This window comes from Lepisosteus platostomus, chromosome 3, assembly GCF_059453375.1.
Source record: "Lepisosteus platostomus isolate fLepPlt1 chromosome 3, fLepPlt1.hap1, whole genome shotgun sequence".
NCBI lineage: Eukaryota > Metazoa > Chordata > Actinopteri > Semionotiformes > Lepisosteidae > Lepisosteus > Lepisosteus platostomus.
The window spans coordinates 1,047,005-1,158,153 of NC_142613.1; the positions used below are offsets into that span (position 1 = coordinate 1,047,005).

At 51.4% G+C, this 111,149-nt stretch overlaps 6 protein-coding genes across 9 annotated transcripts; 1 reads left to right on the forward strand and 5 right to left on the reverse strand.

The window, feature by feature from the left end:
• Window positions 1–16,774: 16,774 nt before the first annotated feature.
• LOC148673999 (uncharacterized) lies at window positions 16,775–20,815 on the reverse strand. Its single transcript, XM_088623685.1, has 3 exons — window positions 20,218–20,815; window positions 19,474–19,657; window positions 16,775–18,187 (listed from the first exon to the last, which is right to left on the reverse strand). Exons 1-3 carry the CDS (start codon window positions 20,366–20,368, stop codon window positions 18,124–18,126), a joined length of 399 nt encoding a protein of 132 aa, XP_088479811.1. The 5' UTR covers window positions 20,369–20,815; the 3' UTR covers window positions 16,775–18,123.
• Window positions 20,816–21,271: 456 nt separating this feature from the next.
• On the reverse strand, window positions 21,272–32,456 carry tspy (testis specific protein Y-linked). The gene is made up of 8 exons (XM_088623670.1): window positions 31,269–32,456; window positions 29,610–29,687; window positions 29,192–29,303; window positions 27,790–27,950; window positions 27,582–27,658; window positions 26,609–26,730; window positions 26,097–26,144; window positions 21,272–24,580 (listed from the first exon to the last, which is right to left on the reverse strand). The coding sequence occupies exons 1-8, from the start codon at window positions 32,166–32,168 to the stop codon at window positions 24,396–24,398; spliced, it is 1,683 nt and encodes a 560-aa protein (XP_088479796.1). The 5' UTR covers window positions 32,169–32,456; the 3' UTR covers window positions 21,272–24,395.
• A 1,520-nt stretch (window positions 32,457–33,976) lies between these two features.
• Window positions 33,977–51,137, reverse strand: wasb (WASP actin nucleation promoting factor b). Its single transcript, XM_088623686.1, has 12 exons — window positions 50,840–51,137; window positions 42,435–42,575; window positions 42,087–42,173; window positions 41,707–41,803; window positions 41,150–41,191; window positions 40,534–40,575; window positions 39,804–40,008; window positions 38,435–38,477; window positions 37,690–37,843; window positions 37,011–37,495; window positions 35,616–35,727; window positions 33,977–35,188 (listed from the first exon to the last, which is right to left on the reverse strand). Exons 1-12 carry the CDS (start codon window positions 50,945–50,947, stop codon window positions 35,133–35,135), a joined length of 1,572 nt encoding a protein of 523 aa, XP_088479812.1. The 5' UTR covers window positions 50,948–51,137; the 3' UTR covers window positions 33,977–35,132.
• A 1,165-nt stretch (window positions 51,138–52,302) lies between these two features.
• On the reverse strand, window positions 52,303–86,748 carry slc38a5b (solute carrier family 38 member 5b). 3 transcript variants are annotated; one of them, XM_088623690.1, is made up of 17 exons: window positions 77,591–77,772; window positions 76,016–76,243; window positions 67,753–67,939; window positions 66,818–66,905; window positions 66,146–66,261; window positions 62,913–62,986; window positions 62,317–62,409; window positions 61,601–61,679; window positions 60,707–60,789; window positions 60,070–60,128; window positions 59,804–59,911; window positions 59,034–59,113; window positions 58,316–58,416; window positions 57,232–57,356; window positions 56,331–56,475; window positions 55,730–55,833; window positions 52,303–54,511 (listed from the first exon to the last, which is right to left on the reverse strand). In XM_088623690.1, exons 3-17 carry the CDS (start codon window positions 67,851–67,853, stop codon window positions 54,407–54,409), a joined length of 1,461 nt encoding a protein of 486 aa, XP_088479816.1. In that variant the 5' UTR covers window positions 67,854–67,939; window positions 76,016–76,243; window positions 77,591–77,772; the 3' UTR covers window positions 52,303–54,406. The 3 variants fall into 3 exon arrangements, with proteins under 3 accessions (XP_088479816.1, XP_088479815.1, XP_088479813.1); XM_088623689.1 differs by lacking the exons at window positions 76,016–76,243; window positions 77,591–77,772 and adding an exon at window positions 86,549–86,748; XM_088623687.1 differs by lacking the exon at window positions 76,016–76,243.
• Window positions 86,749–89,961: 3,213 nt separating this feature from the next.
• LOC148674003 (apoptosis-associated speck-like protein containing a CARD) lies at window positions 89,962–97,665 on the reverse strand. 2 transcript variants are annotated; one of them, XM_088623699.1, is made up of 5 exons: window positions 95,948–97,665; window positions 94,788–95,316; window positions 93,279–93,305; window positions 92,720–92,769; window positions 89,962–91,295 (listed from the first exon to the last, which is right to left on the reverse strand). In XM_088623699.1, exons 2-5 carry the CDS (start codon window positions 95,062–95,064, stop codon window positions 91,263–91,265), a joined length of 387 nt encoding a protein of 128 aa, XP_088479825.1. In that variant the 5' UTR covers window positions 95,065–95,316; window positions 95,948–97,665; the 3' UTR covers window positions 89,962–91,262. The 2 variants fall into 2 exon arrangements, with proteins under 2 accessions (XP_088479825.1, XP_088479826.1); XM_088623700.1 differs by lacking the exon at window positions 95,948–97,665 and having other exon boundaries at window positions 94,788–95,912.
• Window positions 97,666–97,691: 26 nt separating this feature from the next.
• On the forward strand, window positions 97,692–110,149 carry ccdc22 (CCC complex scaffolding subunit CCDC22). The gene is made up of 16 exons (XM_088623698.1): window positions 97,692–98,016; window positions 99,764–99,941; window positions 101,381–101,513; window positions 101,784–101,890; window positions 102,053–102,134; window positions 102,807–102,976; window positions 103,516–103,728; window positions 104,468–104,659; window positions 105,380–105,499; window positions 105,690–105,806; window positions 105,960–106,061; window positions 106,612–106,719; window positions 107,082–107,177; window positions 107,555–107,614; window positions 108,081–108,155; window positions 109,016–110,149. The coding sequence occupies exons 1-16, from the start codon at window positions 97,967–97,969 to the stop codon at window positions 109,127–109,129; spliced, it is 1,917 nt and encodes a 638-aa protein (XP_088479824.1). The 5' UTR covers window positions 97,692–97,966; the 3' UTR covers window positions 109,130–110,149.
• Window positions 110,150–111,149: the final 1,000 nt, after the last annotated feature.

Consider the following 111,149-nt stretch of genomic DNA (forward strand, 5'->3'; position numbering starts at 1 on the left):
TGTCTCCCACCCAGGCCCAGACCTGCACTGGTTTACAGCACCCGCTCACAGAAGCCCCCTGATTCACACAGGCACAGGAAACGCAGGTGTTAACAACTGAGCGCAGATACAGGAGCAGCAGCTAAATGTGTTTTAGTTACTGTGTTAAAAATGAGCGTTACGGACTTAGCAACCATGAACGGCAGCTTACTCAACACGTCTGATTATCTTTCTAAGCGTCGAGATAGGTCTGGGGGACAGAACACTGTAGCTCATCCCGTACTGGTCTGTGTCCCAGCAGGGAGAGGACAGGAGTGCGCGAGGAGACCCTGGGCTGTGTTACACATGAAATCACAAAGCAAGGTACTGCAGGTGCCCACTAAAATCCTGGGAGTGAAGCTTGGAACTGACTGTGGTAAGGCGTATTCAGTTAAGTTCAGTTAAGTTCAAAATTCTTAATTCAACCCCAAGGGGCAATTTAATCAGCAAGCAGTGCAACCCACTCCAAATAAAATGAGTAAAAAACATGGTATCACCACATTTTAAAAAAATATAAAAATGAACGGAAACAGCAAAAGGTCCATAACATGATTCTGAGAGTAACAGCATGCAGGTGCATTGTAAGGGCTCCGTCCATAATACAAAATAAAATAATAATCAGTCTATGAGATATTGATTAGATATTTAAGAAAGCATTAAAGAACATGTACTGCACGTTTGCAGAGAAGGCTCTATCCTACAGAGACCATATCGAAACACTTTCTTTCCTCCCTGTCTTTGCGCTCACTGGCTTGGGCGCCAGGGAGGGAGGGCTGTGTGCTCTGAGCTGCTGGGCTGTGGCCAGGCTGATGACATGCACACCACTTGGATCATCCCAGCCTGACCCTCGGATGCTCTGACTAACGAGGGCGGGGCCAACGGAAATGAGCCTCTTCCCAGGCTGGGGACAGCGGTAGATCTGACAGAGCAGTTCCACCTCTGTTTGAGTGAGACTCTTTTTTCAGAAGTTGCTCCAGGACATGAGTGGATCAGTCCTGGGAGAGCTCCGTACACAGTCCAGTAGCTGGCGGCTTCTGGAATGAGGATAAAGACTTGCTCTGTGATTGGCACAGAAAACCTGCCATCAGATTCTGTGTGGACTTCAAAAACCTGATGCTCAGCTATGAGGCTCTGCATGACTCGGCACCTCAGGACCCATCTGAGTTACTATTGTCCTGCACCCCACCTCCCAGCTCTAATTCTGGTCTCCTGTCTGTCCTCCAAGCCTGTCTACACTTTATGGGTGACAGAGCTTCTCCTGCTGTGCCCCAAAGATCTGGAATTTGAGTCACCTTCCCTGAGTTCTTTTGAGTCCAGACTCAAAACCTTCTTCTTTAGAAGGGCTTTCATTTAACTGGCTCCGAGTCTGCCCCTTTGCTTCTATTAAACTCCAAACTCTAATTGCAATGGTGTAATCCTGCTCTCTCCTCTCACTGTGTGTTTTTTCTTACTGTAAAGCACTGAGAAGCCACTCTTAAAAGTGCAATATAAAATAAAGTTGTTGTTGTTATTATTATTATATGCTGCTATTTAAACTTATCCCACACACCAGGGCTTCTTTCTTGTCCACATGGTGAAATGCAGAATCTGTGGTATTGTCTACAAGAAACCCCCCACAAAATACCAAACATGAATTGAGCTCCTTCAGCTATCTGAACGATTACAAAACACACAAAACCACATTTGTGGCATCGCAAATCTTGTGTCAGTGGTGAAGCAGGCAGAGATGTGTGTCAGTGCAGGAGGAGGACTGGGGGTGAAGCAGGCTGGCGCACTGGGGGATGGAGACTGCTTCTCTGTCGGCTGGCACCCTTACAGCCTGCTCATCGGCTAATGATAAGGCTGCCGCTGACTCCAGGGTCACCGTGTAGTTATACGCGTAGGCGGGCTGCAGAAATGATAGCCCTTCGTGGCCCACAGCGAGAGCGAAGAAAAGCACCTTGTTCTCGCTACAAAATCGTAATCAGCAATTAAGGCAGCGCGCCCTCGGAGTAGAGCTCGTGGGGAAGCAGGGAGGGCCGGCGGGAAGCGCGCGGAGGACCGCCGGTTACCGGGGGAGAGGCCGAGGCTCGGGGGCGTCAGACCTCCGCGACGGCGGCCTTCGGCGGAGATAGCTGGCGCCGCGCTAGGAAATCTCCAAAGGACGGGTTTCCAGGAAGCAGTAGGAAAGGCTGCCAGCTGGTTTCAGCAGAGACGGCTCTATCTGGCAGCTTGGCGAATCAGGACGGCTTCCTACGCCTACGGCGTTCTCGCACCCGGAGCCGAGAGCTCCAGCTGCCCCTGCTGGTCACCTCAGTCACAGGAGCCGCATTCCTGCCGGCCACGAGTCTGCTCCTTCCTTCTTCTACAGTTCCAGGACAATGTAAACACAACCGTGCACGTCCGACGGAAAACGGTTCACGTCTTATTGTGCTCCTTTGCGTGCTGCGTCATAGAATTACCAGGTAAAAGTGAGGTTTGGTTTAAGATGTGCAGGTTTCTCTGACACTAACCTTGCTGTGAAATACCCGGCGCACAGCGGAACAGCGTCCGGCTCCGGCTGGAGAAGGTGGCCGGGCCCGAGAGGAGTCTGCGACCCGGCGTGCAGGCACAGCCGTCCGGGATCAGGGCTTCCTGCTCCTCAAGAGCGCCGAACAAGGCAGATCTAGTAAGAGAGTGTGTGTAAGCACTGGAAAACACAAATTAAAGACATACTGAGAGTCTTAGTTTTTTAGTTTATAATAATAATAATTTCTTATCTGGACACTCCACTCCCATCACTATACTGAGCATTAGGACCCACACAGACTGCAGGGTGAGCACCCCCTACTGAGAGGAACACCTCTTCCAGCAGCAGCCTTAGTTTTTTCCAGGAGTCTCCCCACAGGTACTGGCCAGACCCACACTGCTGAGCTCCAGTGGGCTGCCAGCTGGGAGCTGCAGGGTGACAGGGCTGTTGTTATATTATTTCAGTTTGGAAAAGTGGAGAGGGTTCTGTACAGGGCTAATCTCTCTCAAACGTTGTTGCCTTTTTTTTCATAGAACAATATGTTTTTCAATAGTGTTTTAGTGCTTAATGATAATTAACATCAGCTTGTGTGTTTCTGCCTGGGCTGAAGGTGTCTGCGTAATCTGAGCCCAGCTGGCAGCCCTAATAAAAGTCTATTTGCACCTTTAAAAGCAATCATCTCAGTGTTTCCACGAAACATGCGCACTACTAGACTTCCATGCAAAAGCTCAAGAGCACAAGAAACCATTGGTCACCTACAGTGTTGATGGTCTGATTGCTTCTGTGAGCAATGGAGATCACCAGGCACTGACGTTTTAAGAGCGCATTTTCTTAACAAGAATACATTTGCAGGATCATGTGGAATAGATATTCTGGTATTCAGATAATAGGTATTCTGAATCGACACGCAGGCAGATCCTCTTGGCCGTGTGAGTTCAGTCTGTAGAAGATGATGGAGCTGGATCTGGCTGCTGTGCAATGGGATCCTCAGCTGCCTGTCCGCTGTGTGATGAAGAGAGCAGGTCGCAGGCTCTGCCCAGCCAAGCGTTCAATCAGCTAGATGAAATCCTTGGATCAAGCTGGCAACTGGCAAACAGGCTTGATGGCTCAAATGGCCTAGAATCATTTGTAACCTTTCTGACATTTTCAAGGGCGACTGACCCAGTCTGCCAGGTACGAACTGCACGGTCAGGATGTGGGTGCTGAGTCACTGAGACTGTCTGAGGTCCTCTGCACTGAAGAGCCAGAAGAATGAGACAGCTCCTCTCATTCCTGCGAGGAGATCTGAACCACACAGGACATCTGCAACACCCCGTGTAGTGTAAGTGGGGTCGTGCAGCTCTGAGACGAAGACACATTGCACTGCATCAGCTCAGCGTATGAGGATCTCTCTGCTGTGTCAGTGAACAATCGCACTTTACACTAAATGTACAGTATGTACTATATATAAACACAATAAAGACAGGAAGTTGCCAATTGACTGCCACAATGGTACAGTTGCATAAGCGACAAACAACCTGCCTTTCTTACACAAAGCTCAATAATCAGGGCCACACACACGTGCGCCCAGTGCTGTAGACACACACACACACAGCCCAAGGCCAGGCATTTCAGACAGGCCCAGACAGGGCTACCATAATGTTGAAATGAGTCCCTGAAAGAACTCCCCTCCTGTCATGTAGCTCTATAAATCAAACCCTGAAATGTGCCGAGAGAAGAAGAATTCGGTTTGAGAGACCGCACTGGAAAGACACGTGGAGCCGAGAGGTTCTTATTTACTCTGGAAATCACACGCACAGCTCACACCTTTCAGAAACCACACAGCCACTCCCGGCCGAACTGCAAGAGGCCGTGACAAGACTCAGTGCCAGCGCTCGTGTCTGGAGACCCAGTGAGAACACCTTAGCGTCTAATTAGAACACCTTAACTACTAGCGGGAGTGAGTGTTAGCGTTCAGAGGCACCGCTGGCAAATAAAGTTGAACAAATATTATTTCTTACAATGGGCAGCTGAGTGAAGACCAAAGTGCCAGTATTTCTGTCTGCTGTTGTATATGATTATATAGGCCACACAGGTGTCTTTATGAGGCGCGTGTGATGAGTGAGCTGTGTGTGTAGTGAGGGTGGTGAGGGGTGTGTGTAGTGTGGGGGTGAGGGGTGTGTGTAGTGAGGGTGGTGAGGGGTGTGTGTGTAGTGTGAGGTGTGGAGTGTGTGTGGGGTGAAGTGTCCTGACAGCAGACACCCTGCCAGTCTCTCCTGGTGCGGACAGAGGCTAGAGTGAAGCTTCTCGCTGTGTTCGGGAGGAAAGCTCGTTTGTGGCCGAGCCAAAAGACCCTCCAGGCTGGAGGTGCCTTATCTTCCTGAAAGATGGTGCAAAAAAAAAAACCTGTCATCACATCCTGAAAACTAGAAAATGCTGGAACAGAAAATCTCCCAGTGCAAACTGATGGTGCCGGAAACCCCTGCCTGTGGTCTCTTGGTAAAAGAAAATAGTAAAACTCCCGAACAAAGCCACGCAGAACACTGCGGCCCGGCCCACTGAGCCAGCCTGGTCCCGCAGAGGATTGGCCTCAGGACCTGCAGAGGTTCTGGAACCACTGCCAAAGCAGTTACTGGTCTCCAGCTCAAACATCCAGAACCAGACACTTGTTTTTTCATTCGATTTGCAACTGGTTTGACATCTGGAGTGACGTTTCAGTGAACCTGCAGGCGTGCCCAGAGTTTCCCTCTGTCCCTGGTGACTCAGCTCCCACTCCGTCTGTGACCTGCGAATTGCGGGTGAAGGTGGAGGACAGTCAGTTCCATCATGAAATTGGCGTGTTCCCCGAAATCTCATGTTCAACTGATTTTCCTAGTCACACCAGGACTGGACAGTAACCTCAAAGAGCCCAATTTTGGGAAATAGTTGAGGACAGTTTGGGATTTTCTCGAGTTGGATTATGAATCCTACTTGTTATTTTTAATGTAGAAATACTGGGCTGCAAATTCTAAACAGCCAAGTTAAAATTAACTGTTTGCTATGTAAATCATCATCCGCAACAATCCCAGAAATCAATTTAAAACCAGGACTGGAGTCGCACAATTATGGTTGTATATTTTTGTGCTTCTGGGTGGCGTTCTTGTCTTTGTTCTTGAGTATGGCTCTGATTCTGCGCTTTGTTTCCAGCATGTGAACTGAACTTGCAGTGTGGGCTTGAGGGTCAGTTGAACTCGTATCCCTTTCTCCCTCCTCCCTTCCCAGCTTCTGTGGCTGTGAACCCTAAACTGTGTGCCCAGATAACTTTGCACATAAGCTTTTGGTTAATTTGGGGGTTAGAGATAATATCCGAGTGGATATCGGGGTTGGTCTTAAAAAACCTCAATTCACTCAGATGGATTTGTTTTGGAGCCATACTGGAAGTAGAGCCTCAGACAGTAACCCTCAGGTCTGTTTTCCCACACTCCTCCAACTCCTGATTCACATTTCTGGGCCACCTTCCTACTGCAAACTAACACAAAGCACCTGAAGAGGACTTTTGGAGAGTTAGCGGTATAATGTCTAAACCCAGAACTGTCTTATTAATGCTAGTGGGGGGGTACAATTGGTTTATTCTGGGGAGACAGTCAGCAGAGAGCTTCCTGAGGAGCTCTTCACAGACTCACAGTGAGGTTCAAAGACTATAAGCAGAATGAGAGCAGCTCGTTTATCACACCTCATTCACAAAACAAACTTCTGCACAGGTGACAGTAGCAACTAGTTCAGAAGCTGTCTCAGGTGGCTGTTTTTTTTTCTCCAGAGACAAAACGTTCTACTGAGCATCACCTGTATCACCCACTTCACCCAAAGAAATAGACCAGGCAAGCAATCAGGGTTGGACTGTGTCTCTGAAGTTCGACCTCAGAGGACTGTGCCTCACTTACTGTACTGTATATGCTTCCTTTCACTCAGCAGTAAGAAGTCACTTTTTTACTGGAGTAGTCATTTAGCCTGACTTGCAACAGCCTGATTGGGAACAGTAGTGTTTTACACAACACCTGGCAGAGAGCACACCCTGTAAGAATTCAACTAATTAAAGTCCAATTCAACAAATTAAAAGAGCACTACTCCTTTAAACTAGGCCCAGCATTGCAAAAGTCAAAGATGGATCCACTTGGCTTAGGCATATCACCTTATCAGCTGAGAGAAAGAATGCCAAATACGGCTTTTAACTTTGAACCTCAGCTCCTTGCCATGGAACTGATTAGGGACACACAGCACGGCGCACATCTGCTTCAGGAAAGCCTGGAGCCATGAGTGCTTTCAGAGTGACGAGCCCTGAATTTCAACACTGTAGGAGAGGCCAGCAATGGCAGTGAGGAAAGAGGAGAGCAGAGGTGGGCCTGAGACTGTGGCCAGAGCCCACCGTCCTGGGGGGATAGTGAAGAAGAGATGGCCCAGGGTTCGAGGAGAGCGCTTGTGTGGTCATGCCGTCCGCTCTGCTGGGAGATCTGTTTTTTAATCTCGTGCGATTCTGGGACAAAAACAAATCCTACTTTAACAAAGAGAAAAAATCGCGAACCTCAAGCGTCCTGTATTTATCACCGGCCCTGAAGGGTGGACCAGGTGCATCTTTTAATCATTGACTGAAAGGAAGACAATCCAGCACGTCCCATTTAAAACATAATTCCCACAATTACTGGGACACAAGGGAGGCTCTGGGGTTTCTCTGCTTGAAGAAGGGGCTGTGAGTAATGCAAATGGATTTTTGCTTTGCTGTGGACGTGTAATACAATCGCCCTCCAGCAAGCTAACTGCCTGACCTATTAAGTTTAACATCATGGTTAGCTAGTCAGATCCCAGGACACCCGCAACTCTTTGTGCAAATCAGTGTCAGAGCTACAGCCCCTCCAGAAGCACAGGGACAGCAAAGCCAAAATTGTTGCTTATTGGAGAAACAATTTGTCATTGTGATCATCAGTTTTATATGAATTTTAAGTAGCATATAATGAATAATATATAATAGAATGTATTTTGGTGGTAAATCGATGACTCTGAAATGGTCTCACTGCTCATTAGTGATAATATAACGACTGCAGAGGAAAAATGCTCCCTTACCCACCTGGAGGTCCCGCACCCCGCAGGACACTGACCCAACACGCAGGCCAGCCCAAGCAAGGCGCGCGGCAGCAGGAGAACGTGGAAAGCCTTTAACTTGACAAGCCAAGCCGGTAGATTTCAATCCGGGGAGGCAGCATTTTCCACACTGAAAACAAAATGAAGCGAAAGCAAAGCCAGAACAGGCAAGGCATCACAGCTCCTTCGGGATGACACGAAGAGCAGACCTCAAGCACTTCTTGCCTCGAAGGGACATGAGACCTGATACTCTGACGTTGCTCAAAACGAATGTGTCCCGTACTCATGGCCACTTGAAATGACTGGGTTGAACTCAAAGTATGTTTTGTTCCAAATGTGATCTGATGCAAACGTGGAATTACCTAAAAATTAAACATTGTATTAAACCTCATTTATCAGTCTCATGTTGACAAGACTGACCAATTGCTTTACTGTAAAGCACGAGCAGCAGCTTTGACTTATCTGGCCCGGTGCTTTTGGACGGCTCAGTGCGTCCTGCCCTGCTTGCAGCCACGCTTGCTGCCCAGCCCTGACCCTCTTCCTCCATCTCCTCCTTCTCCGGTCCAGACGAAAGACAGCGAGTCCAGAACCAACAGTGAAACATGAAGCAGAGGGAAGTGCATTTAAGCCCAGGCACCTTTTTACACAAAACAAGTTGTGATACCCTGGTTTCTTTCAAGAACCAGTAGGATGAGATCCTGGGATCAAGTAACTGTGAACTACCAGATGGGGTTCTGCTCATTGTGACCTTTCAAACTGCAGGTAATGGGGCTCAGAGAGGCACCTCCCTGCCCCTTCACAGGCTCCTGCAGCTGTTTAAATAACTGAACCGTAACAAACACCCACCCAGGGACAGAACAGACTGACTCCTGAAGAGAAAGAAAACGCATCCAGTTAACGAGCTTTTGCTAATTGCTCTGCTACGAGAAAGAGAAAAAGGAATCTGCTTTGCATTTCTGGGAGGCATTTAATGAGCACTTTATACAATTTTTCTGGCGCGGAAAAGCAAAATCTAACAAACACAAGCAGACTGTTCTAGTTAGCTAGCGCATCACGTTCCAAAATCCCCTTGGCGACTGTCTCCGAAGTATTGTTTCAATTATGCTATCTTAATTTGTTTCTTGTTGTTTTCCATATTTATGAAGGAAAATACATTCAAACTGTTGTTTCACATGAAAGAAATCAGTGCTGTGTTCTTGGCAGAAAGAAGTGCAGCAGGCCAGTCCATCAGCCCAGAAACAGGTCCGATTGCAATGTTCAAACGCGCCCGGCCTGCTCACAGGCATCCTCCGGCCAATGAGATCTCTCCCGGTCACCTTCACACACACTGTCAGGTGTGTCCGTGTGCGTGTGCGTGGCTCTGAGTTCACCTCTGAGTGTGGCAGAGACGGAGGAAAAAAAAGGCAAAGTTGCTTTCAGATTTCAGTCCTCTGCTGTGTTCAAATCTTCATCCCTCCCTATGTGGGTGTCTGGAACAAACTGCCCAGCCAACTGGTTGAAGCTGGTCCACTGGGATTCTGCTAGAAACGTCCGAGTGTCATTCCAGGATTCCAAGAATGATTAGCCACAAAGAGCCTGAACGAGCCAGATCAGCCGGATTAGTTCTTTAGTCCTTAAACTGGACTTCCCAAACCAGTCCTGGAGGGCATCTGGTTTTCGTCTCAGTCAGTTCAGAAGGCCCTTTAATAAACTTTAATAAACTGCTTACTTACTAGTGCCTTTATCACCATTTTCAGCCTCTAAAAACACTGTACATTTCAGTTACTTAGAAAAAATGATAGTTGATTTGAGATGTCAGTATAAGAGTTGAGAAGAATAAACTACTTCTCCTCATCCAGGCAGTGGTACAGAGCAGAGAGGATAGCTCTGGGCTCATAACAGGGGGCTTCAGGTTCAAATCCCAAGCAGGGCTGTGCCACTCTTGGCCAAGGGGTGTCACTCTGGTTGCACTAGTGAAATGCCTGACAGGGTAAATGGATACAGGTGTAGGTCACTCTGGATAACACTATCAGCTAAATAAAAGTTAATTTAAATAAAGCACTGAAAATAAACCACGTCTCACAGAAAATACCATTAACCACCTGCAGAGTTACAGCACAGGAGTTCAGATTGTATCGTTTACTCAGCAAGTCTGAAAGAAAGTATTTATAAAGTGGGGCGAAGGTGAGCCAGCAGGACTGCAGTGTGATATGGAGCAGCAGAGGGCTGGGAGAGCCCGGGACATGCCGAGATCGGCTCCTGCCTGATCCTGCCGAGGGGATGCCTTTGATCAAGAGAGAGAAACCGCCTTCCCAGCGCAGCTCGGCCGGGTCGGGTTTCTGTCAGCACCGCGCTCAGGACTTTCCCCGGCTCAGAAGCCACAGGCCCAGGTGATCTCACTCCGGGGCACGGGAGAGCGTTTTTTTTTCATTGCTGTTTTGAGCTGGAAAAAAGTGGGAAGAGATTTTGACAATCTGACAAGTGACAGAGGAAGAGCGGCGTCAGGGGGCTCCATGTCTCGGCGAGAGCGTGTGGGGCTGAAAGACGAGCCTGACGTCCATGACACCGCAGTCCGGGTCCTCGCCTGCGCCGGCAGACCTGCCATCAGGGACAAGCAAAGAACCCATGTAATTCGGCGGGGGGTCTCAAAAAATCCAAGTTTGCCATCCAAGCAGTGGGAGGGTGAGTAGGACGAGCACGGAAGACACAAGGGGGGCAAGCAATCCCACCCCTTGCAGAAAAACATCATTTCTTTCCTAAGAAGAAGACAATGACATCTTCAGCGCGGAACGTGCTCCAGGACTCGGATCTAAGACTCCGGGCAGGCCCTGCTGGAACATTTCTTCCCACTCAGGAAACGGAGGAAAACAGGTGTCCAGACGGGGTCTATGGAGAAGAGGGGTCTTTAGCTCCTCAGTGCCCCGGGACGGCGCTGAGGCATGCTGGGTAGCCTTTCAGGCGCCATGTTCACAGGAGTGCCTCCTCCGGAGCGCAGCGACTGCGTCAGGTCACTGAGGCCGTGATCTTCCGGAAAAGAGGATCATGTCAGGAAACCGACATCACATAGAAATAAAATGGTAAAAGTCCGAGACATGGAGCCCCCTGACGCCGCTCTTCCTCTGTCACTTGTCATATTGTCAAAATCTCTTCCCACTTTTTTCCAGCTCAAAACAGCAATGAAAAAAAAACGCTCTCCCGTGCCCCGGAGTGAGATCACCTGGGCCTCAGGCATTCCAACTCACAACTGGCAACCCACTGAAGCTAAGCAGGTGTGAGCCTGGTCAGTACCTGGATGAGAGACCTCCTGGGAAAAACTAAGGTTGCTGCTGGAAGAGGTGTTAGTGGGGCCAGCAGGGGGCGCTCACCCTGTGGTCCATGTGGGTCCTAATGCCCCAGTATAGTGATGGGGACACTATACTGTAAACAGGCGCCGTCCTTCGGATGAGACGTAAAACCGAGGTCCTGACTCTCTGTGGTCATTAAAAATCCCAGGGCGCTTCTCGAAAAGAGTAGGGGTGTAACCCCGGTGTCCTGGCCAAATTTCCAATTGGCCCTTACCAATCATGGCCTCCTAATACTCCCCCTCTATGAATTGGCTACATTACTCTGCTCTCCTCCCCACTGATAGCTGATGTGTGGTGAGCGTTCTGGCGCACTATGGCTGCCGTCGCATCATCCAGGTGGATGCTACACATTGGTGGTGGTGGAGGGGAGTCCCCATTACCTGTAAAGCGCTTTGAGTGGAGTGTCCAGAAAAGCGCTATATAAGTGTAAGCAATTATTATTATTATTATTATTGCTGCCCCTTCCGCCAGAGCAGGTTTGAAACCTCAATGTAACCGTTAGAATAAGAAAAGGCGAAGATGGTACTGATCATGGGTGGGCTTGGAAACTCATCCCACAGGGATTTTATACGGAGCTGGAGCAGGAGTCCCTGCGTGCACTGGCATTCCATGACCATGAGGACATGGGAAAGGCCAGGGACTGCCAAGGGCTGCTCAGACTGTCATGCTAATTCGATTGCACATGGCTAATTGATCTCAGAATGCCACCCATGTGTTTCTTGCAGGACCCCAGAGAGTGAGACTGAGCAACACAGCCAGGCCGTTAACATGAGACCCCCTCACGACTCTGTAAGGGGCTGCCTCTCCATTTTCACTTGCCACTCCAGTTTGGCACCAATGATCTTGACGTAGTTCCTTAGATCATCTGACAGAACCTTTGAGGATGTCTGAATCCTTCAGACAAAACACGGTATAACCTCCCGTCTCTCGGATTAAAGAGAACAAGCTGCTTTAGCATGTCTGTGTTTTCTCCGAGACCCTGAAAATCTCTCCTCCTTGAGACGCTTGCAGTGAAGGCAAGTGCGATGCGGTAGGTCAGCATCATATTCCAGATGAACTGTAGAGCTTTGAAATGTCTTCCCCGGTCTCAGATCCTGCACGTCTCTCTTTCTATCCGAGCATTCTGTGATGTCTGCGAGTCCCCCTGTTAAATCAAACCCGTTTGCCTCTTGGGGAAAAGAGTAGTTGTGGTTTAATGATTAACACGGCCTCTATGTGCCAGAGCCGTTTTACAATCCTGCAACAAAGCCGAAGAATTCCATCCCGGAGCACAGACCCTGGGAGAGAGAGGGAGCTGGGAGAGGTGACGAGAGAGGGGAGGAGAGCACATGAGAGCGGGAGATAAATGCTTTTCCTAATTAGTCCCATCGCCTGGGGATTTGACAGAGCTATGCCAGAAGATGGATGGCTCTCAATGAAAAGATCTCATTCTCTGGCTGAAAAGTTGCCTCTTCGGGTTTGGGGAAAGCACGATCTGATCACGGAGCTGGGGCTGCCTTATCTCAGTGGCTGTATGCCTGCACACGTCTCTCTGCTTAACCCCATTCTTACACCCTTCCTCCATTTCTCCTGGTGTCTTGGGTCCAGCCGCAGCACTGGGAAAGGCAAATATGACAAGCGGTAAGGGAAACAACTTTGGCCAGATGGAGCCGTATGTGGATCCTTCTCTGTTAGAGGGAGACAGGATGGCTTTGTTCCGGACTAGGAGATAACCAGGTGTAGCCCCGAGGATCAAACCCAGACCTTCCTGTGAGCTCGATTCCAAATCCATCCCGAAGCCAAAGAAAGCATCAGCGTCCACACCGGCCCTGTGTCCAGCTCAGCGAACCGATTGTGTACAATCATGTTACAGCAGGGGCGGGTCGAGCCTATTTTCACATGTTTTAAATCAAAATTAGTCTAAATACGTCTCACCCAGGGCAGCAAACTGAAGAACGCTGCATATTTTGGTCTGTCTCTTCCTTGGAAAAACATTTCTGCATTTTTTGTGCACACTGGTGCAATATAAGGGCTTCGTGCCAGCTGTGCACTTTTTCTCGGTGTATCCATGCAGAAACCACGTGGAGGGGGGTGCCAGACTTCAAGACTGCATCACCACTGATTAGAAACCTCTTGTTTAGATCAGAAGAACACAGGTCGCGTATTGATCATTTTTATTACATCACTTGGAAAAAGTAAAAAAATCTTTGTACGGCAACAAATGCCTGGCAGCCCACTGAAAGATTATCAACACCGCGTCTCCTCTGTTTATAACTCCTCGGGAGAAGGGAGGAGTGTGAAGTCTTGGGTAACTTCTTCCTCGTACTGGAGTTTCTCTGAAGCCAGAGAGCGACTGGGCAACGGGCTCGTGGCTTCAGAAATCTGCGACCTGCTTCTGGTTCAGTGCTTCTGGAGATGATTCTGCTTGTGGATTTTCAGGGAATCTTCACTGCAGAGCAATGGCCGTCTTTCTGTGACAGTGTTGAGACAGCTGTAGGTAGCAGGGGCTCTCTTGACCCAGTGCACTTCTTCGGCTGCCCAAAGCTAATCAGCCTCAGAATGCCGTCCAGCTGCTTCTCCAAGGCCTCTGGAATGCTGGTTTCGGGAACTTGGCTGGGTGGTTTGTGCAGTGCCATGCACTGCCTCCCACTTTCCACTCTTAATGCTCTTCTTCATCAATCATTTTTTCAAGGACCCCAGAGCCTGAAAACTTCCTTTGGGTTGATCTGTGGATGCCTTTGAGGAGTCTGAGCACTCGGACACTTCTCAATGTAATGTGCTGTGTTCCATCCCACAGGAGCTCCCGAAAGAAACTCAAGCAGAGCGGGAATCGCTAGGATTTTCTCGAGCCCGAAGGGCAGAGAGGCTGATGAATCCCAAAGCCTGACCCTTCTGCACAGGCCCTGGTTCTCCCTAGGGAAGAGGAACAGGTGTTTTCCAGGCAGCAGAGAAGAGTCCCCCCCCCCCCAGAAAGACACTGTTCATTTTCAGGTGCATGTTTCCCATTGCCTGCTCACGAGAGGATTACCTGTCCAGACAGCAGGGTGAGGAGGGTACAGGTGTGTGTGTCATGTTACTGAAGGACACGGAGTGACACCGCAGCACTGGAAGCATCTAAAACTCCTCTCCATCGAGGAACTGTGTGAGATAAAAATAAATTGTCCTCAGTGACGAACTACTGAAGTCCACTCGATGTTTTCAGTGCTTTTACGAATACAAATTTGCTGCAATCTACTCACCAATGAGACTAAACTTTTACTAGTCTTTGCATGTTGTGTGTTTTTACGCCTGAAGAAAACATCAGAAGAGCTCCAGCAGAAAGAGCAGTACACACAGGGTTGTACAAAACCTACGATTTTCAAAAGGTAACAACTGACAGTGTCAATATGCGCTTTTTTAAACATATTATAATCTATATGAAGTCTGAGTTACTTCTCAAATTGGGCTGGCATTCCAACCCATGACGCTAAACTACATTAGAGACACTACTCCAGTGACCACTGAGGCCAGCAGCGGTCACTGTAACAAATACCTCTACCATAGGACAGTCTCAGTAAATGTGGTGCTGAAAGCTGGTGAGGTTTGTTTTTTTCTGGCTGTGTCGGGTTATCAGCAAGCTCTTAGCTTCCAGCTGATGAAAACAGAAAGTCTGTGAAGCAGGAAAGGAGAGGACTGAAATGGCAGGTAAACGAGAGGACAGGAAACAGCTGAGCTTCAAAGAGCCTGACCCTCTGTTGTCGAATTGTATCTGTTCTAAACTCCTGTAATAAGCAAACAAGGCTCTCTCTCATTAGGTTCTGTTCTTTGTAAACCTTGTTGACTTGTGTTGTCTCAGAAATCAGGCAGCTCTCCAAGAGAAATACAAGTGGTATTTGTTGCTCTCTTGTGACTGATAAGACTGGAGTGTTTTCATCGTTGGTAATGAAAATGATCAGCCAGGCTGCCTGTCCACTGCTGAGGTCCCTCCTTCTTCGTCTCGCTGCAGAATGGGCTGAGGTGTGATACAGGAGGGGGCTCTTTGGCACCTGTGTTAATCCAAGCTCTCGAGCTGTGGCTGCAAAGCCAAGCCACTGACCCCCGTCTCGGTGCCCCTGAGCTGAGGCAGCTGACCTCTGACCTCTGGCCCCCCTGTCCGTGCCGGTGAGGCCTGAGCCAGAGGACACAGGCACTGCGAAGCGCTTCCTTACTGCGCTCTGGAGCGGCGTCGAGCCCCAGGAGGACCTTCTAAACTCTGGCTTGGTTTTAAATACCAGTATTCAAGGAGGAGTCTGCTATTGTACATCCCTTAACAGTCATTTCCCTTAACATTTCCCACTGCGTAACAGTGGCTGGGAATGATCTCATCAGCAGTCCTCATCTATATAGAGCCTTTCATCACAATCAGGAAGTCCAAGCTCTTTGCAGCAAAGGCCCAGCTGCAACAGCTGTCGCACGGTGAAGCCAGGGGACAGCGGTGTGAGACGCTGTTCGGAGTCCGACGTCAGGGCTCTCGAGCGTCCGCGGAGCTGACAAGGGATCAGCGGAACATCTCCCCTTCACAGAGAGGAAGAGCCAGTTTTACATTTTTTTAAAGGAAGAAAAAAAAGTTTTTGTGTTGACCGGGGACCAGTTACACAGATGCTGTCCTTATATGTGCATGAAGCCAAAGTGTGCATTTTTTTAAAAAACCACACAAAATAAAACACCACATAGCGCAGAAGTTTCCTCCAGCGCTGCAGCTCTCCAGTGGGGACCGTGATTGGGAGAGTGGGGTATTTACAAGGTGAATAAAAATGCCTGGGATCCACTCCAAGGATAATAAATCCACTGGCCTATTCGGCAAAGGGGCTTGATGCTCATACCAGCTGAAAGGGGAGTGCACACAGACTCCATCAAACACAGATAAGAGCTCTGCATTCCACTTGCAGCACTAGTTTCAGAAGAACTCCTTCCATGCTGGTTCAATTACATTCTTTTATACACAAACCCATTAGCATCTGATCTGACAGCTGCTTTCTGCTGAGCTTCCACAGACGTACAGAAGGGGTTTAAAAGTTGTCAAAACTTCTGCTCTTTGCTTTTCTGTCTGGACGTTGCTACCGTATGTTTCCGTGCAGTATGCAGTATGTTTCCTTTGTCACACACCTTTCTCTAGCGTCAGGTATTCACCCTTTCAGACAGCAGGGAGTATCACTGTTAGCTGCTCTGGTCTGTTAATCACAGCCTGTGGACCTCAGGCTGTAGTGATCCTTTCTGGGGCTTCCAAGAGCCTCTTCTTACAGGCGATCCTCCGTTTACACTGCAGAGGAACAGGAACTTCCACACCTGGGCAACCGGCCAGCAGCTGGGGCCGTTCTGCTGTAAAGCGCCTGGGGATCTGAGGTCACCTCATCCATTAAAACCTCCCCCTCGGAAAAGCCTAAAATCCGAGAAAGTGACCCACATTCCAAAACAGAAAACTTTCAAGTCCATCCCGACTCGCAGACCTACACTGCCACAGGACCCCACCCTGAAAGGAGAAACCGGTAGGAAGCTAGCGCCACCTCTGGCCAGAAACTCTGGTTTCACTAAGCGATTCCAGACTGCTGGCCGTAGCTTCCCACAAAACTGTCTTTATGAACATAGCTTCAAACCCTTCTCGAACGGACATGCCACTCCTTTTTAGCTTCTCGATTTTAGAGGTTTCTCTTCTCTTCTACATTCTCTTATAACTGGTTTAGCTGCAAAGTATGAATCCATTCTTTTCCATCATGTGTTCAGAGCCTTTCAAAAGCAGTATCCCCTCCACCACCAGGTGTTTAAATCTCACTATTGTCTAAGCTTGCAAATAAAGCTAAAAAAGCAATCGTAGCATGAAAATAAGTTCGATTTTAAAGAAAATTAGAAGATCCTTGATTGTATCAGTACTCTTTGCTACAGCAATCCTAAAAATTGGTTCAGATGCAAATGACTTGGAAGGTCATGAAATTAGCGTGATGGTCTCTGTTTGTAATCAAATAGGCTTGGACTAGACTTAAAAAGAAACACACCTTTCTCTGTAAGCTCTCTGATTTTGAATGTCAAGCTGCAGATCAACTAGTAACATGACAATCCAAGCAGGAGGACCAAGAAGGGAGAAAGACATAGATCAGGCTAAGGTTACTCATGCCTTGGGGTGAGGTGACGTCCATAATAACTGGAATGTGTATCATACCACCCAGACACCTCCTAGATCAGATCAAACGGTGACTCTGAAACATCTACAAGGCTCTACGTGTGAGACGAGAGTCACTGTTCACATATCAACAATATCCCCGCCTCTATCACAGAGGTGGTCTGTATGGCCGAGTTGCCAGAATCATCTTACATCTCAGTCCTGCAGTCTTGTGGCAGAATCTTTTACAGTCAGATGAAACGTTTTTTTAACTAAGGCAGAAAGTTGCATCGGGCCCCAGCCCAGCACGTCACCCAGTGTGAGCGCCCCCTGCTGGCAGCAGCGGGGCGGGGCTGCTTCTCACCCGGGACGGGGAAGCTCGTCCCAAGCGAGGGGAAAACTCCCATTTCAGCAGGACAGCGAGCACGAGGAGAACAACAGTCTTGAATGGCCTTGAGTGTCCCAGCCAAGGACCTAACTTGAACCCAGCAGAAAATCTACAGCAAGGCCTGACGATGGCAGTCAGTCTCAGAGCCCAGCTGACTTGTCCAAACTGGAGCCATTTTGCCAGGCAGAACAGACAAAACTGCACCACATCACTGTGCAAAGCTAATACAGGCCTCTTCAGAAATCCTGACAGCAGCAACGTCTGTGCTGCCAGTAAGGTCTGGCTTAGGGGACTGAATATTGACGAAGTCTGTAACTTTGCATCGTTTACGTTATAAGTCTTCTTGACAGGTTTTGCTTATATTTAGGCCTCTTCACATAAACGAGCGACTAACGTGATCATTAAAGTTCTGGATAAATACACGTGCTTTTGAAAAACCCATACAAATACTGTACGCTGTTTATGCTATTGAAATGTAATAGTCTTAACAGGGGGCATGAGTACTTTTACAAGGCACTGCAGGCACTGTATCTGCTGTCCCTTTCGCCACATTTTCACACCTTTTTCAAAATTAACGTTGCAAGGCCACCTGCCGAAGGCCAGTGGTGTGGCGTCGAGTTCCCCTGCTGCTGCAGGGCTGCCATGTGCTGCAGCTCCTCCAGGAGAGCTGGTGCCTGGAAGTGACCGAAGGGACGTCGCAGAACGAGTGCGTCTTGAAATAACGTCAGCGCTCTGCAGCCTTGCGTGACAGACTTGTGGGAAATCGGTCGTGATGGAATCCTGAAACCCTTAAAAAAAAAGGAATCAGGCTGCAGCGCTCAGACAGCCTCTCCGAACTCCTCCAGCTTTGCTCCGCAGCCTCAAACTCTCAGCCGGGGGCTTGTCTCGACCTGCCAGGACTTCTCCTGCTGCTGGAACTGGCTCCGAGCCGGAGAGAGGGGCCTGATTTATGGAGTGGGGAGCTGGGAGAGCTGCAGCCTGCTCCCCGAGCAGGTGTGTAATTTGTAAGGCAACAATCTCAATTAAAACTGCATTAGATCTGAACACAGAGCTGTGCAGCACAGCCAGACTCGAGCCCTTGTCTTGACAGTGCAGTGCTGTTATTTCCAGACTGTGCGCTGTGCTCGCTGGGGCAGACGGCTTTAAGATGAAATATTACAGAGGAGTGGCTCCTACACGCACCTGGCTCCAGAGAGGACCAGATGCTGAAGCACAGTACACAGCAATCTGGGGCAGGAAAATGTTCACAATCGTCCACAAGGGCGTTGATTTCCCTCAGCCCAGCAGGCCTCTTCAGAACGAACAGAGAAACACAAACCAGGGCACACAGGCGGAAACAACAGGTGCCACAAGTGCTGTTTATGACGAGATTGGAGGCACTTCTTTGCACAAAGGGTTGTGGGAGTGTGGAACAAAAGTACCCAGCTATGTGGCTGAAGCTGATACCTTTGGTGCTTTCAGGAAGAAGCTGATTGAGATCTTTGGATCCATTAACTACAAACTTCTAACGGGGCCAGACTGGCTGATCGGGTTCTGCACTTGTAACTGTTCCTATGCTCCTACAAGGGCAGTGAAGGATTATTACAGTAAACCCGTTTAAAGCAGGTCAGCCCCCCCTGCTTGGTCACATTATAAACAACACTGCTGCAGCATTAGCGTGCTTGTGGATGTTGTACACACCTCCAGGGCGCACAGGGTTCTCGCAGACACGGTGTCCCCGGGGCGATGGCCGTGCTAGTATCGCGTTCGCACCCGGGCCGAAGCAGAACAAAGGAGCTCCGTGTGTCACCGGCCTGGAAGCGGTGTAAACACCCCGCCCGCAGCCTCCCTGGAGTTCGCAAGGACAGGAGCAAAGCCCCGCACGACAGGCACAGGGCGGCGATGTCGGCAGCCGTGACCGCGCCGGCATCGCCCCGTCCGTTAGCAACACCGCCTGCGGGGGCGACTACGCACCCGGCCCGGGGCTCCCCTCCCCCGCAAGATCCCCGCAGGGCGGCACTGCTGTAAGCGGTCACGGTGCCCGCGGCGCGGACACGGACGCGTGGGGGAGAACGCGCGGGGCGGCGCCTCTTACCTGCCGGTCTCGGAGCCCGTCTCGCCGGCCGCTGCCGCGCGCTCTGCCGCCCCCGAGCCGCCGACGTCAGGCGGCACCTGGGGGCCGCGCGCTTCACACCTCGCGGCCGGCGCGCGGGCGGCCCCTGCCGGCAGGTGAGGCTCTTCCTGCAGAGGAGCGGGTCGTGCGCTCGGCCCGTCCGGACCTGGAACCACAGGCCCCAGCGGCCGCGGACCGAAATGTAAATCCGGCAGACCAGTGCGGCATCTCAGATGCAGTTGTATGGTGAAAATCTAATGTTTATGGTCGGTGAGCAGTCCGCTGTGGTGTCTGTATTACGGGTGTTGCAGGGAGCGCTCCAGATACATCCAAATACAATCGACGCTTTTTTTTGTTAAAACACGCTGGGGTGAAAAACAATGGATTTCCCCCCCAAAGACTCCGCGGTCGATTAAAACCTCTGTCATGAAATTATAGATACCCGCACTGACTCGCTGAGTTGAGAAACACTGCCTTTAATCGAAATATAGCGGATTAGAAAAAAGACCGGGGGGAATATTCGGGAACGTTTGCATGTCGCGACGTAATAGTTATAAGGGAATACCGTGAGCGAGGCGTCAGATATTGACGTACAGATATTGTTTCACTTGACTTTGAGATTTAACAGCGGCAGGGAATTTCCACAACAACAACAACAACAATAATAATTATAATAAACATCATCATCATCCTCCCCCCGTGCGAGTACAGCGGATAGACTCTCACCGGCCGGCGCCGCGTGACGGTTCTCCTCCAGGCCTCCAGGTCTGCCAGTCCAGACCAGAAGCGGTTCCGGCAGGGGACGAGCGGACTTGCGTACTGATTCGGGAGGGCGAATCGGGGCTGTGCTCCCCGGCGCGCCATCGAGTCTCCTCATGGCTCGTTCAAAGGCCAGGCTGGGGGCAGTGCGGCCTTTTCATACATGTTTGGGCTTTAAAGAAAGTCAACCCGAACCCAGGGCCAGTGACGAAATCCGGGAAATGTTTAACTTCTTCTTGAACTCTGTGCTCTGACCTGGAGCGGTCAGTCAAGCAGTACGGTTGTTCAATAATCCAGACATCGTCTGGAACAACCCTCCTCCAGGGTCATAGTTCCCTAAAACAGACATTTCAGGTCTACTCGACTAACACATGAGCAGCATCCAAGCTTTCCCAACGTTTAAACTGAGGGCGAGCTGTCAGCCCGAGTGGAGCCGGGTCTGGAGGTGTCCCCTGAGCACCACGACATCCGAGAGTCGTCATTTTCTTACACTCCTCCTGTGCTGCTGTTACCCGTAACCCCCAAATAATACGGAAATGCTCAAGAAACACTTACAGGACGTGTTGGAAAGCTGACTTTACTCCACATTCGGCTCTAGAGTTAAAAAAATATATTTCCATACGGAGGATTGTTACTACTTCCACCTTCTGCTTCTTGCGCGAGTTTCAGGACAAAGGGAGCGCAATGTGACCGGTCCCAGAAAGCTTGAGCACTATTTTCGGTGTCTGGGTTTAGGGGAGGGCATGCTGAGGTCCCGCTGGCTTTCATGATCGGCTCAGGTGGGCAGGTCAGCCGATGCCCCAGCACTCCTCTCAACAGGGCGCTGCCTATGGCTGACTGCAGCGCGGAAGAGCGATCGCTGGCGCCCTCTACAGGAACCCCAGGGGTAGCTCACCAACACTAGACGGGACTTTTTGAAATTCAGGTCCAAGTTCAAAGGTCACATCATAGTGTGCTGTAAACTCTTGAGAGACTGAAAGAGGTTAAATTCTCAAACGTCAAGACAAACCCAGTCCAGGCAGGACCTAGAAATTTCTTTATTTAGAAAAGTGAAAACAAGAACAGCAGACACAAGAGCCCTCATCTCCTCGCCCAGCACTGAATACAAAAACCTGCTGTTAGAAGAAATGCAGCACAAAATACAGGTTTTATTTCTCCACCACACACAGCCCCGCATCCTCGTCTTCGAGACAAGAGGTTTACAAAGCTTTTCCCCCCAAAAGTGGGGGAGGAAGGAAAATATTTACAAACCTTTCAGTGATTTAACTGCTAAACACACTGCAGAAGTGTAAAATCTAGCAAATCTGGATCTTTAGGGAGAGTTCGCGTTAATTTAATAAAATAATGGAACAGAAAATTCCAAGTTGTAATAAACTGGTGTCTTCAGGCTGATTTACACACCCTGCTGGACAGGACTGGTGAAGTCCAAGCAGTACTCTTTCTGTTCCCAACACTACTTTTAAGTAAGTGACGCAGCACTGAGCTCTTCTCTATCACGGTTACAACAAATGTAATTCTTTTCATAAATTATTTCTTCCTTTCTATCCATTATTCTGTGGGTTTCCACGTGTAATGCAAGCTCCTAGCTGCAATTAAGAAGGAACTGCCCGTGTGGCATCACGATGGACCTGCTGAAAACAGAAAGGGCCTTTTCCTCTCCCGTCGGCCGCCCTGAGGCACGAGCTTGCTTTCGAACCGCGCTTGCAGTGAGGCAGACGCGAGTCACGCTGGCGGCAGTGAAGCAATCAGGAAAAGAGCAATGTGTGCCCCTGATAACGGCGAGGATGAGAAAAAACCTGAACTGAATTGCTGAGCAGATTTAAAGGCAGGTCAGGTGGTGGAGGCAGAGAGGAACAGCTACAACTGTTAACACCCCAGTACTGCTGGCTAGAAACTTCACGCTCACACTGACCTCCACAGAAGATTCATTCCATATCTCATTATTCATTTCTCTAAAGTTTTTATCCAAAGCGACCCACTGCGGGCTCAACACTGGAGCCATCGGAGTGAAGAGCCCACAGTACACCAGCTGTGCCTCAGCTGGGATTGGAACCCACAACCTCCCCGTGAGGAGTCCAGGGGCCTGACCACTGCTGCACCCAATTACTGTCTAAATCAGATGCATGTAGGATTTTCCTTAAGGTCACAAGACGATTCACTTTATTAAAGGTACAGTTACCTCTGAGCCTGGCTACGGGTATTAATTATACAGTCAACTAATTAATCGGATCAATAACAAATAGAATTAAGTAACCGGACAACAATTAGAGAACATGACTGGAACAAAAGCCAGACACATAACGAGCACTCCAGGATCTGGAACTGTGACCCCAGCTTAGCTCCCAGCTCTAGGCCCAGAGAGCCCCAGTGAGGGGCCACGCAGATACCCCCTCTTCTCACAGTCCCCAAGGGGGTGACGAGGGGCAGAACTTGTCCCTTGCTCGGCTAAGGGAGGGGATAGTCACGGAGGATGGAAAGGTCTTGCCAGCAGCCCAGGGAGGGGGTTTGTTCAATCAAATCGTTTTCCGAGTCTAAAAACTGATGACGTAATGGCCGACTACAGACCAGCTGTGCCGAGGCTGGGGTGGCCCCCGGCTGGAGCTCGGGCTGGGGGGGCAGGTACCTTGTGGGTGCAGGTCCTGCCACACCACCTCCCCGAGCTCTGCAGCCCCCAGAGCGCCCCCCTGTGGTCGACCCTGCCTGCGCTGCCCGGGCCCGCCTTGCGGAGCTGCAGAAGCTGCTCCTGCTGACATCGTCCCCCAGAGCAGCAGCCAGCGAGGGAATCGGAGGAGCGGGGGGCAGGCGGCGCGGACTCGGCCGGCGCCGTAAACGGAAACTAAAAATCCAACCAACTGCAGCTTAAATACAGCATCACCTAAAAAATAAATGAGCCCCCCAGAACAGACACATCTGTCTAATAATACACAGATGTTTGAAGATCTCGCGCTGCTCTGAGAAGCTAAGGGAGGTGGTGTATCTCTCTCCTCTCTCCTGCGTCTCCCCGCCCCAGGGCTCGGCTCGCAGAGTGCAGCTGCTGCTGCTGCTGCTTCGGGCTTGCAGCCTGGGGACTCTTCTCACTTTTACTAACTGGCCGCGAACCAAACTGCTTTTGCAGTCCTGCGGTTGAGAAACACCTCCTAGACGACGCGCCGGACAGCGTGCAGTGTCGATGACCCCCACAGCACAGCGGAGCGCACACCCGGCCCGCCCACCGCGCTCTCACACTCGGTTCTGTATCTTTACACGTCGTTGCACAACAGGCTGTTAGTAGCTTCACTGATCCAGGCCCAGACGTACAGGAGACAGCGACAGGAAGCATCGTTCACCACCACACAGGGCAAGACTGTCCTGCCATCACCTTAATTTTGACTCCCTCGGTTATTAACGGTCGCATCAAAGCTTCATCCCTGAGATTTGAAATAACACACACTCGTTTCCAAACGGCACGCGCAAGAGCCATTCACACACGGCACAGAAAAAAAAAATCTAGGAAGCAGAGAAGCAAGAGGGAGAACTAACAGGAAAGGAACACAATCCTCCTTTTGCCAAGACAATTCCCAGTCTTGAGCTAACAGTCGGATTAAAGCATTGCTTGTGAGCTGGCAACATAAAGAAAGCCAATCCAGCACTGCTTCACATATGTACACACAAGGGCTGAACGACAGGGGTGTAATAGCAACAGGGCCGCCACAAGAGGGCGCCTGGGAGGTGACCTCAAAGAACCAGGAATACACCCGAGGTCACGAACTGAGCTGTTGTTAACGGGCCGGAACGCAGAAAAGCTCACTTGGGTTTTGTGCCCGAAAGGCTGGGTCACACGGTGGAGGGGTCCGGTTTAGTAAAAGGCTGTGTTCTGCTCCCCCCACGGCCCCTGGCCAGGAGGGAGGGGGCCCGCCAAGCCCAGCGTCATCACGACCCTCTCCTCAGCGGGTGGGGGGGGGTAGGAGGGGGTCGCTCGACTGAATCTCCAGCCCTCGGATCACAGAAACACTGACCGGCTCCTCTGCTCCCACGCCCAGCGCCGCCGCCGCCCGCCCTCCACCCTGCGACTGCACGGGAGACCTGGCACCTAACCCCGCTTCGCAAAAGCCCTAACAATCCCCAAGTCTTTCGCCTGGAAGCATCCTGCCACGGAGTCCAGTCTCCTAGCTGTCGTCTTCGTTCCCGACGCCCATGTCCTCCTCTTCTCCCTGCTGCCCTTCGGCCTCCTGGCCCCTGACCTCCAGGCTGTCGTCCAGGTCCAGCTCCTCCACCTCCAGCTCCTCCTCGTCCCCCTCGTCCCCGGACGAGTCCTCCTCCCCGCTGCCCTCGGCCTCGCTGTCCTCCGAGCCTGTGGAGAAACACACCTCGTCACGGTACAGCGGGAGCCCCATGGGCCCCTCGCGAGTCCTCATGCCCCCGTCCACAGGTCCCCCTGGACACAGACCGGCCCGGAGACACAGCTTCATCCAAATCGGATCTGTGCCGGACCACGAAGAGGACGAGCCTCTGAAAATTATACTCACCGCCACGTCTCTTCTTGAAATCTACTGGCATCACCGATGAATTACCAAAGCAGTAAAAATTAGCAGAACCCTGTTCTTTGCTTGCTCTCTGTTCCTCAGGCTGGGACAGGAGATCACACACTGTATTATTATTATTGAGAGACGGGCTCACTGTCTGTTCCTCAGGCTGGGACAGGAGATCACACACTGTATTATTATTATTGAGAGACAGGCTCACTGTCTGTTCCTCAGGCTGGGACAGGAGATCACACTGTATTATTATTATTGAGAGACAGGCTCACTGTTCCTCAGGCTGGGACAGGAGATCACACACTGTATTATTATTATTGAGAGACAGGCTCACTGTCTGTTCCTCAGGCTGGGACAGGAGATCACACACTGGATTATTATTATTATTGAGAGACAGGCTCACTGTCTGTTCCTCAGGCTGGGACAGGAGATCACACACTGTATTATTATTATTGAGAGACGGGCTCACTGTCTGTTCCTCAGGCTGGGACAGGAGATCACACACTGTATTATTATTATTGAGAGACGGGCTCACTGTCTGTTCCTCAGGCTGTGACAGGAGATCACACACTGTATTATTATTATTGAGAGACAGGCTCTCTGTTCCTCAGGCTGGGACAGGAGATCACACACTGTATTATTATTATTGAGAGACAGGCTCACTGTTCCTCAGGCTGGGACAGGAGATCACACACTGTATTATTATTATTGAGAGACAGGCTCACTGTCTGTTCCTCAGGCTGGGACAGGAGATCACACACTGTATTATTATTATTATTATTATTATTATTGAGAGACAGGCTCACTGTCTGTTCCTCAGGCTGTAACAGGAGATCACACACTGTATTATTATTACTGAGAGACAGGCTCACTGTCTGTTCCTCAGGCTGGGACAGGAGATCACACACTGTATTATTATTATTGAGAGACGGGCTCACTGTCTGTTCCTCAGGCTGGGAAAGGAGATCACACACTGTATTATTATTACTGAGAGACAGGCTCACTGTCTGTTCCTCAGGCTGGGACAGGAGATCACACACTGTATTATTATTATTGAGAGACAGGCTCACTGTCTGTTCCTCAGGCTGGGACAGGAGATCACACACTGTATTATTATTATTGAGAGACAGGCTCACTGTCTGTTCCTCAGGCTGGGACAGGAGATCACACACTGTATTATTATTATTGAGAGACAGGCTCACTGTCTGTTCCTCAGGCTGGGACAGGAGATCACACACTGTATTATTATTATTGAGAGACAGGCTCACTGTCTGTTCCTCAGGCTGGGACAGGAGCTGACAACACCAGTGGGGAGCAGCGGAGGGGACTCACCGTCAATGACCACCTCTCCTTCGCCATCGCTCTCCTCCACGCTCTCTCCTGGGGGGTGAAGGCAGAAAGGCCAGGCCAGGGCGTGAGTGAAAACAGACCAGTACTGAACTCACACAGCGGCTCACACACTGGCCACGTTCATTCAGACGCCCTGCAGTAAGCACAGCTGCAGCGCACAAAAGATGCTGAAGCTCGATGGGTCACAGATTCAACAATTAACCATTCAAAGTAAAGCACAAACTCTGCAAAAGACACAGATACAAAACATCAAGCTGTCAGATTCGTCATGGGAGAAACTGACAGGGTCCATTTAAATGCTTCAAAGTATCAACTACTTAGTAAGACAAAGCCTGATGCTCCTCCAAAGAACAAACCACCATCAAGGAAGGCACCCGGTTTAGGGACCAGGGCTGGAGTCGGGGTGCAGGGCTGGGGTTCCTGCTCAGTTTATTGTTTAAAGCATCTCTGCACTGCCTTAGATAAAGCCTCCCCGCCACGCTCAGAGCACTGACCTTCCTCGCTGGCGCTCTGCTCCTCGTCCTCCTCCCGGGACAGCCCCTCTTCGCCCTCGTCTTCGTCGGAGTCCGAGATCACCACGCACTCATCGCCGTTGCCTTTGCCTTTGTCCGCACTTCTGAGACCCGCAGGAAAACAGCTCTTTAATATAGCGCCTTTCACCACAGCGCTTTTCACTGGAAATGCAACATAGAGCAAGCCCAGCCCTGCAGGGTCTAGAAATCCCACTGGAGCAATTCAATACTCCTGCACAGGGCACCGACTGCCTGCCCCTTTCCTTCAGGACTAGCTCTCTCGGAATGATGACCGAGACAGGACTGGAAGCATTCGAACGCAGGTTTCTATGTTTTACAACTGAAACACTATAAAACGGGTCCTCTTACAAACAGCAAGAGCTACAGGCCATTTGCCAGTTCCTGTTTTTGGCACTAATGCTCTGCCAGGAACCAATGAGGAAAACAATTCGGAAACATGATTGTCACATTACACCTACACTGGAGTCCTTGCACTGGCTTCCCGTCAGGTTTCGTGTCATCTTCAGAATCCTTGTGCTCACCTATGAGCCTCTGCATAGCTTGGCACCTCAGTACCCGAGCTGCTATGGCCCTACTCCCCACCTCACAACCTCTGATTCTGGTCTCCTGTCTGTCCCCCAAGCCCGTCTACACTTTATGGGTGACGGGGCTTCTCCTGCTGTGCCCCAAAGATCTGGAACTCCGTCCCCAAGAGAGTCGCCTTCCCTGAGCTCTCAAGACTCAAAACCTTCTTCTTTAGAAGGGCTTTCATTTAACTGGCTCTGTCTGCCTCTTGGTATTCCTATTGTCCCTAACTCCCGTTTACGATCTCTTCTAAATGACTAGTTGTTGTTGTTGTTGTGCTGCAATGCGCTATATAAAAGTGAAGTTTGTTATAATAACGATCGCGTGTGGGTTCCAGGGAGGTGAAGGGCAGCCCCTCGGCCAGTGTTACCTTCCGTTCTCTTTCAGCTCCCACATGGGCGTCAGGTAGTAGCGCAGTGGGTTCTTCCACAGGTCGTCCTTCAGGATCTTCAGCCAAACACAGACAGAGACACACGTCAGAGCAAGGGGGCAGACCAGACCGGGCCGGGCCGGCCTGGGCCGATCTCAACTGCCACAGCGTTGAGGCGCCGGTGCAGCGGGGGGGGGGGGAGCCGTACCTCGGCGATCTCGTCGGCGCTGGGGCTGCTGTGGTCCGTGAACCAGCTGAAGAAACTCTGGTACACCCGCTGGCTGCCTGGCCCCTTCGCCATCCCCCCGAGCGCCGCCAGGTTCCTGCCCCGGTGCCACAGGATGGGGTTAGACAAGGACGTCAAGGATCCTGCGGGACAGAGAGACGGAGAGCCGACGGCTGTGGGAGATACCGGGCCAGCATGGCCAGATCCACCCACAAGAGGAAGGGGAGTACCATGTTAGACGGCACGGACAGACACCAGCTGCCAAGCGATTGAAGTGTGTTTTACAGCCCGTTTGAAATGAAGCCCGTAACCACACGAACCCTATAGGGCTATTCAGCAGAGGCGCCTAAGCAGGTTAGGAAAATGAATGAGAGATAGGTCCAGATAATGTGTGTGAAAGAGTTCTGCGATCTTCTGCAGACAGTGGTGCAATATTTTCAGTTTGCTTTTTCAAATGCCCCTAGATGTACGAAGCGTCGCTTCTCTGTGGAAGAAACTAATCTCCTTCCCTACTCCAAAAACTGACGGTCCAACTAAGCTTACCAGCTACTGGCCAGCTGATCTTATATCTCTCCCAGTGAAAAGCCTGGAGATCATTTTAAAGGAATACATTACAAAGAACACACAGGACCTTACTGATCCCCTGCTGTTTGCATACAGGGAAAGGAGAGGGGCAGACAATGCAATACTCACATTGTTATATCTGGTCTATCAGCATCTTGATCAAGCAAGGTCATTTGTAGGGATATTATTTGACTTCCCCTCTGCTTGTAACGTAATGCAACCAATGCTGCTTGTACAGAAACTCTCGGAGAACCTCAAACTAAACAGTTACTTGATAAGACGGGTCCGAAACTTTTCAACGTATAGGACTCAACAGGTCTAACCGGGGAACTGGTTATCTGACACTAGATATCACGACAAGGTAGCATTAACACGCAAACCCCACTGGAGCAGGAGGAAAAGAGACAGAGTGAGTCATTACTGACCGACTCAGAGTCGGGACAGGCCGCAGAGCCGCTAGGCCGAGGCTTCATGCATGGCTGCATGGTTGCAGGGCCATTAGACCATAAGACCACAGGGCCAGCCCAGGAAAACATCACGCGACGACTCAGCCTGTGAGTATTCAGCTCTCTCACTCCACGTGTGCGAGAGGCAAACCTCCCCACCAGCTGCTCTCTGACATCTTCAAAACTGCTCAGCATGCGCTCATGAGCCCGGTGCAACACTGACGAGACTCCAGTCCTGTGACCCCTCTGTGCACAAGATCTCCTGGAGACCATGGCCTTGCAGATAAGCTCCTGGTGTCACACAGGCTGTTACTACTGTGAGTCTGGGCATGTTGTACAACATTCTGCTGGCCTGGTCAGGGGGGGGGTCTCACCTCCCTCCCCCACGTGGAACTCCTTGACGATGAAGTTATTCTGGAAGTAGGGGTTTCTGCTGAACTGGAAGCAGATCCTATAGCCCATCCTGCTGCTCTTGAAGCCGTCCACCTGGAGAGAGAAAGAGGGAGAGACAGGTGTTCACCTGGCGTTCAGTAAAAGTAACTGTCTGCATTGCGCGGCTCTCCAACGTCACAAGCCTCCTCCTGACCCTGGACACCGCTCTCCCACATCTCCGCGGCGCCTCAGCTGAGCTAAGAGGACTTTGAGATGAGCAACCGGGACACAGAGGAAAACGAGGGGGAGTTAAAATCAGCCGCGTTCAGGACTGAAAGCAAGCGGCTCGTCTGGACGAGGTCAACAGGGGCAACTAGCTGGAACGGGCCTGCAAGCCCACCTGAGCGCAGAGAGACTCACCTCCAGGCTGGTCATGTAGCTCAGGGCGTCCTCGTCGTTCTCGTCAATGTGAGCCGACAGCTGGGGGTGATTCAGGAACTGAGCAGCCCTCCGTCAAGGAAACTGCCCCCTCCAAAGCACCCCAGCGCTCCCCCGCCCCCTTATCCGCACCCCACTCCTAACCCTAGAGCCACCGGGATCCCAGACCGAAGATCACAGCGGGACCTGAACGCTCCCCGACTGCGCCGAGGCGTCACACGGTGACCGGTGACGACCTTGTGTCCTTTCCTGCCGTTTCTGGGCCGAGCCCCGTTCGACCCTGCTCAGTACGAGAGGAACCCCACGTTCGGACCTGCTGAGCAAGCCACGGTACGAAGCTACTGGAGCCCGCGAGTCAGACTCCCCCCTAGAGGCGCCGTCTGGAAGGAGGAGTGATCCGCAGCTCTCTCCAACCCGAACGCTCTCTCATCAAGCGGAGCGGCTCGAGGGCTGCCAGCGCAGGCCGGAGCAGAGGTCACGGCGCCCAGCTCGTGAGCCGGGGTCTGCAGGGTCAGGGTCCGACCTCCGCAGGGAGAGGGGCCCACTTCCGGGACGGAGAACTCTGTCGGAACCCGGCACGGGATAAGAAAGTAAAGATCAATGTTTTGTTTTAGCTAGTCAAAAGAAAAACGTTGGGCAGCAGGATGCGACAGAGGCCGGCATGGCTGCCTCACAGCGCTGGGGCCCTGGGTTCACATCTGGGCCTGAGGTGCTGTCTGGGTGGAGTTTGCATGTTCACCTGGTTTCCTCCCACAATCCAGACATACTGGTGGGTTAACTGACTTCTGGGAAAATGTACCCTGGTGTGTCTGTGTGTGTGTGTCTGTGTGCGCCCTGCGATGGACTGGTGTCCTGTCCAGGGTGTGTCCAGCTTTGCACCTGTTGCTTATCCACCTGTATGCTGGATAAAGCCGCTGGAGAATAGATGGATAGAAAAATGTCAGCATAAACACTAACTCTCTCCTACGACAGGCACCTTCAAGGAGAGACGTCTCTACACAAACGGTCTTTCCGAAGAGATCGAATGCGATTCTGTGTTCCGGACCTCGCTCGTGCAACAACACACAGGCCCTCCGTCCCGAAAACGAGCCTTGTCAAAGCGGTGCTGGGAGAGGGACACGAGCTCACTCCTGGGACACACCAAGGAGACAGAGGGCCCACTAAGAGCAAAGCAATGACGTGGCGGCTGGGGAACAGGCCTTTAACAACAGGACCCAGGGATGGAAACAGCAGGTCGAGTCTCCCTGTCCGCTCTGCACGCTGGAGCACATAAGGGCGTGAGAGCATCATCCCCTATTAATGAGTAATTAATAGCTAACTGACCTAAGGGTCTGACCCAGCCAGCGCTTGAGAGAAGCCAGGGTATCGGCCTCAAACACCGAGGCTGGGTAGCTTGTTCCACACCCCCAAAACCCTTTTAAAGGTTTGAACTCTAAGCTTTTTGGGCTCCTTGCAAGACGAGGCTGGCCCGAGATCCCCACCAGCGAGCGATCGGGCAAAAGCCAGGAAAGGAAACGCAGGTGAGAAATCCAACACAACTCTTCCGCACACGAGAGAGGAGCCCTCATTCTGAGCCGAGGACCGCGAGCAGGCGACGCGTGTGCGACGCGTGTGCCCGGCGGAGGGCGCTGTCAAGGATACGGCCGTCACCCAGAAGCCCGGGATGGTCTGGATGATGTTGCCCCGCTCCTCCAGGTGGGGGCGCCGCAGCGAGTTGAACTTGAGCTCCATGCGGCGGTACACCCGGGCGGCGCGCCGCTCGATGGCCTCCAGCGACCCCTGCACCCGGGCCAGCAGAGCCACCGAGCGCCGCGTCTCGGGCACCACCTTGACGGACACGATGGCGCACTCGGCGTCCTCCTGGCAGCGCGGAGGAGGGCTGGAGGGCCCGCCGGGCGAGTCCGCCGCCGGCTCGCCCCCCTCCTCGCGCCCCTCTCCGCCCGGGCCTGCAGCAGACGCCCCTGGAGGAGTGGGGCTCCCTGGCTGCACCCCACTCCCGCCTCCCTGCCTCTTCAGCGCCGGAGAGCTGGAGTCGTCGTCGTCGTCGCCGCCGCCGCCTGGCCCCTCCTGCGCCTCGGCCTGCACCCCTCCCCCCCTCCCGGCCCCCGTCAGGCTGGCCAGCGCCTCGGCCGCCGCCATGGCCGCCCAGTCAGAGGGCTCTTCAAGGTGCGCGCTCCCGCCGGGGGCCGCCGCTGCTCCGGGCGCCTCGGAGGAGGAAGGCGCGCCCCCGCCGCCGCAGCTGCTCGCAGGGACAGGCGCGCCCCCGCCGGCCGAGGAAGGAGAAGGCGCGCTCCCGCCCTTCCGCTCCTCGTTTGCCGAGGTAGCCGCGGCCGAGGCGCGCTCCCCAGGCAGCTGCTCAGCCTCGGCCGCCCCGGCTCTCGCCTCCGGCTCCCCGTTCTCGCCCCGGGGTGCGAGCGCCGACTCCGGCTCGGACCCGTCCACCCGGGCGGCCTTGGCCGGCGGGGGCGAGCGCCCGGGCCCCGGGGACGTGCGCCGCCTTTTCCCTGAGGTCGGCTCCTTGCCGTCTGAGACGTCGCTCATTATCCTTACCGCTTAACGCGGAATTAAATTTAAAAAAAAAATAAAGCAAGCAGCCAAAATATCGCAACTCCCTAACGCGGCAACTTCCCACCCCAGACCGAAACCCCACGGAGAGGAAAAGCCTACTTCGGGTCGCCACTCCACGGCATGGCTGGGTGTCCGTTCTTAGCCTGTCCGGGCTCTGAGCGCGCAGCCCTGCTGATAAAAGTTTGTTCCAGCTTGTTTAAGGTGCCATCCCTGATCCCGTATCGCGCTGCGCCGGACCCCCCCCGCGTCACCCCCACTTGCTCTGTAAAGAGCGGCCGCCTCATTGGCTGCGGCCTGCCGCGCCGAAACCTCCCCGCCAATCACAGCGGAGCGTCGCCGCCGCCGGGGTTTGTTTACCCACGTGATGTGTCGCGGATTGGTCGGGGCCGACAACCGGCGTGTGGCCAACGGAAAGCGCCCTCGGGGATGATAGGCAGGGATTGAGAAGCCCGTCCGGCCAATGGGAGGAGGCCGAGGGCGGGACCTTGGGTGGGGGGGGGCTGTTTTGTGTGTTTTCGCTGTGCGGCCTAGCGAGAAGCGCGTGCGAGTGTCAGGCGCGTTTGCACAGTAAACACGCAATTTCTGATTTGCATAAAACTAACAGACGTTTTTACAAGCACGTACTTTTATTTACATATGGATTTATGTTTTAAAGGGCTTAGCTAATTCCACGCCTTACAATGCTTCTATTTTTAAAATGCGGACTAGAGTTGATATATATTTAGGTTTTTTCCCCCGCCCTCCAGTGGTTAAATTGAGATAACGCAGTTATTATATTATGTGCTTTGTATATTTTTTGTTTTATATAAATGAAACCTTAAACTTTTTGAGGTTTTCTGCTAGTGCCCAATCGACACGATACTGCATCTTCCGTTTCCACGAGTCTGTGGGTGTAAATTCTCTCTGATATCATTCTTGTCCACCAAAGATGCAATAAAATGTTTGTTCTTATATATATATATGTCAGTATCGCATCACACCACCTCTTCGCCAGACTATAGCCCGCTGTTCTGGGGTCTTTACGAGGTTTTAGCTCTGCTCCAAGACTGGAGATGTTAAATAACTAAGAACCTCGGCGACCTCCTAGTCGTTTACAAACTGAATCCCATTACAGTTCAGGTTAAACCTCTGATTGTGTCGGTTAGGGGGCGGTTATTTAATGGGGGGGTCAGATGGTCTAAAAAACAGCAGGTGTGGGGGTGCCCGGGAACTGTCCTACTGCTGTAAACCTGCTGAAGGAGTACAGACACTGCTGATTTTGTTAAACAAAAACAGTAATACATATTCACGCATACTGTGTTCACGTCTCTCAGTTACGGCGGGGATTTGGTTTGCAGATGTCATGGTGTCATGAGGGATGAGTACTGATAACCTGCACCTTTCTTGGCTGGTTTAGCACGTTCTGTGCCCCTGGGCTGTTGCATTTAGGTCTCAGACAACACGCAGTATCCGTTCTCGACCACCAGAGGGCACTGTGAGCTGTGTACAATCTCAATGTCGAAGATGAACTGTAGATCCGTGCTCGTCTTTACAACCAGACAGCAATGGAGTCCAGCTACAGTCCGCAAGGGCTACGTTCTGTCAAACACGTGTTCAATAGCTCATATTAAACAAATAGGTTATTGTTGAGGTGGGTGCAACTTGGAGTACCCCCAATAGGAAACGTTTCAGTCTGAAAGAGATCTTTTATAACATCAGCACTGGAGACCAACAAGGTGTGGCACACTTTCCAACGACACATCACACCTCTACAGTTGTGCAATAATTAGGAAACATTACTGTTTGGAGATTCTGAAAAGTTAAGGCTTTATTGTATGAAATGCTTCTGGGGAACAGTCTTCCACGCAGCTGCAGGGGACAGAGTTCAGTTTTGCAACAGCAGTCCGGCCTCAGTCTGGGCTTGCCATGTTCCCCTGGCGTGTAGCACGCAGTGGACCCTAGACGTTGCTGAGCTCTAAGCGCCCCGCGTGTGGGTGATCAGGATCCGAGTGGAAGTGGGAATGGGGGCGTGTTTTCATGCTGTCGTGGTAATTATGAAGCAGAAATTATTACACAGCGTGGGGGTCTCCAACACTGGAACTGGGGAGCTTTCCAGTAAGCTTCAGAGGCAGTTTCTAAAGGCCTGGAACAATTAAACAGGGGGGTGGTGTTCAGTTCAATCATTTGGAGATGATTTGGAACTGAAATCAGAATATCCTTCAGCGCTGAAGGACCAAGGTTCCCTTTCTTGAAACACTACTCATTTGTTTGATCAACTGTTAAACATGTGTGCCTAATCTCTAAATAACAGTTGTTTCAGGGTGGACTGGACTGGGGCTCTCCAGGACCAGGGTTGGAGACCCCTGAGATAGAAGCTCGGTTCGGGGGCTTAACATCCTGAAAGGCAGAGGGCAAGCCAGGTGGAAATGAAGCTTCAGAACATTCAGGACAGAAGAAGAGAGCAGACGCCTCTTTACACAGAGAGTTGTAGGAGTCTGGATCTAACTCCCTGACACCCTAGTAGGGCAGATGGGATACTTTGGGTCGTTAAGCTGATAGCAGCCAAACGAGCAAGTTGGGCTGAGTGGTTGTGCCTCGGTTGTAACCTTTCTTTCTCACACTAGTAAGTGTTAAGAAGGTACAGGACGTCGAAATTGCAAAGCCACGTTTCTTTTAGACACACGAACAGCGGACCCTGGGAGAGAGAGCTGTCAGCTTTGCAGCCTGGAGGTTTGTATCAGTGCAAGACGTTCAGGGGTGGGAGTGTTAACGGGGTCTTAACGCAGAGCTGAGATACTGACATGTTATTCCCTTCTAACTTCCTGCTGGAAATAACGCCGGTTCCAAAACCTGCGCCGAAAAATCCGACTTCTTCTGAGCTGTCGCCCTCGATTGATGGTCCAGGACGCAGGTCAGTTAGACAAGGGTGAAAAAGGAAAAATAAAAAAAAAACTCAATTCAGTCGTCCCACTCATCATCGTCCTCATCATCGGCTCCGTCGTCGTCACCTTCGTCTGAAACAGAACAGAGAAGGAAAACGGATCAGCTAATACTTGAGCCAGGAAGACCTGCTGCCCCCCCTGGGAGTTAGTGACAAGGAGCTGCTGCTCCCATCCCGACTCCCAGTGGGAGTCAGTGACAAGCAGCTGCTGCAGGGCTCAGTTTCCAGCTTTGCTTCTCTAACTGGTGTCTGATTGAGAATCTGCACAGACACAGATTCCTCAGTCCCCCGCCTCCTGGGAAAACAGAATTGTCTCCGGGGCCGTGACACAAACGCACCGATCCTCTGGGGAATGTGCCTGGCGGGTGACCCCCTGCCTTCAGTTCACACAAACCAGCGGCTGGAATCCGCTCTCTTGAACTGCAGGAGCCCGGGACTCGCTGTGCAGTCCGGGGAGGACATGTTATGTGACTCCAGAAGCTGCTGACTTCCGCGCTCACCTGAGGAATGGATGACCTTGCTCCTCTTCTGCATGACCATCATTAGCGCCCCCACAATCCCCTCGTTGCTCTCGGACGAAGAGGAGGGCTGCAGGTCAGGGTTCTCTGTGACCTGCGAAGGAGCAGCACGGTGGGTCAGAGTCTGCCCTGCCCTCACCTCTCCTATTCCCTGCCCACGGGCCCAGCTGACCTGCTGAAAGCTCAGAAAACGTGCGCTCAGACGCGCCTTAACCTCAGGCAAGAAACACATGTTTCCCAGCCGACAGCTTCCTGGGGCGATGCAGGAGGACAACAATCATTCCACTTCAGTCTGTCGTGGCAGCTGTCATGTGGGGTGGCAGTTGCAGGCAGTGTATAATGTCTCAGAAACGTGCTATAAACTTAGCGTGTTTGAAAACTGAGTGTCATCTCCTGTGCTGTGAGTGTCGCAGGGGAAGGGTTAGTGGAGTACCACAGGGTGCTGTACTGGGACCACTGCTCTTCTTTAATTTATGTCACTGCTCTAGATTCTGCTAAAGTTGGTATCCAATTAGGTAGGTTAGCAAACACTGAAGAAGCAGAAGATCCATCGATCCATTTTCTAACCACTTCTTTCAGTTCAGGGTCACAGGGGAACTGGAGCCTATCCCAGAACGCAATGGGGGCTAGGCAGGACACACCCTGGACAAGACACCAGTCCTCACCAAGCATTCACAGACACACATTCACACTGGGGTGAATTTTCCCAGAAGCCAATTAACCCACAAACTCTGCACGGACAGAAACCCAGGTCTGGAACAGAAGCCAGGACCCCAGAGACACCTGGCCGATGATGTTTAACGTAAACAAGTGCAGGGTTTTGCATGCAGGTAGTAAAAACATAAACTACTCATTCAAAATGGGAAACACTGAGCTGGAAGAGATAAGGTATGAAAAGGACTGGGGTGTTTATGTTGACACAACATTGCATCTCCCTGACAATGTGGGAAAGCAATATAAAAATAAACGATACGTTAGGATACACCGTTTCAAGTGTAGAATTTGTGTAGTGTTGTGATATAAATTTGTAGAATGAACAAGTTAGGCCTCATGCAGAGTGTTGTGCACAACTGGAGTACAATTGGAAGTACAGTTAAAACTTAGAACAGGAGGCACTTTACACAAATGGTTGTGGGGGTGTGGAACGAGCTGCCCGGCCATGTTGCTGAAGCCGAAGCCCCGGTTTCTTGCAGGAAACGGCTGTATGAGACCCTTTAATCAATTAGCCTCTAATTGCAATGAGCAAGGTGGGCCGAACAGCCTCCTGTCGTTTGACCTGTCTTGCTCATCTTAAGATCACGACGGCTCTGCTGCTCGTGTGAGGTCACTCCCGAGGAGGGTAGTGATTGGCCGGACCGAGAGGGAGGCGGGACTTACGTTTTTGAGCTTCTTCCCTTGCCTGATCTGGTCCAGCAGGGCTCCTCTTCCTCCTCCTCCTCCTCCGCTGGGGGCCGCTGGAGTGCTGGGGGGCCGTGGCGAGCCGGAGCTGGCTGGGACCGGGGGCGGGGCGAGGCCGGCACAGGGGGGCGGTGGAGGGGGGGGCGGCGGCGGGGGGGGCGGTCCACCTCCCCCGCTGGACATGGAGACGGACGGGGCGGCGGGGGGCGGCGGTGGCGGGGGCCCGGCCGCGGAGCGGTGCTGGCTGGCGGGGGGCGGGGGGCCTCCCCGGCTGCTGGGGGGCGGGGGCGGGGGCGTTCCCCGGTTGGGGGGGGGCGCGGGGCTCCTGGAAGGCGGGCCACGGGAGGGCTGTCCGGGGAGGGGCGGCAGGGGCCCTGAGCGGCCCCGGGAGGGGGGGGGCGCAGGGGCCGGGGAGGAGGAGGGGATGGGGGGCAGGGGGCCCTGGCGGCCGGGGGGCAGGGGATCTGGGGGCAGAAAGAAGAACAATAAAAACCCATCAGACTGTGTCTGTGTCTCCGTGGCTGAGAAAAAGCTCAGGCCATTGAAACCCACTCCCAGCGCTCCGGGAAAAGGGAGGAATCCGAACACCCGGAGCAGCACCCCGCTGCCCCCGGAGGGGAGAGCTGAGCTGGTCCACTGACCACCCCCGGATCCTCACCTTGTCTCCTCATCTCCTGCTTGATCACCTCCAGCCCCCCCGACTGCTCGATGAAGTCGTAGATCAGCTTGGACGTCTCTGCGTCGGCCAGCTCGGCCTCGCTGATCCCAGCCCGGGAGAACAGGTTCTTCAGATCCGGGTCCAGGTTGTTCACCTGCCCGGGTTCCACAGAAGCACACTTTTAGGGAGGCCTCTATAGCCCTGCACACACCACAGGGTACAAACACGGCTTGGATGGTGCAAATAAGCACCTTCTGCTGAGCAATGGAAATGTCTGATCTTCACGTCGTGAAAGTACTATAGTGTCCTTTCTCAGCAAAGATTCCGGAAGTTGCACAAAACCACAGACACACCAGATGTGTGTGTTCTTTGAGCCTGCTCTGTATTGTGCTTGCTGTTGTGCTAGGGAGTAGTGCTCTGTATATAAAGCGCAGTGGTGTATCAGCCCCAGACAGCAATGAGTACAATGTATGACTGCCTGTCATACAGTAGACCAGGGGCTCCCAGTGCAGGCCTGTGAACCGCCTGGCTGCTGTCAGCTTTCCAGATCAGAACACGGTGATGGACACATGTCCCCGTACAGCACTGGTGCCTGCAGGTGGACCTGCTGAGGTCCAGATCAGAGCACAGTGATGGACACTTGGCTCCATACAGCCCTGGTGCCTGCAGGTGGACCTGTTATTCTGGATCATTCTCAGAACACTCAGACAGCAATTCAGATTTAGAAAGCAATTGGAAAGCTTACATCAAATCCAGTGTTGGGATCCCATCCGACATGAGACACGTGGCTGTGAACAGAGACGGAAGAAATAAGATCGAAGAAACTTCTCATCTGTGTTTTGGTCACCATGATATAACAGAGAAATTGCTGATCTGGAAAAATCCTCAAAGGAAAAGTCAAATCAATGGGCGACATCGGACTCAGCAAGTGATTCTGTGGAGCGTGGAAGAGATGCAGAAGCTACAGGGAAGTGCATTAAAAACTGAGAACAGAAGGCACCTCATTACACAAAGGGTTGTAGGAGTGTGGAACAAGCTACACAGCCATATTGATGAAGCTGTTACACTGGATTCATTCAAGAAACAGATGGATGAGATCCTGGGATTAATTAACCACCAATTAGCAGAAGAGCAAGACTGGCGAAACAGACTACTGTGTTTGTAACCGGTCTTATGTTCTTACAGTGGCAATTAAATTTTATTACACTATATTGGGATCAGTCCTCTGTGCTTGCTGACACAGTAACCAGTCTGGATGGGCTAAATGGCCTCAGCTCGTTTGTAACCTGTCCGGCAGTCTGGTTAATGAGGGTCTTAGTTAATTACTCCCTGTGGACAGCATTCATACTGCAATAATTTCATCATTCTTCATCATGGGGCCCCATGGGAACCACCGTCGTCTGCTGTACAGAACCCTGAACATAATTCTTCATCATTTTAAGTACGACGTTTTAGCTCAGCTAAGAGTGGGCTGAGAAGTCCAACAAGGGGGACAGATGATTGAATTAGCGCTGTAGTAGGAGCCATTTTATCATACGAATACAAATTGCGGGCAGCGTGGTTGCACAGTGGATAGCATTCCTGCCTCATAGCGCTTGTTCTCTGGGACCCGTCTGTGTGGAGTTTGTATATTCTCCCCCGTGTTCTCCTGAGTTTCCTCTGGGTGCTCCGGTTCACTTTCACAGTCGGAAGACATCACGGGTGCGTTAACTGGCTTCTGGGGACACTGGCCCTGGTGTGAGTGTGTGTGTCCTGCCTTGTGCCTGTTGCTTGTTGGGATAGACTCTGTTCCCATAGAGAGGCATCGCAGTATTCGTACAAAAGGTGCCTTTTTGATTATTATTATTATTTTAGTATTTTTGTCCATGCATAGAGATAGCTGTGCAGGGAACTCAAGATCAGTAGCTGGTGCTGCTGTCAGTGACTGAGCAGCTCATTGGTCTGTGGTGTTCAGGGGCACAAGCTGCTGTGATCCTGGATTTGTACAGAAACATTTCCCCTGGCTCTGTGTTCAGATGCGCTCCCTGTCCCTCTCCTGCCTGCGGTCAGCAGCTGCCCGTCCTGCCAGCTCCCCACAACAGTGCTGACACCCCCACAGACACAGCGATACCCACGTGAACCCGCTTGGCGCCCCAATGTCAGCCTTGGTCAGCTTGGGTCCCTTCTTCTTGTTCTGCTTCTTGTTCTTCTTCCCCTTCTCTAGTATGGCGGGTGCCGGCGCAGGGGCGGGCCGGTACCGCGATGCCAGGATGTCTGGGTTCTGGATGTCCATGGTGGCCATGGGGTAGGGGCCGGGGGTCACCGGCGATGCAGCTGGGCCTGCCGAGAGAGCCGGGCGAGGGGTGAGCGAGGAGGAGAGCTTCTGTGCTGTGGTGGCATCTGTACCACTGACACAGTGTCACGACACTGCATAGGGCACACAACACACTGCACACAGCACACTGCACTGCACACAGCACACAACACTGCACACAACACAGTGGAGACTGCATACAGCACCCAACACACAACACACTGGATACAAGACACTTAGTATGTTAATATTGGACAATTATTAGCTCTCAGATTTTAACACATCACATACTGTATACAATTCATATGGAACAGCCTGGGCCATCCTCACAAGAAGATCGAATGAGGAATCATCTCATTGTTCTTCACTCTGCTGCTCTGTGAGGAAGCTCATCGGACAGAAGTTCAGATTCCAGGACTCTGAACTGCCACCCCCCTCGGACTTTGCTTCATATGAGATCAAATTAAACATGTTCATGGCTCTCATCTATAATAAGTGAATCAGCAATTCTTTGGTTAAAGAGGTGGCAAACCTCAGGGGGCTACACTCACCGTTTGCATTGGGTGGTGGCAGAGGCGGTAAACTCCTTCTTTCTGTAAAGGTAAAACATTTCGTTTAGACGTGGGCTGGTTCATTTTGGTTAATGGCCGTCATCGACTCCTGACCGTACTGAACGCTGCTCCAGGTGTCTTGAGCCCTGTTGCACTGGTTCTGAAACACACCGCAGGTATAAACCCTGCGGCGTGTCGCGAGTGCCGTCAGGCGGGGCAGAGGAGCAGAGGCCTGAAGCTCTCGTCCGGGACGGAGAGGATCAGGCCTCCAGGCCTCTAGTCTGTTTGATCTCTGCATAGAGGGCAAAGGTCTCATGCCTCTGCAAGTGAGGAGAAAGCCTCCTCACGACAGTGAGCGGAGGAGGGTGTACTGCAGCACGGTGGAATCTGTAAAGGCCCAGTACAGTACAGCGTGCTGCGTGTGGGGCAAACTCATTTGCACAAGCACAGATTTCATGAGCACACGCCCCCCCCGGCGTGGAGACACGCTCCCTGCAGCCCTGTGCACAGCACTGGTCCCCTGGGCTGTGGTTCGGGGCCCCAGGCCTCCTGCAGGGTGGTGTCGGAGGTGGAAACTGCAGTCCACGAGACTGGCTGAGGAAGAGAGGGAACTCACCATCTGCAGAGGGAGGAGGAGGAGGAGGAAGCTGTCTTTTCTCTGGAGGCGACAAGAAGGAGAGAGAAGAACTGTTAGTCAGACGCCGAGTTCCCCTGCTGGCTGGGAATCCAGTTAAATATTTTACACTGCCTTTACAGTTTATCAGCACTTCATTTTTGGGGTGGCACAGTGGTGTGGCAGGTATTCAGTTGCCTCACAGCCTCTGGGTTCTGTTCTAGCCCTGGGCATCTGTCTGTGTGGAGTTTGCATGTTCTCCCTGTGTTCACATGAGCTTTCTCTGTGTTCTCTGGTTTCCTTCCATCTCCCCGAGACATGGAGGTTAGTTAGAGTCCCTACGTTGTTCCTTTGTGTGTCTGTGTGTATTTGACAGTTTGTGTTAGTATGTGTGTGTGTGCTGTGTGACGGCCTGGCATTGAGTTCTGTCTTACACCCTGTGTTTCCAGGATTGGCTCTGGGTATCTGCAACCCTAACCTGGGAAATGTGGTGTTTCAGTTTTGGACTCATGGGATTCAGTGGGATTCACTCCCACTGCCAGAGGCCCAGCCTGACTTACCTAGACGATTCAGTCTCTGGTTGATCTTCTCCTCCACGTGTTTCTGGAAATTGGCAGCTTCCTGCTCATCAGCAAAGTTCAGCCCCGCCTGACAGTCCTGCAGCCGAGCAAACAGTCAGTTTAAAGCCTCGACTGGAGAACAGACCTCCTACTGCACAGTGTCAGCGTCTGCTGTCCCCACACTGGGGCGCTGGTTTGGTCATTCTGCTCCAGAGGGAACAGCGCCACCTCCTGGTCCACCGGCACCACTGACAGCAGCAGCCTGGTTTGCCTTGCAGGTCTCCCACCCCAGTAAGAGCAATGAGAAGAGGGTGTCGAGAGCTGGAACTCTAGACAGTTCGAGAGCAGAAAGGGAGAGACTGAAAGCATGAGCTACTTACATCAGCGGCGAAGGTGTGGAAGTAGGGCTTTGGGGATGAGTATGTGAACTGGTTGTACAGTTCCTGCTCCCAGATCATTGTCCCCTCCTACGAGCACAGAAAGAGAAATATCCTTACAGGCGCAGCCACACTCCGCTGCAACTCCTCATCTGTCACCTGCACTTCTTGAGTTACGATAGATAGCGGTTCTGTGTCTGAGGGAGTCAGAGCCAAACCGACATGTTGCTAACTGGTTGCGATCTGTCCCAGAGCAATTGGTGCATCGCATGAAAAACCCCCGAGAGAGAAAGACCCCAGGCAGCTGTGCTGTAGCAGAGAGTCAGAGGGCTTGCGGGGGCTGTACAGTACCTTGATGTCGTAGAGCCGGATGAAATAGGACCTCTTGGGGTTGTCTTTGACGAAGCACAGCACCCCACAGTGCTGGAGGGACCAGTAGCTGCTGCTGTGAGGAAGAGCCATGTGGAGCTGAGCCACAGTGGTGGCCATGGTCTGTGTGAGGAAGAGGAGGCAGAGTCATGTCCGCGTGCTGCAAGAGCTGGAGGTCTTCATCCTACTCTGTCTTTTTTTCTTGTGCATCGATAACACCTGTCACTGCACATCTTACCCCGACAGAGGCTATTGTCACCTAACAGGAGTGTGTCAATATTTTTGCCCATTAAAAGCATTAGAACTGCTCAAAATATGGAATCCGTTGAGCACTGCACCTAAGACAATTGCTCTTCTCTTGTAAAAACAACTTCAAAACTATATTGCTTTAGTAGCAAGTCACTTAGTCGCTAAATTTTCGGAAATGGAAAGTCTAACCTGCCTCTTTGCACAAGGACAATGATGAACCTTTATCAGTGGGGCACCTGCGCAGATCTGAGGTGCTCTTTGTCCTGGTTTCCACAGGTTCCCCCTGATGCTCATGTGTGCCTCTTTCCTTTAACTGCTTTTAATGTGTATGTGGCACATCACAGAGAACAACAGGTACTTCTCTACACAAAGAGATGTGGGAGTATAGAACGAGCTGCCCAGCCATGTTCACTCTCATGATCTGAGCCTGGAAGTGCACAGCCATCTCTAGCTACAATGAGCTCTACGGCTGGAACACAGGCCTTGGAACAGTGATTTGTAAAGGGAACTGTGCTCCATGCTGACAGCACACAACAAGCCCTGCTTTGTGAGTCAGGAGCTAGACTGATGCCTGTGAAGAATCAGTGCTCCCAGGGCAGTTCTGATGCCCTGAGTGACCTCACCCATTCACATGACTGCTGGGACTCACAGTCAGACAGTGGCTTCTGCAGATCACAGGAGCAGAACACAGGCTGCCCTTCCTTTTTAGCATAATCTTTAAAACAACAAGACCCTGTAGTGTGTAACTGGCCCTGCTTCAGTTTGTTGTTACGTGCAGCATGACACCACATCGCCACAACAGCATGTTCTTGTTCTTCAACCACGAAGGCGGTGAGCTGAACTCTTGACTGGTGTCAGTGTTTAAATACTGACACGTTCTGGTTTCATCTGTCTTTTTAACTGTCGAGCTATCTCTTTAGCAACTAATGTGTCTCTCCCCTGCAAAATGATTGCAATTTCAGCTTTAAGGGAGGAGAAAAGGAGGTCTCTTTATCAACTGGTGTGCAAACTCCCTGAGAGCAGACACTCATTCTCACCATGTCCATTTTCTCCCTTCTTAAATACTCTATTTGTTATACTCTTCTTATATTACTCTGTATTTTGTATAATACTCTGTATAATACTCTGTATTTTGTTCTCCAATGCCTTATTTATCTGCTAGATTCCTTCTCTCCTTCACACCTGAAGAAAGCCACAACGCTGTGTTTCACTTCTTTTCCTTTACTTAGGAATAAACCTTTACCTGTCCCTTTCCAGCCCCTCGCATGTCTTTATAAACTGTCCCCTCGCATTTCCCCCTACTCGCATGTCTTTATAAACTGTGCCCACAAATAGAGAAAAGTGTAGGTGTCCTTAAATTTGACCATACAGACACTGAAGACAGACTTAGAAGCCTCTTCAGACAGTACAGGGCTGTGAAAGAGTTCATTCACATTACCTCACACATTTGAATAAATTACAAAACTCTGTTCAGGTGTCAATCACTCAGTTGCACAAGGCAGAGAGTGAGAAGGCAGTAACAATGAGGAGACGGACGGACGGTCGGGGTGCTGATATGTCGTTATTGTTAGAGAGGCTCGCTCTCCGAGGGCCCAGGAAAAGGAAAGGGGATGATGCTTGGAACCTCAAGAGAGGCAGAGTTTTCTCCACCTGGAATATGTATGGGGTGGATAATTCCCAAGCTGGGTTTACCTATTGACCTAACCTGCATGTTAACTTTCTCCTCCAGCGTCCGGCTCCCCACTTGAACCCCAAGGTAACCTCCCCCTCCAGCACATGACAGAGGAGCACCTGCAGGGAGGCTCCCAGGCCCTTGAAACGCAGTGTCCCGGGAGAGACAGGGAGCAGAGACGACGGGAGCGTATGAGGGCTGGAACTTCGGACTCTGCTCTCGCCTGACCCAGCAGGTACAGGCAGTGCCTGGCCTCACAGAGCAGGGGAGACCAGCCAGGACGCAGGGAGAGAGAAGGGGCCGGGGCACTGTGGCGGGGGGCCTGAGCCTGGCAGTGAGAGAGCAGACAGGAAGACAGAGCAGCCGCTGTGCTGAGCTTGCCTGTGAGGCCGGTGCTGCAGCAGCTGGTTATAGCTACAGGGGAAGTGGCTTCTGGCAGGGCTTCCTGCTATGAATTGCCTACCTCTACAGCTCGAAAATGGAAGTGAGACTTTCTTTAAAGTGACAGGGCCCGCGGCTCTGCTCGGGCCCCGTCTGAGTGAGCTGACCCGAGATGAGACGGGTTTCTGCTTCCAGGGGCGGGGTAAATCGGCAGGTTTCTTCATGTCTGGACTTTGTCTATCTGTAATCTTCCAGGGAGATTTCTTCTGAATTGTTACGAACTCCATAAAATGTCTTGAAAATGCTCTGGCTTTATATAAGAATAAAATAAATTGTTTTATGAATTTAGTGGAAATAAAGGTAATGTATTTTTCGCCTTTTCAATAACTACCTACAGCGGACAAATTCTAGGGATAATTCTTTTGTAAATTGTAATTGATTAACAGGACATAACTGAGTCTTGATAAACTGGTTGGTGCTGACCCCTATTAATGATTAATTGTGTGATTTGTAACGAAGCCAGATTTTTTCCAACACACATTGTAAATGCTTTATGAGTGGTTACTTCAGTGTAACTTTATCTGTTCAGAATGTGTCATTTACAGTCCCTAAAGCAGTGATATCCTCCTTTTTGTAGACTAAAACAAGTGACTTGTAACACGTCTGAGGAAGAAGACTGCTCCCTTTTCACTTCAGTAATTTAACAGTCACGATTAACTTGTCTGATCAGTGTTGCTTCATTCCATCACTGATAACCGGTATCATCATCTGTGAGACGCATATACAGAGTATGTACACCATGCATGTTAATCCCCACACTTCACGGTGATATAATTAGACTTGTACCAAACTCAGAAGAACTGCATGTCAAGGTACTGCGGGAACACAGAGCAGGGCCAGAAACCAGCTGACAGAAAACTAGTGGTTAAATGGGAAATGTCAGCAGCTGTGGGTGTTCGGCCGGGTCATACTCTGAACAGAAGACCAGGTGTTTAGAAAAGAAGGGTGAGAAAGGGCTGGAGAGGTTTGGAAGACCAAGACTGATTCTGCAGGTGAAAACTCCTTTGTGGCTTTGTTTTTCTAGAGGCACTGGCTGCCTAGGTCTCAAATGAATACACAAGTACAGGATTTGAGTGGCAGGATGCGAAACTGAAACCCAAACCACATCGCTGCTGGAGAAGCAAGAGCCGCACTCCCTGGCCCGCTGCTGACCGGCTCACCGGCCGACCTGCAGGGAGCGATCAGGAGTCACACAGCCTGAAACGGTCCCAGTAAGGCAAGCAAGTGAAAAGGCCGCAGCCGAGCAGACACCTTGGTGCTGGAGGTGGGCGTGCACTGCAGTTGCAGGGTGCTGCCATGGTAACAGGGTTACTTCAGAGTGATGCCCTCTCCGGAGCCCGTCTGCACTGTTCGGCTGGGCAGACCTGCTGCCTCCCTGTGCAGGGGCCTGCAGGATCTGTAATGTCTCTACATGAGCTTCGACGAGCACAATGCGTGAAACAGGGTGGAGTCTTGCAGAGCAGGAGCTGGCAGCTAGGAGCTCCGTGTAGGTGGTCTTGCACAAGGCTGATATTTGCTCTGCTGGCTGTGGGCCTGTTGTGGGTGTTCTTACAACACCCTGTGCTCTTTCTTCTGCAGGCCATCTTTGTGTAGTGTGGCAGGTTGCGTTAGGGAGCCTCCCAGATCTTTGACCCAGGCTATCTTGGGGAATCCTCTCTGCTTTCTTTTGTTTGGATGACAAAAAGGTTCCTCGTAGTTCATGAAAAACTGTCTAAGTAGAAACCGACTGCAGAGCGTCGTTAAGAACCGCACAACAGGATGTGAAACAGAACTGAAATGAAATCATTCAAAATATTGGGATCTGCTACAAAACAGCAGGTGCTCTTTAAAATAGAGCACACAGGGCGAAGCCAGCATGAGCATCTCTCTCTGAAGTCTAACTAGAAAGCAGAGCTGGGCTGAAGGAGACTGAGCACAAGAGCCGTACTCTGTTGTTACACACCACCCAGTGTGGCACAGATCTCGCTCCTGACTGGCTGTACAGAGCACGAGGCAGGGCTGAACGTGAAGAGGCATCTCCGCAGAGTAGAAGTCAAACTGAATAAATTCACACCAGGCACACAAGAGGGGCCTGAAGTTCAAGTCAAAAGAAATCTCGTGATCTGGGGAGGAAGCGATGGCCGAGAATCTGTTCAGCACCTTGTGAGGTGGCAGCTGCCACAGGAAATGTGAGCTGGCTCATTACAAAATGAGGTAGACATCCAGACAGCAAGGAGGAACAGACCCTGGTGAAAGACAAGGTCAGCAACCACAGCCTGGACACTAGCAGACCTGAATTAGAAACTGCACAACACAGGCAGACCTAGCTAAACCATTTTCTCGTAATTAAGTACTTATACCTTGTGATGTTAATGAAATCAAAGAAACATAACTCACTTCAAATGCTGGAGACGAAGGCAGTATTAGCAGGCACACGCGGACAGAGAGACAGGAAAGACAGAAGAGAACAAGGTTTTTATCATAAAGAGTATTCAGGCTCAGGAACTAAAGCTAGAGGAATCCATAGGGATGATTCCATGTAGGTCAGGCCCATTGAAAAACCACCGGATGCAGAACAATCCATTTTTTAGCCTCTTCATCCAATGGAGGGCTGCCAGAGCCTATCCTGGCAAGCAATGGGTGCAGGGCAGGACACACCCTGGACAGGACACCCGTCCATCGCAGGGCACACACAGACACAGACACACACGCACTCACACCGGGTCTAGTTTTCCCAGAATCGGATTAACCTACAGTACCTGCATGTCTTTGAACTATTGGAGGAAACCGGAGCACCCAGAGGAAACCCACGCGAACACGTGGGGGACACACCAACTCCACACAGACAGCGCACCAGGCAGCGCTGCCGACCCCCTCTGCCATTGTGCCACCCACAGATACAGTGTCGATTAGCATTCAGCACTGTGACGTGAAACGGAATAAAGAGGTGATGTGCAAAGGGACAGGTAGGTATATAGACCAGCACAGACCTGTAGGAATATCCGCAGTAGAAACTGCAGGGGCAGGCATGGTTAATGACAGCTCTTACCCAGTGTGTCAGGACGTCTACAAGAGGAAATGCTCGTACAGATCTCGTCTTCTCAAACAGTCAAGTCTGAGAGAAGGAAACGGTCTGAGAGCCAGCAGGGAGCGAGCTCGTGCTATGGTGTGCTTTGAAGTAGATTTTGAAGCTGTACAGAGGCTACAGCCACAGGAGAGCAGACTCTGAGGGAAGGAGACACGGTTAAGGGTGTAGGATGGGTGGCAACAGATTTGATATCAGTGGAAAATGGCAACAGTTTAAAGAGATTATGCTTGAAGCACACTGATGATTTGCTAGAAATCAGTATCCCAGAAAAATCTATCAATATCAGCAAATCAAGCAGGAAGAGTACAAGGGGAAAAAAAGCATTTTCATTAAATATCCAGTAAAATGTGCTTCCACGACAAGCAGGGAGAAACAGAAACAGAGATGCATGTTCTGCTGTGTTGCAAGAAATGCTCAATGATTAGACATTTTTCCCTGAAATAAGTCAAATCCCAGAATTCCCGCTCCTGCCAGAATGAGAATAAGCCTACAAGGGGAGGAAACTGACTGGAGCTGCAGTCCTGAATGTGATCTCCTTTACAGAGAAACGGAGAGTGGTCCTCTCAAATAATAATATGAGAGGCTCTTCAGAGCTGTTGCAGGAGTGGGGGGGGAATGAGTGAAGGGCGAGAATTTGTGTCACACCACCAATGGGCCTGAGGACACTGTGCAGCATTTAAACTCCTCCCCCTAACAAAACAGGTCCAGCAGCTGGACGTTCCAGTGAGATTCACCCACTTGACCGATGGGCAACAAATGAGCAACAACAAACACGAAAACTGAAAGGAAGGCAGGACTGTTTCACAGAATGTGACCGAGTTCCTAAATACTGCCATTAAAGGTCTAATGGTTTTAAACCTCACCTGCTTCCCCCTTTAGAAATAAAACAAATTAAGCATCATCGCGTCGACTTCCTCATTATCTACCCGTCTGCTAGCAGCTACTTAACATGCGCTTTCTGCAAACTCAGACGGTCTCGGGAGTGATATTTAAATCCAGGACAGAACAAGAGACGCTCAAAGAGGCCTGCAGAAAGTTACTTGTTTCCTAGAACGGTGTTGAAGGCCTCGGGCTTTAAAAGAAGAAAAAACAGGAACTTCTAGGGAGTGTAAATACACAGCGGTGTGCTACTACGCCCTGTTTCCTCTGTGTGTGTACCCTGCCCCGCGACGCAGCAGCTGTGGAAATCGCTGCGATGAAACTCCCAGCATCCCGCTGGCCTCCCGTTGTTTCCTCGTGCCTGTGAAACGCGTGGCGCTCGTTTACGGCAGCAACCCCCCGGCCCGCGTGAAACACGGAGCGCAGCCGCGGCTCGGCCCGGCCCGGGCCGGCCCGGCGCCTCCTCGCGAGCAGTTCCAGCAGGGTCCGGCGCGTTATCTGTGATCCTGACAGTCCTTCTAACCTGGGTTGTAAGCGTTGTGGGGAGCTGAAGGAGTTTGAGAAAGTCCGGGAGCAGGCGAGTCAGTAGACTGTGTAGAACGAAAGACGTGGTTCACGCGTGAGGTGACTTCACGGTAAAATTCCCCCGACGGCTCACTGCTCCTCTAGCCCTACGGCTCAGCCAGCCTCGGGCGGACTTGCGCCGCGCGAGGTCTTTCCCAGTAGAGTGTGACCAAGGCACAAAGCACTGTGGGATAGCCGGCCCTTGTCCTTTCAGCTCCCACAAGCCCCTTCCTCAGATCTGTATCCGACTTCGATAGCTTTGGGTTATCTTGGCACCCGAGGAAACAGCCACAAAGAGAGAAGAAAAACGCCCGTAACAGGAATTATAGGAAGAGAGATAAGAACAATGCAATATCTTTGCAAACCGAGCTCCTTAGTTTGGCCACACTACAGCAGAAGACCTGAGGGCCTTCAGACCTGGGGTGCTTTACAGCCACTGCACTGCGGCCCTATAGGAAGGTTAAAAAAAGGCCGAGCCTATAGCTGAATGACTGAGGAAAGCATCTTCATTACAGTGCTGAAGAAAATGATTGGGCCAGTTAAGTCGTTTGGAGCTGAGCCATGCTGAAACCTGCAGATGAGCTAGAGACAGGAAGAGCCATGTAGCCCATCCAGCCTGATTGGTCGTTAGTAATGGATTAATTGATCCCAGGATCTCGTCCTGCTCTGTTTGGAAAGAAACCAGAGAATCGGCTACAGCAACATGACGGGCCGATTTGTTCAACACTCCCACAACTCTTTGTATAAAGAACTACCCACCTGTTCTTGATTTTAAAAGCAATTCCACATAGTACTTGCAGCACCTGACCAGCTGACCCCTGCTCTACTGGTAGTGTTCTCACCCAGGTGATACCTATCAGACCGGCCCTGAGACCTCAGCCTCTCTCCTGTGAGACAGGTTCGTTCCTCTGGGAACAGGTCAATCACAACATGGAGGAGCGCTATCGGAGCTGGCTGGGTGCTGGCACTGCGGGGGCACTGTACCAGGCGTGATGGGAGTGTGCGTGCCAGTTACAAAGCAAAGGGCTTGTCTGCGTTACCTGGGGGCAGCAGAAGGCGCTTCAGACAGGGCACCTGGGAGCCAGCCAGTCCTGACCTGTGTCTACAGTCCCCCTGTGTCTCCACAAGGCTGGAGCATCGCCCCAGCGCAGCTGCTCTGACTTCCCTCCTCGAGAAAGCGACGCGGACGGACTGGGGCTCAAACAGAGCTGAACAGAACCACGGGGCCCGGTCCCGCGGGGCACCGCTCCTCAGACCTTCCCCAGCCCTGGCGAGCAGCGGCCCGCCCGTCGCACCCGGCCCCACCTGTCGAGCACCCTCGCACCTGTCGGGTCCAGACAGCCAGGGTGCCACTCATGCGGAGCGGAGCTGAGCACTGGCGGGGCCCGGGAGACTACCTCCTGCAGCCCTCACGCAGGGCTGCCCAACGTACCTCCGCACAGCTGCCCCCAGGCCCTGGGGCGACCGCCCCGCTGCCCCGCTGGGGCCCCAGCACACAGACCCGGCTCTACTCACCACACACTTCCTGCCCAGCACGTCAAACACTCGCTCGTTCTCCTGGGGGCTGAGCAGGGAGCTGCCGCAGCTCTCCTGCGTCTTGGAAGGCTTGGCGCCGCGGCTCATGGTGTCCACCCCCGCTGCTCCCTGAAGAAAACACGGGGGGCCGCCCCCCAAAGCAGAAACCCCAAAAATCCTAGGCCCACAATCGCCTCCCCTGCTCCCAGAAGCACAGAAGAAGGTGCACGCGCCACAGCCGAGAGCTTCGGAGTGCTTCCGCCTCGCCTTCTGAGCAGAGCTGCGCAGGAGCCAGAGAACAGGAAGCTGGTGACCACACTTCTGCACCCAACTGCTGATCACAGTTTAAAAGCAGCTCTGCTACTTCTTCTTTTTTTCTGCGGCGTGAAGGGGGGGGATGTGTCTTTCGTGTCTTTCTGGCCAGGGAAAGGGGAGATTTGCGTGCTCTCCGTTTCTTTCCTGGGATTCCCTGCAGCTCACGAGGGCACGGCGGGCCGCACGGGCTGCGCCAGGCTTCACCGAAACACGCGGGCGGGATTCTCTCTGCTGGCGGCCCGGGTGCTTTTTGGTGGAATTTCAGGAGCAGCTGGCTCAGGGAAAGATGTGCCTCGAGTTAGGTATTGTTAACGTGACGGGGAGACCCCTCTCTGCCTTTCCTTTCAGTCTGAGGGAACAGCAAGGGCATTCTGAAACAACGTGCCTTTCTGGGGCTCAGAATGACGAGCTGTGGGCCATCGGGCCGAGTCGGGGAGAGGGAGGGAGTTCGCTTTTCCTGCACGATTCCTGCAATCGTGAGTCTCCCACTCCGCCGCAGGCAGTGATGTGCTGTGAGAAACCAGCGACGTGTCACCTCCCCCGTCCCCACAGAGCCAGCCGCCACGGCGGCACAAGACTGGTCACAAACTGGAGGAGGCCGTGTGGCCACCTGGCCCACGTCGCTGAAGGAAGGCCAGCAGCTGGTCTGCAGTAAGAGAAACGCTTGGTTTTGAAAGTAACATGAACCAGAGTTTCTTTGGCAGCAGTCCAGAAAATGAAGTTTTTAAAAAACTTCAGAACAACCTCTAAAAATTGTCTGGTGACAGTTTTATATCCTGGCTAATTTTTTTTTTTTTTTAGAGTTGAAGACCTGACAGCAATCATTTTGACACAAGTGACAAGCTTGTGGAAAACCACGCATTGCATGATCTTTCACACTTACGCAATTCTGGGGAAACTCAAAAATACACTGAAAAACACAGAAAATCTGTCTGAGTTATATGTTTGAGCAACATAATTTATATTTATGACAACAATGATGATAATTGTGATCATGATCATTATTGTTGTTGTTGTTGTTATTTCACAGTTGACGTTGCAAAATTGGACACAGATATGAACTATTCCCATTATAACTGTGCTGGGAAAAAAAACAGTTTTCAATGCTCAGCAGCTCAGGAATAAAATACCACACAGAAACAAGCTGGACCACTCGGAGTGACACCTTTATTAAGATCAGAACGCACCTCTGTGCTGTCGGACAAGACATCAGTACGATACACACTTCCTGTGAACATGAGCCAAACACTGCACGTCACTGCACCGTTCGCCCCTGTCTCCTGTGTCTACTGTAGCTGCCATCAATAACGATAACCGATTAACTGTTGAGGAAATGATGTGTAACTGTTCACAGACCGATTAAATTAAACTCACAGAGGAGAAAACGCATGCGCTGAAATGATCTCTTGGCGAACTTCATTTTTTTTTACAGCAGCCTGTTGTTTTGTGTCGCCCCCTGCTGGAACTAAGTGTGTGGAGGTTTGCGCCCTGTAACAGGAGGACTCGGTAAAAAAAAACAGTTCCTAAAAATACAGTTCGGGTGGTGTAGAAGGCATCGCAACGGAGTGATACAATTGTTCGAATAAAAGCAGTCGAAACACTGTAGTAGTCGGTCTCGGCAACATGAAGGTGAAGTTGGAAACCGGACCGCAGGGAGTCGAGACTTCCGGACAGCGAGCGAGTGGGCGTGGCCAGGTTTCTGCGCTCAGAAGGCTGGGCGGACTCGGAACACACGTGGGTCTCGACCACTTGAGCCAATTACTTGATTGAGTTCAGCCAGGAATGGCCAGCTCTGGGCGTTGGGCTATGGAGGTCTTGGCTGTTTTGTATTTCAAATGGTCTCTGCGCTGTTTAATTGCCTGAATCCTCTGCATACGTAGTGTACGAAAGTTTAGGAATTGATTATTTTAGGGTGAACCCTAACACCCGAGGAACTATGGCTCTCTGGGACTGGGGGGTGGGTGGGCAGTACTGCCCAGTGCCTCCATGCATATCAGTTAAAATACGATGGGCAGACCTCTCGCAGTGTCACCGCTCAGGGACACCAGCAGGGGTCACTGCTGTGCTCAGATCTGGGGACATATTGTCTCTTACTTAAACCCACAAACCCTCATGGCAAGCAACTGTCTGCGGTCACACTGGTGGTGTCTGGACTATAGCCCTCCAAACAAGCCACTGTACTGTCTGAGCCACTGGGAAGCTCCATTGTCCTAACAGCAATAACATAAAAAAATGACCTTTAAGATGACGACTCTCCACATGCAGCTGAAATGCTCGTACATGTCATTTTGTCTCATCGAGAAGTGTTGTCTGTTTTCAGAAACTGATGCAGGAAGTCTCACTTGGGCAGAAAATGCGCCAAGAAAGGAGTTGGGAGATTTATGGAGATTAATGAGCTGTTTCATAGAACTGTGCTAAAAGAACAGGCTCTTGAATTCTCAGACAAGGACAGGATCTCTGACAGGAGTGTAAAGTGTGCTTCAGCTAGGTGGAACTGTTCACGTAAATACATATCTCTGTTTCTGTCTGTGTTTCCTTGTAACAGGAAGCAGCTGTCTGATCGCTGGTCGAGTGTCACAGTTAGAGGCTCCTTGAGCTCACCGCTGTGCAGCTCGCTGTGCTCGGCCATCCCAGGCTCAGACAGAGAGAACCTCTCTACTCTCCACCAAGCACACGTGCCGCCTGGAGAACACGGCTGATCTGTTTTCAAGGTCACGTAGGAAAATAACTTAACTCTGTGTCGACATTTTAATAAACAGCTTAGTTAAATAAGTAACAGCTGAATTAAGACTCTTGACCATAGTGTGAGGGAGGGAACACCGTCCAGAAATATGATTCGCTCACCGACAAGTCTGGCAATCAAGCACAAGAACGACATCGGCTAGGATGCTCGTGCATTTGTTCTGTTGTTAATTCCTGAACCACAGACCTCTCTTGGGGTTTTGCAGGAGTTTATAACACCGTTCTCTGTTTTAGAAAGCGCCACCCACCTGAACTGTGGGGAGGAGGTGTGTGCCCCTCCTCCAGAACACAAGGGGGCAGCAGAGAGCCTTGCCTGGCGTGAAGGAGGGGGGGAAATGGACACTGAGATGGGCAGGGTGGGGGCAGGCGGCGGGTGGTCCAGCCCTTTTCAGTTTTTTTCCCAGCGTGTTGAAGGACTTGGGGCTGAGCTGGTGGGGGCAGGGGAGGTGGGGGGGGGGGGCAGGTGGGGTCTCTGACGTCGCTGTGTTTCCCAGGCGCCGTCGAGGGGTGCTAGTGCCCACCGTGGCTGTTGCTCTCCCCCCGCACCCAGTCCACAAAGATGAAGGACAGACTCATCACCATGAAGATGAAGCCCAGCGCGGCGAAGCAGGCTGCCTGCGGCGACACAGAGGGAAGAGGGGCCTGAGGGTCAGGGCGCACAGGCGCTGCAGCAGCCCCGAACGCGTTCAGCGATTTTTACACTTCTAACATGTCTCTGCAGCAGGCTTCCGGTTTCACTTTCAAGCAGCGAGCATTTCCCCTTCAGCGGCCCCAGAAACACACATTCGCAACTGGTGTTTCTCACCGCGGTCTGTGCAGCGGCAGCTTCTGTGGGCTCGACAGTGAAAGAGCTGCTTCAGGCTGCAGCTTTTTCCTCAAAGGCCCTTGAGAAGCCTCACGTACAGTACGGAAAAAAAAACACAATGAGGTCTGGCCTTTTGCACAACGACACAAGCAATATACAGGAAATGCAGTTATTATTAATCAGCACTAGTCGAGCCCCTAACCCCTGTGTGTCTCGTGCAGATTTTTGTGCTGCAAAAAGTGTTTCATGGCACCTGGTTTGTCACCTAAGAGCACCCACTGTCTCATACTGGGGCAGAAACACGGGCACAGTCTCAGAAGCATCATCCGTATGGCCAGCCAGCCACGTCTTTCCTCCCAGCGGTGTGATACCATCCTGCCCAGCCAGCAAGTCTGAACAGCTTATATAACACCAAGCCACAAGGACACATAGGTGTGAGATTTCACCTCCAGTCAGAGGAAGGGAAATCCCTTCCAGCTATTCACGGCATGGTAAAACCCCTGTCTTTGTCCAGCAGGTCCGTGGTGGAGAGCCAGAGATGCGCTCCAGCGCATGGGGCAGCGCGTGACTGATGCTACACGGAGCCACTGGAGAAGCGGCACTGACTGGGACAGGGACTCGCCGGGACGTGGGGAGCCCGGCGAAGTGGGGAGCCCGACATACAGACGTGGCTCAGCACCATTTAGAGGGGGGGGCGCCCTCCCCCCTGGTGTTGCTGATGGCAGAATCCTCCAGGCGATGAGCACCTGTCAGTCCCGAGATGGGGGAGGGGGGCACAGTGAGAACAATTCTAGATTGTGGAGGAGACGGCTGGTATCGATATGAGCATACTGTCATTGCCTAGTGCAAGGCTGCAGCTTACTGTCCACTAGAGGCCAGCCATCATAAACAGGTACGAGCATGAAAGCTGGTGGGATAGCAGCAGTTTGTGATCACAGGAAAACGCCCATGTGAAGCTGCTCCACACCGGGTCTCTCTCGGAGACCCGGGTCTTTTCCTCCCCCACAGACTCCAGCACGGCTCCCTACCTGGATCTTGGGTCGTGACTTGAGCGGTTCTCTCTCGCTGGGAATGATGCGAACGTAGAAGATTCCCGGGAGGATGAAGATGAGGCTGGGGGCGGATGTGGCGCCTGGAGAGGAGGAGAGACACAGGAACTCAGCAGACACTCGGATCCCACTCAACGTGACCACCTGACTGGCAGCAGGAAGTGAGACAAGTTCAGAAGAGACACGAGGCCCCTAAAGACCTGAATCAGCACCTCCCAGCCCAGGACTGCGAGATCATGCCAGCACTAACAGAACCACGCAGCCTCGAATTGCATTCTGCACAGAAACAGCTGTTGGAGATTTCATGTTAGCTTCGGAGTTTTTGAAAGTAACTTCAAATCTGCCGATTTGTATGAGCTGGGATTTTGAACACACAGAGTCCTTCTCGTCCCACAGCTGGACCAGTGTCCAGGGGGGCAGAGGCAGGACCTCAGGCCTCAGGCTCAGCTAGAAGACCCCGGTCTCTTGGGTCAGCTTTCCAACACCTGCCTGTTACTCCAAACCTGTATCCTGTATACAGGGATCCAGTATCCACAGAGGGGCAGGGGCAGGGCCAGGCTGGAGGGAGGTGTCCACTCACCGATGATGCCGAAGATGTCCTTGATGTTGGGCACGAAGATGACCAGCAGGTTGACGATGATCAGGAGAACGATGGCGATGCCGCAGTGCCGGCCCCAGTGGAAGTCTTTGCCCGGGAACAACAGCTGCTGGAGCGCTCTCCGGATCTGCAGGAGATCAGCAAGGGACACGCATGTGGAGGTCTGCCTGTGGGCTCCGAGTTGCCAAGAGGATCTCAGCTCTCTGCTGCTGACTTGAGCCAAAGAGCTCATTCAGCAATGTCTCAGGGCGGTGATTTTCAAAGCCTGTCGGAAGCCCTTCAACACTAGGAGAACCACCAACGTCTTAGTGTGACCTCAAGGCTCAGGGAAGACTGCGAGAGGGAGGGGAGTTTCAACAAGATGGAAACTCTTGTCTGAACTACACTCCCCAGAGAGAAGGATCTGCCATCCTCAGTCACCTGACCAATCGGTATAAGACTATAAGATTGGTCAGGTCATGGTTTAAAGAACCAGAAGCTGAGCCTTCCTGGCTCGGTCATTATTTGTCGTGCAAAAGAAGAGGGCAGATCCTCTGATATGCAATCAGCAATCGTGGAAGAGGAGGAGAGAGAGAGACTCAATTCTGTTAAGTGCTGAAGGGTTCAGAAGGAGAGACTGCCCAGCTAGCGATGCAGATGGAAGACGTCTAGTTTGAAGCCCAACGAGGAGCAAGGGCTTTTGCTGACGATTTCCTGTCATGCTGTAAATAAACGAGCTCTTTCACAGCTTGACTTCACAGCCGTGTCTGTGTCTGTCGGACCGGGACCCGCTGTGACCGAGGAGCGTGGGCTCCAGGGCTCCCGCAGGGCAGGCCGGCGGGCCTTAATGTTTCCTGAAGCTGCCCGGCGGCGGAGCGGCGCGCTGGGAGGGGGTCTGTCCTACCGGGAAGAGCACCACGGGGACGGTGAGGGTGACGGCCAGCAGCACGGCCAGCCGCACGCACAGGATCAGGGTGTCCACACGCTTCACTTTGCTGTAGGTGTGCAGCAGCTCCGCCTCCACGTTGCCTGGGGAGACAGGGGGGGGGGTTATTCCGGCTCCACTCTGGATATCGTGCTAAGGGTGGGGTTCTAGCCCGAGAGTCTGCTGTGCCCCTGCAGGGACTGACCCGTGTGACCTCTTGACCTTTGACCCTCGGAGCCAGTGAAACCCTGCTTGTGCCAGCGAGGTCTCGCCTGGACAGAGCTGTCAGCTCAGGGCTCGGTTTTCTCGTCTCGTACTGTTTTCTGATCAAGTAGATCAGAAATGCTCAGTTGATTGCCTGCTGGCCGAGTTTATTACAGTCCCACTCTAATTAGTATTTTCTTCTGGAAATATGATTTCTGGAAACTCTGGTTCTGAGTTCTGAACATCAAAAATGCATCTGTATTTATACTGTATCGCAATAATAAAAACACAATGTAAAAACATCTTAACTTCCAAGTGTTGCAGATGGTGAGCATGCTCTCTACTGGTGTGGCCTCGTGCCCCTCGATTCTCAGTGTACCCCAGGATTCCCCACAGCACGAGCGGGACACTGGCATGCCGTCACACAGTCACGTGACTACGATTGACTACGATGAGTCTCTATGTCTCAGGCCAATGGAAATGCCAAATCACCCTGTCACAGAAACACTCGTTTTTCAACACTCTGGGAGACAGTCTTACTTTACCAGATACAGACAGATCTGTATTCGAGGAGAGACCAGGCCTGCTACCCTGCAGCAGCGATAATGGAGCCCGAACCCGCCAGTCTTTCTCTGACCACTAGGTGGGGTTAGAGACACAATACGAAAATAACCCTGGAGAATTCCAGCAGTTCTCTTAATGGGAACCTCAACAGGACAGGAACTTATACCCATCATTCTACAGTTACAAAAGTGCAGCCAGTGTCAAAACCAAGGCTCTGAAATGATTCCCTCCTTCCACCAAAAGGCCCGACTGTCACGGATCAAAAGTGCGCCGGACGAAGGCCACTGCATCTTACCGTAGAAGGTGAGGTAGCCGAAGATGGCTGTGAGCAGGTACATGAGGAACATCGCCAGGATGGAGATGTTGGCCACGGTCTGCATGCGCTTCTTGGTGGGCCTGTCGGCCGGCGGGAGAGAAACACAGGAGCCCGTGAGCGAGAGGGCAGGGCGCGGGACTGGTGATGAAATTCTGCTCCTGTTGGCCGCCCCAGACTGCCACTGTCAAACCTCACTGTCCCTCCCAGCACGCAGGGAGCAGGAGGGTTATTACCTCCATACAGCCGTTACAGATCACTTTCACTCGCTTGGGCAGGTTTAGTGTTAATTATTTGCCTGGGTGCCTGGATCTTGCCTGCAAGTACTGCAGGTGCAGAAGGCACTAATATCCCTGACCCCCTTGTCTCCCAACATGACATCTCTCCTGAGCTCACCTGAGAAGGAAACTGAGCTGTGCAGAGGGGTGTTGGGGAGCTTCGATTACAATTACAAGGAGTGGGATGTTTGCAGCATGAAGACCCTTCTATTGCACTAAGGGGTCAGATTTGGTCGTTACCACTGCACATTTGGGAAAACAACTGTAAAGCAGTCTATAAAACCCCATTCTCCAGCTTGCAGAGGTGAAGGCTACATGGGCGAATGACTGGAGCTCCCAGGCTGCGTGTGAGGGTCTGACAGCTCTCCAGCCCGTGGTCCACCCCCAGCCCGGCCCGTGAGCTGCCGGTGTGAGGTTGTTACCTGCGCAGCTCCGTGTAGATGGGCAGCACCTCAGGGTGGCACACGAAGGCGAAGGCCAGGATGGGGATGGTGTAAGCCGTCTGCAGGTCGAAGGGAAAGAAGACCGTCATTGTTCGCTCCACTAACGAAGGTCCGCAGACAAGGGGCGGCCTTACCGCCCCTCCAGATGCTCTGGCAGTTCAGTAGTGAAGTTCTGAGTGAAACCAGCCATTTCTTAAAGGAGCCCAGAGTCTGGGCCACAACCACCTAGATAGGAAGCCTGTTTCAGTCCCCCACCACTCTCTTGGAGTAAATGTTTCCTCTCCTCTGTCCTAAATGTACTCCCCGTACCTTTCCAACTGTGACTCTGTCTGGGGGTTTCACCATCGAGCGTGAAACCGCTCCCCAAACCTCTTTAGAGCATTTTGTCCACCTGGACCAAATCTCCTGTGTTCTACACTGAAGAGACTTAGTTCCCTTAACCAGTTCGCATCTGTCAGACCCTTGAGAGAATGAATCATTTTTGTTGCTCTTACTTGAGCTCTTTCTAAGGCCATGATGTTGTTTCTGTGGTGTGATAACCAAAACTGACCACAGTATTCCAGGCGAGATCTTACTAGAGCATCTTGTAGAGCTCCAGCATAACGCTCTAGATTGAACATCCACACTGTAGCTCAGTTACTGGCAGTACACTGTGATCAGTCACTGGTCATAATCGTCCTTTGGATCAGTGTGGCTGTGTGGTGAGCGTTCGGGTCCGCAGCTCACTTGACCCGTGAGGCCTGGCTGACCTGTTGGTTTACAGTGAAGAATTTGACTTCTTCCGTGTTGTTGACGCAGTTTGTGAGGTTCATTTCCATCTCAGGGCTACAGCTGAAGTCAAACTTCTTGTAGATCACCTGCGGGGGGGGGAGAGAGGAGAGAGGGAAGGTAGCACCACTCCCAGCCATCTTGACATCAGCAGCCCCCCCAGCCCAGAGCGAACAGGAGCGTCCCTTCGCTCATTTCTACACAAGGCATAGCGGCGAACCCTGACCTGACGTCAACCCACACTCACCGAGATGAGGAAGAACACCATGCAGGTTAAGGAGAATCCACTGGTGTACCCAAGATAACCTGCAACCAAAGATCACAAGGAATAACCCACCGGAGCAGCAGAATGGCACTCTAAAGACAGATGCTAACCCATTCTGCCAAAGCCTTTGCTTAGCATCCCTGATTTCCAAATGAGTGCTTGTGTTTGCACTCAGCACACTGCACTGTTAACTATAAGATGCTTATCTCACTGTAGCAACAGCTTCGTCAGCTGTCTTACAATTTCTCCTGCTGCTGCAGGTACGAATCCCTAACCTGCTGCTACTACTGTCAGTGTGGCTGCCCCCACATCCCCTTGCTTTCAAAATCGATGAGGTCACTTCCTGCTGCAGGCCTGTGGACAACAGTCCTGTGTCACTAGAGTCACCAGAAGCACTAACATGTCTTCTGCTGGTCCCAGGAACAGCTGGCAGTAAATACAACAGCCACTGCTGCCGCTGCCTGCAGGAGGTGGAAGAGCAGGTGATGCAGGAGATGCAGGTATGGAGGACAGAAGGAGTAGATCAGAGTAAATAGGAAGATGCGGAAAAAAAAGACCAAGATGACGAAGATGATGAAGATGACGGTGGAGACTGAGAAACAGGGAATTAATAACCTACCGAGCTGTCTCATGAGGGCAAGAGGGAGGATGATCAGGACACTAACGATGATGATCAGGTACCTGCCTTCCAGGTACCATAGGCTGTGAACGAGACAGACAGGAGGTCAGACAGACAGCTCTGCGCTCACCTGCTCCCCAAACTCAGTTAATGAAGTCGCTTTGAATTGTTAGAAAATGAACATTTTTGGACTAAAGGTGGGACTACATGATTAATGACGCATATCTACACCCCAAACTGTGCTTTTAATCATGTACAGTACTGTAGTGTAATTCTTCTTACAACAATAATCATGACTTGTTTTATTAAAACATCTTCTGACCTGCTGGTACACAACAGTCTCTATAGCCTTTATCAATGCACCTGCACACTCCTTCAGATGAAAAATGAAGGAGCTGATATTTGTGCTGCTTTAAAACCACGTGGCGTTCAGGAATGGAAGGGGTTTTGTCTTGAGGAGAACCGAGCGGCTCGTGACTACAGTCGTACAGGCAGGGATGCCTGCCCAGGGGTGACGCCCTGCTGCTGACGGGAGCAGAGGGGAGGTGAAACAGGCTGAGACAGCGAGACTGGAAAGAGTGTGCGATCAGCCCCATCAGCTCCTGCACCTGAATAAGGCTGAGCGATGAGTCTCCTCGTACACTTTCCATTCCGGGGACTTAAACAGGTCAAACGAATGTCAGTAGGGTTAGGGTCACTGGAAAACCTTCACCAGGAGGCCATTCAGCCCCTCCAATTTGATCCATTTAGTGATCAGTAGTTCATTGATCTGAGGATCCAGCCCTTTCTGGAAAGACACCAGGGTGTCATCCTCAAGACCCGGCCTCTGTCTCTCCAGTCCGCGACCCAGATGCAGGATCACGAGCTCGTGGGCGACATCGACAATCCACTCACTCGCTGCTGTCGGTCTTCAGGAAGGACGAGATGACCAGAGGCAGCTCCACCTTGATGATGAAGAGGTAGCTGGACATGGCTACAGAGAAAGACAGGATCCTTTTAGAGGCCGGTTGACGTTGCCTGGGCACCGTAGTTCAGGTGGGAGGCGCCGCAGCCAGTGAGACTGTTACTACCCCCGCGCATCGGCCTGCCCTGAAATAGTGGACACACCTGAACAGCTGGCCAGCGCTTGTTCTCAAACACCGGTCATAGTTCCTGATCAGTACTGGTGCAGAACTGTGCACAAAATACAGGGCAAACCTTAGAAGACAGGCATCATCAGATAATCACATTCAAACGATACAAAGATATGTAGAAACATTTGCGTGTTCAACTCATGATGGGGAATATTTGTATTATTTTTGAATACGTCCACAGGTTCTTTCTGAGAAAGCGAAGAAAAGAGAGGTCTCTGTAGCAGTCACACAAAGGTGCAGGGTGAGGGAAACATTAACTCATGAGCTTCAGACAACTCTACGTTAGAGTTTCAGACTTTAAGATATGCATTCTGAAATCCAAGCATGGATCATTCTGCGGACGAGAGTGCCTTGTTGAGCATCATGCCTGCAGAGCCGAGAACAGTAAATTAAAAAGTGTTCTCATGGGTACAGACATGCGTCTGTCTCAGTGTGAGGTAGTTCATGCGTGTCTGAGTGTAACCGCCTGAGATTCACCTCCAATGTTGTGGATGCTGACAACGATAGCTGCTAAGATTTTCCCTGGATGTCCAAAGGCTCTGTTGCCCAGCTGTTCATAGGCACGGATTCCTGAAAGATGAAACACCCACAGTCATGCTGCTGTTCTGCTCAGTGCACTGGGTCACTGCTGCAAATACTGCTACTCTGCTATGGCAATCGGGTTCCACAGAGCATTAAACACACCCTGAAATTCAGAGCAAACACTCTCAGGGCTGAGAACAGAGAGCGACTCCTTACAGAGTCACAGAGGAAGCCCAGGGACTGGTGCTGAACCTGATCCCCCAAGAAATAAATGCATGAGGTTCCTTGATTAATACCAGTAGAACACCTGGGGGAGAAATTCCTGGATCTCTTTATGAAACGCCCAGATATGATTCCTGGATTAGTTATTCCCAAAGACCTTAATTAACAAGTGGCTCACTTATTAACTCTGCCTTCTGACCCTAAACGTGTTTGGTCTCTTTCTGCTGTGCTGCAGCTGTGCGGAGGACAGGGGCTCTGACTCAGTTCACGACAGGCGAGCGTGCTCAGTCTGGAAGCAGCAGGGCCGGGGAATTCAGGGACCGCCTTACCTACGACTCCGGCGCTCTTCAGAAGCAGGTGTATGGAATACGCCGACAGAATGGCAATGAACGTCAACAGGATTCTGCAGAGACGTGAGGGAATATCTCAGGATTAGGGAAGGGAAAGGGCATGCGAGGTGCAGTACACAGTACAGCTGGCACAGGGGGCTGACCAGAGGAACCCAACAGTGAGCTCTTGTCAAACTGTAAAACAGCTGCCCTCTGGAACAGCGTCACTAAAGCACTGAAGGTGGGAAAAGACTGCCTGGACGGACTGCAAAGGACTAAAACACAGAGGATGGCCTCCGGCTCCAAGCGAAAGCCTGCTTTGCTTAACAGAAAACAGCATCTGGTACTCTCTTTTCAGAGTGCAACAACCGGGCTAAAACGCTTTGCTTTTGCACTGTTATGAGTTACAGCGGCCCTTCTGAAATCTGCAGACGGGTGGCAGAGACGGCAGCGAAGGGTCAGGGGTGGGGAGTGGAGAGAGCAGGCCCGGCCTGCTGGTTCCTTGGGGATCGATCTGCCCCTCGGTACTGAAGGATGAGATCCGCACCCCGCAGGCAGAAGCTACTGTAAATATTTATCCCCCAGCCTGCAGCGCAGCTCCTCTCCACTAGTCATCAAATCCTCTAATCTCATTACGCTGACAGATGACTGCAGGCCTGATCACAAGAACCTCAGCTATTCCCCAGCTCTTGGCTACTGGCCAAACCTGCCCTGCCCCTGACAAAACCCAGGATCGCAACTGCCAGGCAGGTTGATCTGCGAGCAGTCGGCTATATATAAACCTTAAAGTCGCATGCTGCTGTCCAGTCCACTTTAAAACAGGCTGTTCAAAAAGACACCCATGGCCATGAAACCTTTTCTCTCCTTCACTGTCACGTTTCAGGTTTATCACCTTCGTCAGAGGATAATGACCAAGATGACGGCTCTACCAGTAACAAGATAGGAGTAAAGATGAAACTACTGCCGCAAACATGCAGTGAATTAGGACTTGTAAGTGAAAAAAAGGGCAAAATCACTTTGTTAACTTATATTTATTGAAAAAAATATAGCCTAAGAATCTATAACAATATAATACAATACAGTATGTGTACAAACCCGACAATTTCTTGAGTTATATGATTGTTATACTGTTGTGGCTTTAAAGGTAACAAGCCAGTGCAAGTATCTGTTTCCCCATCAGTTTACACAGGAGGGTGTGCACTGCTGTCTGACTGTACGTTGTACAGTGCACATGCAGACTGTGAAGCAGATTTAGCCTTCCAGCGTCTTTAAAGAGTTCACATCATGTGATTTAACCTGATAAGGTCTCCATTACAGTCCTTCCCAGGACTCAGAAGCACACTAACATGTAAAGGGCTCAGTCCCAGTGGCTGGCTTAGGGTCTGTGGCACCGACAGAGGACGAGACTCTTCCCGAACAGATAATCAGGAGGTTTCGGGAAGGAGTTAGCTGTCTTGGCAGGTTTCTGAAACCAGCCGAACATGGTCTGGCAGATGTATCTTCTCCTATTTATACAGGGCTATAAATAAATTCCTTTTTCAGAGCTAAAACTGAGCTTCGAGCCGTCTAATTCTTTAACCCAATTGGGAAAAGGTTCAATCTGAAACCAGATGAACCTTCGCACCAGGGGGGCTGAGAACGTCAGACGAAATCCTGCATTGCCAAAACTTGGAAGCCACTTGACCTGGTTTGCTTTCTTAAGTCACTGTGGTTTTTTTATCCCCCAAAGGAAAAAAGAAGGATTAGCGACAAATAACAAAAAATATTTTTCCTTAGTGAATTGAGAGTGGACTCAGTTTGGAAGCAACGTCCAGTTTCTACAACTTCTACGCCAGCAGCCATGTGACATTGACCTTGTGTGGACTTTGGCTTCTGGATTCTCAGGTGTGCAGGGAGGATGGAGAACCTAGCAACAGCCCTGGCTGGTGTTCCCCTCTGCCGCATGTTGCTGCCACAAGGTGGTTCATGGGTAATTGATCCCGGGTAACAGGGCCACCAGAGGACCCGGGCTGACCAAGCACGAAGCCAGCTCGCTGATGCCTGAGGCGAAGCCCACTATTGCGAGAGAGTTTTGCACAAGGGGGGGGACTTAAGAAGGAAAACTTGGAGGGTTCCAGCCACATCCTTCTGAATTGTAAGGAGTCCTTTCATTCCTGTTGGGGCAAAGACACACCTCCTCAGCTGTTTCTCCGGGCTCTCTGCCCCGGTCTTCCAGAGTATTCCATAACATGGGAGGAGCTGCTTCTACGTGCACGCTGCCCAGTCTTGCCTAGGGCATGGAAACCCACACCTGCCTTCCTTGGCATCACATCTACCACACCCCAGAACGAATGACTAACACACAGCAAGCAGTACGTCAAGCAGGGAAGCCCGCCAAGGAGTCTCCACCTCTCCGATGATCCAATGAGCATCTGGCAGTCGGCCAGGATGCAAATATCACTCAGCCTCCCATCCAAAACAGGTGTCAGACAGATCATCATGGTGTTCAGGCTTTGGGGAGCCTTTGGGGCTTTGCAGTTCCTCCTGCATCAGCTGGTCCAGAGTGAGAGCCCTGCGGCAGAAGCACCTCTCTCTGTGAGCAGAACACAGGCTGCTGGGCCTGCAGTGAAGACAATCTGAGACCAGCTTAGGAATGAAACAGGTCACAGCCTGCATGTCTGAGGGATGGCAGGTCCTCATTGTATCCAAAATTGCTAAAACCTGTCTAATGATCTGGTCATCCATGTGTGAGAAAGGTCCTCACTCCTGAGCGGACTGTGCAGCGGATATGTCCCTGGGAGGCTTCCGTAGAGAGTAGCCATTTTGGCTCTTTCTACAGAAGCCACTCCCCTTGTTTCCCAAATGAGCCAAAATGGCTGCTTTCTATGGAAGCCTGCCAGGGACACATCAGCTACTTATTCCACTCAGGAATGTAGACTCCCTCACACCGTGGCTCAGCTAGAGAATGATGAGAGAGCAGGTATGAGACTCTTGCAATCAGAAATGCATTTTTTAGACTGTGAAAGCAAAGTAACATCAACAACATCAACGTGAAACACTTTAGCTGTGCATAAGGAGGCTCGCTAACATCCTGAAAGACACTTTCCAGTTTGATGAGATCCTGGGTTCACTGCTTTCTTTCAACTGTATAAGCAAGATGAGTGCTTTGAGTGTTTTCTTATTAAGGTACAACCAGATGACCAGCTGGACCGAGGGGACACGCTTTCTGAATGAGGCGCCGGCCAGTTACTCACAGGAAGAGGATGATGCCAGTGTTGGACATGGCGTACGCCAGCCCCAGGATCCCACTGCCCATGATGGCGTTGCTGAGGTTGAAGACAGACATCCCCAGAGATGTCTTTCCTTCGAACTGCGGGACAGCCAGAAAGACAGACACTCAGACGTTTCTGCTGGTTTCTCTGCAATAGAACAGCACTCACCCATAACTTAACAAGAGCTTGAACAGCTCGATCTTTCTTAGACTGGCCTGACGAAGCATAAAGAGCATGTCTTCAATGCTGTTTGAGCACCAGTGTGTTCTAATCAAGGCAGAATAAGGCACCAGGCCTGTCGTGTCCAGGACAGAGCACTGGCTTGGACATGGGGGCTGTGCACTCATGACACCAAGACCGCGATTTACCGTAGGAAAGTCAGAAAGCGCAAGATGGCATGGAGTGCAGTAAAGCACAGCGTTATTGCGGTCAATCAGTGGGGCTCCCTGTTAGAAGAATGTAAAACCAGGAAAGTGTGGGTGAGGCGCGTTGTTGTAAAATGTGGTAAAAAGACAAAAGTACCACTCAGATGTACCACCGTAAGCACCCGTAATGAGAACAAGTTCTCACTGTGACCCCCCCACTCCTTGGTGTCTACAAATGAGCAGCAGTATGGACGCCAGCTGTCCAGCGCCCCCCTGCACCCACACTTACGTCTGTAAACTGGGGCTGCTTTTTCCCATCGCCTTTGTGCGGCAGGAACTCCTCTCGCTCCATCTCGGCAGATTCTGGCCCTTCGTACCTGGGGGGAGACAGGCGGGCACCCGGCGCTGTGCGTTAGTAACAGGGAGAGCAGGGATGTCAGTCCAAGCGTTGCTGAGTGGACACGTCTGTCCAAGACCAACACGGCGAACTCTGCGAGAACAGGCCCTGACGACACGCCCTGTGTCAAAGACTGAGCACAGGGGGTGGGAGTCAAGGGACAGAACCCGGACCACTAGTCTCCCCAATATTTCTCTGCTTAGATGGTGTCCTTCGTGTTTTCTCTGCTTGGTTCTGTGTTTCTGTGTTTTGTACTGGTTGGCTTACTGTACTGGACAAAAACAGTTTGAGAAAACTCATCCACAGCACACAGGGCTTAAACACCTCCCCTAGCCTGACAGTAAACCGAGTGGAACACCATGGTCATGCAGTGAAATTCTTACAGTCATAAATATACATTGTAGTGAGCCCAGAGCTGTGCCAGACAGGAATGTTAATGAGGAGGAAGCGGAGCTGATCACTTGGAAAAGGATATCCCCTGAATTCTTGTGCTTCCAAGGAAATGACTAATCAGTGGGAGCTACCGCCACAATCTGGAATGTCTGTAAAAACGTGGCCCAAACATTTGTATGTGGATTTCAAATCAAACAGTAATCTACTGCCATGTGTTCAGTAGCTCAGTATCAGAGTGTAGGGGTGCAGTGTGTTCAATAGCTGAGTGTCAAGGTGCTGGGCTGGAGTGTGTTCAGTAGCTCAGTAGAGTGCTGGGCTGGAGTGTGTTCAGTAGCTCACTGTCAGTGCTGGGCTACAGTGTGTTCAGTGTGTGTAATGTGTTCAGTAGTGTGTGCATGTGCATACAGAGGTAGGTGAACCTCGAACAGACCTACCCATCTTCCAGCGTGACCTTCTCTGGGCTGAGGTCGTTAACATGGCTGCCATTCGAGATGATGCCCAGAGTTTCATTGCCAGAGAGTTTTTCTAGCTCCATGTCGGACAGAGGATAATCGTGGCTTGGCCGGATCGGCAGTCCTGCACTGTGGATATTCTGGAGGTCCGATGTCTCTCAGAGGGGGTCTGAGGAACAGACAAGCACAGACATCACTACGGAGCCCAGCGTCTCCTGTTCCTGGACAGGGAATTAGGCTGCATGCCTATAAAGAAATAAACTCAGAACAGCAGTTGGTTAATGCGAAATTAACACATACTGAGTCCTCAAAGTAAATGTCACAAAGTGTTAAGATCCCTCTCTAGTGTGAGAATTTCACTCTTTTGCTATTTGCGTTGCCTTACAGTTACTTTTTTCTTTGGTTTTGTTTTAAGTCTCAAATTTCTGAGACTTGAAGGACTCTCAGTCTTAATCTGCTCTGCCCTCCTCTGTCATGAAAGACATCAAATTATTGCTCGTTAAGAAAATAGCCCAGGCATGGCTGTGGCACAGTATCTTTCACGTCATCTTTCTCTAATGGTTTCTCAGTCCAAGACAGATTATTTTCCGATGGGCTTGGCCTCCTACAGTGTGCCTGACTGGGTAGTCAGCTATTGACAGGAGTGTACAGTACATGACAGGCTCTTCCTGTGGATTGTGGATTGCAGGGACTGTGGGATGAGCAGAATCTTAGAATTGCACAGACGTGGGTGACACACCTGATGAGATGCACTACTTTTAAAAAAAATTAAAATAGCATTTGACATTTCTTTCTGCATCTGGAGGACTCATGAGAAGCACCAAGTGACAAATTAAGTGCCTAAATGCCTCAGCTGATCGCTTGTAACTCCTCCCGAGAGACGATCCACCTAGCTCGTTATTAGTCTTTGGAGACTGGAATGGTCACTTCGGAGAAAACACTAAAGCAGGAAACATCAGAATTAGCAGCAATTCCCTTGCAAAATGAATTGCGTTTATTCATTAATTATTTATTGGTTTTAACCGAGGCAACATACTGTCCATGTGTGCCCTTCTATTATCACTGGTTCAATCTGAGTGAAGGAGCTCACTCACAGGCACAACATGAGCCTGGCTGCCCCACCTGGCATTCGAACCCACAGCTGCCCAGTTCGGAGTCCAGAGCTCTGACTGCTGGTCCACATGAGCAACATGTGTTTAGACATACAGTATACACAGATAGGAAGATCAATTTCAACCTGCCTACTGAGTCTCACACAGAGGTTAAATAGTATCAAACTCCTCTGTTCCAGCACTGACAAGACTTTAATGCAGAAGCTTCTGCACAGATGTTTTTAACACCAATGTCTCTGTAATGAATGCTATCATAATTAATAGGAGTAACTGTACTGTTATGAAGAAGAAGGTAGAGGTTTTCCACTTGCTGTTACACAGCACGTCTGTCATTCTCAGGAGTGCTGTAGGGGTGATGATGATAAAGTTTCTCTCTCCCTGTACAATGTTACATTCTTGTACTTCCAGCGGAGCTCCTGCAGCGAGGCTTCAGCACAGGGCATTGACGTAAGCGCCTCTGTCCTGCCTGTCCACATCAGGCTCGTGAATAAGGAGCAGCTTGTGTTGGCTGCACACACACAGGGAATCTGGCAGAATCCAGACATTTGCTTTAGCACTGAGATTCAGCCACGTTGCATATTAAGGGGAGGAGACTTCTGTTACCGTGGGAAACAACACAAATAGCCCCAGCTGTCTGGTCCCCACCTCTTGAATAATTAAAGGGGAATGAATGCCCACAACCAATAACCCACACCACACTGCTTGTGTGCTATTCTACTGGCTTCACTGCCTCCCTCTCTCTCTCCCAGTGCCTCAGCTCTAACCACTAGCCCACACTGCCTCCCTCTCTCTCTCCCAGTGCCACAGCCCTAACCACTAGCCCACACTGCCTCCCTCTCTCTCTCCTAGTGCCTCAGCTCTAACCACTAGCCCACACTGCCTCCCTCTCTCTCTCCCAGTGCCACATCCCTAACCACTAGCCCACACTGCCTCCCTCTCTCACAGTACCTCAGCTCTAACTGTCTCCTGTCTCCTACCTTTCTGACAATAAACCCTTGTCATGGCTTTTATTTTAAGTTCTCACACACACGTGTGCACAACACAACACAACACAACAGAGTCACATGCCTGTAATCAGCCCACGACCTTAAACTCTAAAGCTGGGTTGGTGGTAGGAAAGCAGCGTCACATGTCTGTTCTTTCCACTATGAACTCTCCCACCTCAGTCTCTCTCCTTTTCTCCCAAACCCCCTCCTGGCTGGTCCTCCATTTCTTACCCCCCACCCTCCACCCGCCACCCGGCACCAGAGCTCTACAGAAAGCGCAAATGAACAGGCGTCAGCTTGTGATGCCCATTTCCTGTCCCACTGTGACCAAAGGCCAAAGCTGGGGAAGGGAGATGCCTGGGGGAGGGTGCTGAGGCACTAGCCCAGCCCACTCTGGGCTTCAGAGCATCGTGCAGCATTCATTTCCTTCCCCCTCATCTTAACTGCGTCACTACGGATACGTTTCTGCGGATACGGTGCTGCCAAACAGAATTTGGTCTTACTCCTAAACAATGGGGATGAGTCATTACAAATGCAAGGATAAAACATCACTGAGCAAAAAGCCCCATTACATCAATTCCCCAAGTCACATAAGGGCTTCATACAGCCAGGTGCTAGAGCACCTCAGATCCTTGATTTATTAAACCTTCGTGAACACGCAGGCAGGGGACTTGTTCCAACTAAGTTAAAGGCAGAAGGTTTGGAATGAAACTCCTCAACAGCCTGCAGCCCTGAAGGGCCAGAGGTAGCCAAGCCTCACTGACACTAATTACTTGGAAAATGGAAGCTTGTGTTCCAAATAACTGGAAACTAATAAACTGTGGTGAATACGTCACAGCTGCCCAGCTCAGCAGAAAAGATATCAGGTTGTTTCATTGTCTGTGCAGTTATTACACAGCTGTCCTTCATATCTGAAGCAGATAACAATAAACAATAAGAGAGACCAGAGCAGTAAAGTTGATATAAAACCAAGCAACTTTTCATTTACTGTCACTTCTGATTAAATCCAAGTCAGCTCGCTGTGCCGTTCTCGGCTTGACGCACAGCAGACGTGGGTGGTGGGGTTGTTAGCGTCGCTGTGTTTTTAGCAACCGTGAAAGTGCGTTGTCCACGCAGACCAGCCTGCCTGAGCTTTCAGGACACGTACTGAGGTGTCGTTTTTCAGATCAGTCCTCCAGCTGCGTCTCAGCTCGCTCAAACGAGCGCTGTGCCAAGCAGCTTGCTAAGTGCCGAACCCTGCTGGTCTCAGCGCTGCCCTCACCCCTCACGGCCAGCTCAGTGGGGAAATGGGGGAACAGGAAGTGTTCTCGATAGATGAGACGCAGAAGTGTGCTGTATAGTATAAACAGTATAGAGAACAGTACAGTATAGAGACCTGACCAGAAAAACAGACCTACTGGGCTGTTGCACACCTTGTCCGAAGTTTCACAGTGGGCACTTCTCATGTTGCAGAACAAATGTTGTTTTAAGGCTTCTGGACAAAGTCTGTTATCAGGCTCTAACTTTTGTGTTAAGAGGCAGTTTCTGTGCACGCCTTGTGCTGAACGTTATCTATGTATTGGTTATGCAAGGGGCTTTTGAGGAACCTGACCTATCTGTGGGACATTATGAGTTTATTGCTCTGCAAAAAACCGTGGAGGGGTATCTCCCCACCAAGCTATCCCAGCATTCCCAGAAAGCTACTGATTGACCTGGCAATCTTAGACCGGACAGTGAGAGTTCAAACTTTCGTTTTCTGCAGCAGGAGATGAACAGAAGTACACATGCAAGAGCTCTGAAGGAGTACACACAGCGTAAGTCTATGATCTCAGATAGAAAGATGACCTGGAGTTGCACAGCAGTCCCTGTTTTTAAGCAGATGTGTCCATTGTGAAAACAGCACTAGATCAAAATCAAATGGGGACATTTAACATCAAGCCTGTGTGGAAAAATAAAGTTGAAGTTTAAATGTTGTTTAGCCTCCCCCAAAAATAAATATCTCTGATTATTCCTAACTGCCCTCTCTAAGCCTGTTTCAGACACAAAACTAAAAAAGCCAGCTTAATCTTTGGCACAAATGCCATGGCAAAGTTATTTTCCACTAACAATATAAAACGTCTGCTCCTTAAAGCTGATTGACAGCCCCTTTACTTCAAAGGCCGTAAAGATAAAAGAACATGGACTAACTTCCAATGTGTGAAACTATTGTTTACAAGGGTTCGTGTCTGTGCATCTTGTGAGCATGCAGCCCTGCAGCTACAGCTAAAAATGGTTGCGTGGAAGACCTCTCATCTGAGCTGTTTTGGATACAGTACAAACACAATGTGCATGACTTCAGTGCTGAGCGGTGGAGGTCAGGGGGAGGACAGTAACGTGGCAGGAACAGCGCCCAGCGCTCCCGCTGAGACAGAACACAAGCAGGAGCCTGGGCCCTTTCATCTGAGACTGGGCTACGTGCGCTCACACTTCCCCACACTGCCCCTTGGGGCTCCCTCCCTGAAAGGCCAAGCTGGCTCAGGCCGGGGCAGTATTTATACACCTGGAGCGCTACCAGCGGGGCCTTGGCCGCAAGTAAATGTAGGAGGTCACTGGAAAAAAAAACAAGGCCTGGAAATAAACTGCCGTAGGTGCCTGGAAGATTATCAGCATGGTAAACACAGGCCAAGCACAGGAAAAACAGCCATCTGCAGGAGGTGGGGGCGTGGGGCTGCAAATTGCAGCGTGTAAGGGCACATCTTTCTCTGCTAATTTCATCTGTGTGGGACTCGGGACGCTGTGCACAGGAGAGCAGTGCTCCTTGGTCCCAGCCTGACCCGAGGTCTGCCCCAGCCCAGAACTCACGGGCCAGCTTCAGAGAGGCTAGAATACTCTTGGGACTGCTGATCAAACTGACCCCTTGAAGTTCAGGAACTCATTCTGTAAGAAGTGCTGCGAATCAGGTCCCTGCACACCTCTGACTGCTCTTAGCGGAGTAGCGCAGCACTGTGCCTCTTTAAAACGAGCTCTCCATCTCTCCCAAATCCTGTGGAAGTGTCCTGTGTTTCAGCTACACTGCCTCACCTATACTCAGCGCTGGCTTTCTCTATGAGCATCGTGCATGCGGCCCAGCTTCCAGACCAGGCACTGCTGCGTTCGTGTCTGCTCCGTTTTGTGCTCGGTCACTGTCCGCGCGGCACACATGCCCTCTCTTTGACAGACACGGCTGCTTGCCTTTGCTGTTGTCAGATTTTGGGGTCCCCAGTTGTTCCCTCTGTATTAAACGACGCCCCCAGTTGGAATGGGCTGCCCCCTGTGCCTCAGGTGGCAGTGTGTGGGGCAGAGGAGCCGCAGTCCCAGCGCCCCCCAGCCCCAGCTGTGCCCTACAGCTGGCGGCGCCCTGTGGTCACGGTGCCACAGCCCGGCCCGTGAGCTCAGGCTGCCTGTGTGAGCAGTGGACTTGGCTTCCGGAGAGGCAGCACTGGTGGGGGATTTGGACAGCGTCACAAGGCCGCAGGCTGGAGCTGGTGCCGCCCCGCCAGCGGGTGGCTGGCTCCTCAATCCAGCCTCCCCGTGTCCACCCTCTGGCCCCCCCGTGTCCACCCGCCGGCCTGCGGCTTTGGCTCGGGGACACTGGGCTCTTTCAGCCAAGCTGACAGCACGCCTCCAGACGCTGACAGCGCTGCTGCTGTTGCACCGGACGGGGGATCGGCGGGGCGTCAACAGATGATTCACAATCCTCAAAGGCACTAAAGCAAACCCAGCGGATTTCTTCAGACTGACCAGTAAAACATGAACCAGAGCACACAAGTGGAAGTGTTCTAAAAACCGAGAACAGGAGGTTCTTCTTTACACAAAAGGTGGTGGGGGTGTGGAGCAAGAGCTGGAAGTGATTCTTGAATTAATAAGCTGCTATTTACCAAACACGCCAGATGGGCCTAATGTCTCCTCTCGTTTGAAACCCTTCTAACGTTCTTATGATATTTCTGTGTTGTTCTTTTCTTGACCGATAAATACTCAACTAACAAAAATGACTACATGATTCACAATTTGACTGTTACATCCTCAGGCAAACAGTACTGAAAGTCCTCTGTCCAGAACTCTGGGATAATGCAACCAAATTCATAAACTGGACCAGTCAGACTGCACTGGTGCAGACATAGAAATATCTCAATGAATTTTCAGCCCTTTAGCTCAATTGTCCAACCATTATATACATTATATATATTTAAGGATATTTTAGGGTTGATTCTAATTTTATATTCTGGCCAATCAGTTCTAGATAGAATCCTGACCTCAGCGTGAGATGGCTAAAATGTTATGGCTATTTTAAAAGTCCTGCTTTTAGATTACAATTATCCCAGAAGAGCCCGGATCTTGGAAAGGAGGTGGCGTTTTAGGATTAATCGCAAGGTTAAAACCCCAAACTGTCCCACGGCTCTGGGATCACAGACACACGGCTGGAGCCCTGCCCACCACCAGCACTGGGCCGCCTGCCGCCCGTGTGGAATGGAGTCAGGTCCGCAAGCTGGTTCTGGGATCTGATCGGATCCACGCAGGCTCTTTCCAGACACACAGCCCCCAGCCCTGGCCTTCTGGGAAACACGGAGTCACTGACGGGACCTGTCCGACCTGCTGCTCCCGTCCGCTTTCGAGTCGGCTCTGGGAGTGAAGGCAGATCCCCGGGGCTGGCAGGGAGCACGAGGGTGGGATGTGATTGCAGCTCCCGGCCTGCCCCGTCAGCGCCCGTGCGGCACAGATGGGTTCCCATTCCCATTCGGAATCCGGGCGATCGGCACCTAACCTGCCAAGGTTATCCAAGCGCATCCATGGGAAACGGCACCCAGCAGGATACCCCACTCCCAACCATGTGGGATTGCAAACCCTGAATCTCCTTTCCTGTTGGGACCCCGAGGAGGGAGGGGGATCTCCGAAGTGCTGTGCACCCCAATCCTGATCGGCGCCCTGACCGTGACTGTGAGCTCTGACTGTGCGTCTCCTCTCTAATTACTAGGCACAGCAGGGAAGTAATTAGAAAGGCACACATAATGCTGGGATGTATGTGGAAAGTGTAGAATTGATAACATGGGGTGGAATGTTGCAATTGTAGAACGCATCAGTAAGACCTCTTTCAGAATCTTGTGAACAGATGTGGTCGGCACGGCAGAGGAAAGACACGGCAGCTCTGGAATCTGCCCACGGAGGAGCAAGCGGATACACTCCTGGGATTTAGGGAGTGAACTGCACCGATGAGCTGGAAGAGCTGAACCTTTTAGTCCTGAACAAAGAAGACTACAAGGAGGCCTGATCCACGTATTCAAAATCCCCAAAGGCCTTGAACCAACTGCGAAGCACAACCCAGACGACACAACTGGAACATGTGACGAAGTGCATTTAAAACAGAGCACAGGAGGCGCTTCTGTACCAGAAGGGTTGTGGTGGAGTGGAACAAGCCACATGGTTCAAGCCAATACCCTGGCTTCTTTCAAGAAACGTCTGGATGAGATCCTGGGATCGATTCAGGCCTAACGGCCAGGCAGGACAGGAGGAAAGAATGGCTCCTCTTGTCTGGAGCTGCTCGTCTGCTCCTCGGAGAGGCCGGCTCTGGCCACAGCTGTCTGGATTGTAGACTCAGGCCCTTGCGGAGGTGGAGTGACTTTGGAGCCCCAGTCCTGTAGCTTTTCAAAACAGATCCAAGGCATTTCTGCGGGATGTTTTATTTTCTTTGCTTCTAAATAAAAACTGGTCCACAGACAGACCTTATACTCCAGCTTCTTCATTTTCTCTCTCTGTGCTCAGTGAGGTGGTTCCTGCCAAAAGGCCGTTTCTCAGGAAGGAAAATGGCCGCAGCTTTCAAAAACTATGTTTAATACTTTGGCAAAGGCTCCTCCTTTTGATTTTGTCAGTAAGACAAGAACATTAAACACCATTAAAGTGGCTGGATGTGAGAGAGAAAGTCACAATTAAATGTCATTTAGAGCCTGAAATCCCATTCTATTTCAAAATGTACGGCATTGAATTGCTTTCTCTGCCCTTTCTGTACATTGTACTGTATATTGAAAATGCCCCTTTAGGACTGTTCCCAGTATTCCCAGTATTCCCAGTTCAGCTACACTGGCCCCGCCCCGCCCATTGCAGGCACTATTCCTGCCATCTTCACCCCAACCTCCAAAGAGGACAGTCGATCCCCACCTATGCCTGTGTCCTTCTAGCGTCCTCGCAGGAAAGCACTATATCCCCTGGCCAGAAAATTAGGACCCCCTGCCAAATCAACAGGCCGTCTCAGCGTCAGGCAGTGTGTGGTTGGGCTTGAGCGTGAACAATCCCCAGACCTCCGGCCTGTCGCAGAGCAGTGCAGCTGGGAGAGAACAGTCAGTCCAGCTTCTCTCCGGGCCGGTCGCCCCAGCCTCAGCTGCAGGCCTGGTGAGGAAGCAGAGCAGGACCGACAGCTCGTGACTGTCACGTGACAGCTCCAGTTCAGCTCCACGGACTGCGGTGCTCCTGTCCTGAAGACCGCGAGGCCCTCAAAGGCCATCTTCACAGCAAACAGTAACACACGAACCGAGGGAACGCGACTGGAAACCATGTGGAACAGGGCTGAGGGGGTATGGAACAAGCTGCCCAGACATGGTGTAGAAGCCACTACCCTGGCTTCCTTCATGAGTCTCTGAGCCCCACCAGCTGTCTGAACCCCACCAGCTGACTTTGAACCTCACCATCTGACTTTGAACCTCACCATCTGACTCTGAACCCCACCATCTGACTTTGAACCCCACCAGCTGAGTCTCTGAACCCCACCATCTGACTCTGAACCCCACCAGCTGAGTCTGAACCCCACCATCTGACTCTGAACCCCACCAGCTGAGACTGAACCCCACCATCTGACTCTGAACCCCACCAGCTGAGTCTGAACCCCACCATCTGACTCTGAACCCCACCTGCTGAGTCTGAACCCCACCATCTGACTCTGAACCCCACCAGCTGAGACTGAACCCCACCATCTGACTCTGAACCCCACCAGCTGAATCTGAACCCCACCATCTGACTCTGAACCCCACCAGCTGAATCTGAACCCCACCATCTGACTCTGAACCCCACCAGCTGAGTCTGAACCCCACCAGCTGAGTCTCTGAGCCCCACCAGCTGAGCCTGAGTCTGAACCCCACCAGCTGAGTCTCTGAGCCCCATAAGCTGAGTCTGAACCCCACCACAGGGGACCTGTTCCCACTATATGCATAAAATGAAAATCAGTTTTATTTTCCTCCAAAAAGATAAACCAAGAATTTCTAAAAGTAGTTAATAAATTTTGGCCCTCAAGAGCAAGCCAGCAGGTATAATAGGTCTCTTTCAATTTGCTTTAGACCTGAGGAAAGTGTTTATTTGGTTCAGTTAATCAAATAACGAATTCAGTTAACTAATTAGGTGGAATGAAACTCAGGAGGTCCTGTGCCCCTGGGGGGCTGGATGTGCAGGAGAGTCACATGAATCCTTCAGCCTCCAGAGAGCCCACAGCCTTCAGGCCTTTCTGTGAGGGTCTGGCTCATCGCCGGCCACTCTCCCGCTCTCAGAGACAGGGGTCCAAGCAGCAGGCAGAGGGGCTGTGGAAGAACACAGCTGCTCGTCCTTCCAGGGCTCGCCCTGCATGCTGCCAGCATGATGCAAGACTGCCTTGCTATTGACTGCTCCCTCTTCCACTCTGGCTCTGAGAGCTGTGGCTCCTCACTGTGGATCCCTTCTAAAAAGCCCTCTCTCCCCCATCACACTCACCTCATCGAAGGCAAGTTGTCCCTGTTTTTCCAATCTTCCGGATTCCCCCTTCCGAAACTTTTCTCCTCTTTTTCAAAAACTCCCCTGTTAAATCCTCCAGCCTCTGCTTCTGTGTTGACATACAGCCAGTCAATGAGTTTTACTTAAACCGCTTTCAGTGCAGAGTTTGAGCAGACTGGGAGAGAGAGGGAGGGAGGGAGCTTAGCAAGGGAGGAGACAGAGGGAGGGTGGAGAGAAAGGAAGACGCTCATGTCCTTTAACTCTTTCCCTGCCCACTGTGTCCTGACTCACACTCACTGTCTTAGACATCCCTGGTGAAACACCGAACCCTCAGCTGGTGCAAATTCACATACCGAAGATGTCTCTTCATCTTCGGATTTCCAGCAGTCTGCCCAAGTTTGGCTTCTCACAAAGGTTATTTTTAAATGCTCAGAGGCCATTATCAGACATAACCAAAGCCACTGCTTTTTAGCTATTTACAGTCCTTGTCGTGTGTCACTGAGGTCCAGTCGCTATATCCTAGATCAAGGGTTTCCAGCCCTGGTCCTGGGGAGCCCCTGCCCAGAAGGTTTTGGGGATCACCATTCAATCCCCTAGTTGTAAAGATCTGGAACGATTCCGTTGTGACCAGTTAAATAGGCAAGTTGTTAAATTAAGTAATTTAGAGATCATTTAAGACTAAAATCTCAATTCCCTTCAGCCCTTCAGCGGCAAAACTCTCTGAATTGAGCAGATTACTCGCTTGACTCAGCAGTAGCTTATTGAACTTTGAACACAGGTGACCTGTAAGACTAATTGGATTGGACCAGCACCAGGACCAGGGCTGGTAACCCTCTGATTTAGGGTGACCTACAAAATTAATCGGCTAGGGGCTCTCCTGGAGCAGGTTTGGAGATCCCTGTCCTAGATGGCATTGTTCCTTGATTGATCTTAGAATTTTTAAGTTCCTTAATTGATCTTATTCATCTTATATCAGACATAGCAGCAAAGTGTTTGTGGGAGATCCGCACAGCACAAAAACTGCTCCAGCTGCGGGGCTTTCTGCCTGAGTGAATTTAGCAGGACAGGCTTGTTAGAGACAGCAGCTCTGTCACACGGTGGCCATTTGGCAGAGAACTAACGATGCTCATGACACAACCACGAGGTAAAGAGAAACCCCTCCAGTCGGGCAGCAGCCTGAGGCCTCTTATCTCCTCTGCCAGGATGGGCCCCCAGCCCAGTCCCTGCCCTGCGAGTCAGCGGTCTGGTTCCCCAGAGGCGCACAGAGCCCCCCACTCCCATCAGATCAGACAGGCCAGCGCCGAGGGAGCCCCGCAGTGCTGGTCTTAACCCAGGGCACAGTGCCCAGGGTGTCCTGGCCTGCTTCACTTTGAGACTGCTTGAGTTCTGCATGCTGGGGGACAGCACTGCCTTCCTCCATCAACCTCTTGAAACCAGACCCCAGAAAACCAGTTGCAGAACGTGAGAACCAAAGAATGCAGCAGTTAACAGCCCATCTGGCCTGAGTGGTCTTTAGCAGCTAATTGATCTGAGGGCCTCATTGATCTGAGCTGTTTTCTGAGAGTATTGGCAACTTAGCTTGTTCCATACTCCTGCAGCACTTTGTGTAAAGTTGTGCCTCCAGTACTTGGTTTTAAAAAGGGCCGGGCGTCTTTCTTGAAGTCTTCTTGATGTCCTTGGTGGCTGTTGCCCTTGAAGCTCTTGAACAGACTTCTTGAAACTTTTATCAGGTTCTTTGACTTAAACTAAATACAGCACCCGCCATCTGAGCGCCTGATTGACTTTCCTTCCCACATCTTCCTAGAAATCCATTTGGCACTTGTGTTACACTTTCTAAACGTTTTTAACTATCCTCAGAGCCCCTTTTTTAAACTAATCCAGAAACATGGCCATGGCCAAGCCAGGAAAATCAAGGGCAGACTGACACAGTACGTCCCATGTAATACAATACCAGAATAAAGCTACAGCCACACATAGTACTACAGTAATTACAGAAATTACATATAAACTGTACTCGGTTCTATTGCTTTGGCCCAATATGAGTGGTTGTATTTCATAGTTACATAAGTGGTGAAAACACAACAACAAAATTTTGAAATCAACCAGAAATGTGTTGTTACTCAAATGTTAGTTTAATCAATCACTGCATTGTAGCTTTAGACACTGCAGAAGAAGCACCAGCAGTTTAATGTCGCAGAGAGGACCTGCAGTGGTCAGCGCCAGGAACTGCTGGGAACCCCAGAGACCCCCGGAGAACAGCTCCTGCGCCTCGAGACAGGACCCCCGTTCACTCTGGCTTTGTCCTCCAGCGCAGAAACGTCACTGCTGGTCGGGGGGGGTCAGCTGACACTGAGCAAACTCTGGTCCCACCAAACCCAGCAACCCGAACTCGTCCATGACACATCCCCCGTGCTACCCACAACCCCTGAACTTCACTCTCCTACAGGATGATGCACAAAGACGGAGAGATACTGCACACCACTGTGCGGGTTTGTGCCTGCTCCTGTTTGTGCTCTGTGGTGTGCTCCACAGCTATTATCTCTGTTCCAGGGGCTGTGAGCCGCCTAACTGAAGCCCTGCCCCCCTCCCCCCCGAACGCAGACACACCTCTTAGACAAACACCTCTCTCCCTCCACTGCGCTCCGGCTCCCGGCACTGTCTGCCAGCCCCTCCGCGCCACTCACTGCTACTTTGACTCATTGGCCTCAATGAACTCAACTGCCTTTCAGTTTACAGCCCCGTGTGGGAAGAGCAGCTGAAACTCCTTCCTACCCCTGAGAAAATCCTCAGGACACTTTCAATTGCGTTCAGCCCTTACCTGTTTGTTGTTCTTCATCTTTGTATTTTTACACGTGTATGTGACTTAATTGCAGACGTATTTCCTTAAGGGAATTCATGGAGTCATGTTGTCTCGGGTTACAGAGTCCGAGGCATGTAGTCACCTGGACAAGTGAAGGCCCTCAGGGCTGCCATTCCCCAGGCACAAGAACGGCTACAAGTCTTTAGCGTCGCCCTGAGCTTCAGCTCATGTGAACCATGTAACCTCCCGGGGTCCTGAGCTTTCAGAAGAATTGAATATGAAAGAAAGCTCGATCAGCCTCTCTTGTCTCTGCCCCACGCTTCCAGTGAGACCGAGAACTCGGGGGGCTTTTTGGAGGGAGGAATTGGGGGAGCAGGAGCCCCTCAGACAGCCTCCCCCCCTGACGGGGCGCACAAGCAGGGCAGACGACCTCCGGCTCGGTTGCGCGGACAATAGCGGGGACATGCAGGGACGTTCCGATGTCACGTTTTAATGCCGCAGTGCTTCCGGCAGGCAGGACCCGAGGAAAGTCAGGCCGCGCAGGAAGGTGTGCCCTTGACCCTCGAGAGCCAGGCTCCGCGGGCTCCTCCTGCCCAGACTTTACCTGCCTCCCCTTCACCCCACCCCCCGTGAGAAGGGGCACTTCCCTCTGAGACACCCCTGGAGTGTGCCAACACAGGCCGATGTGAAGCTGGCTCACTGGTAGCGTGTCAGTAGCGCACTGAGGAGTGACTGTGTCTGACTGTAGCAGCCCAGCCTGTACCTCGGCCAACATGACTTCGGAGGGGGGGCAGAGTGAGCCAGCCTGGGTCTTGCTGGCTGCCTGGACTTGTATGGATGTCAACATCAGACGCTGGGCGCTCTGGGGTTTGTTTCTGCGTTCGGAGTGAATTTCCGGCCAGGGCTGGGTGTTGTCGCTCTGGGTGTGTACTCGTTCGCGAGGGCAGGTGGCTCTGCGCAGGGCTGCTGGGTGACGTGAAATGGCGGGTGGTTTTGCAATCGAGCCGTGTGGGGGGCGGACCGGCGTCTCTGTCAGGAGCGCGGCTCTGCTGCACTGCGACGTTCCTTATTTCTCAGCGTGTGGGTGTCCTCCTGCTGCCGATGATGCCTCCCCCTCCCTCCCAGCCAGTCTTCCCAGGTGTCTGAAACAGCCGAGGGGCCCCAGCTCACTCTAACAGGATTACAGGGCAGAATGGCGGCTGTGGGTCAGCCAGGTGGCTGCAGCTCGGCAGGGGGAGACGGGGGTCCCCTCCTGTCTGTGAAACACTTTGGGGTCCTTTGCGACGAAACGTGCTGTACACATGGAACTAGTGAAATAATAATTCTGTATGATATCATACACGATTACACTGTGACTACATAACTTTAGGCATGCGTAGCACTTTTAGGACCCTACTAATTGATCATAGATAAAATGGCTTAACGTTTAGTTGGATATCTGCAAGATAACATGGGGATTGGAAGTAAGAGAGGCCATGGGTGACAGGAGCCACTCGGTCTGTCGAGCCTGTTGGGTAGTTAGCAGTTATTCGTTTCTAATTAATAGTTAGTAGTTAATGGGTCTCAAGGATCTCATCCAGCCGTTCCTAGAAAGGAGCCAGCACACTGGCTTCAATAACACAGTGAGGTAGCTTGTTTCACACTCCCGCAACCCTCTTTGTAAAGGAGTGCCTCCTGTCCTCTAATTTAAATGCACTCCCACATAGTTTCCACTACTGTGGATGTACTGTGTGCTGCTCCTTCCCCCCATAGGGAACAGAGCACCTCATGCTCTTCTGACGTCCTGAACTGTTCAGCATGGGGTTTTATTTGGAGTGTGGCATATCTGTACTGCACAGCACTGATACAGTTTCTCTATTGGCAAAATAAGCCACTTACTGTTTAGCCACCTACAGAGAGAGCAGGCTTGTGTACAGATCGCCGATGACATCAGACACATGCTTCTTCAGCTAAGCTACAGAAAGCCAATCGAAGGGTTGTGTGTCATCTTCACATGCTGGCCGTTAGACGTAAACTGTGTGTGTATCTTAGCAGCCTGTAATCATTCATGTCCTTACGGCGAAGCTTAAGACACATACCTCTTATCTCCAGCCTCCTGCTACTCTCTTTGCTCTGTCTCATTGCCTCCTCCCTCCTGCCCCTCTCTCTCCCTCCCTCCTCTCAAATTCACATTCAGTTTTGCCTGATCAATATCAATTAGCAGAACATTGAGAACTGTGACAGAACCACTCTCTGTTTCTCCAGCTGGGACAGGCTGTGGTCACTAATCCTGTCCTGTCTCTGCAGCCACGTCTGCCTGTGTTGTCCAGTTTCTATGTCCAGGCTGTGGTCACTGTGTCAGTCTTCTCAGGGCAGTCAGGTCAGCCTGTGTCCATTGTCTATGTCCAGGCTGTGGTCACTGAGCCTGTCCTTTCTGTGTAGAGTGTCTATGGCCAAGCCAATTTAAACCTTGCTTTAGAAAGACCTAATTCATGTGTGAATATTTTTGGTGTGATAACCACCGTGTGTAGGGTTAATACATTGTATATTGAATATATGTATATATTGAATAGTGAAACCTCTTTGAAAGTGTTGCAGAAACCAAGAGGCTGCATGCAGGAGCTCAGGCTTCACCCTGGAAGAGCGGAGTTTAGAATATTAAATAGAGTTTCGGTCACCATTTTATAGAAGAGATATTACTGCTCTGAGAGGAGTCAACAGATACAGTGCATTTCGGGACTTAAGAGACTTGTTTAAGGTTGACTGACAGACTGACACGAAGGAACTGATTCTCTTTAGTCTGAAGAGAGTGCCCCACACTGACAGGCTGGAGGAACTGAGTCTCTTTAGTCTGAAGAGAGTGCCCCACACTGACAGGCTGAAGGAACTGAGTCTCTTTAGTCTGAAGAGAGTGCCCCACACTGACCAGAGAACACTATGAGGGGACTTGATACAAGTATTCTTAATCAATCAACAACGATCAACAACGAAACACAAACCACAACATACTATAGGTTTCTAAAGGCACATCTTTACGTAAAAGATGGTGGGAGTGTGCAACAAGATACCCAGCCATGTAGTGGAAGCACATTACCTGGATTCGTACAAGAAACAGCTGAATGAGATCTTTGGGTCCATTGGCTACCAAGAACCAAACGGACAAGTTGGGCTGAATGACTCCTCTCTTTTGTGTTTTCAGATGCAACAGGAACATTTAATAGTCTCAAGGCCTGTGTGGTTAGTGATCTAGAAAAAGTGCATTTCCTTCCTCCCTGACTCAGTGTGATAGTGCAATCTCATACACTCACAGCCACCCAGCGCTCAGCTATCACAGCTCCACTTGCGCAGGTGCAACAGACTCAGTCATGACCTCTGACCTGACCCAGATCTGCTTCACTGGAACTCTGAAGTGTGTGTACAGCTGTGTGACCAACCCATTGCCTGGACTACAGCCAATCAAAAAGGAAAGCTACAGAGGGCTACAGAGAAGCACCCACGTGGCATAGTTAACGGACTGAATGAGAGAGCTGTGGAGCGCTCCATGTGATCACCTCTCCACTGGGCTTCTGTAGTCTTCTGTAGTTTTGTAGAACCACAGAGCCGAGCTATGAAAGGCTTCATTCGAGAAAAACAAAAGACATGGTGTCAGTGCTGACATTTTTCTTCCTCTATAATGACATGCTCTGAAATCGATCGACAAAGGAACTCACATCTTTGGTAATCAGATAGATTCTGTTCAGCAGAATAATTGCTGGAGTACATTTCAAAGAGTCAAAACCAGCCCAAACCAGCAGCTTGAGGATCTATCCCCAGAGGCCTGAATTTGGAAGAACAGGTTCCGCGGAAGTCTCAGGGAACAGTCAGAGACAGCAGAGCCTTCCAGAACAGTCAGGCTGCTCTAAATAGCACACATTGGTGCGAACTGGGTGGGTCTCCACACAGACTCCCCCACAAGCAGGCAGCACTGTTACATAAGAGGTGTTTGTGTTCTCAGCGTCCGCACAGGAAAAGGTGGAGATGAGTACGTGAGATCCAGTTGGAGCCTCTTCTCCTCTGTGATTTTGTTTAGCTGCAGGAGTGCTTGTATTGGCCATTGCCTGGTCTCCCATCAGCCCCGGGGACGTGCGGTGAGGACAGAGAGGTCAATAGACCCTAGGCAGGCTGCTACATGCTGCTGCCCCTTACCTCATTCTGCCTGCTATAAGGCAGTGAGAGCACCACACTGTCTGGGGTGTTTCCACTCATGTTGGTGTTGTGGTCAAAGGAAAAGTAAAATTGTCTGTTTTGAAAATTAATTTTGTCTCAAGGTGCTCGGTGACAGGATGGAGGAGTTTGCCAGCATCTCTGCTGCCCATAGCTGTGAATCTCAAAGACAGATCACACACCTCTATAGCTGAGCACTTCTGCTGCTCATAGCTGTTAATCTGACACACAGAGCACCCACCTCTATAGCCCAGCATCTCTGCTGCTTATAGCTGTTCATCTCAAGCACAGGGCACACACCTCTATAGCCCAGCATCTCTGCTGCTCATAGCTGTTCATCTCAAGCACAGGGCACACACCTCTATAGCCCAGCATCTCTGCTGCTCATAGCTGTTCATCTCAAGCACAGGGCACACACATCTATAGCCCAGCATCTCTGCTGCTCATAGCTGTTCATCTCAAGCACAGGGCACACACCTCTATAGCCCAGCATCTCTGCTGCTCATAGCTGTTCATCTCAAGCACAGGGCACACACCTCTATAGCCCAGCATCTCTGCTGCTCATAGCTGTTCATCTCAAGCACAGGGCACACATCTCTATAGCCCAGCATCTCTGCTGCTCATAGCTGTTCATCTCAAGCACAGGGCACACACCTCTGTAGCCCAGCATCTCTGCTGCTCATAGCTGTTCATCTCAAGCACAGGGCACACACATCTATAGCCCAGCATCTCTGCTGCTCATAGCTGTTCATCTCAAGCACAGGGCACACACCTCTATAGCCCAGCATCTCTGCTGCTCATAGCTGTTCATCTCAAGCACAGGGCACACACCTCTATAGCCCAGCATCTCTGCTGCTCATAGCTGTTCATCTCAAGCACAGGGCACACACCTCTATAGCCCAGCATCTCTGCTGCTCATAGTTGTTAATCTCAAGCACAGGGCACACACCTCTATAGCCCAGCATCTCTGCTGCTCATAGCTGTTCATCTCAAGCACAGGGCACACACCTCTGTAGCCCAGCATCTCTGCTGCTCATAGCTGTTCATCTCAAGCACAGGGCACACACATCTATAGCCCAGCATCTCTGCTGCTCATAGCTGTTCATCTCAAGCACAGGGCACACACCTCTATAGCCCAGCATCTCTGCTGCTCATAGCTGTTCATCTCAAGCACAGGGCACACACCTCTATAGCCCAGCATCTCTGCTGCTCATAGCTGTTCATCTAAAGCACAGGGCACACACCTCTATAGCCCAGCATCTCTGCTGCTCATAGCTGTTAATCTCAAGCACAGGGCACACACCTCTATAGCCCAGCATCTCTGCTGCTCATAGCTGTTCATCTCAAGCACAGGGCACACATCTCTATAGCCCAGCATCTCTGCTGCTCATAGCTGTTCATCTCAAGCACAGGGCACACACCTCTATAGCCCAGCATCTCTGCTGCTCATAGCTGTTCATCTCAAGCACAGGGCACACATCTCTATAGCCCAGCGTCCCTGACCTGTCAGTGGCAGTTTCATCTTCCACCTGCCCCTTGGCTGCTAATGTCCAGCATACCTGTGTCTCACTGGAGACCAAAGCAACAGGTCTGCTGGACGCTTTACAGAAAACAATAGAAACAATTGCGTACACCTGACTGCAGACGCCGTTGTCTGCTCTTCACAGCCAGCGCTACCGACACTGTGCGTGCTGCCTCCCACCCACATCAGGAAGTAATCCAAAGGTCAGCGCGCGCTGTACCGGAGGTCACTCAGCCCAACACCTTCTGAACCCCCCCATGTCAGCTCACACTGCAGGAAAGCCACCTCGAACCCTGTCAGTCCCCAGGGACAAGCCCACGCTGCATGGTCACTCCCCCTCTGCCCGTCAGGCCATCATGCACTGACAGAGCAACGTTCTCTATTATAATAACAGACTCCCTTCAGGGCACGTGGCAGTGCTGGGGCTGGGAGAGCTCAGAGATTCCTCTCTTACCTCAGAGAAGGCGCACGGGGACCTGGACCTGAGGCAGCAGCTGTCCAGGGAAAGCGACCAGGGTCAGGATTTCCAAGGGGTCTGTGTGTTTCTTCCCTCCAGGGCTGTTCGAAACTGACAGGGCAGCACTGGAGCTGAGGCGCAGCTGAGCATGGAGTGGAGGAAGGAGGACGAGAGAGAGCGAGAGAGAGTTGCAGAAGTGCAGCAAAGAGAAAGGCTCGGGTTTCTAGTGACATCACAGGAACTCCCTCCCCTTCTTCTAACCAAAACTGCCAGTTTTTTCAGACAAAATTGTTGAGAGCTGGTTTTTCCAGTGTTCCACAGAATCAGGGGTACTGCGGTGTTTCCACCATTTTGCTTCTGAGCAAAAAAAAAGCCACATAAAAGATTAAACGCTACCCATGGGAAATTGTTTCTGAGTTTAAAAAATGCGTAGTTTTACTAAGTGCAACATTTTTCCTTCCCATACCTGGATCGTCTCCCTGAGATTTGCGCCTTCACAATTGTATAGCGACTTTCAGAAAAGTGAGCACAGAGCTGTAAAAGTTCACCTGGACTCCAAACTCCAAAAGGTTTAAATCCTTGAAGCTAGATTTACCCCAGTGTTCAGCTTCAGATGCTCTGGGTAGTTTTGAGACGAAAAAAGCTTCTTTACTGGAGGCTGACTGACATTGCAGGAGATGGTACATTAAAATCTCATTGTGCTGTTCCATCCTGGTTGTTCTCCAGCCATTTAATCATACAGGGAAGGAGAGTGGTGTTTGCACTCTCCCTCACAAACGCCGTTACATTCCCAGACCCACTGTTTCATGATCTCATTCCTGACTGAACCCATCACATTCCCACAGGCACCAGATTCCACAGATTCTCACTCCCGGACCAATTATCCAACCACATCCCTCTCCCTTCAGTATTTAAAGTTCCCTCACGCACCAACCCAGGCTCACTATTGAGAAGCCTCCTGTAGTATTCTCTTGTGTGCGGTTCAACCTTTTTGACTGATCTCCTGGTTCCTAATCTTTGCTCCTGGCTTTTTTCGACCGCGCTCTTTGGATTTAGTTTCTCGGATGGTCTTTCTGGGATTTCCCTGGTTACCAGACTCATTGCTTCTCCAATCGACCAAGCTCCCAGATTATGTTTCGGATACTGTCCCTGTGCTACTCCTCATTCTGCAGGATTCATGGCTACGCATAAGGATCCTCCCATTCTACCTATCGGCCCCCTGACAAGTGGTCGGGCATTTCAGCTGTCGTCGCAGGGCAGGAGATCACAGCCTGTACTAACAGGGGACCTGTGAGGCCAGGACCCCGAGGAGCAGGCGGGCCTGGCACAATCCAGGTGCCTTCGGCACGCTGGACAGCAGTGCCCCCTCCTCAGTGGCCTGCCCCCTCCTCCCATGCATGCCGGCTCTCCTGTGAGGCAGTGTGGGACTCCGGTGTGTGAAATGGCGAATGGCTCTAGCTACCAAAACAGCGTGCTGCCATCTCTCCCCCTGGGCTGGCTGCAGAGCGGGGTTTATTAGCCAAACCCAGAGGACACTGAAACAAAGGCCATTACAGATCTATAATAGCGGTCTAGCCCATCATTTACTACACTACAGTGGTGCCTTAAAAGGGCCTGCTGCTGTTTTGTCCTTGGCACAGGGTCAGAGAAACACCTGCGTTTATGTTACATCGGAAAAACAAAAACAGCTGGTGCAGACTTCATCTGTTTCTTATTTTACAGTTTAAATCCTGAAAGCTATGCCTCACATTAAAAGGAAGCAAAGCTTGTGCAGATGACCAACAGATTGTGGACAGGCAGTTATAATGAGACTCTAGATAGCTGCACTCAGCCGTACAGAGTACTGATGGACACACACTGCACACAATGAGGTGTATTTAGATTTAGATTTAGATTCAGAACGCTTTTGAGGAAGCTCCTTACAAAAGATCAATTCTGAATTAAGACTGAATTAAAAAGTGAATGGCTTGATTTAATTAGTGGAGTACCACAGGGATCTGTACTAGGACCACTGCTATTCCTAACCTGGAAAATCAATAATATAGAGTCTGGTGTAGTTAGCAAACTAGTTTGCAGCCAATACCAAAATAGGAGGTATTTTTAAAATAGGAGGAGTGTTGGCAAAGACTGCAGAAGTAGCAAATTAAAAACATATTGTAACGCCCTCGTCTGGTGGTGAGGAGGAAGCGCCACTAGGCGCTCGTAGTACCGCTGGGCATGCTGGGAGTGGTAGCCGGGGAGAGTCTGAGGGTCAGCACGATGACCAGCGGCTGACCCTACCTGTGTAAATAATGTCCTAGTCGTTCTAGTGCCCTGTGTAGTCTTATAAGAGTATAGCGTGTTGTTAAGTAATTACCACCCTAAAAATGTGTACGTGTTCCGTCAGTCTCCTCATGTGCGTGTTTATCCTGTGTTAGATTTTATGTGGTTAAAATCTAACACAGGATGTGGTTAATCACGTCTCCACTGGTCATTTGTTCTGAGAAGAACCTGTAAATGCTACAATATTTATATTAAATTGAAACACCTGGGAGATGACATTTAGTGTAAATAAGGATAGGATTTTGCATGGAGGCACTAAAATCAAATTATAATTACAAAATGGGAAATATTGAGCTAGAAAAGGTTACTCATGGAAAAGACTGAGATGTTTATGTTGACATCATGTACATCTTCTAGACGCTGCGAAAGCAATAAAAAAAGGCAAACAAGAATTTAGAGATATGCAGTTAAGTGTAGCAATCAAATCAGAGCAAATTAAAAAAATACACTAGTTAGGCATCTTTTAAAATACTGCGTACACTTCTGGTCACATTTGGTTTAGGATTGATATTGCAGCTCTGGAATAAATCCAGAGATGTATATTTTACATTATATGGCAAAATAATTTTGCATTAACATTACTGCATTACCCTGTAACTTAGCCCTGGATATTTATAGATTTATGTTCTTTTTGTATTGCTTACCCGCACAAGTTCCGTTATTCCGTTCTTTTTGAACGAGCTACAGCTCCGAAAGATGCCACAAGGCTGCCCTCTACTGGGGATTAGGCGTATTGCAGAGCGCAGGTAGTAGCCGCTACCCAGGCGGTTGCATAAAAAACGTGCTGCTTTTATTAACTGTTCTTTTTGTTCCACAAGCCACAAATGATCTTTTCAAAAACATGAAAACTTCCACATGCATATAAACTTGTCTTTGCAGGGACGCTATCTGGTGTTGCAATACTGGTTAAAAGCAGAGCTCAGGAGTGAAGTCAGAAACAGTGTAAGACTTTCAACGCAGACTGCTCAAAACATGTTTGCATGGGAAAGTCTTTGTCTTTGCACACTAGCAGTCCATACATATACTCTGTACAGGGGTCAGAAGTAGCATCATGCACAGCAATGACCAAATAAAGAAAAAAACATCTCTCAGCCCAAAGCACTTTAACTGTTCCATTATTTACAGAACATTTGTTTCCAAACAGAAACACAAATGTTAGAAAGTAAAGCACCGCAGCATGACAGGGGCTGGACTTCAGTCCAGGTCCCTGCAGCACAGGAAGCAGTGCAGTGGGAGACTTACCAACTGTGGTCAAGGGTCTACAGATGACGATTACTCAGAGTTCACTGCTGTGTCCTGCCACCTGCCCGGGCCGGACACCAGTGCTGAAGAGGAGGAACAGGTACTGTATATGTGGTGGAGTCTGAAGACGCCAATAAGGAATTTGAAATCTGTAAAGTTTCTGTCCCAGAGATACAGTATTGGGAACACTGACACGTGCAGTGGAGTGATTTTTTCAGCTTTGATACAACGTTTGAAAACATGAGAGGAATCAAATGCATTTACTGTGTTTGCACTGTATGCAAAGCAATCTGAAGAAACTGACCAGTCCTACTGCACATGTTGAATTTAACCTGGTGCAGTGATTGCACCTGCCACAATCACAATACAATTATGGGCACAATGATTTAGAGACAGGCCAGTGACTCACTGACTACCTCGATGACAGAGTTTGGTAAGCCATCTAAGCAGAAACACATTCTTCAAAACATACTGTTAAGCTGAGACACACAATGGTGGGTTTAATGCTGACCAGGGTGCCCTCAGGTCACAGTGCTGCAGGAGCCCCAGCAGCTCCGGCACGGAGCCTGTGAGCTCCGGCCCTCAGTGGAGCCTCAACTGTAAATGATGATGATGACAGTGGTGTGCAGGTCAGTGTCCACAGTGCCCTGTCTCCTGGGCTGTGGCGTTGAGTGACCACAGTGGTGTGGGGGTCAGTGTCCACAGGGTCCCCTGTCTCCTGGGCTGTGGCGTTGAGTGACCATAGCGGTGTGGGGGTCAGTGTCCACAGGGTCCCCTGTCTCCTGGGCTGTGGCATTGAGTGACCACAGTGGTGTGCAGGTCAGTGTCCACAGGGTCCCCTGTCTCCTGGGCTGTGGCGTTGAGTGACCATAGCGGTGTGGGGGTCAGTGTCCACAGGGTCCCCTGTCTCCTGGGCTGTGGCATTGAGTGACCACAGTGGTGTGGGGGTCAGTGTCCACAGAGTCCCGTGTCTCCTGGGCTAAAGGAAGAGCAGTGGCAGTGAGCCATGTTGATCAGCCATCGGTGGCTCAAAAAATTGGGGAAGAGCAAAAGAAATAATAGCCAATGGAGAAAACATAAAAACCGAGGAAGATCGCTGAAGTGTCTCATGCTCAACCGATCCTCCTGACTGAAGATCCTCATGGCTTTACTTTTTAACTCTGAGGTACCAGCTCGTGACCTGAAAGGAGAGGAGATTGAAGACTGCTGTGGAAAGTGTGTCATCATCCCAACTCATAGATCTGCTCTGTGATCCAAACAGTAAGAACACAAAGCCAGAGTAACTCCACCATAGCATCCTGCCACTGAGGAGAAAGAGCAGATCTGAACTCTCCTCCATCTGCTGAAACAGCCCTGGTGCTGGAGAGCCAAACCCCAGCAGGCGCTAGGGGTCACATTAATCCCCCATTTCTTATTGACTGCTCAAGCAGGTAATTTGTGCAATGAAATAGGATCTTGGTTTACACGGCTCAATTCAGACTAAACAGCTCGTCACAGGTGAAGAACTGTAAAGAGCAGACATGGGTGAAGAACTGTAAAGAGCAGACACGGGTGAAGAACTGTAAAGAGCAGACACGGGTGAAGAACTGTAAAGAGCAGACATGTAAAGAACTGTAAAGAGCAGACACTGGTGAAGAACTGTAAAGAGCAGACATGTGTGAAGAACTGTAAAGAGCAGACACTGGTGAAGAACTGTAAAGACCAGACATGTGTGAAGAACTGTAAAGAGCAGACACTGGTGAAGAACTGTAAAGAGCAAACACATGAAGAACTGTAAAGAGCAAATACGTGAAGAACTGTAAAGAGCAGACACATGTGAAGAACTGTAAAGAGCAGACACGTGAAGAACTGTAAAGAGCAGACACAGGTGAAAAACTGTAAAGAGCAGACAGGGGTGGGAATGATAGAGTCAGACTTCCCAGAGCGAGTGTGTTTTTATTTTCCACAGAGATCAGCTGGTTCCATTTCAGGCAACACGCCTGCATGAACAAGACAACCTCTGCAAGCTGGAAACTGGTGCAGGGGTGATCCCAATGACCAATCCCCTTCAACCTTTTAAGAGCTTTCAGAGCTGAAAATTAATTTTAAAATATTTGAGGGTGACCTCCATGACCTCCTGGGTCGTGGGTCACCAGGACCAGGCCTGGTCACCTCTTGAGCAACACTGGACAGTGTCCATTCTGTCCGGATGAGCTGTAGCGTATTAACAGCATCATCATCATGGCTATATCTCCAGGGAATGTCACACAACTGGGAACATCACACAGCTGCTACAACTACAACTGCTTAGGTGATGTTTTTAAAACATTCTGAGGATGTGTCAGACTTGAGGACAGCGCCCTGGGTCCCCAAGATCAGGGCCTGTCTGCGAGCTGCTCTCTGTGTGATGTCGATCAGAGCTCCTGCAGCTGAACAAACCTCAGCTCGGCCCCTGTTGAACTTGATTTTCAGTGGGTGAAAGTCATTCAAGGGGTTCCTGTCTGAAATGCAACCCCTATTCTAAACCGGGACGGTAACTCTAACCCTAACCTCAGAAACCTCAAACCTAACTCTGAAACTAACAGATATTTCTACTGAAGAGCACCAGGGTGCCTTCTTACTTACCAACAGCACAGTACGAAAGGCCCAGGTCACATATTCACTGTTAAAGTGAGCTGTAAAGACACCAGAGATAGTCATTAGTGTTGTCTGTTTTGGAGGCATTAAAAAGTAAATCATTCTACCTGCGTTTTCCCTTGAAGCCACTGGTTGACTTGTTCCAGCTCTAGAGGATGTGTCCCCGTATTACTCCGGTGACCAACCCTGGACCTCGGAGATCTCCCATCCAGCGGGATTCGTGGCTCACCCCCAAATCATCCATTTGTCAAGTCCTGGGTCTATTTTGTCGAAGCACTCACTTACAGTAAGCAGGCGTTTTGTCCGATTCAGCAGTTTCAAGTCCATTTGGCATGACAGACCAGACCCCCTGCCCATCTCATTCCTGACTCAATCGAACCAGATTCACACAGTGCTGGTTTAGGGGTGACCCGTAAGACCTGCGGTGCAGGACCCCCAGGACCTCCAGGTCTGAAGAGCACTGCTCTGTGACTCCTGCATGCACTGCTCAATCTGCTAGACCAGCAATCAGCTGCATCTTGGGAAAGGAAAGGGAAGTCAAACTCACCTCGTTTATAAGAGTTCAAACTGTATTCTGAAAACAAGAGAAAAGACATTTGTTAATACAAAGTCTCCCTTATGCATCGGTATACATAAACATGAGACCAGAGCTGTACTGAGACATTTCAGGTTTTACAAGATACAGGCTCTTTCAAGGCTGTTAAGGGCTTGTTACCATATATTTTAAAGTGGTTGGACTAGACTGGTATATTGATTTCAAATAATAAAGCAATCACTCCCTGGATAACTGATATAAACTTGTCGATATCTGGTGCCCATTCCATCAGTCACATCATCTCTCTTGCATCTCAGCTGTGTCAGTTTCTCTGAAGGTAAAGGTGTTTCGTCTATGGCTGTGCTCTTGCACCTTTGATACACACACGCTGTGTTCAGTCATGTTCAGTCAGTTGTAATTGAGGACAGCTGTGTACCAGTCTTGACCGAACACTGGACAGTCTCGACAGCGGAAGAGAGCTTCACAAGTCTGGATGGAAGGGATGTTGAGTGTGAGCCCGTGCACAGCTCTTACAGGACACCCCCTGGGTTAACGTTGTGTGTCTGACTTTATCAAAGGTAATGCACAGTCCTGGTCTGCAGAATCACAGCTGCTGTTGTGGAGAACTGAGAGGAGGGAGAGTCTTAAGAAGTGGGTTTACTGGAATGCTGGCAGAGGACAGCTTCCAGGTTCTCCATCTGGACCCATGTGGGTATCGACTGCTTTGCCAGCAACTCTTCTTCCCTCCAGCCTCCCTACATCGATCCTAAAGGTTTGACAAGGCTGGGCCTGGCCTGCACTGAGATGGGAGACACCCATCTTGCTGCAGTGATGCTGGAACACCAGTAATAATAATGTTTCTTTATTAGCCCTATACAATTTCTTGCATTAGGAATTCGTCTTTTCGCATACCCCAGCTTGCACTCCATGAGACACACAGACGCACAGATAGGAAGAGAGCCTGGGGGTCAGAGCGCAGGGTACGGCGCCCCTGGAGCAGTTGGGGTTAAGGGCCTTGCTCAGTGGCCCAACGGAGTTGGATTCCTCTGCCAACTGCGGGATTTGAACCGGCAACCTTCCAGCCACAGGCGCAGATCCTCAGCCACAGAGCCACCGCTTCGCCAATGAGAAGCGCCTGGTCTGCATGCTGAAGAGCTCCGTCTACCCAGGTAGGAGCGGTGAGGCGGGGCGCGGCGGGGTTTTCAGAATAAGAGGCACTCTGTCCTCCGCCTGGAACAGAAATTCTAAACCAATAACCAGCAGCCCAAGAGCAGTGACAGGAGACTGTGTGCTGTATAGCGCCTTCTGGGTGAGTCATCAAACCGAGGTCCTGACAGGGTGTCAGTAACATTCCCGCAGTCGTGTTGGAGAAGGCAGTGCCCCTCTCCTCTAGAGAGGCTGACTACCTCCGTAGCCCCCGCTGGCCCAACCGCTGTGGTTGTTGTCGTGGTCGAGGTGTCGGTGTAGAAGCGGCTGGCTTTCGTGTTATCGCCCCGCCGCGCCCCGCCTCACCGCTCCTACCTGGGTAGACGGAGCTCTTCAGCATGCAGACCAGGCGCTTCTTGGGGATGGCCTCCAGCACGCGCAAGGTCAGCTCCACCGCGTAGGGCTCTGGGTAGTGGTCAAGCAGGTGATTGACCAGGTCGCAGTGGTCGGCGCTCTGCAGCTTGCCCTTGGGGATGCGGCTGTATGGCTCCTTGATCTCCTGGTGGGCCAGGATCTCCTTGAACTTCTTGAGGTCGCAGCTCTCCAGGTTCTCCAGCACGGCGGTCAGGCAGGAATAGGTGCTCCTGTCCATGGCTGCTCCGCTCGGCAATGGCAGGGGATCCTGGCAGGCCAGGGAGCAGGGAGGACAGAGCTGGGAATGATCCCAGCGGAGCAGGCAGGACAGAACTGGGAATGATCCCAATGGAGCAGGCAGGACAGAACTGGGAATGATCCCAGCGGAGCAGGCAGGACAGAACTGGGAATGATCCCAATGGAGCAGGCAGGACAGAACTGGGTGGAGAAGGTGTAAAGATGCAGCCCTGAAAGGTGTTGATCGAAGTCTCTGTCCAGAGGAAAAGCTGTGAATTTAGTTACATGTTAGAAAATGTCAAATGAAACAGCGCTGGAAACAGGCGCAGCTCAATTATGGGTTTTTGTAATAAGACTGTTTTTACTCCACTCAGTCGGTGTACTAATTGTTCTTATTCCCTAAAATTGTCTGCTTTTCTATTTTCACCCACTGACACACAGTTACTCTACTGGAATCTCCGAAATTGCACCCTCACAGTTCTGTTCAAGTAGTTCTGCCGATGTAATCTGCTTTATGTAAAACCGAGCTTTCTTTCCTTCCACCCACCATCTAACCACATCTTCCAAATTTGGTCTTCCAAACCCCAGCAAGCAACAGGCACACCAGTCCAGCACAGGGCAGACACAGACACAGACACACACTGACTCACACCAGGGCCACTTTTCCCAGAAGTCAGTTAACGCGCCAGCATGTCTCTGGACCGTGGGAGGAAACTGGAGCACCCAGAGGAAACCCACACAACCATGGGGAGAACATGCAAACTCCACACAGACAGCCCCACTGCACCACCGCACTGCCCCCTGCGTCTATACGCAGATGAAAACCGAGAGGAGCTGTGTTGTATTCCTCAGAGAGACGTCAAAAGAGAGTTAAGTAACCCTACCTGAACAGGGCCGACAGCGTCGAGGAAAAGGCGATGAAGGTGAAGAGGAGAGGGCTGTGCGAGGTCTCGGGGAGTCTGTCTCCACCCCGGGCGCGTCCTGCTCCGCTGGAAAGTACCGGGGTCTCTACAAGCTGCGCAGTTTCCTGCCAACACCAGACCACTCGTGACGTCTGTCAGCTCGTCATTACAGAGAAGACCGACACTGCTGCCAGGAACAGCTCACCTGACCAGAAATAACCCTGCACAGATCGCCACAGTCATCCAAGAGGCTTTTCACCTGGCGGACAGATTCCGCTGCAGTGTGACCCAAAGTCAATCCTGACACTTATATAGCGCCTTTCTGGACACTCCACTGACAGCACTTTACAGGTCATGGGGATCCCCTCCACCACGACCAGTGTGCAGCCCCACCTGGATGATACGCCAGTCTGCTCCCCACACACCAGCTCTCAGTGGGGAGGAGAGCAGAGTGATGAAGCCAGTTCAGAGAGGGGGGTTATTAGGAGGCCATGACTGGTAAAGGCCAGGAAGAAATTTGGCCAGGGCACCGGGATTACACCCCTACTCTTTTCGAGAAACGCCCTGGGATTTTTAATGACCACAGAGAGTCGGGACCTCGGTTTTAAATCTCATCCAAATGATGGCGCCTGTTTACAGTACAGTGTCCCCGTCACTATACTGGGGTGTAAGGACCCACACAGACTGCGGGTGAGCGCCCCCTGCTGGCCCCACTAACACCTCTTCCAGCAGCTCCAGTGGGCTGCCAGTTGTGAGCTGCAGGGTGATATGGCTGCTGGCATTTGCCCCTTTTTATTTTTTCTGTTTCATTTGGTTGTATTTGTTCACTAAGTACAGCATATTATTATTATTACGGTTACTATTATTAAGAACCTATATCAAACCGTTTTTATCATTCCAATCTATAATTGTCTGGACTCAGCCCAACAAGGTTTCGAGAATACCGCAGGGTGTGCTCTCACCAGGATGTTGCACAAAGGAGCTGCGCTGCTCGGTTTCTGGTGGTTTGATTTCCGTCTGAGAAACAGTCATGAGAGACTGATAATATGTATCAAACACTCCACATACAAATGGTATATAATGGGAAGTATCGTCACTTGTTGGAGAGCATAAAGTCAACAAGGCTGCGTAAATGAAGCGTTTTAAAGAGCTTTTCGAAAAGCCCATTACTTTATCATGAACACGTCCAAGCTCTGTCGTCTGCACGCATTCATCAGGATTATGCTTATTCATTATTCAGTTGTTATACCATATTCTCTCATAAGTCGTCATGGCTACTGTAATACATTTGCTTTATATTAACATTTATCATAAATCAATGCTCACTATACTTATCGGTTCCCAAGTCTGTCACTCTGTGCTATCGCCTAAATCGTAAACATGACACATGTCCGGATTGCTAAGGTTATGCATGAAGAGTTCTTATTTATTCATATTTGGTTCTCCTTCGTTTGCAAAATTATTTAAAAATACACTTTTCCTACGAATGTGAAGTTCTTTTGCTTCCTTATTGGGTGTAAAAAATAAACTACATCTCCCAGCTTGCCCATCACCAAACCATGATTTTTTTTCGTATCGGGCGTCCGCTGTGATTGGTGCATGTCGGGAATTGCAGTTTTTCCAGGGATCTCACCTCCCCTTGATTTTACACACCAGAGAGCCGAACAAGAACACCAACCCCCAGCAGGCATCGCGAGGGGCAGTTCCTTGCACATGATTTCCTGCCTCTCTGAAGCTGCAGGAGGAGAAAAGTGTCCAAATGTGTCAGTTGTTGGTTGCGTTCTGGTTTTCTTCTCGTTGATAAAACGGCAACAGAAGTTAGAGGAACACGATGCGTGACACTCTGTAACGGTGGCGGGGATAGAAAGTCATCGACCGGACAATAAACTCGAGAGAGGACGCCGCGGGTCCTGGATGTAAAATTCGCGTATTGCAGTCTTCTGTAGCGAAAGACACTCGGTCTCCAGGCGAGGAAAGACACGCCGCACACACAAGGGTACAATGGAGGAAGTTGATAAAATTTTAATTCATTCCCTGAGACAAGTGGGAACGTAAGTAACGCTTGCGCGCTCGGCGACCCGTGTGGCTTGCGAGATAGTCAGGGGGTTACTTGCGTGGGGAGACCGCGGGGGGAACAGGGCGATTGAACTCTAACGGGCAGCCCGAGAAGCTCCCGTTGCAAGTGTAAGTATAGATGTACGCTTGAGTCTTTATTCTTCACGAATGCAAAGAGAAAACCCAGAATAAGTCGGCATCCCAGTCCAGTGTTTCGCGATGCAGTTTTTAATGTTGGCGGCGCCGGACAAAGTCGCCCGTTTGCATGTTTGTTTATTTGTAATGCCTCTGCGGGTCGGGGTCCTGACTTGATTTAATTTAATCTCAGTTTAATTGGTGTGACGGGAGGGCGGCCGCGAGCGGTCCCCTGAGCCCGGGTCGCGCGGGGGGACCCCCCACCCCCCGGCGTCGCGCGGACGCGGTGAGCCCCCATTCTGCGTGCAGCCGCGCTCGGCAGCGTTACTGGGCGCGTGTCCCCAGTTTCACAGCGAAGCTAATGGCAGGATGCCGTGGCGAGACGCTTGTCCCCTTGGCTTAGTTGGACGTACGCGTCAATGCTGCCCCTGTGGAAGTCTGTCCAATGCCCCCCCCCCTCGCCCTGTACACTGCGTGGCGCCCGGCCGGCGCCCCGGGCTCAGCGGAGGGGGGTGTGTCTCGGCGACAAGGTGCAGATTCCTGCAGACATTCAGGGCTGTCCCGTGGTCTGGACACGCGGGCTCCGCCCCACCCGCGCCGAATGAGCCAGCCGCTTCCCCTGGTCGGCGCGCGTGCTGCGCTGCGTGTAGATGCGCGTGTCTCCGGTTTGCACACTTGTGTCCGTGTCAGGAAAGTACACGCGGGGGGGATGTTCCTCAAATATCATAACGTCTGTGTGTTTGGCTTCCGGGTTGCGCTGTCGCCCTGGTTGTACAGTTGCTTCACAGCTCCTGGGCTCGAATGTGGCTCTGTCTGGGGGGAGTCTGTCTGGTTTCCTCCCACAGCCCAAGGGCACTGTATTTCTCTGTAGGTCAATTGGCATCTCTGAATCGGTGTCCCAGTCACGGAGTGCTCCCGCCTTGAGCCGGGTTTGTGGAGGGTAACTCAAATTTGTAGTATTCTGTGTTTTTAGGAAGCTTTGTTTCGTAATCAAACGCTCCCTTTCTGCAGCGGGCATGTCTAGTAATGCTCTTAGCAGTTCTTTAATAGTAACGTCGGCCATGATGAATGTGTGTTTCTGAGGAAATGCTGTGCTTCTGCTTGAAAACAAAATCCAGCCCGTGATCAGTGGGTTTGTGCTCCTGGTTGAGAATCTCTAACGCTGCTCCTGGTGAGCCCCAGTGTTACGGTAACTGTTCAATCCCAGTTTTCAGAGGTTTGGAACATCTTCCCTGTGCTTGGTTCCTTGTTATGCTCGGTAGAAGCCGCCGAAGACAGTTGTTCCTTTGCTCTGGGCTCATTGCTTGTGCTGCTGACCAGGAGCTTGAACTTGAACTTTATTGCCATATGTAACCGGTACTGGTACAATGGAATTCTTACTTACAGAAAGTCTCTCGATTGTAAAACAAGTGTAAAAAACAAGACAAAGTGCAAACAGTGCATCAAGACAATGTACAAACAAACAATGAGAGGACTGCCCCCTGGCTGTCCATGCTGGCAGGGGCTGTGTCCCGCGCCTGACCCGTGTCTTGTGTGTCTTGTGTGTCTTGTGTCTTGTGTGTCTTGTGTCTTGTGTCTTGTGTCTCTGTGTGTCTGTCTGTGCTGCAGGGAGGTCGGCGAGGATGTGCTGAGCGTGAAGCAGTTCTCCAGCGAGCTGATCGTGGAGGCGGTGGTGCGCTGTCTGCGGGTCATCGAGCCCTCCCTGGGCAGCGGGCTCAGCCACGTCCTGCCCCCCGGGATGTCCGCCCGCTTCCGGCTGGGCATGAGCCTGGCCCAGGCCTGCCAGGTGAGCGACCGGGCTGACCGCTGCCGAGTCCTTCTCATCCACCGCACCCCACTCTCGCCTCGCTGCGCCCCTCGTTCAGTCACCCCCGTGTCTCTCTCTGCGCCCCTCGTTCAGTCACCCCCGTGTCTCTCTCTGCGCCCCTCGTTCAGTCACCCCCGTGTCTCTCTCTGCGCCCCTCGTTCAGACACCCCGTGTCTCTCTCTGCGCCCCTCGTTCAGTCACCCCTGTGTCTCTCTCTGCGCCCCTCGTTCAGTCACCCCTGTGTCTCTCTCTGCGCCCCTCGTTCAGACACCCCGTGTCTCTCTCTGCGCCCCTCGTTCAGTCATCCCCGTGTCTCTCTCTGCGCCCCTCGTTCAGTCACCCCTGTGTCTCTCTCTGCACCCCTCGTTCAGTCACCCCTGTGTCTCTCTCTGCACCCCTCATTCAGTCACCCCCGTGTCTCTCTCTGCGCCCCTCGTTCAGACACCCCCGTGTCTCTCTCTGCGCCCCTCTCTCTCTGCGCCCCTCGTTCAGTCACCCCCGTGTCTCTCTCTGCGCCCCTCGTTCAGTCACCCCCGTGTCTCTCTCTGCGCCCCTCGTTCAGACACCCCCGTGTCTCTCTCTGCGCCCCTCTCTCTCTGCGCCCCTCGTTCAGTCACCCCCGTGTCTCTCTCTGCGCCCCTCGTTCAGTCACCCCCGTGTCTCTCTCTGCGCCCCTTGTTCAGACACCCCGTGTCTCTCTCTGCGCCCCTCTCTCTCTGCGCCCCTTGTTCAGTCACCCCGTGTCTCTCTCTGCGCCCCTCGTTCCCTCAGGAATGGGGAACGTTGATCGGAATAGCACAGGTGTTAATCAGCAGTTTGCATCTCAGCAAAAGCCTAGCTCTGCATTTACAAATGAGCATCTCTCCTGTGAAGCAGCAGTTTTAACATCCTGTCCCAGTGAGGCCCGAGTCATGTGGTCCCCCTGGCTGGAGTGACGAGTCGAACAGACACACAGGTGTCAGGCAGACAGATCCCAGCACAGTGGTGCTGCTCCCAGCGTGTGAAACGGGAGTCTGGTTCCAGCTGCCTTCTCTTGATTTGTTTGTGCTCTGCTGAGCCATCTGGGCACTTTTCAAAAATCTTTTGGGGTTTCTAAACTTTTTTTAAATCGTTCGTAGTTAGAAATGTGTATAGCACAGTGACCTAGAGTATGTGAGGGAGATTAAACAGTGCTGGTCCATCTTATCCAGTACACAGCCTCTTAGGTTCATGTTTCAAGCGCTTTGGAAATGAAGGCCTGCTGAACGAGTCTAATTGAGTAACGAGGCCGGTTCAGCCAGGGGAGAGATGAAGGCCGGAGGTTTTCTGCCCTTCCTTTGGAAGTCAGATCTTTCGTCTCCGCTGTCGACACGAGTCATCCCGCTGTGAGTCAGAGCCTCGCCCCCGTGCCTCTGACCTGGGCCGCGTTCCTCTTCCAGGACCTGGGCTACAAGGGAGAGATCGGCTACCAGACCTTCCTGTACAGCAACGAGCCCGAGATCCGCTCCCTGCTCATGTTCCTGGTGGAGAGGCTGCGGCGGGAGAGTGCCGAGTCGTCGGACCAGCCCGCAGGTACCCCTCCCACACGAGGCAGTAACTGGGGGGCCGGCTCGGAGCTCCTGCCCCCTGCAGTGAGGCCCGTCGGTCCCAGCGGGCCGGATCGTCGCCCAGTTGTGCAAGAGGGATTCCCGGGAAACGGGTGTGTGTGGGGTGGGCTTCCTGCCCTGCTGTGCTGGGAGCCCTGGCCGGGAGGAGTGGCTCTGGTCGTGGGGGTGGTTTTAAGCTGGACAGGGGGGAAAGTCGGTAATCCCTGCGTCTGCTCTTGTCGCTTGGTTTTGCCAGGCAAGTCCGCCCTCCTGCAGAGAGCGATCGGCGCCAAGATCAAAGCCCAGCTGTCTGTGCCCTGGGTGCCACCCTCCTGCCGGGTGCCCTTCCTGTGCCAGAGCCAGGTACTGCCGCAGCGCGGCCGCTTCCTCTCTGTTCTTGCGGGGCGTTGGCGCTGGAGAGGCAGCCAGCCGGAGAGTATCTGTGTGTCTTGGCTCGCCTGCAGTGTGACCCTCGCGCTGCGGCGCAGGCTGTGAACTCTGACCTCTTGCTGCTGTTCGTTCCAGACTCCCGGCTCCTCGCACGGTTTCCACGCGCGGCCGTTAAGTTTACCTCAGAGCTCAAAAGTCAGCAGGACAACCCCGAAAGGTAACTTGGCGAATGTTCTATGGAAACAGCAGACAGTCCTGCGTGTCTCTGTGGCTCCTGGTGTCTGAGGGGGAGGTGTAGGGGCTGTGCAGGCGTTGTCACGGGGGGGATCGGTGAGTCTGCTTTATTCCAGAGCTGCACCAGCTGCTTACTGGCTTAACTGGAGCGTTTGAACAGCTCCTCCCAGCCCTTCAGGGGCTGCTGCCTTAAACAGACCAGGAAAACCTGCAGACTCACTGAAGAGCCCTCCGAGGCCAGGAAAGGCTGCAGCGAGTGTTTCCACTTGTGTTCCGAGTTGGGCAGAATACCAGCCTGTCTCATCTGCTGGAGATGAGCTCATCATTCTCTTCACGGGGGGGTGGGGGGGTGGGTCAGTTTACTCTGCAAATTCTGAGCTCTGGTATTTTGAAAATGATTTTGGATGCCTATATCCACGGAAAAGATAAAAAGTTCATTTCAGAAGTTTCTGTTCATTTCCACTTGATTTTTCAATCATCCGCCCTTGTGATTCCCATTAAGGAGGGGGGATTGGGAGCAACGAGCTCGTTAAAGGGAGCTGCTGTCCACATTTCTGCATGAACGCTGGGCAGGGTTGCGTTCGAGCGCTGTGGTCCCCCCGGTCCCTGGAGCCGGGGAAGCTCAGTGCTGTCGTTCTCCCGTCGGTGCCCTCAGAGCTGAAGGAGTACTGCCAGGAGCACCTGCCCCCCGTGACTGCCCAGATGTCCCAGCAGCCATCCGTCCCCGCCTCCCTGCTGGAGTGGCACGCAGCCGAGCTCAGCGCCGCGCTGGAGTGGGAGGGCGAGTGGAACAGCCAGGGCCTGGTGTCCCGGCTCACCCCCGAGGTACCCCAGACGCCCGCACCATTACGGAGGTTTGCAAGAGCGGGTAGAGCCGACAGCGAGTCCCTTGGAGCTGACTGGGCAGCGTGAGGCTTCACCCTCTACAGCACTTCAAGTCTGCTCGCGCACAGCTGGTCGTGGCTTGTGACCAAGGCTCGGATCACTGTCGCCTCGCTAACATTAGTCAAAGCTGTGATAATAGTAAAAAACGCCAATGGAGGCTCTGAGTAAACTGTTGAAGATGATGTCCAGGACTTCTGCTCAGCAGTGTGTGTTGTCATACACTTGCATTTTGGTAATGATTCCATATTGTCTCTGATTTCCAGACTATTTTAGTGAAGTATAAAAACTTAAGCTTTTCTTCCTGTCTTCTCAGCAGTTCCGCTCTGTTTTCGACATGTTGACAGATTGACAGATGACAGTTGACAGATCTTGGCTGCTTTCCAGCGGTTAAGGAAGGGTCTGGACCCAGTGGCCCATTGTGCAAGGAGACCAAAGCAGCCCAGACGGGCCACAGACCTGCCCTTCCTGTCTCTTTCCAGGAGTACAAGGCTCGGAAACGACAGCGCTTTCGGAAGAGGATCCAGGACCAGCTAAGGCACGCCGCCCAGTCTCGCTCGGACTCCCAGCATGCCTCGCGCTCCAGCTCGGACCTGGCCGACCTGCTGCGCTCCTTCGCGGGGGGCGCCGGGGGACGGGACGTCCTGGCCAAGGGCACCCGCTTCACCCACACGGAGAAATTCGCCTTCACGCAGGTGCCCGCTCGGGACCGCACACGCGGGGCTCGCCTTCTGCTGCTGCGCTGTTTACATGCTGTTGACGGGTTTGAAACAGATAAACCTGCTCTTCTATCAGTGGGTGGCGGTACAAGCCTTTCAGGCACCCTGCAGCTCCCAGCTGGCAGCAGTGTGAGCCTGGCCAGGACCTGGAGACCTTCCAGCAACAGCCTTAGCTCTCCCAGGAGAGGCGTTAGTGGGGCCAGCAGGGGGCGCTCACCCTGTGGTCCATGTGGGTCCTCATGCCCCAGTATAGTGACGGGGACACTGTACTGTAAACAGGCGCCATCCTTCAGATGAAACATAAAACCGACTCTTTGTGGTCATTAAAAATCCCAGGGTGTTTCTCAAAAAGAGTAGGGGTGTAACCATTGTGTCCTGGCCAAATTTCTCATTGGCCCTTATCAATCATGGCCTCCTAATAACCCCCCTCTCTGAACTGGCTTCATCACTCTGCTCTCCTCCCCACTGAGAGCTGGTGTGTGGAGCATCATCCAGGTGGGTGCTGCACACTACTGGTGATGGAGGGGAGGCCCCAATACCTGTAAAGCGCTTTGAGTGGAGTGTCCAGTGTTCAGTGAGAAGTTTCAGGCCCTCCACGCTGGCAGTGAGATGGGGAGACTCTGGGGTCCCGGTGAGGCGGTCAGTACTGTGCTGCGTGTCGGGGAGCTTCTGCTGGCGGGAGTCCCCTGGGGTTTGACCAGGCAGTGGGTTGCAGGAGCCGGAGAAGGCCGCCCAGCAGATGACGACGGCGGCCGAGTCCCTGCCCAGCTCCAGGAGGACCGAGCAGGACCTGCAGGCGCAGCAGGAAGAGGAAGTGACGTCGCTGCAGGGGCAGCTGGAGCAGCTGTCGTTGCGGATCGAGGAAGTGGGCGCTGACGTGAAGAAGATCACCGTCGCCATCAGTCAGGTGGGGGGCAGCTGCGCTCATGAAGCGGTTTTAGTCTTGGTGCTGTGAGTAAGGAACTCCTGGGCCTTAATGGTGAGTGTCCCCGGTCCCGGTCCATCTGTCGTCCGGCTGGTGTCCACAGTCCCGGTCCAGCTGGTGGTCCCGGTCCAGCCACAGGTGCAACACCAGCACCAGCACCCTGCAGGTGTTCAGGGTCCCTGCAGCTGAAGTTGTACAAAACTTTCGATTCTGCCCAATTAAGGATTGATTGGACCATATTGCACGCTATAGCAGTTTTAGAACGATTCTCCTGCAGTGTTAGAGTGGGGATCCCTCTTTAACAAGGGCTCCTTGGTGTGAACTATTGCCTAACCTCTATCATTACTCCCCACTGCCATTGTCTGTACTTCCAGTTTGAATTCCATCTGAATTCCAGTTTGATCATTGTTAACTTATTGGGTCTTATTACAGGCCAAAGAGGAAAAGTTGTTTTTATATGGATGTTGGTACAGAGTGCTTTATGTAACACTGTTCTTGTAGAACATTTTAAGGTCCGGAGTGCGAGGTGAGCTTTCTGTGTCGTGAAAGACAGCAGGTTGAGAAGATGTAGCAGGCATCTGGGAATTTTAAAAGCCGGTGGAGTGGTCGCGGGATCTGTGAAACAATAGTGCGCCACTCTGCTACCCATCGCCTGACAGCGGAACCGGCGTCTGTCTGTCTGTCTGTGTGTGTGTGTGGAAGGTGTCGGACGAGCTGAAGCAGAAGGAGCTGGGCAACGCGGAGAAGGAGCAGTCCCTGAGGGTGAAGAAGCAGACCATGGACCTGCTTCCAGACGCAGAGAACAACCTGGACAAGCTGCAGGTGAGCGGGGCTGCGGTGTGGGTGCTCATGGGAAGAGGGCGCGATGGATGGAGCAGGAGCCTCGTCATCTGCACTACAGAGCGCGCGTCGTGTGGGTCAGGGAGTTGGGCGTGCCGGGCGGTTTCTTCAGTCTCCAGCCCCGCGCTGGGCTGCGTGGCTGATGCTGGAGACGTGCCTGTCTGGTTGGCAGGTGCTGGTGGAGGGCAGTGCCAAGAGGGTGGTGAGCCTGGCGTCGCAGTGGGAGAAGCACCGCGCCCCGCTGATCGAGGAGCACCGCCGGCTCAAGGAGCTGTGCAGCAGCCGAGAGGCGAGTCCGTCTGCCCCGTCCGGAGCGCGGCGCGGATCTGGAGCGCGGAGGAGACGAGCTCAAGAGTCCTCTCGTGTAGAGCAGTAAGGCCGAGGCGCGCGTGGGCCTCGTACCCCCCACTCTAACCCCCTGCCCCCTGTCTTCCCCCCGCAGCTGGAATCGACCCGGAGGCTGTCCGAGATCAAGGGGCTCCACGAGAAGATCCGGCAGGCGGCCGAGGAGGCCAAGAAGAAGGAGGGGCTGTACAGGCAGCTGGTGAGGAGGGGGGGAGCAGCCGGCCCCGCGGCTGGGCAGGCAGGCTGCGTCTCGCGGGCCGTCCCCGTCGGCCGGAGCTGCACGGGGAACTGTGTAGACCTCAGGCTAGAGCTTCTGCCTCCTGTCAGAAGGCACTTCCAAAGGTCTCTGTGGTGCAGGGGGATCTGTTGGTCAGGGGCTGTGGAGAGCTGGGAGCCGTGCCGTTTGTCCCGGAGCGAGATACTGCCCCGGCAAACCCAGCTGTCCAGCTGAGCATCACAGTGTGTGGCATTGTGATCTCTACAGGCTGCCCTGCCGAGTGAATTAATACTCCTAGTACTAACTCGGCGAAGGGCTACATCTTAAACTGTGAGCTTTTGCAACAGTTTTTTTATGATTGTATACATATGAAACCAGTCAAATTAAAAGTAGAGGAGCTCAACTAGGAATCGGCTGCTGAGACAATCACATTTCCAAGGTCCGATTTGAAAATGAAAAGGGGCCACATGGTGCGTCTAAACAGCAGAGCTCCTGTTTACCAGCGCTGTCCTTCTGCGCTCCTGCTCCCCAGATGACAGAGTTCGAGACCCTGCCGAAAGACGTGTCCCGCTCGGCCTACACTCAGCGCATCCTGGAGATCGTGGGCAACATCAAGAAACAGAAGGAGGAGATCACCAAGGTACAGCGGGCCAGCTCCCTGCTCCTGGAGCCTGAAGGAGACTCAAAAAACAGGCTGTATAGTGTAACTCGCCCCCACCAAGGCTAGACATCAAGGGTTAATCTGGTCAAAGCAGACCTCGTGATCAGCTCTTTTGACCTGTCACCTGGCTCTCACACCTGGCCTTTATCACTGCGAACATGAGTGTGAATGGAGCAGAGAGTATCATCCTCCACAGCTGACAGGACAGCCCAGTGGTTGAACTGGCTGGCTCTCCTGCAGTGATCTACCAGGGAGGTGAAATGAAGTACTGAGCACACCGCAGGCTCTGTGGGCTGGGCGTCTGTTCCGCTGGCTGACCTGGTGCGTTCATCCTTCCTCAGATCTTGTCAGACACCAAGGATCTACAGAAGGAGATCAACAGTCTGACCGGGAAGCTGGATCGCACTTTCGCAGTGACCGACGAGCTGGTCTTCAAGGTGAGTACTGCTGGAGGTCTGATGCGGGGGGGGGAACGTTCATCAGAAACGGAGAGCTTTCATCAGGAGCTGGACTCCAAGTGATGTGTAATACGAGAGTGAGAGAGAACTCAACTTTGAAACCTTTTGAAGGAAAGGAAAACTGATTTTGCTCCTCCTCCTGTGCATGAAGCATAGACTCTGCTTTGAACATCAGTTTTCTAAATGAGGACCTTTTACCTGAATGAAGTAGCTTTGCTGTCCAATATCGCAGTCTGACATCACAGAGCTCAGTTTGCCCTTTACTCTTATTCAGTGACATAAGGGTTTAGCTTGTATTCAGATTTGTTTCTGTTGAGCTGTGTGACACTTGGGCTGAGTCTGGTGCTCTCTTGCAGGATGCCAAGAAAGACGAGTCTGTTCGCAAAGCCTATAAGTACCTGGCAGCCTTGCATGAGGTATGTGAGCCTTCGGTTTTATTGCTATATCCTGGACAGATCTCCTGTCTCCGCTGCCGAGCTCTGTGTGGAGACACTTGAGGTCACTGATTTTTAAGTTCTGTCTCAGCTCTTGCCAGTAGAATACTTGTTACACAGAGAAAACTTGCATCATTCTTAACTGTAGCCCCAGCTGGGCCCTTGGCTCCATGACTGAATCCCGAACGAGCCTAATGATGGGATTAATCCAAACTCTTTAATTGTCTGCAGTTCCTAATCATGCTGGAGGCTGCTGTTCGGCTGTTGCGATGCTTAAGAAGCTGAACAACTCCCAACTTTTGATAACGGTGCCGATCCAGGAACTCGTTCGTTCAATCGGGGAATGAGTTTGGTGGGACTGAATGCCTGCAGGTGCGAGGGCCCCTGGGTCCTAGCTTCCTCTTATGGGTAGCAGAGCAGCCTGTGAGAACAGTGTTTCCTTTTCCAGAACTGCACCCAGCTCATCCAGACCATTGAAGACACAGGGACCATCATGCGAGAGATCAGAGACCTGGAGGAGCAGGTACGCTCTCAGCCCGAACTGTTTCTCCTCGTTGGAGGTGATTTCTGGTCCTTTTAAGAATAGGAGCTCTTGTTGCAGGTAATGTTCAGGGGCTCATGAACAGTGATCCATTTGTGTTTTCTGTAGGGCTAGGGGTCACATATCTGTTGGCATTGTAAAATACCAGAGTCCTTTTATGCCTTTCCTTTTTTGGTTTAAAAAAGTAAGGCTTGTTCATGTATTGGAGGAATGGTTTTGAAGGAAGATTTTGCAGAGCACATGCCTTGAATGTGGCAGAGACTCAGTTTTCTTAAAGGCACACAGTTGCCATCTGGCCCTTTGAGATATGAGCTCTGGCCATCGTTCACTGTAATTCTGCAGTCTGATGTCTTTGACATGACTTTGCAGTCCTACCGAGCCACAGTCCAGTCGGCGATTCTAGGCGTTTTCTAAATAATTTATATATTCAGAGTCCTGAATACACATGCTGTAAAATTCCACTTGTAACTCGGGCTCCTTGCGTGTTAAGTCTAAATTAGTCTCAGGGGTTGAGCGGTCAGCATTTGTCAGGATTTTCCATGCATGAATCACTGAGGGGGTCTGGAACAAGCAGGCCACGCTCAGGAGAGGAGGGACTTCCTGTAAGTCTGCAAATTGCCTTTACTCCTGGACTGAAGGCAAGGTCGTATTGGGACTCGGGGAACTAACTGAACCCTTCCAGCCTTTAAGAGAGCAGAGCTCGTGGGGACGTGATTCAGGCCAGCCCGTGTGCGTCTTGTGCCTGTGTACCCCATGGCAGACTGCTGCACAGCCATGCGCTTTCAGATGCAGACTCCTCGGTTAAGGGTGTGTCAGTCCCGCTAATCCACTGCCGTCCTCAGATCGAGACGGAGAACGGGAAGAAGACCGTGAGCAACCTGGAGAAGATCCTGGAGGACTACAAGGCCATCCGGCAGGAGAACTCGGCCCTGGCCGCCAAGATCCGCGAAGCCTGACGGCCTGCCTGCCTCCCCTCCCCCCCCCCCCCAGCCTCCTCCCACCAGGGTGCCAGCCTGAGCTGCAGAACAAAGGGAACTGCCCAGCCTTGGGCACCTGCCTTCCCAGCCCCCTCCCCTCCCTCTCCTCGGCACCAATGAGGGAGGGGGGCGAGGCAGAACGCCATCTTCTGATTGGCTCACCTCCCTGCCACTCCTCTGTGGAGTCTTGGTGTCAAGTCACGGCTTGGCCCATCTGAGCACCTAGGTTGGGTCTGTTCTGGATAGCAAACTTTTTTTTATTTTTTAATAAAAAGCAAAAAAATGAACAATTGGGGAAAAAAACCCAGGTCTAATGAAAATAAGAAACCTTGATATCAGCTTTTGAAGCACTGAAAACCTGCTGGTGAACAAATGCATGTTTTGTTGAGAAAGACAAGTAATCGTCAAGGAACACAGCGATGAAGGACTCTCACAGTCTGCCTCTGTAGGGATGCTAAGCCGCAGTGTATTAGAGCAGACTGAGGACAGGTCCTGTATGATGTGCTTACAACTGAGAGGAGACTCCTTCTATCTGGGCTGCTTTTCAGGGTCTCTCTGGGGCTCTAGTGAGCTCTAGGATCTGTCTTCGTTATGTCTTTCAAATCTTCCAGACTAAATAACCTGATGTGTAGAACAGGGATTTGGGGCATTTTACTAATCAAGCCCTTCACAAGTACAATTTGCAAACGTCAGATCATTTTAAAAGCCTTTTATCTCGCCAGAATAAGTTTTGCGGTTTTGAATGTAAAACTTGAAAGTGTTGGATTTATTACTGTTTGTATGTTTAAATTCTTGTGGGTTAGCCTCAATTTCAAAATCTTGGAATGTGAACCATAATTTTGGAAGTCTGTACGTATAGTTGACCATACCGATCATTCTGTCAGAATCCAGATGCTGGTGTAGAATTATGAATTTAAAGACGACGTCCGAGAGTTTCTGCCAGCTGTAACCGATACATGCACTACAAAAATAATTCTCGTTAAAGCCCCTTGATCTGAAGCAGTGTCTGTCTGTAACTGAACTGAAAATGTTGACTGAGAGATTGAAGAAATAACTTCTACCGTTGTTAAGATGAGCAAAAGATTTCCTCACGTCATGAATCAGATGAGGGAAAGGCACTTGCCAGCACAAGTTGAGTGCTGTGAACCCGGGTTCGAGGCTGGCTCATGGCACCAGCCCACTGTGACTGGGCGTCCCCAAGCAGTGGCGCTCTGCTGGCTGTGTGCCACCGAGAGAGCCAGCCAGGGCTCTCTAAGCTCTGGAACAGCGCCCCCTGTGGCTCCCGGGCTGGGGTCGGGCTGAGCTGCCTGTGACGTGGCGTGAGAGGAAGGGGGCGAGTTGGAGGAGCGACCACCCCCTTCCTCACACTCCTCTCCGAAGCTCGTAATTGGCCGTTCCAAACGGAGTGGACGTCGAACAGAAGACAGGCTGGTTGTACGGGCCCGCAGTTCTTCTTGTCCTGTGTGGCTCGTTGTCAGATGTAATTATCCATTGTAGAGTTCTTTTTTTAATTTAAAGCTGCAACAGAGGTGTCCGAAGGGGTACTTTATACAGAGCCAATACTAACTCTTCTTTAGCATGTCTGTTCCACAACTACCAATACTAAACAGCGCTGGCTTTGAGGAGCGATGGCGGGATTGGTCTGTTCTGTAGGAAGCAGCGGCGCTTAGCTGGTGTGGGCATATCTGTTCGGGGAGGGAGTCAAGCCCACTTGATCACCACACTGTTGCCCAGTCACACATCCATGACTGCTAGGGGCTGCTTTTTACTTGAGTGCTCTAGTTTACTAGTAGACTTCTCAAGGAGATGGTGTGGTGTATAGAAATCCATTTTTTAATAATGAAAGAGTTATTCATGTGTGGGAGGAGACACTTGTTACATTCTTTGGATCGGAAGCATGTTGGCATATATTCTATAGGGACATGCAAGCAGTGCTTCCACCAGGTACCAGGTATTTACTTCTTGACCTCGGGCCACTCAAACACCTGACCTTCAAAGT

Bases quoted from the DNA above. Each gene is read 5' to 3' on its own strand.
- LOC148674003 (XM_088623699.1), bottom strand. From the start codon at position 95,064: ATGGACAGGAGCACCTATTCCTGCCTGACCGCCGTGCTGGAGAACCTG. The intron at 93,306-94,787 runs GTAGGAGCGGTG...TCTTGTTTTCAG, and splicing joins GAAGAGCTCCGTCTACCCAG to AATACAGTTTGAACTCTTAT. The intron at 91,296-92,719 runs GTAAGTAAGAAG...CTCTCCTTTCAG, and splicing joins CCTTTCGTACTGTGCTGTTG to GTCACGAGCTGGTACCTCAG.
- ccdc22 (XM_088623698.1), top strand. From the start codon at position 97,967: ATGGAGGAAGTTGATAAAATTTTAATTCATTCCCTGAGACAAGTGGGA. The intron at 106,062-106,611 runs GTGAGGAGGGGG...CCTGCTCCCCAG, and splicing joins AGGGGCTGTACAGGCAGCTG to ATGACAGAGTTCGAGACCCT. The intron at 107,615-108,080 runs GTATGTGAGCCT...TTCCTTTTCCAG, and splicing joins ACCTGGCAGCCTTGCATGAG to AACTGCACCCAGCTCATCCA.
- tspy (XM_088623670.1), bottom strand. From the start codon at position 32,168: ATGAGCGACGTCTCAGACGGCAAGGAGCCGACCTCAGGGAAAAGGCGG. The intron at 26,731-27,581 runs GTAACACTGGCC...TGCGGGTCTCAG, and splicing joins GAGCTGAAAGAGAACGGAAG to AAGTGCGGACAAAGGCAAAG. The intron at 24,581-26,096 runs GTGAGTCCCCTC...GTTTCTCCACAG, and splicing joins AGGAGAGGTGGTCATTGACG to GCTCGGAGGACAGCGAGGCC.
- slc38a5b (XM_088623689.1), bottom strand. From the start codon at position 67,853: ATGGAGCTAGAAAAACTCTCTGGCAATGAAACTCTGGGCATCATCTCG. The intron at 59,114-59,803 runs GTCAGCCAGGCC...TTCGACCTGCAG, and splicing joins TCTTCACTGTAAACCAACAG to ACGGCTTACACCATCCCCAT. The intron at 56,476-57,231 runs GTAGGACAGACC...GATCTCCTGCAG, and splicing joins TCCCCGTGGTGCTCTTCCCG to ATCCGGAGAGCGCTCCAGCA.
- wasb (XM_088623686.1), bottom strand. From the start codon at position 50,947: ATGAGCCGCGGCGCCAAGCCTTCCAAGACGCAGGAGAGCTGCGGCAGC. The intron at 41,192-41,706 runs GTAAGTCAGGCT...TGTCGCCTCCAG, and splicing joins CCAGAGACTGAATCGTCTAG to AGAAAAGACAGCTTCCTCCT. The intron at 40,009-40,533 runs GTGAGTGTAGCC...CTCTCTCGGCAG, and splicing joins GCCACCACCCAATGCAAACG to GCCCAGCTGCATCGCCGGTG.
- LOC148673999 (XM_088623685.1), bottom strand. From the start codon at position 20,368: ATGAGGAGACTCGATGGCGCGCCGGGGAGCACAGCCCCGATTCGCCCT. The intron at 19,658-20,217 runs GTGAGAGTCTAT...CTGTGGTTCCAG, and splicing joins CCGTCACGCGGCGCCGGCCG to GTCCGGACGGGCCGAGCGCA. The intron at 18,188-19,473 runs GTAAGAGGCGCC...TTTTTTTTTAAG, and splicing joins ACGGGCTCCGAGACCGGCAG to GGTTTCAGGATTCCATCACG.